This window comes from Mauremys reevesii, linkage group 4 (assembly GCF_016161935.1).
Source record: "Mauremys reevesii isolate NIE-2019 linkage group 4, ASM1616193v1, whole genome shotgun sequence".
In the NCBI taxonomy this organism is placed as follows: domain Eukaryota; kingdom Metazoa; phylum Chordata; order Testudines; family Geoemydidae; genus Mauremys; species Mauremys reevesii.
In genome coordinates, this window is record NC_052626.1 from 124925283 (window position 1) to 125050623 (window position 125341).

The window sequence follows — 125341 nt, forward strand, 5'->3', positions numbered from 1 at the left end:
CCATAGGTTGCCTACCCCTGGCCTACACCATAGTACAGAGCAGGAGCGTTTCAATTGTAGCGGTATCACTGAGTCTAGTGGCATTTCCTATATACAATGGGTACATTTAAAAACTTCCTTCTATCCTCATTTTATTTTGCTGTCCTTCCCCACGTACCCAGTAACTACTCGGTCACCTGAAGTACTTTCTGGCATGTAATTACCAATGGAACAATCCCTCCAAGAAGAGCTTGGCTGGGCCTGGCGCAGTAGTGCCGCATGATGATACATTTTATGATGAATCACCAGCCAGTCTTAGCGGTGCTGGAATGCGCAGGGTAGAAGCAGGTACCTGGATAATGGCAGCAACGTGATGATTCCTATCTCTTACGATGGGGCTGTAAAACCCAGTGGTAGCCTGCACCCCCTAATGAAATAGACATCCAATGCCAGCAGCTTAAGTGCCAAGTGTCACTGTGGCTCGTAGAGTAGGTACGTGTATTTCCAAAGGGAAGCATCCCTCCCTCTCCCCACTCTCTGCCCTGCTCTTAGTGGTGTCCATGTGCTGCTATCCCCAGGCTTCAGGCCAGAGAGCTTTTTTTTTTTTTTTTTAAACCCTGAGCCATTCATGCTAAGGGGCATTTTTTTCTCCTTCATGTTTTGTCACTGTCCTGCACCCTCCACACCAATGGCATCTTTGGTGCCATTCACGGTATCTCTATGGCCAGTGGTGTGGTATACAGTGGCTAGAGGCTGGTACCAACCCCCAGAGCAAGGTAGGGAGCTGTCTGATGGCCATTCCCATAGGTGAATTGCATGTGGGCTTAACTAAGTACATTTTATTAGCACAGGAGAGAGCAGATGGCAGCTCGTTAGCCATGCAGAAAACCCAAACCAAGGCTGGGGCTGGCACAGAGAGAAATGGGGACTTTTCTACCCAACCCCTCCAGCTAACTAAAGTGAACTCCTAGAATCGTGTGCTGCGTTCAGGCCTGCAATTGTGCTGTACTCATGGCCTCGCATTGCAGAAGACGTGCAGCTGCAGGTTCCCAAGCCGCAGTCACATCAGCCCAATTACCTCTCTGCTCCCCGAAGGGGAGCCTCTGGTTTCTCTAGGGCCCATTTGAAATTGAGGACACTTCATCTCTTACATCATTTGATCTCACTTGTACATTCATTTCAGACAGTCAAGTCTTGACAAGCAGCTGGTGTCACTGAGTCAGATGCGCAAGGAAGAGCTAATTCCAAAAGATGCCAATGCTAACCATTTCTTATCACAGTACATCAGTTCTCCTTTTCTCACTCCCTCCTCAGCTCAATGCTTGAGACAGGCTTTATTTCCACGGGTGCCTTTTCCTACCAGCTGCACCAGAGCCTCAACCACAAAGGCATCATGCTGTAACGGATGGTAGAGCTGGTTTTAAACTCAGAGTGAGGAAAGGCACTTTGGTCCCTTCCTTCTCAACTCCAATCTGTCCTTGTGTTTCTTCCAGGCCAGTTACAGCCTCCGGCCTGCGTCCATGGGCCAGCCACCTCAATAAAGAATTAGTCCCCTTTAGATTCATTATCACTAAATCGGGTTACTTTAGTTTGGCCAGGCATCTTAACTTAGTGTGTGCGCGCAGGCGCCTTCCTAGGTGAAACATACCACATGTTATATCAGACTTCCCTTTTTATGGTGCTCACATGTATGTTACATGCTGCATCTGGTTGCATGGTGGATGGTCCCATGTATACCCCTGGATCCCCAGCTCTCTTACTTAACAATTTCTCTGTTTTCTGAACTGAAGCCACCCTCCAGTGCATCTGTACATGTATATGCTGACCTATACCATGGGACCTAATCCTGTATGCTGTAGGCGTAGTAAAATCATACTCCAGCCAGCAGGTGTTTGGGGTGCACAGCATGGATGTAACAGGCTTTGACTAACGCGCTACATTGATTAAAAGACTAGCGCTGGAACACACAGTACGTGGATTGAGAACTGGCTAATCTCAAGAAGAAGGTTTCAATGAGAAACAATCATGGAATGGGAGAGGTGTTGCGAGTGGGGTTCTTCAGCGATCAGTACTAGGCCCTCAGCTATTCATCAGTGAGCTGGAAGTAAATATAAAATCACTGAGGTTGGGCCCATTCCAACAAAACAGATTTTAAGGGAGCCAAATGCAAAGTTAGAGAGAATATAGGCCATACCTATAGCCTGGGGGGACTGTAACCTGGAAAGCAGCGATTCTGAAAGGATTTAGGGGTCAATTGTGGATAAGCACCTGACCATAAGCTCCCAGGATGATGCTGTGGCAAAAAAGGCTAATGTGATCCTGGGCTGTATAAATAGGGGAGGAGTGAATAGACCTAAGGATGTGATGTTACCTCTGTAGCTGGCTTAAGGGAGACATGTCCAGGGCTGGTGCTCATGCTTGGAAAAGGATGTTGGAATATTTGAGTGTGCAGAAGAGTCACAAAAATGATTTAAGGGCTGGAGAAAATGCCTGTTTATGAGAGACCAAGTGCTCAAAAAGATGAGTGAGAGGTCACCTGATGACCATATATAAGGGCAGGGGGGAGGGATAGCTCAGTGGTTTGAGCATTGGCCTGTTAAACCCAAGGTTGTGAGTTTAATCCCTGAAGGGGCCATTCAGAGATCTGGGGCAAAAAATCTGTCTGGGGATTGGTCCTGCTTTGAGCAGGGGGTTGGACTAGATGACTTCCTGAGGTGACTTCTGTGATCCTATCTTCAAGGAGCAAAAATACTACCTAGGACAGGGCACTCTGTAATTCAGCAGAGAAAGCCAGAACAAGAACTAATAGCTGGAAGTCAGTCAGACAAATTCAAATTAGAAATGAAGCACAATTTTTTAACAGTGTGATTAACTATTGGAACAAACTACCAAGGGCCTGGATGTCTTTCTGGAAGCTATACACTAGCCAGCCACAAGTTCTGCTGTTGCCAAACATAAGTTGTTGGGTTTAATGCAGCTGTAATGGGGTGAAAGGTAATGTCCTATGATATGCAGGAGGACACAGTGATCTAATAGTCACTTCTGGTCTTAAATCTATTCATGGATGAATCAATGCAGGATCAGACCCTATTAAATGCAACAACTGAACAATGAACGTTGTGGATACCAACTTGGTCCCTGTTTGTGGGGGTCTGTGTGGTGAGGAATGTAACCAGATAAGCCATGTTTGATTGGCCAAATATTGCACATACACAGTGTGAGGAACTGAACCCAGCTGAAACCGAGAACAGCAAGAGTCTTCCCAGTTTAGTCTTTTGCTTCCGAGGTCCTGAGCACTGACTTTGCGGGAGCTACTCATGCTCAACACATCTGAAATTCTGACCATTAAAGATATATAATGTGTGGGGTTCACCAAGTGAGGGTGCAGCTTGCTCATCTAACATGAAAGAAGAATGACCAGGTGCGCCCAGTATTCCCGGTTGGTGAAATGAGGCCTCCGGCAGCCCTGTACAAAAGCAGCTGGAGACTTAGGATTTGAGTCTTTGGAGCTAGTGTTCTCCATGTATAGTCCACCCCGCAGTTTGCTCTCCATATCCCAGCAATCACCTTCCTCCTAAGTCTCCCCACCCTTTGCATCTACACCAACGCAGCCAAGAGCAGGACAAAGGGTGGAACTGAACTATAATTAGTGTCAATTAAGGTGATCCCATCTCCTATTAATTCCATATACGAACATGTGTAGACATGGTCCAAAAATGCATTCCAGCTTTAATCAAGCTGGTCCATCATGTCCTATCCTACTCCTCTAGCTGTAGCTATCTCTGATGCTTCAGAGGCAGGTGAGGGGAGAGGCATTCAGAGCAACACATGGGGCAGAGAGGTTCCTTCCTGATCGCTGCAGCGTAAGATTTGGGAACATAAACTATAGGACCAGAAGGAAGCCTGATGGGTCACTGAGCCACAGTCCCCACCATCATGGGAACCTTGTCATAGCATTCCGCTTGTAAAAGTGTCAAGATCTTATCTTACAACGAGTTAGGTTGGTTGGCCCCACTCCTCCTAGCCTGACTCCTCTGATGACTAGAAGCCTTCTACCCATTTCCAGCCTAAATCAATGCCTGACCTGTAACATCTTGTGCAAAAGTGTCCTTTATCTTAAATAGCTCTTCTCCCTCGCTGGTGTTTACTCTCTAAATACATTGGGGGGTAATCTGACCACCTCTCAGACCACATTTTGCTAGGCCGAACAAGCCAAGCTTTTTTCAGTCCCCTCTCCAAGGATCAGTTCTACAGTCTCCTGATCACCCAAGTAGCCCTTTCCTGCACCTGGTCCAGTGACTTCATCTTTCTTGAACATGGGGTGGGGGGATTCACATTGTGCATAATAATCCAGGTGAGGAGGTCTGACCAGTTTCAAATGGGCATTTTACTCTTCAGTAGTTCCAACGGCAGGGAAAGCAAAACCACCACCCTCCAGAGAGAAACGTTCAAAGACATTTCAGCCATTTTTATTAGAAGCAAATACATTGCAGCCAAAACAACAGACATTATTCTCACATCTCTACAGCATAGACCGTACAGCTATGGGTGGGTCAGTAACAAAGACAGATGATGATCTGACACTTCCCTTTACTAGGAATTTAAAATACCTAAAACACAGCACATGTGGGGACCCCCTCCCCGCCAAAGCTCACCTCAGCCTAAATTAAGGGAGTTATTTACATGACTAGTGTCCTCTGGAAATATCAGGCCCTAACATTTGTGGCAGGGCCAGCATTGGTGCTGGGTATGTTCCCCCCCGGTAATTCTCTATTCCCCTCCCACCCACCCACTACAAACAAGAGCACATGCTATGTACACTGGGCCTGTTCTCATTGGTATTGCTTTGGGGGTATGCTAAGCCCAATTTTGGCATTCAAACACCAACAAACAAAAAAAATCCAAGGCTCAAAATATACTTAGAATGAGCGGGGAGAATATACTGTCGAGGAGGATGTCACAGTTAAAGATATGCATTTACAAAACAGCGTCTCTCTAAACAGTACAGTGTTACTACTGGGAAGTGAGCGTTACGCCCTTACCACATGTCAGGTGTTTTGCTGAACTCTGTTCTTCTTTGGCAAGTAAGCTGCTTTGAGGGGACACACCCAGCCAATTGGTTGCAGTGACTTCTGTTATCCCAATGGGCCTGATTTTCCTTACAACCATTTTATACCAGCATCGGTCCATTGACTTCAGTAGAGTTACCCCAGATTCACACCATGGTGAGCGGGGAGAATAGAGTCTAATATCACCCATTTTTTACAGGGAATAGTAGCCATAAAATACCTCTGGGAGCACAGTGATGGCTGATAATGTGTGATTTGCCGTATCAGATTAATGGGCTTTCTTATGTGATTCAGTAACTAACCCCATACTAAAGGGACAATATTTTTGAAGCTATTTGTTAGTTTTAGATAAAACTCTCTACTGAAGTAATGGAATTTATACCAGGTATGGATTTGGCCTTTTGAGTTTAGTAATTACTAATAAAATCCTATCGGCTTTATAAAGTATCCAAATACAGCTATTTGTGCCTTAACTAAAGTGATATACTACATTCTGCTATGCTACAACTGACAGTGGTGGTGCCTTAAAATAAAGGCACAGTATGTCAATTAACTGCAAAATTACACTGGGATTCCCTCAGTCTGCCACTGATGCATTTAATAGGTCATCAGGGTCTCCCTATTAACTTTACAGCTATGGACATTCAGCTCCAGAATATCAAAGGCGTGTGCCCCATTTACACATGCAACTCCATGCATGAACTGCAAGCGTACAGTTGTTGAGATTGTGCCTACAACCACCAGTAATGAGAAATGGGATGCCTGCCACTATGCACAATGCACTTGAAAACCGAAAAGATATCTTGCACAAGCAAAGTTTGATGTTCTCCTAAGAACATTTTGAACCACATAAATGGAGCGGTTATGTATTTGAAAGGTATGATGGCATCATGTCCCCAGGCCAAATTCCCTCTTGAGACTGGGACTATGATTTTGTTTAGCCTACAAAGTCTACAAATCCACCCCGGGAAGCTTTATTCTCCATCCATTTCACTTGGCTGACATCCTTGCATAGAAAGGATACAACATGTAGAAATAAACGTGTATGGGTACAAGCAAAGAGATATTGCTCAGCAAGGTGCAAAGGGTTAAAAATGCTTTTTCCATCCCAAGTGAAAAATCAACTGGCTAAAAGCTTCCACTCTACCATTTTCTTCTTGCCTTTTTACCCTGGCTGGAGATCCTCCCGCCAATTCTACTCCACAAGGGTGCAAGTTCTGCCCCTTTGCTCAGACCTAGAAAATAGGCATAGGAGGCCCAACCTAAACTCAGTGAGCCAGATCCCAGCTGCTATAAACTGACAAAACTCCACTGCCAATAACGGAGCTATGCTGCATTGCCCCAGCTGAGGCGCTGACCCTAGACTTTTGCCTCCCAACAAAACACTTGCATTATTTTCCTTCTCTCACTCACTCCCTTAATGATTTCTTTCCGGGAGCTCCAGCGAGCCCTGGAACCTGTAGAATGACTTGCTTGTGCTAAGCAACGGTATCACATGCAGGACACCTAGCACAGGCCTTCTGCAAACGTATTCCATTCACACAGCTGATCCTATCCCTTTCCCCAAACAACACATGTTCGCTCAACAGCACTGGAGATAGTGTGGGCTTTTTCAAAAGAGCAAGACAGAGCCATCAGTTTCATCCTGTTAATGTCATAGAAGAAACTGACTGATTAAGAAGAAATTTAGGTCTTTTCTACCACATACAGGATGAACTGGATAGCATCTGGGACCAGAAAGTATTCCAGACTGTCCTTCCTTAAAGAGCTCTCTTTAACTTCTTTAACCACTCAACTACTCCTATTACTATTTCCAACAGTGATAAAACAGCTGTTTTTCTTTGCCTTTTATCCCCATTTAGTGTGCACTACGTCCCTGGGAAACAATGTCATGTCCCTTTGTCGAGCTGAGCCTATCTAATGCCAAGCTTTTCCAGTTACAGCATTATTAGGAAAGCAATGGAGGCATTTAGTAAGATACGTGTCTTATGTTTAACTGTGGTGTCTTAACTGGTTTGTAGCCTCAGCAGCTTCCATGCTCTAGACTATCTGTGACTAATGTACAGTAACATCCAGCTTATGAGAAGATTTTCCGAGGCCCTGCTTCCAGTGAGATTGCTCAGACATGAATTTGCTTCTTGAGATTTAGAAAGCATGTAACCTATGAGAGAAAATACTTGTCTCTGAATATGAAAGCTGACTTGACAAAGAGTCGAAAGCAGAAAGAAGCCCATGTCCACCAAGTTTAGAAATAACCAGCCATCTAAAACACTATGGTTTGTATCTGTCTACAGTGGCCATCTACAATGAAATAAACACATAGCATATAGTTAGTAGTTTTACATATTTGCATAAGAATGGGTTATGACATGGGTTGGTACAGTTGTGTTTAGTGCATATATACATACACATCTCTATATGGTGGGATTTTCATAAGTGCCTAAGGGGGTGAAGGTGCACGACAACCATTGGCTTTCAGTGGAAACTGCAGGATTAATTGTTTTAGGTGTATCTTTGGAAAATCCCACTTTGTGTGTGTCTGTGTCTCTACACACACACGCAATTTGAAAAAAGGTTATTGACATCCGGAAACTTTAAACTCAAATTCCTCCTCTCCCCACCCTCCCCCCAAAATGCTTTCAAATATCTGTATCAACCACAAAAAATTGTATACTTAGTTTGCTTTACAGTTGGGATTAACTCTATAAACACTGTATATCTGTAATGTCCTAACTAATCCCTTGAGGATTAAGTCATTCCAGACACGAACCAACGATAAACTCTGCAAGGGAAAAACAAACACCTTGATTACTCATTTCAAAATGTTTTTTTCACATTCAGAAATGTCCTCACCCTTTGACGCGCCATAATTCCCACATTCTTTCCCTGTGCTGTTCCCCTCCCCTCCCTGAATCTGTGGTAAAGTTACAAGAACCTGTCAGACTATGATTCTCAGTGGAGATGGTCAAGTTATTCATCACAGCTGAAATTCACCCCTGTGCAGAGGGACTTGATTCCATCATTTTTGCCCCACCACAGGGACATTTTGGGGGGGGCCACAGTGTTTGACCACACAGGACATACTGCAGAAGGGGGCGAATTACTAATTTTGGATGCCCCAATTTCTGGGGAGCCCAAACTCCAGATGTGAAAGGCCTGATGCGTTAGAGATGCTGAGCAGCTCTAGTTCTCTTCAGTTGGAGTTATGGGCAATCAACACCTCTGAAAATCAGGTTCTCCCAGTGGCATGCGATTGTTCATTTGCATCCAAAATGGTGTCTTCCACACAGCATGACATCACGCTCACCATGTGTGTAAGCTCACGCTGTGCAGAGGATATCATTTTGTCCTACAAAATGGTGTCCTCTTTGTGGTGTGACCTCATACATGGTGAATGCAGAAGATGCCATTTTGTTTTCAAGTTTGGGGACTGGACAGAATCATCACATGGGCACAGCCAGTCCTGGGGCATGCAATACATGCTTTGCATAAAACGATGGCATGCCACTGGGCCCTACGTCTCAGGTTTCTTGACCAAAAATTGAGGCAATGAATTTTAGTGAGTACTTCAAAATCCTGGTGGCCTTAACTTCTCAGCCTTGGGTTCCCTAGCTGGAATATGCAGGCCCTATTACACTTCTTAGCTATCTCAATGGGCTTTTCTGAGGACTAATGAGGCTCATAAAGTGCCTAGAAGCTGTTAAGTGCCATATTAAATTTGGGAATCATTCCATGCTGATCACAAGGTCTGATTAACGTGACTTGTGGTTCAAGAACTGACATGTTCTTGGAGAAAGCTGAAACAGAAGCTGCATTCTGTAAACTGATGTTGAACACTTCATATTCTAGCTTGGAAAAAAAAGGTCAAAGCCACTGAAGGGCTGTCCTGGTTGTAGAGAGGTTTCGTGGTCACATCACATGCTCTGTTCTATGTGGTAGGCCCTGTCCAAACATTGAGAAGGTACAGTCTCTGTCCTGCCGACCTCATCTGTGTAGCTGTTACACCATGTGAGTCGGAAGGAAATGACTTCCCTACATCTTAGCCCAATGAGGCAATTTCTGCATTAGAAGCAGCAAGAGCTGATGACTGGATTTTTTTCCTCCCCTATTGAAAATTTTGACTGTTTATTGAAAAACCAAAAATGGGAAATTTTTGTTGGCCTAAAACTAAGTTTTTGGCCAAAAAGGTATTTGATGGAAAGTTAAAAGTTTCTTAAAAAAGCACTTTTAGTGAAAAATTTCACTGACTCAAAAAAACCCCATTTTCTGGTGAAACAGGGTTTTCATGGAATATTTGCAATTGGCCCTAGAAACAGCCTCACATGCTTACCACTTAACTAAATGTGAGTGAGTGGAGCAGCATTTACATGACATGACGCTGCTCCTGGTGTCAAGGCACCATCTTGTTTGTCCTTGAACACCATGTTTTTTCCAGCAGTGACAATCCCCTTCTCACCTGCAGGCTGAACCTGTACTGAAGGTCTCTTCTTAGAATCTGGAAGACAGGGTCCTGAAAGTGCTCCCGGTTAAGGATCCCAACATGTTCTTATCAAATCCTTGCTGCAGAATGAGACATGGAAGTTATTGGAAGACAGTTAATGCAGGTAACTTGCAAATCACTAATTATCTAACATCATCACCCATGAGTCAAATTCCTCTGTCCTACCTCAAAGACCACCTGCATCCAGCAAGTTGGCTGCGTGCACTATATCTTTTGCAGAAACGTTAATGTTGCATGCACCTTGTGCAATCTTTTGCCTGCACAAAGCATGCAATGTGCATGCAAACAGTCATAGTTACTGAGGGAATGAGTCTTTCCTGCATTGTCTTCCCTCTATAGATAGCAGGACCTCAACCCACCTTGCTGAGGAAATATCATTGCCTATACTGGAAAGACACTAAAGATCAGGTATGTACGATGCACATTTGTGCAAGGACCATGTATAAAATTTGCTAGAGTGACTCTGTCTTGTCAAATTGGAGGTGGAATTGGTGTCTTAAGGAGAGCTGCTATAAGGTTAAAAACAGAAAAAACCCTCACCATCAACCTTTGTGTGGATTTGAGGCCCACAAGTTGCACTCATTTTCCGCACACTGCCCCTTCCCCTCAGTCAATCCTTTTACTCCCTGCTGCTGTTGGCTTTCCATGGTGTGGGGAGGAGAACCCCAGTTTAGTGAAATAAATCAGTCTGGAGCAAAGAGGCTAGTTCCGACTCTGTAGGTTTAGGGATTCTGCTGGGGAAGGAGAGGGGACCTGACAAATGCTGGCTGCTTCTCTTGTTGGTCTAACGGATTATTCTGTCCTGAAGCAGGGGTGGTGACTACAGGGCAGGTCTGGGGACAAAAGAGGAAGTGTGGGAATAGAGAAAAGGAACCCTTGTTGGGGGCTGTCACAATCACTTCTCCTCTAGTCACACAAGTTAGGGACTCCGTGGAGCTGCTTCTCCCACTTGTGCTGGCTTTGCACCAGTGGATCTGCATGGGCCTCAATGGAGTTATTTACACCAATGTAAACGAGAGGCGAATGGGGCCCATATGTTGGTGGGCAGCTCTATGGGCACTCCCAAAGCCCCAGGCTTTTCTCGTAGACACTGGCAATATTCAACACTGACTTACACCCCTCGCAAATTCATTGACCTCAGTGGGTGAATCCAGTTAGCTGAGAGTCAGGAAAAGGCTAACACTTAGCTTTCTCACCTGTTTGAGAATGCCCTGGAGCTCCCTGTGTGACCACAGATCACCCAGCAGGAGGCGAGCGGCTTCAGCTGCTTTTGGACAGGAGCTGGAAGGATGAAAGAAATCCAGTGACTCTTAGCTGGCCACAGCCCACCAATGCCCCTCGCAGCATGGTGTGAACCAGCTCCCCCATTGCAGAGGGTTGGCCAGCCACAATGGAGATCATTCAACTACATGCTCACAGGTTGCCTTGAAGACATCATTTGGGCAAATGCCAAGGAGGGACGGGGATTTCTGGGATGGTCCAAAGGGGAGTAACTCAGAGGAATGGGAGGAAGCTGAGCTAAAGAGACACTTCTGAACTGTCGAATCTAAACAGCTGCAAGTTAGGAGGGAAATGGCATAAGCGCCATTGTGGGACTCCTTTGGAATTAGATAGCACAGATCACTCAGTAAAACAATAGAAGGAACAACCTCGCACTGCTTCGTGGGGACAGCTGAGATGTGACTTAGAAGAAATAATAATACAGGTTGAACCTCTCTAGTCCGGCACTCTCTGGTCCTGCACCATCCATGGTCCAGCATGATTTTATTTGGGATTTTTTATGTTTTATCTACTTATTGCCTTGTGCAACACAGTAAGTTTGTGTAATGACACTAACCATTTGTTATGAAGAGAGACAGTACTTCTGGGCTAGGCAGCGTTGCAAGCGGTGTTCCGTTTATTCGCCTCGGCGAGAAAAAAATAAAAAGGGACCCGCTCGCTATAATATTGACCTCCCATGGTTTAGCAAATTCTCTGGTTCGGCACTGATCAGGTCCAAAGGTGCCGGACCTGTACTTGTACCACCCCTGAAGTCCTTACTCAACAAAACTTAATGGGAGTTTGCCCAAGTAACAACTTTGTGAACAAGACTCAGGCCTTCAGGCATTTGCTTCAGGTCTTCCTAAGATTTTGGAACACTTCAGACCAGAACTGGATCCAAACTTCACTGCTGGCTCTGATCGTTATAACAGGCCCGATATAAACCCTGACAACCCCAGACTTTCAGAGAGTTCTGACCCAGTTTGTACTCTGCAACTTGGCCCCAGCTCTAGCCAAAACCTGGACAATGAAGTGCTAGAAAGCAACTCACGCAGGTACGTGGCCAGTTCTCGGTGTGACACAACTGCGTGCACATGGCCACGCAAATAGCAGCAGCAGCTGCTGGTCAGACTATGTGAAATGAAGTCAACTGACCATTGGTAAAAACTGGCCCCTCCAAACACTTTAAAACAGGTGGAAAAATTACAGGCAATGATTTCTGCTGAGAGAGGTGGTCAGTTAATACTAGGGCCGGTGTTAAAAGTGGATGGATTTTTGACTCTGGAAATCTTTCGGCCTGTGACAAACTAGAGGTTCTACCCAGTTAATCCCCAAAGGAATGCTGCAAACCTGTAGCAGATTAAGGGTCTGATCCAATTCCTAATGAATCTTTCCATTGACTAATGGAAAGCTGGATTGGTCCTTATTCACCAGAGGTTGCAACAGTCCCTGGGAGGTGGGAGATCCCTGTTCCAGTCCCTGTACAGAAGGGGGATTGGAACTGGAACTGGGATCTCCCACAGCTTGGGCAGGTAGCCAGCCACAGGGAACAGAAGAGTGATTTGCATTTTATTAAAAGGGCCCAGAGAGGGTGGATCCCTGTTCAAAATCCTTCCCCTCAGCAGGCTCAGAGGGGAATTGACCAAGGAGATCCAGCATCCCAGGTGAACACCCTAACCACTATACTATAAACAGGGTCAGCTTCAGGCACCAGTTAAAGAAGCAGGTGCTTGGGGTGGCCAATACAAAGGGGCAGCACTCCGTCCGCTACTGGGGCGGCACATCTGGGTCTTCAGCGGGAATTCGGCGATGGGTCCCTCAGTCCCTCTCTTCCCCTTTGAGCTGCCGCCAAAGTGCCACTGAAGAGGAAGAGAGGGAGCGAAGGACCTACCACTGAAGAGTGGCGTGGTGCGATTGAGCTACCGCCGAACTGCCGCCGATCGGCCTTTTTTTTTTTTTTTTTCCCCTGCCACTTGCGGCAGCAGAAAACCTGGAGCCGGCCCTGACTATAGAGGGGTTCACATGCTTAGCAGTTGCTTGGTCCAATCAGTGGTTAATTAGAATGGAACAGCTTCAACAGGACAGCCTGCAAGACTTGCTGTTTAAATCACTTCTCCTCAGGTCCAAGCAAGACTTGAACTCAATTCTCTAGCACTCTAAGGACTTACCCTAGCAAACAGGCTACAGAGGACTTCTAAGGCTTAGGCCCAATTAATAGTTAATGAAAGTGGAACAGTGTCAACAGAAAAGCCAGGGCAGCTCCTTGTTCAAATCCTTTCAAGACAGTAGGTAGCTGGAGGACTCAAGCCCCCACACCACTGTATTATAGAAGGCTGTTTACAGCTGTTTTTTCCCCAATTCATATTTAATTAAAGAAGACTAGCTTCAGCAGGTAAGACAGAAGGAAAATGCTGTTTAAATCCCCTCTTTTCATCTGGAACAGGGAAGAATTGTGCCAGGGTCACCACCATTTCAGATAAGTCCCTAACCACTTGGCTACAGAGGATGTCCTGTTGTTGTGTCTTGCTTTGGCCCAATTAATAGTTAATTAAAGTGGAACAGCTTCAGCAGAAGAGACCAAGGGAGCCCCACCTCAGCATACTTCTAAGTCCAGCAGTTGGGACATTCTCTTGCAATGTAGGAGAACGCTGCTCAAATCCCGTCTCAGCAAATAGCAGGTGATTGAACCAAACCCTCCCAGAGTCTAGGTGAGCATCCAAAACACTGGACTAGAGAGTGATTCTTAGGCTCTCTGTGGCCCAATTAATGGTTAATTATTTCATTAAAGTGAAACCACTTCAAGAAGAGATGGAGAGCAACCTACATCACAGAATCCCTGGGGTCAGGGATCAGGGCACTCACCTGAAAGAGGGTAGATCCCTGTTCCCATCCCTTCCCATCAAGCACAAGGGGAAATGAAGCAGGGTCCCCACATCCCAGCTGAGGGCCCAAGCCACTGAGGTAAGAGTTAGACAGGAGACAGCCACCTCCTTCCCCATCTCCCCTGGCTGTGCTCTGTGGTGCTGGGAAAGGTACTTGACAATCCCACGAAATGGTGTAGGCACCTAAGTCACCTGACTCCCGGCAAGGGGTTCCTGGCTGTGGATCGCAAGCAGAGATAGGGACCAAACTCTGTGACCGGCCAGGCTTAGCATGGCTTCCCACCCCCTCGGCACCTCCCCCAGTGGCTGGCTTAGGTGGCTCCCTGCCTAGCGTGCTGGCTTTTGTGGATCCCATTCTGAGGTGCCTGCCTCTCCCCATTCACTGACGAGGGAGCCTAAGCACCTAACTCAGGCTTAGGGGGTCCCATTGTTCTTCCAGTGGTTTTCTAGGCATCTAAAAGTGAGGGCTGGTAACATGGCGTATTGCTGCACCTAGGTCCCTTTGTGCTGAGACAGTGGGGAGCTAAGACCGGGTCTACTTGGCCTGTATTACAGGCAAGCAGCTCGGCGACTAAGGGGGCTAAGAATGGACATGACTCAGGCAAACAGCTCTGAGACCAAAGAGGGGTGGTTGGGTTCACACCACAGACACAGCGCTGAGTCCCCGGGAGCTGAGAGTGGGCCTGCTTTGTGAGTGCCACAAGCACGGAGATCACTGGGGAATGCAGAATAGGCCCCATCAGTGCGTGCCAGAGCCGCACCCCCAAAACCAGGGTGGGGAATTGAGAACAAGCAGTCTCACTGCATGCCCTAGACACAGAGCCCTGAGCCTGGGGTGCCCAAATGGGAGTGTGAGGGGCATTCTGGAGCTCCCCTTTCCCCCTGCACTCCTGTGGGAGGGAGGGGAAGGCACAGGATGAGAAGAGTGCTATACAAGCTCTAGCAAGTAATGGTGCAGTGCTTGGGTGCTGCTCATGAAGTCTGCCTGCCCATTCTGCGCCTCCTGTCACTTTTCCCTGTGTGCCTTCTCCACAGCTCCAAATGCTTCTCTGACTGGCTGAGCTTTCTCCAAGACGAGTCTCATCTCATCTTCTGGGAGAACCTCATTGCTCCTTCAGGCGCCAAGTGCCAGCCAGTTCAAGCAATTCTCTGCCTCATTTATGAGTTTGTGGATTCTACTGCCATGGTTATATGCTTTCCTCAGAGCCTGGCTGATGACTGAAGCACCAAGTGGATAGTGCATTGGACTGTGACTCAGGAGACCTGGGTTTGATTCCTGACTCTAGCATTGGCCTGCAGGTTGACCTTGCCTCGGTTTCCCCACCTGTAAAATTAGGATAATGATCCTGGCTTTCTTTGTCAAGCACTTTCTATGAGTATCGTTAGTAATAACAATAATGCTGGGAACCCAGAGTTATAGCACCTGATTGAATAAGAGGTAGATGGGATTCATAACAACATCACTGATATTTAGGGCTGGGATGTTCAATGGAAGTTAGGTGCCCAAATTCCTATTGAATTCAATGGGATGTAGGTTCCTAAGTCCCTTAGGCTATGTCTATGCTGCAGCTTGGAGGTGTGCCTCCCAGCACGGGTAGATAGACTCACACACAAAATAGCAGTGTGGAGGTTGCAGCAGGGCAGTGGCTCAGGCTAGCTGCGAGAGTCGAAGCCCACCTGACCCCTGGATCTGAGCTCAGGTGGCTTGCCTGAGCCACGGCCCCTGCCACAACATCCACACTGCTAGCGTTAGCAGCTCCAGCAGAGCTAGTGCGAGTCTGCCTACCTGTGCAGGGAATCACACCTCCCCGCTGCAGTGCACAGGCTCCCATGCAAGCCCCAGTGTAGCTGTAGAGGGGTCCTCCCTGAGAAGTTAGCACTTCCCATTTGTCACCACAAGATGGTATCTGAGATTCAGCAGTAATCTCCCTTAACAAACATCAGGGGCTTCTCAGCCCTTACAGTGAGATAGTACCCGGTGACCACTGGGACTGTCACTAAACAGCATTGCATCAGGGATGCAGTTGTTCCGGGCCCAATGGGCATGTGCACAAGTTGGCTGCATAGTCTCTTAACGTGCTTGCACATGGCTCCCCAGTCTCCTCCTCGCCATCACTTACCCATTTCGGCACAGGTTTACTACATTATTTAGCATGCTGCTCGTCAAGTAAGGCTTGGCCATCTGTGGGTTGGACATGATTAGGTTCCGCATGGTGTAGCAAGCAGAGGACATAATATCTCCAAAGTTGCTGTTGTTCCCGGACTGGAAGGCCAGGAGACGGGACACATCTGGAAGCACCTGAGGAGCTAAAGAGGAGGAATATTCCAATCAGGACTGAAATAAAAACCAGCGCAGATCAATCAGATACTTGAGTAAGTACTATGCAACAGAAGGGCTGCAGAATCAGGCCCTATGTGAGGCATTAATAATCACACAATAGCCGCTAAGGCCTAGATCTCAAAGGTATCTATGTGCCTAACTCAACGGGAATTACACACCTAAATACCTTTGAGGATCTGGTCCTATTTGATCTAAGCAATAATGATGAACATGGCTTGGTGTCACAAGCGGTGAGGTTCGGGAAACCGTATACACCACCCCAAGAAGCCAAGTCCAACCCAACCAAGGGAAACACTGCCTCTCCCAGAAAGAGGCCCAGAGAAACCAGCTGTTCTATCTTATCCATGAAGCATGCCAGGAATCAAGTGAGAGGCCCACTAATGGGGTGAGGTAACATTTGTTAACCAGACTGCACACTACTCCAAAAGACATCAGCTGAGGGTTCCTCATGGTGGCTATAGATCAGGACAAATAGCATCTCTTGGCCAGCGTCACAGCCCTGATGCTCACCAGCTGTGGGGAAGGGACGTGTGACATCAGTGCATTGGTTTGGTGACTCTACGTCCAGTGGTGATGCTTGGCATAGTTCAGCTGATGGGTTTACAACAGAAGGTGGGCTTGTGAAAGAAGGGGAGAGGCTAGACAACCCCTCGGAAACGGCCTTTATGGAAGCTCCTTACCCATGGTTTTGTGGAGAATAGGATGCCGGGACATGTTGCTCAGCAAGGAAGCCCCAGATCGGACAACTTCACTGTTACTGGATTGGAGGAGCCGTGCTATACGAGGCAAACCCTTCTCCTTTAAGCCAATCAGCTGGCTCATTGCATTAGACATCTAGGGGACAAATTAGAATTTGTTAGTGACAGCCAACCCATGCAGGCCAGGTGTATTCTATACAGCATTTCTGGGTATACACACTATAGACAGCAAAGTATAGCTAGGTAATACAATAATCATCAATATCATACTTTATTCTTCTGTAGCCTCTTGGATCCAAATCCTCAAAAGGTATTTAGGTGCCTAACTCCCATTTATTTCAATGAGAATTAGGTGCCTAAACACCTTTGAGGATCTAGGTCTCTCCTATGCATCCCTTTCTGTCCATGAACAACTTATATTAGGGCTGGAGAGTCAGTCTCGCCTCAGCCTGCTTGGCCGGGGGGAAACAAGGTGGTGAGGTTTATGAGTTAAATCCGATCAGCATTAATAGGAGGGTTTTGAGTTTCATGCACAAACTGCCCCTCTCCTGCCACCCCTCACATCCCAGGAGGAACAAACCACTTCTTGTACAGCTAAATGATACTTTTAAAAAGACAGGCACTTGCATGAAGTTCTGTCCTTGTTTACACTGGTGTAAATCCAGAGTGAATCCATTGGCTTGATGCATGCTCAGCAACTCCGAAAATCAGTCCATTTAGTTAGGTGCCTACATACGGACACAGGAGCCTTGTTTTTTGAATTCTTGGCCTCAGAGACCAACAATGAACAAGCTGCTAAACAATTTTATGATGTTGCCAGACAGCTGCATTCTTTCTTCCAATAAGGGCATGTCTTATTGGCACAGGATCTTTTCTTCTTTCGGGTAATCAGCTGCATCGCTACCACCACTGCATTCTACTGGGTTGAGATGACAGACAACTTAATTACCCTCCCTGAGTGCAGAACAGACATATGCTGTGTTACCTATTGGTGCTAACAGGATTGAGATAAGTATCCCAGAACACTGAGGAGAGAGAACAGATCCACTAGTCTGTAACCAAAAGGGCTAAAGGATTCTGTTCTGCAAACTCCCTGCACGTAGAATTCTGTCATCTTCAAGGGAAGATCTGTCCGAGAAAAGCTTATAGGATAGGCGTTTGCAAATTTCCTTTGCAAGTTTCCCCCTTGCAGTGTTGAGCTCATTAAAATTCACATTTGCACATGAAAAGATATTCCCATGGGAAAAAAAAATCACATACTTCTATGTCATTTATGTGCTGCTTTTGTTTTATGCTCTGCAGTTCATCTCATGGCAAACCTGCACTACTCTAGGAAATTTGGGGAGGGCAAACAGAGATCAATATAAGGAAACATGCCAGAAATCTTAGTTGAAAGGAACATGGATCTAACACACAAGGCATAGTATGTCCCAGATTTCAGCCAAAAGACTCAGCTTAACAAAATGAAGTTTATTAATTGCATACAAATACTACATTTCAACAAATCTCTATAGAAGAGACCTGGAATCTTCATGGCAGGAAATCTGAGTACGGTGATTGTTCCAGTAATAGAATTCTGAACAGTGCAACACAGTTTAGCATTCCATTCCATTTCCCCCATTAAGTTCTACATTCCTACCATTCATAAAACTCTACCTTCCAGAGTCAGTAACTCACCTCACCAATCTCCCTTTTCCTTTGTTGACAAGTTTTTTCCTAAACTACATAACCAATCCCAGCGCAAACCTGGGATTTTCAAAGGTGTCTAAGGGAATTAGACACCCAGCTGTAAAGGAGGGGAAAAATGGTTTTGGAAAGGATTCTGAAAATTGGCTTTATTTTGAATCGGAAATTCTCTGCGAAGGAAAATTCTGAAGAGAAAAAAGGGTTTCAGGGTAGTAGGAATGTTCATTTCCACAAAACCATTTCTTCTCAATGCCTACTTTAAAAACAATTAGTATAATCTAGTATTTTTAAAAACTGAAACAAAATGTCATTTCAAAATGAAAAATCAAAACGTTTTGTTCCAAAAAACATCAAACCAGATGTTTCAACATTGTTTTGGAAGAAAACCACAAAAATAAAGAACTGCCAAAGTTCTAGTGAAATCAACCTGATGTCATGAAGCGTTTTGATTTAGGCAGAGCTGCATATCCCAGTGGCATGTGGTTCCATCAAAGTTTCCCAAACCAGCTCTACCCAACTCCCATTGAAAGTCAAATTCCCTATGCCCCTTTGAGGATCCTCACCCCACTGACAAAAGGGATAATTTTCTCAGATTTGAAAGAAATCAAAGCTTTTCATGTCCAAAGACTGAGCAAATCAAGGCTGGCAGTTTAGTTTCATCCTTTTACCAACTAGACATGCAGCAGAAGACTTCCCCTGAGGCATCATCAGGTGGCCTTTGGGTGGGATGCCATAACTCTGTGCTGTGTGCGCATAGGACCCCAGTAACAAGCAAGTGCTGAGAGAATGCAGCTCGGCTGATGAGGCAACTCATGGAGTCGGACACCAATCAGGTGGTCAAGGGACATCTACATAGAACACATCACTGGATGTCGGCAATACCAGGAGGGATGAGCTGGAGTGCCGATGAGAAGCGCATTCAGGAAAGTAACAAATACTTTCCTCGTGGATTGTATTTTCTATGGATAACCTACCTACTTCTCAATTACTGAGGGACAATCTCCACTCATTGATATATTTTGGTTTCCACAATCAAATCTCTGTACAACTTTTCATGAGCGATGTACCCGAGTATTCGGATTCTAATATCTAAAGTGTATTGTTAAATCTATTCACCTAAATTTGGGTTATTGTTGATTATGTACTCTATGTATCATATGACTTTTAAAAAACTAACTTTGTATTTGTGGATAATCCAAGCACTATACCCAAATGTACAAACACTCTTTTTCCAACCTATGTATTACCGTATATACTCGTTCATAAGCTGAATTTCTTTGGTAAAAAAGGGAAACATCAGAGAAGGGGTCAGCTTATGAACGCATATAGAGAGGGAGAGGTGGGATGCACCCCCACCAACAGAGGGGGCAAGGAGAGGCAGCACAGCCAGCAGAACCAGAAGGGAAGAGGAAGGGCCAGAGTCTCTCTGCTTCTGGCCACCCTGCTCTCCCTCAGCCTCCAAAGCAGCTGCAGCTCTGGGGATGGCAGGCTGTGGCCATGCCGCTCGGTCCCACCCCCCCAGAGCAGGCTGTGGCAGTGCTGCCTGGTCCGCCGGAGCATGCTGTGGCCGTGCCGCCCAGCCTGCCGGAGCAGCTCCGCCCAGGCCAGAGACATCCTTCCTGACCCGCCCCAGCTAATGTGGGAAGGGATGGAATGGGGAGAGTGCAGGGGTCCTGGGGTAGGGGTGGGGCAGGGAGGGGTTACATGGGGAGGGGTCATGTGGGGAGGTCCTGGGTTAGGGGTGGGGTCAAGTGGGGAGTGGCCATAGAGGTTACTCCCCTGACTCCCAGCTTCTCCCCCTCCAAAATTTTCCCCACCAGTTGCTGTCCCGGCCCATCAGGGTAAGCAGCTGGCGCGCCAGGACACTTTGTTTACTTAGGTTTACCTCTGTGCCTGCAGTCGCTCGAGGTAAGCAAACCATCTCGGCCCACCAGCGGCTTATCCTGATGGCCCAGGAGCCAAAGTTTGCCAACTCCTGAATTATAGGGTCAGCTTATGAACGGGTCATAAAAACTTTCCATTTTTACTTATCCATCTTGGGGGAGTCGGCTTATAAAACGAACTGCGATCTACCTAGCCATCTCACTCAAATTAAAATCAACCAAGTTTAGGCAAGAACAAGCCCAGATCTTCACCATGCCCATCCCCTATTTTGCACACATACAAACAGTGTCTTAGGCCCAATCCTTCCTACTTTGACACACAGACCTCAAAAGACAACACAACCAGGGTACTTCTGCTGGGTGAAGGCCACGAAGAGTGTGTGCTGTGCAGCTATGTCCATCGTTGCTAGCGTGGAGGAAGGTTTGGGGTGTCAGCCCTAGCCAGGGGAGTGTTGAGGGTGTGTCCAGCGGATCCGTGGACTAAATCCTCAGTGCACTCTGTGTCGAATGTGTGCGGGTAATGGCATTAGAGTTTAATGCTGTAGTAGAAAACGTGGAGCAATTCTACTGGTGCTCTGCAATTTAGAAGAGGTGTCTGTCCCCTGCAGAGCCCATTGGGGGGTGGGTGGGTGGTTGGGTGTGTGTGAGAGAGTGAGAGAGAGAGAGAAATAGAGAGAAGAGCGCTCACCAGTCCTCTGCTTGCAGTGAGGTTCTGCAGGGCCCCAGCACAGGCCTCGAGGGTGGCATCTTTCTTGCTCTGGTCCATCAGGTTCAGGTATGTGCGGATGGCATCAGAATGATAGAGCCAGCTGGGCCCTCTGGGTTTGTACTCCTCATCGGGAATGGGTAGAACATACTCATCGTTCTAAGGGAAAGTAAAAGATTGACATCCAGGAGCCTGGCATTTTCTACACGAATCACACTTCGTTATCCTTGGTGGCTTGGGCGGTCGATCACGTATAAATATCTGCATGCACCCGTGCACCTATTGCATACAGACGACACATCTAGTGTGGTCTGGCATATGCTGCCAGCCTCTCAACTCGCCCAGGTGTACCAACTGGAGGACATGTGACTCCTATGTAACTCCTCAGACCCCCTTTCTGGCCCTGATAATGCAGGGGCAGGGCAGCTCTTCACTCGAACCCAGTGACTGGGGCAGAGTGAACGGTGCATTTTGCAAGCACTCAGAATCAGGAGCACATCTTACCTCCAGCTTCCCACTCCTGCTGTTGAAGCAGCCTGTGAGGGTCTTGTCCACATAGGCATTCCTGGCCACGTGGTTGAGCTGGGTGTATTTATTGGGCACCTCGGCATCCAGGCGGTAGGACAGATTGTGCAGGATACAGATGCAGTTCTCCACAGACTGAAATCAGCCCACAAAAAAACACAACAGTTTTACTATCAGACAGGAACATGGAACAGTATGCACATTGTAACAATATTTAGTGACAGTCAATGACATCTTGCAGTATAAGGTGGATAAACTCTGCTGCCGGAACATAAATATAATACACCAAACTCTGAGGTCCTTACTCTGATTTTTCTTACGGCTTGTCTACATGGGGACATTCCAGAAAGTTAATCTGAATTAATTTTTAAAGAGGATTACTTAAACCACATTAAATCCCTGTGTGGATGCTCTTATTTGGAGTTAGAGTTGCCTTAATCTGATTTAGTTTAATTCACTTCCAATTCACTTCTAAATCAGAGCCAGATTTTCAGAAGCGTCCAGCACTCAGCAGCGACTATTGTGACATGTAGGCCATAATTTTCAAAAGAGCTCTGAATCCATTTGCGCACCAAACTCAATAGCCGGACTATCAAAAGAGCTGTGCAGGTTCAGTGCTCAGGGTGTATTACTAGGAGGCTAGGGCTAGGCACAGGCCGATGAACTGTGTGTAAGTGAGAAGCTCATATGTCTAGTACCTTGTCATCAGGCCGGCTAGCAGCCACACAATTCTGGGTATAAGTCATGACTGAGTCAATCAGGCCAGGGTAGTTTCTCATGGTGTGACGTCCAGCATCTGCAGAACTCAGGTTTCTGAAGGAAGACATTTTATAAAATGTAGGGAGATAAAGCAAGACAGATAAGCAGCTCCATTAGCTGGGTATTTTCCATCAGCCACTGAGCTCCACACATAACTCTGTTTGAATTCAACCTGCTTGGAAGGATTGCCTTTATAGGGTGAAATTCACCTCTCTGCAGGGGGATCGAACAAGGCCAATGCACCACCTAAGTCCCACTTCAACTCTGACGATTAAAGTGGGACCTAGATGGTGTATAGGCCTTGTCACATTACTCTCCAGAGGGGTGAATTTCATCCATGGAGATTTTCCTTTTAGGGTAAGTCCAGAGGGAAGATATTCCCTTAGAGAGAACAATCCTACCAGTATACGATTTTTCCTTAGAGACAATGTATGTACAGTGAGGACATGCAGGATATCTGCTTAGAGTTATTTCCAGAGAGAGGGTTGAAAAATGAGTAGCTGGAGATTGCCATAGAGAACCAGGAGCAACCTTCAACTGGCGTAGGTCAGTGTAGCATCATTACCACACTGCTCTTTCTAAACAAGCACATTTATTCTTAAGGTGAAAGTGTTACAGAGAAAACATATTAAATCAATACAACAACTGACATGCACGGTAATAAGCTTACCAGAGATCACCCCGAAATCCAACAGGGGCTCAGGCTGGTGACCAGTCCTTCAAACCTCACAGAGGGTTTTCTGTGGTTATCAGTTCATAACACCTTTTTCTCAGAACAAGAACCCCCATGACTCTCTGAGTCCCTCCTTTCTACTGTCTGGGCCTCTGATCTTGTCTCCGTGTGACAGGTGACCACCATGACCAGCACACAAAGGTCCCCTCCTCAAGGTGAAGCTTCAAAAAGTACATTGTTTAAAAGTCTCCTTTGAAGCTCCTAACATTTCCCAGGGTTTACATGAGTCATGTCTCTCCCCTAGAGACACTATATACGATCTCACAACGATATGAACTCCTAAAATACTTTAACTGAATTCAGTAAGGTTTAGCTTGATCCAATAAGGCTTGTCCTGGATACTTCAGGAATTTGTCATCTCTCTCACACAGGGGACACCAGGTTTTAAGAAAAAGCGGCAAAACTTAGATTTAAGTGGTGGTGGTCTCACTGCACTATATTCTGGATAAAGTGTCGGCTAAGACAGCAGAGTTTTAGCAGCAGCATGAAATGATCTTGTTTTAATGCACCGGTAGCTCACAAATGAGTGGTTTGCAATAGCTCACAGACACCTGCCAGACAGAAACTCTTAAGAAACCTGAGTGGCTAGGCTTTTGTCAATGATCAGATATTATTACAGACCCATTTTAGGCCCAAACTGACCTCAAGTTTGGCACTATCTCCATGGCATTGCTATGCATTACGGGCACAAGAAATGACAAACCAGTGCACAGAAGACTGCCCCTGCCCCCTGGATGGCTATTTTTGCAGTATCCTCTGATACTGCCATTTCTCCATTAACACGTATCCGCATATCTGAGCTCCAGTGCCTTTAGAGGGATTGAGCAGATGACAGCCCTGCTTACAAGAACCATCCTGCTGCGTAACTGTGCACGGAAAGTTCTCCTCCAAGAGAGGGATGGAGGCAGTAACGCACTGTCCTTCAGAAGTGATCTCTAGCCTCAAAGGGCTGAGACTTTTGGGGGCTGATAGTGACAGGCAGAGAAATCTGCAGTCCCTTCTGCAGTCCGCCTAGTCAGTTTCACAAGAGAATGCAGCTCCCATTAGCTAGTGCGTCTGGTAAGGGCGCGGTCTGTTGCTACACCCCCTAAGGCACAGCTTCAGTTCGTTAAAGTACCTAATTATACAGCTTTTTCATCTCCCCACTGAGTTGTTCCCAACGTGAACTCCCTGTGGGGGAGCTGGAGGCTGGTAGAAGAAACTGCAAGTCAGGACGAAGATCTTCATGCTAAGAAAATCTCTGGCTTTTCCAAGAAAGAAATAAAACCATCCCATGCCCATATATGAGCCTCTCACTTTGACACTGACACTTACACTGGGATGGGCCAACACCCAGTGACTGTAACTGGAATGAAAGGATCCAGTATAAAAAAAGGGAATCAGCTGGAATTTGCTGGCAAGAGATAGTCATTAGAGCTGGATCGAAAATGTAGAGGTTTAGTCCCGCGCAGAAAATTTTGACTTTTCATCAAATAACGGAAAACAATTTTTGTTTTTGTTTTTTTGGCAATCAACATTTAAAAAAATTCAGCTGAAACCTGAAAATTTTTGGCCCAAACCTACCAACCTCTTTCCCACACCCAAAATTCCTTGTTTTGGCTAAAAATTTTCAAAAAGTTTTCTAATGAAAAATCAAAACTTTTCAAGGAAACAAGACACTTTCTGTGAAATTTTTTTATCTTATCAAAAACTCAATTTTCTGTTGAAAAACGAGTTCAGTGGAAAATGTTCATCTAGCTCTAGATACCATGAAAACTTTATGAATAGGCTTGGCAGAATTTCACTTGTAACTTTTTAAAATCATGAATGGTGTGGAGAAAGTGAATAGGGAAGTTCACGTAAAACAAGAACCAGGTGTCACCCAATGACATTAATAGGCAGCAGGTTTAAAACAAACATAAGGAGATACTTCTTCACAACACAGAGTTGGCCTGTGGAACTCGTTGCCTGAGGATGTTGTGCAGGTCGAAAGTATAGCTGGGTTCCAAAGAGAACTAGATACATTCATGGAGGATAGGTCCATCAACGGCTATTAGTCAAGATGGTCAGAGACACAACCCCATGCTCTTCGTTTCCCTAAACCTCTGACTGCCAGAAGCTGGGAGTGAACAATGGGAGATGGATCACTTAACAATTGCCCTGTTTTGTTCATTCCCTCTGAAGCACCTGGCATTGGCCACTGTAGGAAGACAGGATATTGGACTAGATGGACCATTGGTCTGACCCAGTATGGCCGTTCTTATGTTCTTATAATTTTGATGGATAATATCAATCATGCTTATTTTAAGCATTTTTTTTATCAATTTAAATGTTCACAGTTGCAGGAAATTTTGGGAAATCAGACAATAATTAATGACAATAGATGCTGAGATTCAAAAAGTCAAAGGTTTATAACTTAAAATACAAATTGTCAACATCACGTCAAAATATACAAAGTAAATATCCTTAAATCAAACTCTAATAAGTTCTCAAGAGACATTTTTCTTACTTTGCTTGTCTGTAAATTGAGATTATTATCGATTGAAATATTTTTCATCAGTTTGGGTGTGTATGGTGAAATCAACGTTCACTGACATTTACCAATAAAAATCTAATCCTTCCAAGTCTATTTATGAAGGAGCATTCGGAGGAGGGTGGCATTTCCAGCAAAGATGGAAAATCTTACTTTTGTGTCTAACTGCCAGCTGTGTAGATATGGCACCTGTTTTCCCTAATCCATTTTAGACTCATCAACACAAGGGGCCAGTTGTTAGCATAGCCTCAAAGGGTGTGAGTGATGCTTGTCTGCTGACCTACCTCAAACAGCCTGTAGCATTGAAGAACACCTCGGGGTCAACAATTTCTCTTGTCCTATTACTGACCCCATCAGACCAGCCCGAGAAAGGGATGATAACACAATCTGTCAAGACAGGGAGGGCTTCGTGTATCAAATCTTCTTTCAGCTCATCAGTGGAGGACAGGTTCCACAGCAGCCCTAGAAAGAAAGTGCAAGACAAACATGACCTCAAGGTCTCGATGCAGTAAAGGCTTGAATCTCCTCTCACTAACATTGTAACTAGGGAATAACTCCATGAAAGTTACATCCATGGAAAACTTGTGCAAAGAAGAAGAGGATCAAGCTCTAGGTCTACAACTGAGGCATTCAAGACAGCTTCCAGGTTTGGAGAGAGATGCTCTGGTCCAATCTCCCCGTCCAATCCCAGCTTCAACCAGGGGCGGCTCTAGGTATTTTGCTGTCCCAAGCACGGCAAGCAGGCTGCCTTCGGTGGCTTGCCTGAGGTAGGTCTGCCGAAGCCGCGGGACCAGAGGATCCTCCGCAGGCATGCTGCTGAAGGCAACCTGCCTGTTGCCCTCGCGACGACCGGCAGGATGCCCCCCGTGGCTTGCTGCCCCAGGCACGCGTTTGGCGTGCCTGGTGCCTGAAGCCACCCCTGGCTCTAACAGAAAAGGGAGTTTCATCTGAAACCAACCAATATGCCACTCCATGATCAACCTGTGTAGTGCTGTGTGTACAGTTCAAACCAAGCTTTCCAGTACAGACCCAGAATGTCACCTCTTCTACCTAGTCCATGTTATCTTGAGAAGGGTCTTGAACCTAGTTCTCACATAATGCACTGTACTAGCTCAGTGGTCTCCACCCTTTCCAGGCAACAAAAACCTCTTGTATTTCAGGCTCACTGCCTCCTATTTAATCATGTGCCCTCTAACCCACCATGGGACTTGGGCATACTCTAAATTCTAGTTTCTGAGTATATACAGTTAAATGGGAGATGGTAGAGGCATCACAGTGGCCTGGGACAGAGGCCCCCTATTACAGTTTAGAATGGAGCCTGGTGTCCCAGCCTCAAAGATCATATTTCTGTATACATTTCAGTCTGGGGCAGTGAGGGGAGTGGACCATCTATCCAAGGCTCAAGTACACTATAATCAAATACAACTCGGGCTGACCCACTGTTAGCACATGCACTTGATCCCAGTAGAACTCAACTCTTCAGGAAAAGCCTAGGACTCTAAACAAACTGTGCAATACTCTCTGAAATAAACCCCCAAATCTCAGCTCCTGTCCAACCAGGAAGGGGAACTAAGTGCCAGAGGATGGGACCCTCCCTTGAGAATGCCCTGGACACAGCTCTCAGATGATCACACGTAGGCCCTGATAGCTCAAAAGCCCTCAATGGTCACAGCTGTGGTGGTAAACTGGTCGGATAGGTGTCATCTCTAAGTCTTAGACCTGATTCACGGGCCAGTGGTTGGGAACCCCTGCCACCGTGTGCAAGAGCCACAAAGCTGATAAACTGAGCAATCCAGGGGCCTGATCCTGCACTGCCTCGCACTTTGTGTTGTCATTTGCACCTGGGGAAAGTGAGTGCAAAGTGTCATGCCGGTCTGGTAGTGTTGTACTTTGCATAGGTGCACATGGCAACGCAAGGTGCCAGGCAGGTGAGACTCAGGCCCCAATGTCTAGGAGCCAGATCCCCAAGTGTTATAGGCTGGTATGGAAGTCAGTGTAGCTATCCTAAGGTGCACCAGCTGAGGATCTCTCGTTTGCTTGAATGTACCTGTCAGCTGTTTCTGTATTTCAGTGTTCGGAGTTCTCCTTAGGAGGCTCACACATTCTCTTATCCCATTCTGCCGTCGGGTTTCTAACTTGTTGGCAGGATTTCTGAAGACCAGGTTTCTAAGAGCCCCAGCTGCAGCCTGCTGGACATTTTGGTTTGGGCTGCGGAGGAGTTCTATTAGCTTGCCAATTCCACCCAGCCGGTAGACCTGTGAAAGGGGAAGACAGACAAGGATCAGCATCCCATGAAAAGCTCATCTATTTGCTCTGCTGCATTAAAAGATCACGGCAATAGACGTTAACGCAAGAAGACAGCATAGTGTGTACTAAGTGGAAATTAAAAGATACCCTGAGCATTACAAGCTGGCTAGACCCAAAATACTCCATTCTTCACAAGGCAGTCAAATGGGTTGATAGCTGTAGTCAAGAGAGTCTGTGCTGATTGCCTTGATGACTAGGGTATCAGAGTAGTGAGGCAGTGTGGCCTAGTGGACAGAGCACTGGCCTGGGACCAACTGGGTTCTATTCCCGGCTCTGTTATTGACCTGCTTTGATGTTGGACAAGTCACTTCACAGCTCTGTGCCTCAGTTTCCCCTTCTGTAAACACAGGGATAATGAATGATTCCTCTTTTGCAAAGCACTCTACACTCTACCAATGAAAAGAGCTAGGTATTATTATTAACAGATGTCAGCAATTAAGACTTGCAAGTAATGACCATGGGCCAGATCCTCAGCTGCAGTAAATTAGCGTTTGCTCCCACTGACTTCAGCATGCTACACTGATTTCCGTCACCTGAGGATATGGCCTCATGAGTGTTATTACTGCAGTGAAAAATTACCTACAGATGACCTTATAATTGTGATATAACAACATTCCCTAGTGCTTTACCTGCACCCAGAAACCATAGGCTACATTCAGAGGCAACATGTATGTTGGTGTAATACACACTCAGAATCAAGGGGCCAAATTCCAGGCTGATATGTAAGGGGAGGTGGGCATGAATCTAAGTCTAAGGCAGCCTAGAATTGATGTAACATACATGTTGATGAGACTGGGGGAAGGCAGCAGCCACACAAGCTCAGACTCTCTGTAGACCGGTATGTTTAATTAGCCTCAGCACTGAATTGGTCCTACCTCTCTAAAGTAACCAGAGCCCCTGTGAAAGGAATTCATTGCTGTGAGCCTAGGGGCTAGCGAAACCACCTGCTCATAAATGAATGAATGAATTGAATGAATGAATGAAACTGTCAGCTGGGAAAAAATGCCTTGATATTTGGAAGCCTCACTTAATGAACCTTGGGGCACATTTTCAGAAAGTGCAAGCCCCAGAAGTCCAGTTGAAGGCAATGGAAAATAAAGATATTTGGCACTGCTTGAAAATCAGGCTCCAGATGTCTCACATGGACCTTCTAAAATGAAGGCACCCTGACCTAGAGCCCACTTTTGAAAATGCAGCTGGGAACAAGTTAGTTTACCTCTTGCTTGGCAGATTCATCCTGGAAGCAGGTGTGCTGGAGGTAGTACGCACCCATGGCTTGAGATTTCTCATCCGAGGAGCACAGGAGCTGTATGGCTTTCTGGATGGTCATTGCCACGCTATCCAACTCATCATTGCATATTCTAAACAAAAAGAAGGGAAAGGAATGGATCAGTCAGCACGTGGCAAAGTGCAAGATGCTTTAGAGGCTGATGACTTCTTTGAAAGATGCCACCAGATTCAAGTAGGCAACAGCCCCTCAGCCTACTACTGTTAGATCTTATGGGTTTGTTTATCTAGACAGATCTATCAATATTGCAGTATGGTCCATGCAAAGAGAGCTGCAACCATCATGAACTCAAGAAACCTGGTGGGCTAAGTATTCAGGTCATGACTCAGTTTTTAACCCAGTCCTTACTCCCACTGACATCCATAATAATGGAATGATGCCGTTTGTTTACAAAAAGAAGGCTGGGAAACTGTGTGTGACCTCTTGTAGATTTCAGAATGATGACCATGATCATAAGCATCTACTTTAACATTCAGGGTGCTAAATCACCGGCTTGTTTCAAGGAAAGCCATTGTTGTTTGTGGCCATGTTATTGTCAGAAAAAGAGCCTAGAGAGGGAGGTTTGAAGCTGAGTTGTTGATAGACACTGACAATGGAATGATTGTAGATGTCTATAGAATCCCGAGGCGAGTTACAAGAGAGTATGGACTTGGTGGGGGGGATGGAAAGCCTGGGGAAAAAAAACCCACCCAAACTTTGAAAATGCACCTCCCTGCTCTGGAAATGAGAGGCCTGATTATCTCCTGCCTTGCACCTATGCAGAGTGGGTAGAAAGTGCTCCCACTTCACAATGCTAATGACAACACAAGGTGCAATGCAAGGAAAAATCAAGCACTAGCAGTCCAATTGTTTGTTTAATTTTATTTAAAGAATTAACTGAATGCAAGTGGAAAATGGAAGGTCACAGGATGGGTGAAACTAAAATGTTCAGGGGATTTGGTGGAACAAAGCATCCAAGAGTTCAGCTTCTGCCATGATGTTTTCCCTTGTTTGTGCTCCCATTGACATCAACGGGGTTTTACTGTTGACTTCAGTGAGGTCACGATCAGATCCTGTCAGGACATTGTGTCTTTGGGAACTGGATGTTTCTTGGTTTCAGCATATGGAGGGAATATTCCTGATGGGAAAATCCAGCAGACACTAAAAGAGAATTATATCTTTTCTACTGAATTTTTAAATTAACTTATGAAATTCCATAGAGAGAGACGATCCTCTATTAAATTCTATTAAACAATCCACAGAAAGGTGTCATTCTCTATCACATTGTATAGACTGTCCAGAGTAACTTCCATGGTACCTTAATGGTTTCATCTCTATTAAGTTCTATAGGGTTTCCCCATAAAGGATAGCCCCTCTTGCTGAGATTTTGTTATTAAGCGAGAAACAAAGTTCAGTCTCATATAAAATGAGGGCAGGAATGGTTGACTTTGAACCTTCAGAACCTCAGAAGACGTTTGCTTTGGGCCATGTTTTGGTGAAGGTTCAGGATGGTGTCATTTTATCTAATCCATTCTGACCATCTCTACCAGGCTGATGGTAGCTTTGGAACTGAAGCCCTCCCTCCACAAATAGAACAGGCACAGCCTGAGCTGTGACAGGGGAGTTTCTCCCTCTACTGTATCCATGCTGACAGGAGAGGAAAGTAGGAAAGTTCTATCTCCGGGGATCATTCAATCTTTGGCCATTCTCCTGAGCATACCAGCTGATGAGTGCCAGCTATGATGGCAGCTATGATGGCATCCAGTTCTAGAAGTTCTCAACACAGGGGCAATTTTTATAGGTGAGATCCCCATCAGGGTCAGTTTTTCAAGGACAACTCCCCACACAGGCATTTCCACAGAGTGTCAAATCCATCCCCAGCCAGAACCATAGAGGGAAATCTCTGTAACCAGGTCCAGTTCCACAGTGGAAAGAGTCAGCAACCAGAATCCATTTTCTCCAGGGGAATTCATCCAAGGGAACAACTCCTCACTCAGGTTAAGTTCCACAACCAGAGCAACTAAGTAAAATGGAAACTTTTCTTCTTGTTATTGAGAGTCTAGGGGCCCTGGGGACGAAGGAGCAGGGAGGAGCTAGGAAAGCCACTGCTCATTGTTTATTAAAAACATTACAGAGAAGATAATATCCACAAGCCCAATGATTCCTAACATATGACTCAAAGCCCCTTGCACTGAGCACCTTTCCACAACCATTAGGAACTCAAATATGGCTCAGAGTATTGTCACTCATCTTTGATCCACCCAAATAATTACTGTTGAAGCTTTGACACCATAGGCAGCTAGCTAGGCGGATTCCCTTCCATTCTTCATAGATTTATAAATTCCAAGGCCAGATTGGACCACTGTGATCTTCCTGTCTGACCTCCTGTACAACACAGGCCATAGAATTTCCCCAAAATAATACATGTTTTGAATCAGAGCAGATCTTTAAGAAAAGCATCCCATCTTGATTAAAAAATTGCCGGTGATGGGGAAATCCACCAAGATGGGACGTTTTTCTAAAAGATCTGCTCTGGGAATTATTTTGGGGGAAGTTCTATGGCTTGTGTCATACAGGAGGTCAGACTGGATGATCATAATGGCCCCTTCTGGTCTTAGAATCTGTCACTGTTGGCAAGTTGTTTCAATGGTTTGAGAGCTAAAGACCTGAGAGATGAACCCCAATGTGCTATTCACAAGACACTGAAAGGAGGCAGTTTTCTTCCTGTCATGAACGACTGCAGTATGAACCCCCACTAGGCCAACTGTGATGGATGTCATAACAAACAGAGGCATCACTCTACCTTTGGGAAACAGATATACACTTCAGGCGACTCTTTCTGGCCTCTAGTGAACCAGACCGTGATTACTTGTGCTGACAGTCCGAACTATGGTCATTTGCAGAGGTAGTTTACAGCAGGGAAGAACGATTCAGGGCTAGGCTCCACGTTTGGTATTGCCCCATGGTTCCATCAGCCTGGACAGGGAGGATAGATACATTCCCTGCTATTGACCTCTCTTCAGTCTCTCAGTCATCTCCAGAAAGGAGCTATATCAGGCACCACGACCTCCATCAGAGACTAGTCTACAATGCTGGATATAACAGATCAGTGAGGTGTTGCGCTCTAACTTTTAAGAACAATTTATATTGTCATAGTTACGGCGGCAGCGCACCCAGTGCTTCAGGCACAACCCATGCAGGCCAGGCTAGCATAGCACAGCCCTGGCAGTGTTGCCAGGATGTCTTGTGTTAGGCACACATGGACAGTGATGAACGTATCAGGCTTTGTACTGGATTCTGGCCAGGCAACAAGTCCAGAGGATCCCATTCGAGTCAACAGCTTTGCTGCCTATTCCATAGCATCCAGTCTGATACCCATGGCCCTTTTCTTTAGCTCAGGTTTTCAGTGCTCCTCTGTCAGTTATTCTCTATACGACTTACGGTCATGCCCACACCTGCCGTCACTTCTGAGGTGATGAAGCATTTACTCCATGAGATGTTGACCAATGGGGGCAAGTGGGTCACCACATGCCATTGCCACCGACAGCCACACATTTTAAGGTGTACCCAGCAGATGTATCTTAGCCTCTTTCTTCCGCCTACAGCTGAATGGTGGGGGTAAAGCAAACATGCCAACCACATCCTGAAAGAAGATCTCAGTGCACATCTGGCATTATGGCTGACATTGTTCCCCTTCCAAAATTCAGTGCATGCTACAGCTCAAGTCCAGCAGTCCTCATGCTAGCGAGGGTCTGCAAGCATCAGAACTCACCTTTTTGGCCTTACAGAGAAGAACATGGAGTCCCTCTCTGGCAGGCTACCATGGAGCAGAGATAACTGGCCTAGCTTGGTGGGATTTGAATCTGGGACCTGAAATGCTACAGGCAAGAGCCTCTACAGCTTCAGCTAAAGGTAGGACTCCCCTAGTTGGTGGCAGTAGTAGTTTCCTGTCCTTTTATGTGTACCAGCTGGAGAGGGACAAAATATGCCCTTGCTCCTAGCATGCATTATATACAGCCTGCCCTTCACTAACTGCTCATAGCGTTCACTTTGAAACTGGTGGCACTGGAGTGAAGGGAGCTTTCTCCTAACTGGGCAGAGTCACTACAGATCAGTTAGCCAACATGGCCAGCAACGAGTGACCGAGTGACACACCATACGACTGGAGGAGGAACTGACTGCAAAGAGTTCCACTCTAGGGACATGCAAATGGCACTACTTGGGAGCTGACCAGCTGCAGCAGCCATTGGAATAAGCACAACAAAAGGCATGTTCTGAGCCCTCAAAGACTCTGAGCTGGGACATGTGGCCCCCAGTGAGTCCCACCATGCCCCAGGGCTTAGAACAGGAATATCATGCTTTACATCCAGGTGAAGGGGGAAGCAGAGGTGAATGAAGAGGTGATTGTCTGCTGTGAGTTAAACAAGCTTAAGATTTTATTCCCATAACCACTGAGTCCGCCTGATAACTTCAGAGCAAACTGTCCAGCTAGGACCTGGTGTATGGGGGGGGAAGCTACAGGTCTTCAAGGGGGAAAATTCTCAAACCAGCCTAAGTTCTACAAGCAGATCTGAACAAGTTCTACAAGGGGTCAACTTTCCCAACAGAACCAGTTCTACAAGGCAGGGGAAAACCCACAACAAGGTTTTGTTTTACAAGAACAACAATTCCAAAATCCAAATCTATGAGAGACAATACGCTTCCATCACAGCCAGATAGGGAAGGGGAGCAATTCCCCAACCAGAACCAGTGGTACATCAGTGGAGTCTTCCCATGCAGAAAGTACTGCACAAGAGAGAGGTCATTTCTAGAAGGGGAAGAGTTGTCTCCTAAAGAACTCAGAGAAAACACACAACCAAGAATAGTTCTAGAAATACAATAATGCCCTGACCAGATCCAGTTCTGTATGAGGGATTACTCAGTACAGCTAGCTTTACAATTCTAATGCACTTAGCATCCTGGTACCAAAGTGCAAATAATACCATAGCCATACCAAAAAGTTAAATAGACCATATTTTCCATCTTCTCTTGCTAAGAGCCACTGTGATATGTGCTTGTAGTTCTTTTTTAATTCAACTCTCATCCCTTTCTTCCTTTTACTTCTTACTACTTCTCCTCCTCCTCCTCCTCTTTTCTCTGTATCATTTACTTGTCCCCACCAAGGTAGCTTCAGAATTATTGAGGAAAAGCCCAGGGTAAAAGGATGGATTTTCATTTTCCCAGCCCGACCCTATTCCACAGCAAGACCTCTCCAACCTCAGCCAGTTCTACAATGGAGTGATGCAGCAGATGGAACTAAAACCAGATAGGTTAGCGGGATCATTCAGAACAAGACCAGCTCTACATTAGGGGTAATTTTCTGTCTAGGAATCGTTTTACAGCAGGGATAGCACCCATATCAGAATCAGTTCCACAAGGAGGACCACTCACGATTGTAAACAGTTCTCCAAAAGAGAAACACCCCAATCCAGCTCAATTTCTCAGGGGTACAATGCCTGCCTATACACTGCATCAACCTGGATCGGTTCTAAAAAGAATTCATCCAAAACAAGACCAGTAGTGCAGTGTGGTCAACCCCAAAACCAAGACTATCTCTGGAGAGGACCATCAGTCCAGAGAGATTGCTAAGAGGGAGAATGCTTCCCAACCAGAACCCAGTTCTGCAAGAGGATAACTGCACAGAACCTGCTCTACATAGGAGCAAGCCCACTTATTCAACTGCATAACCATGTCCAGTTGTTCACGGGAGACAATCTGACAAGCAAGGCCAGTGTTTCATTGCAGACAACTTATTCTCTGACACAAAACGTTCCTAGTATGAGGATAACGCCCCACACAGTCCCTGTTCTGCAAGGTGAAAACTCCGCCTTAAGAACCACTAGTACACAGTGGACAATGCCACAACCAGGGAAAATTCTTCAATAGTAACCATTACTCAGCCAAGCCCAGTTCCTCAAGGACAACTCCTCCTCTCAATGATGGGGACAGATGCCCAAGAAAGACCTGTACTTCCAAAAGAACAAAATGCTGCCTAGGTCTCCCAGGGGCAGAACTCTCCAACCAGATCGAGTTCTGCAACAAACTGCACCCAGCCCAGAAGCAGTCCTACAAAGACGGCACGTCCCCAGTAAGAACAAGTTCTACAGAACCTAACAAACGCACAGGTGACAACTCCACAACCAGACCCAGGGTAATAACAACCCCCATCAGAACTAGTTTTCATCTCCCCAGCAAGTGTGAAAAATCGGGACGGGGTGGGGGATAATAGGTGCCTATATAAGACAAAGCCCCAAATATTGGGACTGTCCCTATAAAATCAGGACAACTGGTCACCTTAAGCAAGAGTGGCTTTTCAAAGGGAATAACTCCCTAACCGATCTACACAAAGGAAGTGTCCTTCCTCTCAATTCGCTCTAGAGGGCAGCACTCACTAGGCAGAGCCACTTTTACTAGTCAGACCACTCCCCAAATTAAACTAGTTCTACGGTGGGGGACAACCCCCCTGCCAGGTACAATTCTAAAAAGGACTAAACTCCCCATCCAGAACCAGTTCTACCAGGATGACACCTCCCAAGCCAAGTCTAATGCTTCATGATAGACAACTCCCAAGTCAGAACCAGTTCTGCAGGGTGAGCCACACCCCAAGCTGGGAGGGTTCTGCAAAGGGGACCACTCCCTAACCAGGGGATGTTTGGCATTGGAGAGCATTTCTGACACAAGGGCAGTTCTCCCTGGAGTAAATCTTCAGAAAACCACAGCCATTCTTCAAGGAATCATATCATTCCATAATTATGACTATCTCTACATATGAGAAAAGTTCCATGTAGACCAGTATCAGAGGGGTAGCCGTGTTAGTCTGGATCTGTAAAAGCAGCAAAGAATCCTGTGGCACCTTATAGACTAACAGACGTTTTGAAGCATGATCTTTCGTGGGTGAATACCCACTTCGTCGGATGCAACCGACGAAGTGGGTATTCACCCACGAAAGCTCATGCTCCAAAACGTCTGTTAGTCTATAAGATGCCACAGGATTCTTTGCTGCTCATGTAGACCAGCAATTTCAGTAGGGGAACAGCGACCCAGCAGGGACCAATTACTTAAAGGTAACATTCACCTTATGCAGAAAACATCTTCATTGTTGCAACTATTCACTGGGTGTATTTCTTCACCCTACAGCCTCTCCGCCTACTTCCCATAACTGGAGTGAATTCCTTCTAGTTATGAAAATGGCGGCCTTCCATCCCAAAGCAATTACAGGGTTTATGAAATGAGCCAATGGACAACACCATGCTCTGAGCAATGGGCCATCCAGCCACAAGGAAAGCCGTGGCTAAACTGAGTAACATTTTGCATGTGCAAAAGTAGCGAAGGCTGCGCCTGCATAAAGCCAAATCGCCAACAGCCCAGCTCATGGAGTCTCAGACCCTGCTAAACACCTGTGGACAATTTTCAGTGAGGGAGATTTACAAGTGGTGTGTAAAGCTAAGAGTCAAAACTCAGCGGTGATCAAGGGGCATGAACTGGCCCCCAAAATGGAATTTTCACAACCTCTGCGTCATGCTCTCAGGCTGCATTAGGCAAGGCTTTCGGGCAGATCCTGTAGTGACTGCTGTTTTTATTGTAATTATTCATTCTATGCAGTGAGGCAGCACCGCATAAACCAGGGCCCTATTGTGCTGGTGTTGCACAAACAGAGAAATGGCTAGTGAGACAACGCAGGTTTGAACACCACGGCTCAGAGCAGCACCTCCTGAGCACAAGCTAGGCTCATCGATCTCTGAATGCAGATGTTTGCAAGAAAGTGACGTTTGGGACACGAAGCACCTCTGCCACCCCTCATATACCTCCCACACTTGTAAGTGTCTGATGGGATTGCATACTGTGATAGGGAAGGGAATGAGCAGAATAGAATAGATCACAGCATAATTTGGGATCAGACTGTGAAGTACTTTCACTCTGTCCTTTTTCTGGACAAACTCACAGTTGGACTAAATCCTGAGGCCCTTTCTGAGCGTCTGCTCGTCCTTACTCACCTCCTGCGGAAATCAGCCAGTGCTGTCTAAGCAAAGGCTTGGTTTGGGAGTGCAGTGGGACTCAGTGGCACTCAGCAGGTACCCAGCACCTCTCAGGATCAGACCCCGGGAGCTGGTCATTTGGAAATTGGACTCATAGTATGAAAACTGGTGCTTTTTTGCAGGGAAATGAACGCCAACCCAAAGTGGCAGGGCGAGCAGGAGAGGCACTCGACCAAGGCCCCTGAATTCCAGGGGTTTCACCCTGCAGAGAAGTCCTAGGCTAATCCATTGAGCTCACAGGCATGTGGGAACTCACCTAGAGCTGGACATAGAATGCCCATACACCCCGTCCTGCCTGCCGCTCGTCACGGGCTGGGCGTACAGCGCGTCCAGCTTGTTGCCCGAAGGGCAGGAGAGGTTGCGATCCGGGAGGGGTTTCCTAGTGGTCCCATGGTGGGTGCTGCAGGTGCTGTACATGCTCTGGCGGTTCAGGGTTGCCTTTTGCACTGCCTGGTTTCTCCTGAGCGTGCCCCGGGGAGGCTCGCAGCATAGGTCAGGCTCACTCCGGCTGCTCTTCAGGCAGTAGTTGCCGCCGGGGCTGGTGGGGCTGCAGACGGCTTTGCTGTGGTGCCGGCTGCCCCAGCCCTCCATCTGACTGTAAGAGCTGAAGCGTCGGTTGTCGGTCTCTCTTTTAAGGGTCCCGTTGTACATCTGAAGGGGGAGGAAACAGGAAACAAAACAATTAAAAGGGGCTTGAAGTGACTCCCAGGAGTTCACCAAATGGGGCCAAATCCTGAGAGGCACTGAGCCCTGGCTTTAATGGGAGCTGTGGGCACGCCACCCACTAACTACAATAGGACCTGTTCATGGTACTTTGATGGTCCCCATTATCCTAGTGTCTGAGCACCTCACAATCTTTACCATCTCTCTCCTCCCAGGTAGAACACTGCTAATATCCCCATTGTACAGCTAGAAAACCGAGGCTAGAAAGACTAAGTGACTCACCCAGGGAGTCTGGAGCACTGCAGGGAATTGAATCCTGGTCTCCTTGCATCAGTTTAGCACCCTAGCCCCTGAACTACCCCACCTTCTTGTAGTTTTACCCAATACTGTGCATTAATATTCATCCCAAAGGCTTCTCAGCCTCTTAACCAACTCTATATACACCTGACCCACCTCACCCAACACCAACGTGCAGCCACCTCTGGACTGGAATGTGGCAGCCTTCGAACAGAGTGCAGCGACACTGAATTTGGCAGGGCATCAGGGCAAATGTCCCATTTCTCACAGAATGGGATCTTATATGAACTCCAGGGGTCTGGAGCTCAGGTGTATATGTCATGTGAAAGGCGTGTCACCCCCCTTCCATCACAGTCGCTGACTCTAACACTGTTCTATCCTTCCCATTGCTTGCTTTGTCCTTATCAACTCCCATCTTCCACCCTGACAGACACACTAACCCGTATGTGAGAATTCCCCAATAGAGGCCCAAAATGAGGCCCATGTGGGGAAAATAGGATGGATTTATGCATTAAAGAAGGAGTGAATGACTAGCTCATGCCAATGATAATGTTTGAAGTTTTGAGAACAATACGGTGAAATTTCTTAAGAAATGCCATGGCTAAACCAGCAAAACACCACCGTATTTAGTTCAAAGAAATGGGCCTGATTCTGACCTGTTACACTGGTGCACATCCACAGTGACTTCAGTGGAGTTACTCCAGATTTGCCCCAGTGTAACTGAGCTCAGGAACTGGCTTGAGATTCTGTTGCAACAACACCACTTCTGGATGCTAACTTTGGCATCTGCCTCTTGGAGGGCCGCACTTGGCAGAGGACTGGGAACGTTGCCATCTAGGAAAGGGGGTGCTAAGGTGTTTTACTCTGTGTAAAAAAACAACAAACAACAAACCCAGGCAGTTAGGGCAGCTTTCCTGACAGACAACTAGCAACGCTGGAAATCCTGGCCCGTTCCTCTTACAGCACAGTGGAACCTGTGTCGTCAGGATATCCATGTGGACACAGCCTTCGGTCCCACTTACACAGCTCTCCTGATCAGCAGAAGATGCCAGTAGGGTACTAAGGCTGCTGCTATTGTGAGGAGGCCCTGCAGCCATGTTGCAGGCCAGAAAAAACGGAGTCTTTGTCCGCTGCCTGCTCAGTGCTATTCTAATCTATCCAGGTTCTTCTGCCATGCCCATCGCCATTGTGTCTGAGCCCCTGGGCAGGGAGAGCTGTGAGACACATTACCCCGATGGCCATGGCCAGTGCCTGTCTTTGACACTGGCTCCTTCTCTTAAATCCCCAACAGCAGCAGTTACAGGGCCAGGCCCTGAGCTCCTTGCTCAGCCCTACAAATGCTCATGGAATTTGGGAAGCTACACCCTGAGATCCTTCTGTGGGGCTAACGCTGCTCTCAGTTCCAGCAGTATAAATCTGGAGTGACTCCGGAGTGACTCAGCATCACTGAGAACAGAATCTAATTTTCATGTTCACTCAGTCCTAACCCAGGCAAACTCCCATAAACAATGAACAGAAGTCTTCAAAATTTGGCCCGCCAGCATTGAGTGGCATGAGGGTCCAACCGGTTCCTCACAGAACACCCCCATTAGGCAGGGTTCCTAATTCCACACGTCCCAGTTGAGTGGCGTGAACTGCACTCCACTGAACAAAGGGAGTGCTCCCTTTCTCTGCCTCCTCCTGTTCCTCCTCCAGCTAAGCCAAGCGTTGGCCTGATGTGCCCTGAGAGAAAAGGGGAGGGGAAGAGATGACTTGGTAACTTACTGGTCAGCTACAGTGAAGAGGAACTGGGGGATGATGAACCATTGTCATGGGCCCCCATCCAAACCCTCTCTATGAATTCTGGGATGGGATAAGCCACAGCACCCGTACAAATTAGGGCTCCTTTGGAAACTCAGGCCTTAAACTCAGCGTCTGTGGTTGAGAGTGGGGCTATAATGATGCCCTCCAGCTCAGAACAGGGCAGCTGCAGATGTTTACCTTATGAACTCTCAGCCTACCCTACACATAGGTGCTGAGTGGATTTGTTGAGAGACTCACTTCTCTGCTTTGGCCTCTGTTCTACCTGCACATAAGGCCTGATCCATAGTCAGTGAGAGTCTTTCCACTGACCTCCAAAGGCTTTGCATCAGGCCCATACCGTACACAGCAACCCTCAGATAACAACTAGGGCTGTGCTACCTGAACAAGGTCTAGAATGGGAACAGCCCAGCAGCTGGCAGCATCTGCAGTAAAACTCATGCGCTGGCTTCGGTAATGAGCTTCTCACCACACAGCAGCTGTTTTCCAGGAGTGTGCAAGAGGTTTCCCAACTACCGTGCCCCACCCAGATCGGAGCTGTGCTGACTTGCTGGTGAGGGTTCATTGTCTATCAGAAAAGAGTCTTCCCAAAAAAGGCAATAAGATGGAATTCGCCATTCCAAGGATGGTGGGGAGGAGAGATAGTTTATCAGCTAAACAACAACCGACTGCCGGCCATGCTAAAATGCAGGATGAAATAATTCCCCCATGACATACACACCAAGACAAACAGCGTGTACACGCCCCCATCCTCACACCTCCCCTCATCTGCTCTCCCAGCAGGCCCCCGACGTGAACACATTGACAAGAAAAACAGCAGCTTCACATCAATAATATGTTAAGTCCTTAATGGAAATATAATAGATAGTTGAATGGCTGTAGCAAAGGCCCCAGGGGCTCAACATCTCTGCCAAATTGCTGACAGCTCCTCAAAATAATCCTAGCAGAGTCAAACCCGACACTGACTCATAAAGGGAAGCCATAGCAAGGGTGTGTGTGGGGGAGTGCTCAGTCTAACAACCTGCTGCTTCTTTATTCCACCCAGCCCGTAGAGATCACATACCCTTGAGAGCTTGCACAGAGCAAAGGTGATCATGGCTAGGCAGGAGAGAATGAGCCAAGCCACTCCTGAGATGTCAGAGCCTCACCCCATTCTAACTGCATCATTCCTAGAAGCTAGAATCTTCCCAAGGGAGGGTCCCATCTCTACATATGATGTATCTGTGTAAAATGTAATACTGAGATGGCTTTGGTCAAAGGCCATCTCCCTGGGGCCACTAACTATTGGTGCATGGGTGGCATTAGCCACTGGATACAGCAAAGTCTTCCCCACATGGCCACCACTGGTTGATGGAAGTTGTCACAGGGCTGCTACTCAGCAAGGCTCTCTGGTGCAATACTAACCCAATACTCCTTGCTGAAGCTGTTACCAGAGTCCATCTTATACACCACGGGCTCTCAAACTTTTGTACCGCTGACCCCTTTCATATCACAAGTCTCTGAGTGCGACCCCCCTTTATAAATTAAAAACACTTTTTTATATATTTAACACCATTATAAATGCTGGAGGCAAAGCTGGGTTTGGGGTGGAGGCTGACAGCTCGCGACCCCCCATGTAATAACCTCGCGACCCCCTGAGGGGTCCCGACCCCCAGTTTGAGATCCCCTGTTACACACCCACCTGCCTGCCACATGTGTATAGCACTTTCCTCATTGCACACAGAGTTCTCCTCTGAGATGCCGGGGGTCCTGTGCTGTGCATTCGATTAGTACGTCCATAGCAGGTTTGTGTTTGTTCGAAGGCAAAGGACATTTGCGTCCTGCCACCCATTCCCCAGCTTGAATTCAAACTTCTGCTGACTTGCAGGCGTATTATGAGGATAACACCTGCTGCAGGCAGCTTGCTCAGACCTCCAGAGTAGCTAAGAGAGCCACTTATTATCAGGAACCGTTAGTCTAGACCCCTTAGCCCATCAGTGCTGATCCTGTAAGAGGCCTGTATTGAATCATATGATCAAAACCCTCCACCCTTCCCTAGGTCCTACTATTTCTCCTTAGTGGAAGGCATCACCGTAAAGAGAAAGAGCTGCTGGTTGGCGGGTTCATTACACTCTGTATTCTAGCTCTGACTGAGGAATGAGCACGTCCACCATAAAAGCAACAGGGTCCCCTCTAAACTGAAGAATTGCTCTGGCTTCCCTGTTAAGCTCATAAGCTAACCATCCCTGCCTTTGAACCACTCCAACAAGCAACAGGGGAAGGTCCTCTTGCCTGCACGCCTACGTCAGTTAACTCAAGTTGCAGGGACAGAGGAGATATTTCTCCTGCTTGGACGCAGAGTGACATCCTGCTGGGGTGTCCCTTCCTCGCCTCTCAGGATGAGCACGGGGGCCAAATCCCAGCTAAGTAGGCTCCAGCAGGCCTCCTTCAGCTTAGAACTGGTCATTACAGTTGAATGGAGTTTCCTAAGCACGTGGAATGTCCTCTGCTGTCATACTGATCTGGGGCTTAGGGCCAGGTGGGGAGAATATACAAAAATCAACAGCTGGCACAAGTGAGGGAGAGAACGCTGCTGAGTACAGGGCCTGATTCTCTATTCCCCTACACCAGATTTATGGAGAGGAGAGGACAACTGGGCCAACAGACTGGGTCAAATCCCCTCTCATTTACATTGGACTCTGGATCTGCCCTAGGTAGAGCTGAGCAAAGAACTGCTTTTTCGGTTTGGTGGCTGAACTGAAAAATACAAAAATTGATTGTTTCATTTGACCCAAAATAGTTTTCTCCCCTCATTTCTTTTTTTTTGGGGGGGGGGGATTATCCTTGGTTTGTTTTAAACAAAGCTAGCTAAATTTCTAAATGAAAGAGTTGAAACATTTCATTTAGAAAATGTCAAAACAAAACATTTTGACTTGCTCAATTTTTTCCCCCAGACAAAAGTATTTGCTCAGTTTGACCCAAATACATGAATAGTTTCACTTGAACCAAAGCTGGATTTTTTTAGCAAATAAAGAATTTGCCTGAAAAATTCTGGCTGGCTCTAGCACTAGGATCACAGAGCAGTCTGGATCTCTATCTAACATAAACAGTGGTTATATACATATCTGAGCACAGTGTCACCAGCTGTTTCCCCACCTATGCCAGTTTCCTAGTCATAGCAAAGAGAAGACCAAAATATATTCATGAATTACAGCAGACGTTGATTGCACAAAGGAGATATACAATGTAATGAACATTCAGGGAGCCCCCCCTGGAACCAGACCCAATAATATGGGGTGGGAGAAAAGGAGCAGGGAGGGGACACAGAGCGAGAATGTGCTGATTATAATTACCCTGGTTCTCCTTTATCAAGTGGTGTTTCTTGGTTGAGAATTCCACTGGTTTGTACAGTTATCCAAGATGACTGCTCATGTGCACACACACACGTACTCACATTGGATCAGACAGAGGGTACAGGTCACCAAAGAATTTGTCCGAATCAGTTTTTTTCCTCTAAAATGTACCTAAATTGATCACTTAATTAACTCCAAGTGTGGGCTTGGTGCCTCACCTGCAGTGTTCTCGACCTAATATCTATCCATCCGTCCATCCAATCCAGGGTGATCATAACATATAATAAGAGAATCCGAGCACCAAAGGTAGCTCTGAGTAATGGCATTCTGCGCTCTGATTCACCTTGGCCAGAAACTGCGGGCTGCCCCATGGGATCTTGTGGGGAAAGGAATGAGCAGCAGGGTAAAACTGATTAAGGATGCTTTGTTCACCATCTGGACTAAGGGAAACCAACTCTGGAGCAGGAGGAGAACATGTGATTATGCAGTTTATGCACCCAAGACCCCTTTCTCTAATAGGCAGCAGGTTTAAAACAAATACAAGGAAGTTCTTCTTCACGCAGCGCACAGTCAACTTGTGGAACTCCTTGCCTGAGGAGGTTGTGAAGGCTAGGACTATAACAGGGTTTAAAAGAGAACTGGATAAATTCATGGTGGTTAAGTCCATTAATGGCTATTAGCCAGGATGGGTAAGGAATGGTGTCCCTAGCCTCTGTTTGTCAGAGGGTGGAGATGGATGGCAGGAGAGAGATCACTTGATCATTGCCTGTTAAGTCCACTCCCTCTGGGGCACCTGGCATTGGCCATTGTCAGTAGACAGGATACTGGGCTAGATGGACCTTTGGTCTGACCCAGTATGGCCGTTTTTATGTTCTTATGTTCTCCACTTAGCAAGAATCATGTTATTTTTCCTCTTTCCATTACGTTGGTATCACTTGGGTGAAGCCAGATGTTCCAGCACTTCCAATGGGGAACATGCTTATTTGAGGATTAACAAAGGGGAATAAATCACTACTTCCCATGCACACCTACCATAGATCCCAAGTCCATAATAATGGGATCTGAACTTCTCCAAAGCTTGTGGGTGTTTGTCCATGGTTTTAGTCCAGCCTCACGTCTAGCTTTATTATTTTTTTAAGAGTGCAGAGCAGGGCTGGCAAAGCTCAGAAATTGCCCCTGAAAATGGGAAACGAGGCACAAAATCATGACTCATTCCGCACTGCAAGTTTTGCAAAGCTCCGTACGAAAGCACAACCAGAGTCCCCACACAGTGATCTCACTGTGAGACTTTCTGCTTTTCCTACAGCAGCTCTGCACAGCCCTGCCCTTCCCTGAGCAGTACAGATTCACTCGGTGAGTTCAGAATTTCCTACAGTCCCTACCAACAGAGCAGAAGATCTACTGCAATACTGCCTAAACTTGTAGCTCTGGAAAGCTGAGGTCCTCCTAGTCCCATTGACTCAATGGAAGTCCCTCGTATCCTGCTAGGGCCCTGAGTTTGAGTCTGAAATTCTCATCACCCCTATAAAATGAACTTAGAAATCCAAGCTTAGTCCCTAGGAGACACTGATCCATACAAAAATACAATGAAGAAGGGGGCTGAGGGGCAATGGCAGAGTTGCAAAGGTAGAGGAGCTCTCAGAGTCAGAACTTCCCTGACCAGCCCAAGAGTCGATCCCTTTCCTTCACAAGCAGTAAAATCCACCCACATCTAAATTAACAAGCATGTCCAGAGCACCATTCCTCAGCCCAGGATTGCAAAGCACTTCGGGATCATTAATTAAGTCACATAACACCCACAGGGGGTAAGTAAATATGTATCATTATCCCCATTTTACAGATGGGGAAACTGAGTCATGGTGAGTCACATAACAATATTCATTATTATTATGGTTAACAACATTTAGCCCTGTTATTGTGCTTTTCATGCACAGACCACAAAGCACTTTACTAAAAGGGGAAGATCCTCACTGAGCAGATGGGGAAACTGGGGCACAGAGAGGCAAGGCGACTTGTTCAAGGTTGCACAGCAGGTCAGTGCCAGCACCAGGAATTGTACCCAGATTTCCTGATTTGCTTTTCAGCTCCAAGACACACACACCCCACACACTCCAGTGGCTGCGTGTTTCTGAATTCTGCACCTCAGAACGCAATCTCTTTATTACCCAGCTCTGATTTTTTTTTAACTCACTACCAGTTTGTTTATTTCTAGAGCAGCAGACAGCAAAAAGGAAATGATGCCATATAAACATGTCGAGACCGAGTCTCTCCCAGGCCGCAGGGGAAAGCTGTGGCAATGAAATATGACTGGGTCCCACCCTGAGTGATGGGTGGAGAACACCCTTGATCTTGCTTGTGAAATGCAGTGGTTGCTGCCTTTTAACACAGCACAGCAAGGAGAACACTTGCAAAAGCAGCAAAAATATATTGCTCCTCCCGAGACGCTCATCCCCTCCCATCCACTTCTGGAAGCTGCTTCTCTGTCACAGGCAGAGAGGCAACTTTCATCTAGTTCTGTGATGGTTCAACTTGCATTGGCCAGGGAAGCAATTGTTAAACTTGTGGCTATTCTGAAGGATGCAAAACCTTGGATCTGGACTCACAGATCCAGGTGCCTGGGCTTGTAGCTGTATGAAACAAACAAAATTCCTTTTTCTTTAAGAAATATGCCCCAAGCATCCTTTTTTCTCCACAGATGTTTCAGTAGCAACAAATAACGACCTTGATCCTGAAATCCTAACTCAGGCAGAACTCCTGATGAAAGAGTGCAGGATTGGGGATAACAAAGCCATATTCCATGGTCTGCTAAGGCCCATTCTGCACTGCAGCTGGTGGAGAACTCAGTCTGAGCAGGGGGACTCTGCTGGAAGAAAGCTGGTAGCTGGAGCTCTGCCACCTCCTGCACCAGCTGTTCCCACGAATGTAATGAGTTTGAGGGTCTCACTACAGTTCCTACTGGAGAAGTGTCACAAAAGGGCACTTACTCATTAGTGTAATAACAGGCACTAATTTACCTCCTGTTAAATTAACTCAGACCAAAGAGTTAATGGGTCACGGACAAAACCCTGGCTGGGATGATTTAGTTGGGGATTGGTCCTGCTTTGAGCAGGTGGTGGGACTAGATGACCTCCTGAGGTCTCTTCCAACCCTGATATTCTATGATTCTATAGACACCGACTTATGGCCTCCTTCATAGGATGGCCAGCTGTCTGTCTCGTTTGCAGAGACAGAGCACTCTGCTGTCTTGTATGTATCCATTCATGGATAAGCGGAACACTCCAGCCTCTAGGGCTGCCAATCCAGCACCTTGCGTTCCCCAAAACATTAATGTAAAAGAAAAAACTAGGGGGGAGGGCAACATTGGCAGGGAAAGGCAATCGTGGGCGTATAAGGGTCTTTTGTTCTGCTAGTTATAATATGGGGCTTCTGCTCCAAGCATTCCTTCCCCTTCCAGACTCCTCTGGGTCAGACGCTGCCTCTTCGGTACAACAGCTGCAGCATGGATGAGTCTTTTGCTGTCAATAGGTCTGTGGTCACCAAGCTGGGGAAGTGGTGGCAACCTCTAGGTTCAGGACTGACATGCAAGCTGCCTGCAGGTGCGTACAGTACCTGCAAGGGCCTCTCGCAGGCTCCCGGTGCATGACTCAGACCTCACTGCGTGGTGTGGCTCCATGCAGCCATCAGTGAAATGAGATCATACAATTCACCACGCCTATGGCGTGATGATGGAACATACAGAAGGGCCCACATTCACCTAAACACGGGTCCTCTCTCTGTCAGAGCAATCCGATATACAGCTGTTGTACCATGGGTCATCAACAGGGATAGAACCCATGACTTTCATCAGCAAAAGCCTCTACCAAGGGAGCACCAAAGGAGAGCACCCATAGGGCCAAGTTCTGATGCCCTCACGTGGGTTGAATACTACCATATTCCATGAGCGGTCCAACCAATTTCAGCGGGGCCAAGTGCAGAGCAAGGTACTACGCAGCAGGAGTGAGGATATCAAAATCTGGTCTTTATTAATAAATAACGTGCAGGCTTTTATCTATGTGTGCCAGCCATTAGCCGGAGACATGATCACACACGCTTATCGAGAGTGCATCATGTAGTAAAATGAGATACAAGGGAAAACCCAGGAGTGACAATGCAGATTCTCCAGGTAAAGAAAACTGCAGAGGAAAGAGAATAAACCAGTAACACGCAAACCATGGGCCTAGATAACCTCTCTTATCACCAAAGAGACACTGGTTAGAATCAGTGATTCAAGGCCACCTACCAACAAGAACAACATTTAGAGTGCAAATTCTTCTGGGCAGGGACCATATCTTATGGTAGAGGATAGAGAAGGATTTCCTTTAGTACTTTTCATACTCTGGGGAGAGACAATCAAGGCTTGCAAGGATTATAATGGATCACTGTCCCAATGTTTTGTCTGGACTCAGTGCAAAACCATAAGTGATGCCATGTTCTTATCACTGCCCTGCTAGCTCAAAAACCTTTTAAGACTTCACAGAAATGATAATTCTAATCAAAACATGAAAGGTGTTAAGGAAATTGCCCCTCAAAAACAAAATTAGATCTTATTATTGCCACCTTTTCCATTTCTTAAAGTAGAGGAAATGCAAATGGGAGACACACCTGTATAACAGAGTCTAGACATTTTATGAGTTTCAAGCAAACTTGCAGACAGAGCTCAAAGTTAGTTGAAAACAGGTGGTGGTGGTGGGGTGGTGGTGTTTGCATTCCTTTAATACCTCTAGGGAGCAAGCAGAATGGAAAAAGAAGTTCCCCTGTCTGCATGTAGTGTGCAATCTCACGGGCCCAAGCAGATTTAGGCCTGGGATTACATTTTCAAATCACCAATGTAACCAAAGACTCAGCACCATTTTCAAAAGTGATTAAGGAACTTAGGACCCTCACTGAAAGGCTATTGGACTCAGGTACTTTGGGAAACTGTACCTCTGGTCTGCAACTGGAGGAGAGACCTTCAGGGACCGGCCAGGTCAATAGAGAAGTAGTGGCCAGCTGCAATGCTAGGGGGTACTGCGCTATTGCTGGTGCCATCTTTGGGAGAAGATGTAACACGGAGGCCCTGATCATTCTGAGTCATCTCATCCACCTTTTTCCAAGAGGACTCTGTGACTCTGAACCCCAAGTCCTAACTCTAACCAGCTCTGAGTTTGGGGATAGGTTCGCGTTCGGATCTGACCCGTGAGTTCATTGCTAGTCACCACTCAGGTCAGATACACACTCATGGTGGCCACAGCTGTTGTCGTTCAGCTGGTGCTGGCTAGGGGATATGGAGGATCATTCAACAAAGCAAATCACAGAGGATATGAACTGGCATTTAAATTGTAACCGGCCTTTGGCCTTCACCAGCCAACAAAGACACAGCATTTATAGCAAACGTGCGGGAACTAGAGAAGGAGCAAGAACAAAGCTAAATAAGGAGAGATCTAAATCCCCAAACTGCCAGCCGCACCCCCAGGGTGTTTTTACGCAATGGCCAAATCACAGAAAAATATCACCGAGCTTTGTAGGGTGCTGAAAATACCACACAGGTGATGCTGGATTCAGTGCCGTCAGCTTTGCTAAATAGAGGGCTCTGAAATGCAGCGTTTCCTCCTCAGTCAGAGCAATTAGGTGGGGCAATAGTTTAAGTGAGACCTTCCTGCCTATCCCCCACACACCTGCCAATGAATCTTTCCCTTATTTGCAGAGATGAGCCCGAAGCAAAATACTAGATCCAGTGTCAGAAACAAGTTTTCTTGAACCCTAGCCCTGTAATGGCCCCATACCATCCACCCAGCAGCAGAGGGGAGTTCTGATCCAGATTGTGGACAGTTGAGACCTAGGCTTGTTGTGCTGCCCAAACAAATTTGTTACCTCCGTTCTTAGGGAACAAGGTAACTTCCTCCCTCGCCCGCCTAGAACATCTGCAGGCTGTTGATGTCCATCTTACTCTTGTCTCTACGGCACCATTGGCTCCCCACATTGACCAGCAGTCCATTCCTATGGACTATCATGCTGAGAGTTGCACTCTGAACACCTCAACAGCAAGGCACAGAGAAAAGAACACCTTACCGGATACCCCCAGTTGCTGTTTCCTGTCTGGGCTTTGGCATAATAGCTGCCCCGGGCAGTCCCATAGTTGACGCCATCAGCCAAACCATCATACATGGAACCTGCAAGCAGAAGAACAACATTAGGAATGGAAAGCTAAGCTCCTATGTGGTTTGCATGTGGGACATGGAGTTCTTTGTTCTCTGATGGGTCAAGGTCTTCCCCACTGGCCACCAGAGAAGGACAAGGGACGTATCATAAATCAGGGGGAAGAGAAGTCCTCTCTCAATGGATATGGCTGCATAAGGCTAGAAGCCCCTTCTGAGTAGTCATTCAGAAAGGAATAAAGGGCAGGAGAGGGGTGATCCAACCTTCCAGTCACCTCTCAGGACCAGATTCTTCCACCCTTTCTTGTGCTGGGTAGTGCCTTGCTCTGAGAGCAGTCCCAGGAATTTCAACTAGTCATTGTGAATCAAGGAGACACACTCTGGCCCTTAGCTAATGGTGGTGGAAATGGAGTTTAGAGGTTCAGTTCTGTCCTTATCCAAATCTCTTAGATCAAGAAGAAACCCTGCAGGTTTTCTAATCAGCCACCGCATAACCCAGCCCAGAAGCATGAACTTCTCAACAGTCTATAACTGACCAGCCCTGCTGTGTAAAACCTCTTTCCATCTACTTCCCACTGGCAAACTCTAGTAAGGGAATCTTTGCTTCATTTCTCCAATTTCCCTTTCCTTCCAAAAGCCTTTTACATGAGATCACATTGATCATTAAGAACAAAGATTAGAAGTAGTATTAACTATCCTCCAAGCTGGAACTCCATTGCATCATGTGACAGCACAATACAGTGTGAGTTAATAAGACCTACATTTTTGAAAGTGCCCACTAATTTTGGGTGCCCAAAATGAGACATCCAAGGCCTGATTTAAGGAAATGTAAAGACCCACTGGCTCCAAATGATGGAATTCCACAGGAGTGCTAGGTGCTCAACACCTCCGAAAATCAAGCCCAAAGCATCTCAATGTGAGCACCCAAATTAGTGGGCACTTGTGAAAATGTAGCTCCTTCATCTCTTAGTAGTAATGGTCCTAAACTGGAATTTCCCTTCAAATCAGAAATTCTGGAAAAGAATTTGTTCCATTTCAGAACGAAAAAGCAGAATTTCAAAATTTCACGTGGAAAGGAAATCTGAAAACACTTCATTTTGAAAATTACAAAAGAAATTTGAGCCTGGAAGCCCAAGCTCTGTGGTCCCTAGCCCAGGTGTGGCTGCCAGAGCTTCTAGGCTCTCTGTCAGTCTGGCTCATGGGGAACCAGAAGCCAAGAAACCCTGGGAGCCTTGGCTGAAGCGCTCCCAGCTCTGGGTCAGGGAGCCTGGAAGCCTTTGTGTCCACAGCCCCAGGCCAGTCTGCATGGCTGGCTGTCCCAGAGTTGCAGACTCTGGAAGACCTTGGCTCAGCATCCCTCCTGGTGAGCTGGTAGGAAACCTGGCGGATTTCTGATGGAAACCTGCCTACAGTTCATCTAAAGTTCACTGAACCCCAGACGTTTCCATGAAACATTTTTTATTATAGAAACAGGCATTTATTGATAAAGCCTTGTTTCATCAGAAAATGCAACATCAGCTCCCTTTCTCCCTCTTACATCTCTGACTGTTTGGTGTGCCAACTCGGAGGCACCCTGCAGTCATTCACACGGAGCTGTTCCTCCTCAAAGTGCCTTACAGCCACTAATGCCAAGATCCTCAAAGGCTTTAGGCTCCTAACTCATTAATAACGCCCACACTGGGTAATGAAAGACCACGGCGCAGGTGAGTGCTCCAGCCCAACCCACTTCTGGAGGCTGGCACATTCTAGTCACCACTCCCGGCCACAGCAATAGCATGGATGATGACCAGGACCATGTGATCATCCTAGGCTAGAGCAATATACCAGAGGGGGAGAAACACTGATCCAGAAGAGGTAGGAGAAATTACCCAGAATGGGCATCAGCAGGGAAATCTTCCCCCGACTCCTCTATGCCAATGTCTAGACTGAAGATTCCATTGTCCATTAAACTCAAGAGGTTCGGAGAGTAATTTCTCTAGAACCAATTCTTAATTTGGGCCCATGCTTGCCAGGGCTGAGCCCCGGCACCTCTGGGCTTGGCAGTTCAGAGCCCCGGCACCTCTGGGCTTGGCAGGTCAGAGCCCCGGCACCTCTGGGCCTGCTGCATCAGTTATGAAAGGGAAAACAATTGCTTGAGCCGTGGCACCTCTTTCATTACAAATTAAGCTCTGTTCAGAACCCTATTAACTTCTCTATAACCCAACTCATTTAATCCTTATTCACTTCCAAAAGACTTTCCTATAAGTATTGGCAAAGAGAACAGCAAGACATGTGTGAATGGATGTACGACACACTGACATTGCTCCGTCTGAGTACTTCCCCACTCTATGCATTCTCCTGGCACAATTCCCCGGGTTGATTTCAATAGGGCAGGTTGGTGCATAGCTGCTGGGGTGGGGAAGGAGTAGGGTGGGACACGAACTATGGGTTTAACCCATGCGATTCTCCCCGGTGATACGTGTTTTCTAATGAAGCCGGCACTAGGGACAGATCCCTTGGCCCCAGTTGCCTGGGAATAATTTCTTAGCTAACACTCTCCTGATCTGTGCTCATGTCCAATAACACCCAGAGTGGAGCTTCTATGCCTTCCTCCCTTGCCCACTTCCCGTGCAGTTCAATAGCTTCCTTTTTTGTAAAAGGACCACTCACTGCAGCAAAAATCAGCCAACTCACAGCGCTGCAGGCTGGGAACTTGCTGCTTTATTCAACTTCATTATGAGGATCAGGAGAAAACTCCATTAAATAAAAGTAAGGGAGGGGTGGAGCCTGGCTCCATCCCATAATGCTCTGTGTAACCCAGCTAACCATATCACAACTACTTCACTACACACTCCTGAGTGCTCAGGGCAGGTCATGGGCTTATCTGGCCCTGTTTTGGGGACAATTTCCCCCTCCCCTCCTTTTTCATAAGGACCTTCTCAATTTGCCCTGAACTGCAGCAAGACAGTTTCTTTCCCTAGCTGAGCATCACCCTGAGTCATTCATGATTGATGCTTGTCAACAGACAGTGCTAAATGCTTATTGAATCAGGTCACCAGCCAGCAGAGTTGCAAGGTCACTGTCTGCCAGGCTGACAGATATTGTCTCATTGTTTCTTTGTACTCCCCCCATCTGTCTGTAATACTATGTAAGCTGTTTGGGGCAGGGGCTGTCTTTTTGTTCAGGGTTTGTACAATGCCTACACCGTGGGATCCTGTCTAAACTCCTCGGTACTCCGATAATACAGTACAAATAATAAATAAGCCCCTTTGATGCACATCTTTGCTTTCATTGTGTAGCTTCATTACTTTGAGCTGGAGTCTCAAGGAATTTTGCATCACGGATAGTTCGCCCCCTACCCCCCGTACCCTTCCCCCGGCCCATGAGATTTAATGATTGGCTTTATTACCGAGAATTTCTGTGGCATACACAGCACCAAAGGTGCTATGCTCTTTAAAGCCTGGGGTGTGAAATCTGTCATGGAATTGTGACCCTCAGCTGCTAGAGCTGGACAGTAAATTCAGTCTCCATGCAAGAGAACATCATTTCCGAGGGGGTGGGGGAGGAAATCAATGTAAGAACATCAGCCTCATATTGTCCTGTCCTACTTAAGCAGTTGATACTTCGGTTTATCGTGGGCGGGGGCTTTGATACTGGCAATCAGCGGATAGGAGAGAAGGACAATGTGGGTCTCCCATAATCTGCCTTTCCAAGTGGAGGTGCCTGTTGTGCATCCCAGATCTCGAGGCTCTGGAAGTGAAAGCCAAAGTCTCCTGGAAAATGGCATGGCGAGGGGTGGAAAAGGGAGAGTACCAAGGAAAATCCCCAAAGGAGGAAAATTTCCGGAACTCTTCATTGCTACTGGGAAATCCACTGGTCCCGCTCACTGGGGAAGAGCCTACACTTGCCCCCAGAAGTATTATGACCTAATGGTTCAATATGTGCTGTACACCATTTATTTTAGTCCGGCAGTTAATTAGATCTTTACAATGCATTTGGACTGAGCCGGAGTCTAGGTAAGCCCAAGGGTTCCTTGTGGCAGGGAGAGACACGCCATGAAGGACCACACCCTCTGCAGGTGTAAATCGGCATAGCTGCACCAGGTGTACTAGAACCATTTGTATAGTGTGGGGGGGGGGGGGGAGGCTGAGAGCCATTGAACCAACTGTAAACCTGCATATGATGGAAACCACTTCAGGCCAGGGGGTGTGGCAGCCCCCTACTTCCAGCACCTGTGAGCTGCACTGAAGTCAACAGCAGCTATGTTGATTTACACTGAGAGCTGGGCCACAGCATTCTAGTTTGCAGCTGCACACACTACAGGCGACATTGAACAGAGAGCTCGGGGCTGTATAGACCTCTATCGTTCCTTAGTATGTCAACGTATCTCAATTCTAACAGCTCTGGAGTATGCAAAATCCTCTATCCAGCCACAACAAAGATCGGCCACGGGCAGCAACAGAGTAAGCTTCCCACACTCACTACCGCAGCAGTGGGAGCTGTAGGGAGCCATCCCAGGATGAGAGAGTTCATTTTCCATGGCCCACTCATTCACTGGCATTTCTGCACAAGGTGGTCACAGAGTTGCTGTTGACGAAGACACCTGCTCACTCAGAATCAGCCTGATTTGGGGTGGAATTTTCAAAAAGCACCTCGTTTTAGGACCACAAGCCCCATTGACTTTCTACGACCTCCTGGGTCACGTAGGATCTTTTGAAAAATCCCACACTAATCCAATTCCTTTCAAGTGATTTTGCTTTGAGATTCCACTCCCGCCCCATTCTCTAGGGAACTTTGAGATATCTGCTCCGTCTTCTGGGACCTTGTGCAATTTATATCTCATGTGACGAACACAGCACAATGTTGGATGCCATAAAATGAAATGCTATTTAGTACCTGAATGCTCATGGAAGACTCAAAAAGCAGAAAATGTCCCATAGTCGATGTTTCCTAAATATGTTGGCCCAGAATGTCCAAGGTGATTACCAACAATTAGCCAAATTTTCAACAGCAGCCAGATGTGAAGCATGGATTTAGGAGGTATGTACCTAAACAAGGGACCTGGTTTTCTAAAGCACTGAGTCCTCTGCAGCTCCCATTGAGATCCATGGGAGGGTTGGGTGCTCAGCACTTCGGAAAATCAGGGTGTTTATTGGATCAAATCCTCAAGGGCGATTTTGTTTCACCATGTAAATATCTGCCCAATTTCTCCACACATTTTTTGAATGGCACCTGCTCCTGCCCATCAGCCGTACGCTGAATCCCCAGCAGAGCTGTAGCAAGGTGTAGGGCAGAATTGGCACTGACGCCTGCAAAGATTTCTGCCTACAGTTGATGTGTTAGTGGTGAACAGCGACCACAGCATCACTAACTGGCAAAGTTGTCTCAGTTCGTGCTTCTTCGTCCGGCACCTACTGTCAGCCTGGTTTGTTTCTTATTCCACCAGGTCCTGAGACCACAAAGCCTTAATCGATAAAAGTGAGAGGAGCTAGGAACAGATTTACACATGACCACATCTTCCAGTTACCTCTGTGATTAGCGCCTTCAGCTGGCACAGACAAGCTTGCCTCTGCCCTCTTCAATACCAATGCCCTGGCTCCCACAATCACAGCAGTCACAGATTCATACACTGCCATCCTGGCATAGTATGGGGTATTGCATAAACACGCTCCTCCACAGAGCTGCTACATCCCCTGTGCCGTGAGTTCGGCATGCAAAGGGAAGAGTTCGATGGGGCTCAGGAAGCCAGCTGGAACTGTATAAACATCTTGACCCCTACCCCAAACGCCACAATGCAGCCCCACTTCTCGGAAGTCAGCCCTACATTCGAAGTCAAGTGCCACTGTAACCGAGAACCTTTCGAAGAGGCACAGGGATATCTGACCCCTCTCATATTTGAGTCCACCTAGAGCAGGGGTCGGCAACTACAGCACGTGTGCCAAAGGCAGCACACGAGCGGCTTTTCAGTGGCACTCTCAGTGTCCTGGCCACTGGTCCAGGGGGCTCTGCATTTTAATTTATGGTAATTTTAAATGAAGCTTCTTAAACATTTTTAAAACCTTGTTTACTTTATATACAACAATAGTTTAGTTATATATTGTAGACTTATAGAAAGAGACCTTCTAAAAACATTAAAATGTATTACTGGCACACGAAACCTTAAACTAAACTAGAGTGAATAAACGAAGACTCGACACACCACTTCTGAAAAGTTGCCAACCTTGAGCTAGAAATATCAGTCTTGAGATTCTCACAACCTTGCAAAGCCAGTCCAGATCCTCAAGGGTTGAGCAGAGACCTTTGCATGTCTCATTCAGCATCAGTATCACTCATCCTCCCTGCTAACACCTCACTATCCTTCCATCACAGCTGGACATCTTCTCCCTAGGAGGACATGTCCCAGCTTTGCCGCTCTTTCGGCAGGAGTGAAATCCAGATCACTAGGCCACTGGAAATCACAAGCACAACTGAGACCGGAATAACTCAGTGCAGTGGATGGTGAGAGCGGCTCAGCTGATCACTGAGGTAGGTGACCCAGTCACAGAACCCTTCCGGACACATGGACCATGCTGCACGGCCAGGGACGGAGGCAAGGTTGGCTCTGAGGTTTTTTTGGTTTTTGTTTTTTTTCCTCTCTGCTGGAGAATTTCTACAGTTCCCCAAAGGAAGAACAATGAAGCAAACTCTAAAGAGAAAAAAGCCCTGGACTGTCCTCAGTTCTTTCCCCATCTCTGCCACAGACTTGCTGTGTAACCACGGCTGAGTCGCTTTGCTTCTTGTACCTCACTAACTCTGTCTGTAAATTGTGAGCAATGCTGCTCACCTGCTTTTCAGTCAGGTTCAGAAAAGCGCTTTGAGCTCAGGCGCAAAGTTGCAGTAATGAGCGGGGGGAGAGGTGACCTTCACCTTTCAAATGTGATGGGGATTCCTAGTCCTCCTTCATCTCCTCTTAGGTGCTAACCAATCGACAGAGCAGCGATTGCTAGAGGAAGCCAGCCATAGACCCAGAATGTAGCCTGTGATTTACAAGGTGCTGGCTCTCCACCACTCTAAACTCCTTAGCACGCCCTGTATAAAGACAGCACATGTCCGGCTGGCTGCACTGAGCCTAGCAGGGTCGTTACAGAAACATGTGTTGGGCTGCTCACGGTCAGTGTTCCTAAGCCTAGACTAGAGGGGGAGGAAGCCACCCAAAGGGCACAAAGCTGAGAGTCCAGATACAGAGCAGGTCATAAGACATTTGGCAAATAATCCAACTGGCAGGGAAATACGCAGAGGAACACAGATCACTGTCTGAGAAGTGAAACACTATTTAGAGTCAGGGAACAAAGAGTTAATAATGCTTTGCACCTTCCAGCTGATGCTGTCAAGGCACATCGTGAAGATACACTAACTATGCCTCACAGCAAGCCACGAGACGGGGATGATGGCCACTTTACATATGGGGAAACGGCGGCACAGAGCGGGTAAAGTCACTGGCTCAGAATCACACAGCAACAGAGGCAGGGATTGAACCCAGAGGTCCTGACGCCCAGTGCTGTGCTAGCCCTTCCAGATTTCCTGCCATTTCTTCTGGACAGAGAAATCCCAGCAGGCAACTCCAGAGAAACGGGCCAGCTTGTCAGTTATAGACAAAACCCAGAACCAAATAGCCTAGATTACAAAGACCCCAAATACAAACCCACTGTGGGTTCCGAAGCAGCCCAGGGAGGGGGAATGTGAATCCCTTGCTACGCGGCGGCTGGGGTTTTACCTCGGTTGGAGTGCCCAAGGGTCGACGACTGAGAGGACTTTTGCTTCTGCCGTTTCACCGTCATCATCACCTGCTCCTGGACCCTCTGTTTTCCTGTGCCTCTAGTTTTCAGCTTGTGATCCGAGGGCAAGGCCAATGTAGAGCTGGCCTGGTCTTGAAAACACTCATAAGCCAGGGCTGTTTTCAGGGGAGAGTGAAGCATGGCTGCAGATAGAGCGAGTGGACTGGAACTTCACCTGACTGCACTTGAGAAAACACAACGGTAACAATTCTTGAGCTGGGGTTAAACCTCAAGAATCCCTCCTTGCCATACGTCCCTCTGCTGCTGGCTTCTCCGTGCTCCTTCCCCTGGCTCTCTGGCTGGGGTGTGAGCCGGCACGCCCTCCGTCAGACGGGATATACAGCCCCCTGCCTGCACACACCCACTCCGAGAGCACCGCGCGCTCAGCTCAGGTGCTGCAGGGCAGGCAGGTTTAGTGCTGACCTTGATGCGATTGCGCTTTTTAAACTCATTACATAAATGCACCAGGCAGTAGAGAAGCGAGAGCAGGCAGACGGAGTGGGAGGGGAACAGACTCGGGAAACTTCATCCTCGGAGTGTCAGCTTCCAGTTCCCCTTTGCAGATTCATTGCCAGCTGTGTGTCTAGGTAGAAAACTACCCTGCATGACAGCCCTCCTCCCCAGCAATGGATCACTGGGCCCTTCCCCATGCAGCCTGCTCCCACTCTTCTTTGCTTTGAGGTTTTTTTTCTTTTCCCTAGCGTGAACTGGATCAGCATCCAGCACCAGCACCAACAGCCTAGGGGACAGGCGGCGTCTCTGTGGGCATCTCTACGCTGCATTGTAAATCCAGGTCTGCTAGAGCATCCACGCTGCACTGTAAACCTGGTTTTCAATTGCTGGACCCAGGTCTCTCAGCCGGGCCAACACGTCTGTACTGCGCTATGCTGAACTTCTGACTCGGGTCTGCAGCTTGCAGCAGAGTCTCAGCAGGACTCAGGCTCTGACCCACCCCCACAGCAGGGCCCCTGGGCACAAGTCCAGAGGGGTTCTGGCCCAAGTCAGACTGATTTCTGCATGGACGGTAGCGGGGTTTGGGCTCAAACTGGAGTTTGAGCTGCCTGGGTTGACAGCACAGCACAGACAATTTCAGACATGGTGTTTGCTCAGCAGAAGTGTGTGGGGGGTGACACACTACATAGGGTTCAGTTCCTGGATCTTCCACAGACACCTTGTGTGACTCACTCTGCCTCAGTTCCCCTTCTGTCAAAGGATACCACTTCTTTTGTCCACTTCGAATGCAAGCGGTGGGGGGCAGGGAATGCCTTTCACTATGTATGTACAGCACCTAGCACAATAAGGCTCTGTGCTCAGCTAGGGCCTCTAGACTCTAGTACTGCTACTGGAGCACCATGGGGAGCCCTCCCCAAAGAAAGACCCCTCCAGAGTCAGAACTGGTCCTACTTCTGCTCTTCATTCCATGCACTTGACAGGAAAATGCACGGGACCCTGGCCCGGATCCTCAAAGGTCTGTAGGTGCCTAATTCCCATTGAAATCAATGGGAGTTAGCCCTCTGAGGACCTGGGCTCCACTTCCACTACCACATGAGGATGGCCTACAGCTTCTCACTAAGAAAATCAAATGCAGATACTAGATACATGTATGATACATGCATAAGAAGCAGAGCTGGTCAGAAAATTTAGGGGTGGAGGGAATTTCAGGGGTGGGGGGAGTTGATATTAAAAAAAAATGAAAATTTCAACCCAAAACTACCAAAACCCATTCCCCCCCAAATTTTTCAGCTTTGAGTTTGTCAGTTTTCCAACCACAAATATAAACATTCTTGGGGAACCAGAATCTTCCTGAAACCATTTTTGTTTGGTCAAAAGCCCTAACAGGTGCACCTGTAGGAAAGCGAGTGTGAAACAGACAAATTCAGATGCAGAAGCAGGTCGAGGCACTAATTAGGATAGGTGTAGGCACAGGTACCGCTGAGTACGGGTGCAGGGCTCAGACATGCTTCAGGAGGAACAAGCTCCTCTGCATTTCTGTACAGAGATCCTTATAATGCAGAGACCTTACATGCTTCATACTGAGGCTTCTCCTTACTGGACCTCAGTGGCACAGAGGGTTAGTGATCTGGCTTCGCATGGCTGGAGGGCTAACTTGAAGTGCTGGCTGGGGTCACACATAAGGTTGATGGGCTTTGTACAGAGACGTGAGGAAAACACAGAGGGGACTTGGTCACCATTTCGTTCTGCCCTGTTTCACACCTCCCTGAAACATTTTGTGAAAACAGTAATTTGACGAGGGTGACCACATGTCCCATTTTGGCTGGGACAGTCCCCCTTTTTCAGCTCTCTCCCGGCCGTCCCTACATTTTTGCCAAAACTGGGCATTTGTCCCAACCGCAAGGCAGAGCGGAGAGCAGGGGTGTCAGCTGAAGGCAGCGCTGCCCGCCAGCAGGAGAGTGGAGAAATTTCTTGCTGGCGGGCAGTGCTGCTTGGAGAGCTGACTCCCCCGCCAGGTGGCACGGAGCTCAGAAGGTCAGCCGCAGTTGCAGGCAGCACTGAGGGTCAGCCCCAGCCGCGGGCGGCACGGGGGGGTGGGGGTCAGCCGCAGTTGCAGGCAGCATGGGGAGGGCAGCTCTGGCAATCCCAGGGCGGAGGGCATGGCTTAGTCGAGCCCCAGCCATCCCATTTTTACTTTAATAAATATGGTCACCCTAAATTTGACTGCAAAAGTGCCACAAATTTCACGCTTTCATGATGCCAGGATCAATGTCAAAACAGCAAGAAAAGATGGCAACATTCATACTTAGAGCACTTCAGGAGTAGCTACAAATATTTCACCCACTTTTCTTCTCACTTTTGTCCCTAGTCGCTCACTTGTCCACGGCACCACAACGTTTATTACCATTCTTCGCTAAAGAGAGGCTCAAGTCAGAACAGTAGGAGGCAGCTGCAGCAGGTTAAAATCAAGATGGATCGGCTGTGTGTGGTCCCGGGACTGAAATAGCAGACAGCTGCACTTCAGGACTAGAGAGAGGACTGGCAGAGCTGGAGGTGGGAAAAGAAAAACTAGCAGGGGGCTGTGCCGTCCAGGATTGGGATGCATTACATTATTACCTGGAGGAAGATTTCTTGTCTCATTTCCATCTAGTGCTATTTCAGTCTGAGCTTACACATCCAGCTACAAAATGAAAGTGAAATGTGCTGCCCTATTTCTTGTACCAACGGAGAAGTGACAATCAATGCCAGGTAATTCTGCAATTATTATATTGATGAGAAGCTGGCGACATCAGACAGCTTCCGTACAATGCAGTATGCTGCCCTAGCAAACCAACAAGACCAGTTCCATGCAGGCATGGTACACTCTGTGCTCGTGACAGTACAGAAACAGCCAAATGTTTATCAGATCAACCCCGGTCCCAATCATCTGCTGCAGAGTAATGCAAATGTTACTACACGTAGGCCTCTGCTTTATTTCATAACCTCAGCAAAACTGCCGACCGAGGCTGTCGAATGTAAATAGGGAAGATTTCAAAAAGTGATGGACCAGATCCTCGTACAGGGTAACCTACACTGGCAGAGCATCCGCCAACCAAACCAAAGAGGGTGGTTTTTAAGACTCTTATTGGAAAGGACCAAGGTCATCAAAATCCTTTAGCATCTTAAACAAAGGAGCATCCTTGCAGCTCAGGGAGAATGGCAGGTCTGGCCGGCCTTAGGGGCGCCATCTGCACTGTGACACAGGAGAGACAATGCTGAAGGTGTGGAGACCTAACCCCAGACCTGCTGCAGTGTCTTATCAACAAGCAGGGTGCAAACCCAGCATCTATAACTATCATTAAGCAAAGTGCCCATCTGCTGTACGGGGGTGGAGCACACAATTATCTAAGGCAGCAAAGGGGGGCAGACAGGGAGCAAGAGCTTAGGATGTGAGCGATGGAAGCCTGGCACGTGAAAAAGCAGCCGCTGGCCAGCTCCAAACAAGGTGCTGGCACTGATGGATGCTTTCACACACAGCAGCAGAACATGATAATGCCATGAGTCACCGCTCCACACCCCACAGACTAAGGGCGACACACCTTGTGTATCTGGCCTGTTCAAAGCATTTTTGTTCCGAGTTTCTGGGACTCTTGCCAACCCGCTGATTACAATCAAAGGGCTCGCTGGCCCGATACTGCTCCCAAAATGCTGCAGACCTCTCTGTTGGAACTTGTCAAGCGCTCCCAAATTGACAGTTCCTACAGAGCTCACTCTCGGGTATCTTCCCGGAGAAAGAACAGCTGACCCGAAATCTAGCCCTCCACCAGATTTCCAGCATCAGCCCCTGACCACATGATGTTTCATGAAAGGCCTTTTCCTCCCCGACACAATGCTGCCATGGCATGTGGATCTGCAGAAGGAGCTGGCTGGATGGCTGTGCAGTCAAGCCCAGCCCAGCAGTATATCTGGGTGGGATTTTGACTCCTAATGACATGCCACAGCACTGACTAACCTAATTGCCTTCTATGATGAGATAAGGGAGACTATGCCAGGTTGGGTAAGAAAGACGCTCAAGGAAATTGAGGCTCAGGTGATCTTCAGTGGGATTCTACCTGTCCCTAGGGAAGGGCGCCAAAGGGGTGACAGGATCGTGGCAATAAATAGTTGGCTGAGGGAGTGGTGTTACAAGGAGGGCTTTGGGATGTATGGGCACTGGGAGGCTTTTGGGGACAGAAAACTGTTCTCACGGGATGGGCTCCACCTAAGTAGGGAAGGAAGTAGAATTCTAGGAGGGAGGCTGGCTCATCTGATTAAAAGAGCTTTAAACTAGACACTGGGGGGAGACGGTTGGGAGAGGTCCAGGTACTCTCCATGCCAAATTTATACGTTGAGAGTGAGAACAACAGTATAACAACAGATATAGCCAGAGGGGGATGGTTAGGTATAAGGAAGAGGGGGGGGACGGATACTAGACTGACAGGTCATACTGGTAGTACTGTGTCCCTACCAAGTTGGGTGAAAAGGGTGAGAGGAGCCAAACAGCAAAAATTAGGATGTTTGTTCACCAATGCGAGAAGCTTAGGTAACAAAATGGAGGAACTAGAGCTCCTGGTCCGAGAATTGAAACCGGATATCGTAGGAATAACCGAAACATGGTGGAACGGTAGCCATGACTGGAGTACAGGTATGGAAGGGTATGTGCTGTTTAGGAAAGACGGATACAAAGGTAAAGGTGGGGGAGTAGCATTGTATGTCAATAATGAGGTGAAAAGTAACGAAATAACTAGCAATGCAATGGATAATACAGAGTCTGTTTGGGCAATGGTCACATTGGGGAAGAAAACTACTAGAGCGTCCCCTGGGATAGTGATTGGGGTGTGCTATAGACCGCCGGGATCTAGTCTGGATATGGATAGAGAGCTCTTTAATGTTTTTAAGGAGGTAAATACTAATAGGAACTGTCTGATCATGGGAGATTTTAACTTCCCGGATATAGATTGGGAAACAAATGCTAGTAATAATAATAGGGCTCAGCTTTTCCTAGACGTGATAGCTGATGAATTCCTTCATCAAGTAGTTGCTGAACCGACGAGGGGGGATGCCATTTTAGATCTCATTTTGGTAAGTAATGAGGACCTTGTTGAGGAAATAGTTGTAGGGGACAACCTTGGCTCGAGTGATCATGAGCTAATTTGTTTCAAAATAAATGGAAGGATAAACAAAATTGCATCTGAGACTAAGGTTTACGATTTCAAAAGGGCTAACTTTACTAAATTGAGGCGACTAGTTAGGGAAGTGGATTGGACTAACATATTTAGGGATCTAAAGGCGGATGACACCTGGGGTTATTTCAGGTTGAAGTTGCAGGAGCTGTCAGAGGCATGTATCCCGAGAAAGGGAAAACGGTTCGTAGGTAGCAGTTTTAGACCGAGCTGGATGAGCAAGCGTCTTAGAGGAGTGATTAAGAAAAAACAGAAAGCGTACAAGGAGTGGAAAATGGGAGGGATCAGCAAAGAAACCTACCTTATTGAGGTCAGAGGGTGTAGGGAAGCAGTGAGAAAGGCAAAGAGCCGGGTGGAGATGGACCTAGTGAAGGGGATTAAAACCAATAGCAAAAGGTTTTTTAGCCATATAAATAGGAAGAAAACCAAGAAGGAAGAAGTGGGACCGCTTAAAACTTTAAACGGAGTGGAGATTAGGGATAATCTTGGCATGGCACAATATCTGAACGAATATTTTGCCTCGGTCTTTAATGAGGCTAATGAAGGGCTAAGGAATAGTGATAGAGGGACTGATGGGAATGAAGATATGGGGGTAGACATTATGGTATCTGAGGTGGAAGCCAAACTTGAACAGCTTAACGGAAGTAAATCGGGGGGCCCGGATAATCTTCATCGTAGAATATTAAGGGAATTGGCGAGTGAAATTGCAAGCCCGTTAGCAATGATTTTTAATAAATCTCTAAACTCGGGGGTTGTACCGTTTGACTGGAGATTAGCTAATATAGTTCCTATATTCAAGAAGGGGAAAAAAAGTGACCCGGGTAACTACAGGCCTGTTAGTTTAACATCTGTAGTATACAAAGTAATGGAAAAATTTTTAAAGGAGAGAGTGGTTACGGACCTTGAGGCCGATGGCAACTGGGACAAATTACAGCATGGTTTTACGAAAGGTAGATCGTGCCAAACCAACCTGATCTCCTTCTTTGAGAAAGTAACAGATTTTTTAGACAAGGGAAATGCGGTGGATCTAATATATCTTGATTTCAGTAAGGCGTTTGATACAGTACCGCATGAGGAATTACTGGTTAAATTGGAAAAGATGGGGATCGAAATGAAAATCCAGAGGTGGATAAGGAGCTGGTTAAACGGGAGACTGCAGAGGGTTGTATTGAAGGGTGATCTGTCGGGTTGGAGGGGGGTTACCAGTGGAGTTCCTCAAGGTTCGGTTTTGGGTCCGATTTTATTCAATCTATTTATCGCTGACCTCGGAACCAAAAGTAGGAGTGGGCTGATAAAGTTTGCGGATGACACAAAGTTGGGAGGTATTGCCAATTCGGAAAAGGATCGGGATATCCTCCAGGGAGATTTGGATGACCTTGTAAACTGGAGTATTAGTAACAGGATGAAATACAATAGTGAGAAGTGTAAGGTTATGCATTTAGGGATGACTAACAAGAATTTTAGTTATAAGCTGGGGATGCACCAGTTGGAAATAACAGAGGAGGAGAAGGACCTAGGAGTCCTGGTTGATTGTAGGATGACTATGAGTAGGCAATGTGATGTGGCTGCTAAAAAAGCTAATGCGGTCTTGGGATGCATTAGGCGAGGTATTTCTAGTAGAGATAAGGAGGTGCTAGTCCCGTTATACAAGGCGTTGGTGAGACCTCATTTGGAGTATTGTGTGCAGTTTTGGTCTCCCATGTTTAAGAAGGATGAATTCAAACTGGAACGGGTACAAAGAAGGGCCACTAGAATGATCCAAGGAATGGAAAGCCTGTCGTATGAAAGGAGACTTGAGGAGCTCGGTTTGTTTTCCTTAACCAAAAGAAGGATAAGAGGAGATATGATTGCACTCTTTAAATATATCAGAGGGATAAATACCAGGGAAGGAGAGGAATTATTTCAGCTCAGTGCTAATGTGGACACGAGGACAAATGGATATAAAGTGTCAGTCAGGAAATTTAGGCTTGAAATTAGACCAAGGTTTCTAACCATCAGAGGAGTGCAATTCTGGAACAGCCTTCCGAAGGAAACAGTGGGGAAGAAGGACCTCCATGACTTTAAGATTAAGCTAGATAAGTTTATGGAGGGGATGGTATGATAGGATAACGGGTTTAGTCAATAGGTCAATAACGTGCCACAATGGTAATTAGTACAAAGGGTCAATGATAGGATATTGTTAGCCTTTTTCCAGAGGGTCTGGCTAGAGAGTCTTGCCCGCATGCTCGGGGTTCAGCTGATCGCCATATTTGGGGTGGGGAAGGAATTTTCCTCCAGGGTAGATTGGCAGTGGCCCTGGAGGTTTTTCGCCTTCCTCCGAAGCATGGGGCAGGGGTCGCTTGCTGGTGGATTATCTGCTACTAGAAGTCTTTAAATCATGATTTGGAGCATTCAACAGCAGAGTCAAGGGAGAGAATTATTTCAGGAGTGGGTGGATCAGCTTATGTGGCCTGCATCTTGCAGGAGGTCAGACTAGATGATCATAATGGTCCCTTCTGATCTTGAATTCTATGATTCTATGATTCTATGAACCGGCTCTGTGGCTGAGGGGAAAGCAGTGGATGTGCTATTCCTTGACTTTAGCAAAGCTTTTGATACAGTCTCCCACAGTATTCTTGCCAGCAAGTTAAAGTATTATGGACTGGATGAATGGACACTAAGGTGGATAGAAAACTGGCTAGATTGTCGGGCTCAGCGGGTAGTGATCAATGGTTCCATGTCTAGTTGGCAGCCGGTATCAAGTCGAGTGCCCCAAGGGTCGGTGCTGGGGCCGGTTTTGTTCAATATCTTCATTAACGATCTGGAGGATGGTGTGGACTGCACCCTTAGCAAGTTTGCAGATGACACTAAACTGGGAGGAGTGGTTGATACACTGGAGGGTAGGGATAGGATACAGAGGGACCTAGACACATTAGAGGATTGGGCCAAAAGAAATATGATGAGGTTCAACAAGGACAAGTGCAGAGTCCTGCACTTAGGACAGAAGAATCCCATGCACTGCTACAGACTAGGGACCGAATGGCTGGGCAGCAGTTCTGCAGAAAAGGACCTAGGGGTTACGGTGGACGAAAAGCTGAATATGAGTCAACAGTGTGCCCTTGTTGCCAAGAAGGCTAATGGCATTTTGGGTTGTATAAGTAGGGGCATTTCCAGCAGATCGAGGGATGTGATCATTCCCCTCTATTCAGCACTGTTGAGGCCTCATTTGGAGTACTGTGTCCAGTTTTGGGCCCCACACTACAAGAAGGATGTGGATAAATTGGAGAGTCCAGCGGAGGGCAACAAAAATGATTAGGGGGCTGGAGCACATGACTTATGAGGAGAGGCTGAGGGAACTGAGATTGTTTAGCCTGCAGAACAGAAGAATGAGGGGGGATTTGATAGCTGCTTTCAACTACCTGAAAGGGGGTTCCAAAGAGGATGGATCTAGACTGTTCTCAGTGGTAGAAGATGACAGAACAAGGAGTAACAGTCTCAAGTTGCAGAGGGGGAGGTTTAGGTTGGACATTAGGAAAAACTTTTTCACTAGTAGGGTGGTGAAGAACTGGAATGGGTTACCTAGGGAGGTGGTGGAATCTCCTTCCTTAGAGGTTTTTAAGGTCAGGCTTGACAAAGCCCTGTTTGGGATGATTTAGTTGGGTTTGGTCCTGCTTTGAGCAGGGGGTTGGACTAGATGACCTCCTGAGGTCCCTTCCAACCCTGAGATTCCATGATTCTATGAAGCACATAACATTAGAATAGCCCCTCCTATGACACCGAGACAGAGAAGGCTTGGGAGGGGAGGGGCACTGGGAGTGTCTGGGACAGTCTCCCCAACATTGCTTCTGCTTCCGATGAGCCCCCTTGAATCTCCCACCACCCCAGCCTGTTCCCTTTCACCCTCCTGTCAGCAAGGCCCTGAGGGAGCCAGCGGCTGCATCCTCCTTTCCCTGGCAATTCCAATCCCAAGCAGGGCCATTGAGAGCAGAGCAGAGACAGTTGCTCTGCCATCAGAGCTGGTGCGATCACATCTGGGAGGAGTGACCGCAGGATAAACCCTGCTCAGGCCCTGCTGCCTGGCTGGGGGAGTGAGACATGCTACACGGCATGTCTAGAACAGGGCCCAGTGTGCTGGATTCAGTACAGACACCAAGTTCCTGCCCCAAGTAGCTCACACTCCAAACAGACAAGGCAGAGAGGAATGTTCTGATCCCATTTTTCAGCTGGGGAGGTGATGCCTGGGGAGATTAAGTGTCTTGGCCAAGGTCACATAGAAAATCTGTGGCAGAGCAGGGAACTGAACCAAGGTCACCTGAGTCCCAGGCTAGCCACAGGGCCAGCTCCTCCATCTGCCACTGGCATTTACAAGCTATAAAAGCTGGAGATCTTCCTGTGGCTCTGAGGTTTTGCAAAACTCGGGTTACTTTTTACAAAACTCAAATTTGGAGCCAAATTTGCACCATAGAAATATCAATTTTATGCCAACAGTATCTCTGTGAGCCTGAGAAAAAAGTGAATGTTCACATTCTCCATAGTTTATGGCACACTGCTGGCTGCAATTAACCAACTGGCTACAAGTGCAACAGGTGTTTATTGCCACTGGGACAAAGACTTCAGGCCTCTCAGAGGCCAGCTCCTGCCTAAACCCAGCTCAACTGGCAAGCATCACAATTTCTTAGTGAGTGACAGGATTTCGGCTGGGCTGCAGCCCGTCCCGCGATGATGCGAGAAACTCCAGCCCTTTGTGAATTCCATCCCTGCCTGGGGAAACCCCACTCATTGGCCACTTCCCCACTGTCCCACCCCCCTGGGGCAGAGCAGCCTATCAGGGCTCCTGCAGGAAGCAGGCAAGGGTCCCGCCTCCTTCCCACCCCGTCCCCAGGGATTTACACCATTCTCACAGGAGAGGGGGAGCAGAAAGTGCTCAGCGGCTCAGGGCAGCTCCTCCATTCTACACCCCCAACACTACACAGCCTGGGAAAGGGGCCCCACTGCAGTCCCGTGACCTGAGAGAGGGGATGAAGAACACCCAGAGGAACAGAGATGAATCTGGGAGTGGGGGAGATGACAGAACTGATGCGAGGACAGGACTAATTTGGAGGTTGGGAGACAGATTTAAGTGCTAGGCAGGGAGCAGGCAGGTGTGGAGTGAGAGCTCCTGCTGCGGGACCCACAATCACCATACCCAATACATCTGGGAGAGTGGGCGACACTGTCACTCACACACCGGGGACGGGCGGGAGGGTCCAGCAACTGAGACACACAAAAGGCAAAAAACAAAACCCCCCAAACAATCTCTTTTTTTAAATAACGAAAGCTGACCGTTTTGGGGGTCAATCTCGTGATTTGCTGGGCTCTGACTCACGATTTTTGAACTGCTGGGGTTGGTGGCACAGCCAACTGCAGCTAAACAGGGGAGAGGATTTTTACATCTTTCTCTCTTTGTTCTTCAAACAAAAGGGTGGGAAGGAATAGCTCAGTGGTTTGAGCATTGGCCTGCTAGACCTAGGGTTGTGAGCTCAATCCTTGAGGGGGCCATTTGAGGATTTAGTTGAGGATTGGTCCTGCTTTGAGCAGGGGGTGGGACTAGATGACCTCCTGAGGTCCCTTCCAACCAGTGGTAAGCTGCAGCTGGTTCGCACTGGATCGCGCGAACCGGTTGTTAAATTTAGAAGCCCAGTTTAGAACCGGTTGTTCCTAGAGGGAACAACTAGTTCCAAAAGGGCTTTTAGACTTAATAAACGCTCTAGCAGCTCCCTGCCCTTCCCTCAGCCCCAGCTCACCTTATTCCACCTCATCTTCTCCGGCTTCTCCTCCCCCTCCCCAGCTTCCCGCGAATCAGCTGTTCACGCGGGAAGCCTGGGAGGGCTGAGAAGAAAGCAGAGGCTTCCACCAGGTGAGTTTGCGCTGGGGGCGCCAGTGGGTGGAGGGCTCCAGGCGCTGGGCTGCCGGGCGAGGTCGGGGCCGGACCTTGGTCCCTGGGGCAGGGCAGCGCGGCGTGGCTCCTGTTCGGGGTCCGGGCCGGGTGGCGCAGTTGCTGCCCCAGGGTTCGGGCCCCGGGGTCTGGGCCAGCCGGTGCGGGTCCGGCCCGGCGGCGTGGCTCCTGTTTGGCCCCCGGGGTCCGTCCCAGCAGCGCGGCTCCTGTTCGCCCCGGGTCGGCCCGGGGGCACGGTTCCTGGTCCGGCCCCAATGTGGGCTGGGTGCCTCCGATCCCAGCCCCAGCCCAGCTGGGTCCCCAGCTCCAGGTAGCAGGGTAAGGGAGCAGGGAGCCGGTGTGGGAAGAGGGCAGGGGAGTTGGGGGGCGTGATTAGTGTCAGAGGGCAGGGAACAGGGGGATTGAATGGGGGCAAGGGTCCCGGGGGGCAATCAGGAAGGAGCAGGGATGGGATGGGATGGGATGGGATGGGATGGGGGGGGGTAGTTAGGGGTAGGGATTCCAGGGACAGTCAGGGGACAGAGAGAAGGGGTGGTTGGATGGGGTAGGGGTCCCCGGCTGCCATCAGGAATGAGAGAAGGGGTTGGATGGGGTGGCAGGGGGCAGACAGGGGACAGGGAAGGGGGGTGGATGGGCATAGGTCGGGGGGGGGGCTGTCAAGGAACATGGGGGGGTTGGATGGGACAGGAGTCCCCCAGGGGGGGCATGACCCCTCCTGGGGTGAGGAGGAGGAGGAGGGAACTGGTTGTTAGTATTTTGGCAGCTCATCACTGCTTCCAACCCTAATAAATCTGATTCCTCTACTTTCAGTAGTTTATGCTCCTCTCTATGGGCTTCATTAGGGTCAGGTTCCAGTTGTTGAAGGATCCCTGTGGGTTCAAATAACCTCTTGCCCCCTGCCATTTAACTGGGCTGGGTGTGTTTCTTGCCCTCCTGCTTCCTTTCTTTCCCAGGGCAGCTCCCCCAGGCTTTCTGGGACTCGCTCAGAGTTGCCTGGGTAGCCTCCATGCTGAATCTGAGGATTTCAAAGGCCTCGCTTTTGACTGGGGGGCATTTTCGAGGCACTTCCTCATCACCTGACTCTGAGGGGGGATTTTCCATTTCAGGCAGAAACTCAAGCCTGGATGGCAACAAACTGCCTGAGCTGGACCTCTGACCCCGCCACAGCTGGGCTGATGCAGTTTGTTTCCACAGGAGTCACCTGCGGCACTTTGCTCGGCCGGCTGAGCCATGGAGCAAGCCTGAGGAGACGGGCTGGCTGGAGCAGGGCTGGTTTTTCCCACAGCACGAGATGGTGACCTTTACATGGCTGTGGGGCAGCATGGCTGGGCTACCATGGTGCAATTTCTATAGGGCAGCCTATGATACAGTGACAGTCTCTGCAGCTGCTATGAAGTTCAGTGCAGCAGCACAATTACTAGCGGTGGGCAACGGGTGTTCGGCCTAGCCCCTGCCCTGGGACTTCATCTCCCAGCCTGAGGCCTCTGCACCACCCTGCTCCACTGAACTGCAGCTGCTTCTTCAACCTGCCTGTCAAGCATGGCCCTGCTCCCCTCTCTACTTATACTCAGCAATGGCAGCCCGCAGGTGTGTGGACTGAGTTCTTAACTCCCCAAGCCCCATCTGAATTACCCCCTCCTCCGCTCCCTCCTCCCCGCTCACTCAGACAGACCTGGGTTTTTAGGTTGCCTGGACCAAAACACATGTATCCATAACCATGCCCTGCTGTCTCACGTGGAGTGGGAGTGACCCACCGAAGCCCATTGGTGAGCATGTGTGTCTCCCCTCCCTTCCCCCCCGATCCCCAATTCACAGATGATATGACTCTTACTGACCCAACTTGGGAGCTGTGGCTCAGGCCGTAGCAGCTCATGCTTTTAGCTCTGGAGGTCCCCACTTCGGCCCCTGGTGTGTCAGCTTCCTGAGTATCTGAGGCCAACCACAACATAAAACCCCAATGACCCCTCTTCCCACAACTTATGTGACAGCCCCCATCATGGCCAACACACTGGGGACTGAACCAAGGATCTCCAGAGCTAAGAGCACAAGCTGCTACAACTCGAGCTAAAACTCCCTCCCCGGGCCTGTAACAGAACCCCACCTCTCTCCACAGCTGAGCAGGGCCACCTATTTTAAAAAAGGCCAAACTACCTTTTCATCTGATAAAGCTTTTGACACGGCACAACAATCTGCTCGAATTATTTACCAGTTTATTGTCCCTGCTGTGTTAACAGCAGTAAGTCTCTTGCTGCGAGGCACCTAAAATGCACCAGGTGCCAGGTAGCACAATGTTCTGTTATCCTTAGATCTACCTACTGTGCTTAATGCTCTAAGGATGCCAGGAAGGCAAACCCATCCTCAAGAGTCAACCCCCAAGAAGGTTCCATAGTGAGGAATCAGGCCTGGGATGGGGATAGCTTAGATACAGAGAACATGCTGCCTTCCTGGTCCTGAGCTAACACAAGGGCGCCAGACATCCTGAAGACTGCCCACTGATTGTAATACACGTAGGAACAAATTGACATCATAAAGAGAGAGATCAGCTAGAAACAAGGATCACAGTAGGGAGCTGGGAAGAGAACTGAAGCCAAGGTTGAATTAGGTGATCTTGGAGAATCTTCGAGTGAAGAAGAGAGAAGACTGCTACTAAAGACCAAGTCACGAGGGTGCTGAAGTCATGGAGCAGTGGAGGCAGGCGTGATGCGACGCTGCAGGTATAGATGTTCTCCAGCAGGAATACTAAACAGAGCTGGCCAAGCATTTTCCATCCAACAATGCAGATTGGACAAAACCAAGACTTTTCATGGGAATGTATCAGTATTAATGAAGCTTCTGTGAAACTAGAAATTTTTTGCTAGTAAAAGTATGTAACAGAACACTAAGAAGAGAGAATTAGTAATAATACATATATCACTTGTATCCATAGGTCTCCAATTGCTTTATAAAGGTGGATAAGACAATTATCTCCTCTTTCCGGATAGGGAAAACTGAGGCACTGAAGGCAAGTGACTTGTCCAAAATTACACAGTGAGTCTTCTTTGAAGCTTGGAACAGAACTCACCAGGCCTGGATGCCAACTCTCCACTCTAACGACTGAACCGTGTCAAAGAAATAACTCCCACTGCACATGTGAATAGCATGCAGGCATTCTCAGAACCACAGAAATGAAGGGCTGGAAGAGACCTTGTGAGGTCATCTAGTCCAGCCCACTGCACTGAGGCAGGACCAAGTAAACCTGTACCATCCTTGACACACGTTTACCCAAGCAGGTCTCAACCCTTCCCACCCCCTCACCCCACAATGATGTGGGTTAGTATTCCGGGGATTCTTCCAGCTTGTGTTAACCTATTGATCAACAGACCATGAGGTCACATACTAATATTTTTGACACAGAACACAACTCCACCTCCTCTTCCAGACTCATCAATCCATCAGGGATTCCTGGTTTCATACCGTACTGCGCTACATCATAATCTCCATCATTTAGTATCACCTCTAGATCATCTCACCTTTTCCCCAGGCTCCTGGCTGGTGTGCACAGCCTCTTGAATATGCTTCTTCCTATTTCAGAGAAAATCCATCTTCTCCCTTGGGCTGTTGGAAACACCTGCCAGAGAGAGAGAGAGAGAGAGAGAGAGAGAGAGAAGTCCCCGGGCTAATGACACAGGTGTACGATCAGTCAAGAACAGCACATCTCTTTGCTACTGGAAGAGGGGATGAGGGCAGCTCCCCTCCTGCTTCAGATGCAGTTTCCCTCTCTTCCCAAGGCAAGCGGACTGGCTGGAAGGAGCCACACACTTTAGGAGCTGAGTGTGGATGTGCCATACTCCCTCCCTCCCAGAACAGTAACTCTGTTATAATATTTACCAAGCTGCAACGCTACAGACAGACCATGAAGAGCACGGAAGTGAAGTTCTTTGGCTAGAATAAATTGAATGGAAAACAAAGAAATGACATTCACTCAAAGGGCACTAAGCTAAAGCAACCTACAGCTGCTTTACTTCTGAACGAAAGCCTCCGTACAGGTGTTTAATGCACTTTAACTTCACACTTTTAGTTAATTCAGCTTAATTTGCCTGTGTCCCATAACAGGAGTGTTGGGTAAGACACGGGAGGGAATTGTCCTGCTCTACTCGGCACTGAGGAGGCCTCAGCTGTAGTCTTCTTCTTCTTATTATTCACTCCCTGTGGAGCATAAGGCGCCAACCACTCTCCTCCATTCATTTTGTTCTTGAGCGAGACAGCAGAGTTCATCCCACTTCATTCCCATACCTTTCATTTCCTCTTCAATGGTCCTTTGCCACGTCCCCAATGGTCTACCTCTCCTCCTTCTTCCTTGTGGTGTCCATCATAGGGCAATACGAGGGTGTCTATCAGCATCCATTCTCAACACATGCCCCAGCCACCAACATCTTCGTTGTTTGGCTTCATCCACTATATTGTTGATGCCCGTTAATCGGCTCACTTCAACATTGGTGATACGCTGCGGCCAATGTACGTTAAGAATTCACCTAAGACACCTTCCTTCAAAGCCCCGAAGCCGACTTTCTATCTTTTGTTGGTCCTCCATGTTTCCGCCGCATAGAGCAACACAGAGCGGACGTTCGACCTATAGATCTCTACCTTGGTTTTCATTTGCAAGATGGTTGACCTCCAAATATTCTGAAGTCTATAGAATGCATTTGCTGCAAGACCGATTCTGGTAGATATCTCCTTCTGAATATTGCCATCAGCCGATATGTAACTACCAAGATATTTGAAGTTGTTCACCTCCTCCAATTCTACGTCACATAACACTGTCTTTGTCGAGCTGGCTGTTTTTACTTTCATTATTTTGCTCTTACCGTCATGGATATTAAGTCCTACGGTACTCCAGCTACTCAGCTGGAGTACCGAGTCCAATTCTGGGCACCACGCTTAAGGAAAGATGTGGCCACATTGGAGAGAGTCCAGGGGGAGATCAACAAAATTGATGAAAGGTTCTGAAAACCTGACCTATGAGAAAAGGTTAAAAAAAATGGGCCTGTTTAATAAGAAAAGGCAGCTGAGGGAGGACCTTGATATGTTAAGGGATCTTATTAAGAGGACAGTGATCAATTGTTCTCCATGTCCACTGAAGGTAGAAGAAGAAATAATTGGCTTACACTGCAACAAGGGAGATTTAGGTTAGATGTTAGGGAAAAAATTGTAACTCTAAGGGTTATTGAGGTCTGGAATAGGCTTTCAAGGGGAGGTTGCAGAATCCCCATCCCTGGGGGCTTTTAAGACCTGTTTGGACAAATACGTGTCAGGAATGGTCTAGGTTCAGTTGGTCCTGCCTCAGCACATGTGGCTGGACTATATGACCCCTAAAGGTATCTTCCAGCCCGACATTTTTATGATTCTGTGAATGCTTGCTTGGCATTCACATATGCGGTGGGTGCTATTCATTTAACATGGTTCAGTGGATAGGATAGAGGGTTGAGAACCAGGACTGGTGGCTTCTATTCCAAGCTTTGAAGCTGACTAGCTGTGTAATCTTGGGCAAATCACTTGACTTTAGTTCCTCAGTTTTCCCCATCTGGAAAGAAGAGATCTTATCCACCTTCATAAAGTAATTTGAGACCTATGGATAAGTGATATGTGTTGAGTATTACTAACTTTCTCTTCTCGGTATTCTGTTATATACTTTTACTAGCAAAATTTTTCCATCTGTTTTGACAGACAATTGAGTTTTTGACTATGTGAAGTTTTTCAGGAAAAGGATCTGCTTTCCACAGAACATTTCAGCTTTCTGGGGGGAAAAAGGAACACCCAAAACGGAAACAATTTGATTTAGAAATGCAGCCGTAGTGCCTCATGGGAGTTGAAGTTTTGAGTCCTTGCACTCCCATTCTCCTGTATGGAGGGACTTCTCCAGCCAGACTACATATGCCATGATGCACCATCACTTCTCTGTAGAGGAGAGATCTATCATAGGATATGTAGTTCTTGCAGGGACCCCAGCCTATGGAGAAGAATGGAAGCATGAGGAAATTTAACTTCAGCTCTCATGAAGCACCCTGGCAGCGTTTCCAAAATGAAAATTTCAGTCAAGAGCTCAAGTTTTAATTTTTTGCCAAAAAATTGGAAATTTTCCAGGGGAAGGGGATGTTTTCTGACCAGATCTAACTTTTAGCTTGCAAGCTCCTTCATGCCAGCCCCTGTCTTTGTATGCATTGGACACTGAATATCAACACCCACTAATCCCATTTGCCTGTTCTCCTTCACAGGTTGTAAGTAACTAGTAACTAAAGTCTGCTTCTAAGTGCCAAGCCAAAGGAGCTCAGAAAGGCAGGATGCAGAAGCTCAGGTGCGTGTCACAGAACGCTGCCATTCTATTGGTGCTCCTGCATCACTGTGGCTTGACATGAAAAAGATCCCAGTGCATGTGTGGAGTGATATGGAACATTTCACAGAAGTCCCATTGAAAAAGACGGTTACTCACCTGTAGTAACTGGTGTTCTTCGAGATGTGTTGCTCCAATCCATTCCAGCAGTCACCCGGTGGATGTCGGGCGCTCCGGAAGGCCGGTGCCCCGTGCTGCAGGCGGTGAAGGCGCCAGCAGGCATGCGGGCAGGAAGAAGCGTGGAGGAGTCCGAAGGGCTGCGCGGCTTGGGGTGGGAGAGGAACAAGCCGTGGCGAGGCTGTACCTTGTGGGCATGGAAGGCGGTGAAGGGTGAGACGGTGTAAGGCTAGCTGCATCGAAGGCGATTGGCGGCGGTGATGGTGCGGATCCGAGAGAGGAAGAGTATCTAGGAGAGGTAGTAGTGGCGCGAGGGGGGGAAGGGGAGGGGCGGGGACATCTCAGTTTGGCCAGACGAGGTTCAAATCCCAGGTCGTCGGGACCCGAGCCAACCGGCGTGGTGGCGGCGTTTCAGCAAAGATGGAGCGGGAATGGACTTGGGAGGAGAGCGATGGACCGATGGAGCCGCGAATGCAAGGAAATGCTGACCGCGAGGTGAGTGAACCTTCAATGAGGAGAGACTGACCTCAGTCCAGGTAGTCGAGTATGGATGTAGTCGAGGATGGTAGGAGAGAGATGATCGCAAGAGAGAACGAAGAACGTCTTCCGCTTTGCGAGCGACTTCCGGCGATGGAGGCTAAGCGGAGGGAAGGAGGACCTGCTGAACTGAGTGAACTGCCGCGACTAACGCTGGTCTCTGCAGCCCCTCACTCGTGGGTCAACCAGTAAGGGTACCAAGCTGCAAGATGGGGGGATGGCGGAGTCTGCCAAGTCCTGGGATGTCCTGGGTGATGAGTCGGGAGGGGGCGGGAGGGGTGCAGAGCTCGAGCAGAGAGCTGTGTGCCGGCCAGGTACCAGTGCTCCAGGGGCGGATGGTGGGCTCTCTGTCTCTCGTCTCTCAGGGCTCAGGAGGCTTCAGGAGCACTGGAACTGAGGGACTGAGGAGGGAGAGCCAGATCCGAGGGCGAGAAGGGGAGACGGAGCCTGGGCGACACCTGGAATGAAAAAAAACCGTGGCACGGTGGCGAATCCCTGTTCTCTGGCACTCGAATAGGTCTATGGGAAACCCCCCACCTCCGGAAGGTTGTGTGGCGGCGTGGGGACCACGGGAGGGGGAGGAAGGAACGTGAGTCTGCTGACCCGGCCGGTCGTGTTCTGCACTCCGGAAGAAAGGTAGCTTGTAGGTGAAATGAGTGGAGTCCCCAGAAGTCCCACAGAAGCATCGCCTCCTGCAGAGGAGAAGGCCGCTCGCGCCCTGCTTGTTTGTTAGAGAGAACATTTGTCGTATTGTCCGTGAATACTGTCACACATCGGCCTTGCAGATGGGGGCAGAAAGTTTTTGGAGCTAGGCGGACGCCGCCGCAGCGCGGACATTGATATGCAGGGGAGCTCCCCTGGTCGACCAGAGGCCTGGTGTGGAGATCGCCCAGGTGGGTCGAGCACCCGTCTCTGGACTCACCACCACACTGGAGACCGTCACCACATCTCAGCCGGCGACGCCAGGCAGGCACGGAGCAGGCGGCAGCTGGGCAGCAGGCGAAGGCGGACGCGTCGCAGTGGCCCAGCCATGTGGCCCAGGAGGGGGAGAGGAGGAGGAGGCCAGCCCGTGGTGGCCGGGTGACCAGTCCATGATGAGAGGAGATGAGGGCGAGAGGCGGCGCCGGGGGCGCAGAGGAGCGCGGGACGCTCCGATGAACTCCGCGCCGATGACCGGGGCGCTGGAGAAGGGATCAAAAGGGACTTCTGGCGTTGATGAGAGGAGGCGAGCGCCGCTGGCCCCGGGGATCATCTCTGGCCCGCCCGTCACTAGTTCCATCGAGAGAGTCAGGCCAGCAGCCAGTCGTCCATATACGGGACGGGAGGATCGCGGCGCGCGCGGCTGCGGCGCACCCCCGCCATGCACCAAGACCCGGAGACGTGGGTGGAGAGAGGCAACACATGGCCGCTTACTGCGAGCGGAGCACAAATCGAGAGTCGAGATGAATCGGATAGGAGGAGAGGATGGGATGATGGAAGTAAGCATCCTTCGTCTTCATGTCGTCCGCGGCAAACCAATCTGGAGGTCCAGGAGTCCCAGTCCCAAGGTGACCATGCGAAACTTGCTTGAGCAGGAACTTGCGTTCAGCAGCCAGGATAGGCAGGATAGGCCTTAGCTTTCGGGGGAAGGAGGGGGATAAGAATAGAACCCCTGCCCCGCCCTCTTGACAGCCTGCTTCACTGCACCCCACGCCACAGTCTGGACCTCTTGCAGAGGAGAGACTTGGAGAGAGGTCCCTGGAGAGGGAGGAGGAGGTGGGTGGGGAGGGCGGAAGGCGGGAAACGAATGGGCGGTATCGGTATCCCGACTGGAACACCCAGCTGTCGATGTGATGTCATGACCACGAAAAAAGAAAAAAAAAATGGGAAGGCGGTTGTATTTGTAAAGGGGGGAGAGGGGGAGGAGAGAGGGCGTCCTCGAGCGTCCCATCAAAAGCGGACTTGGCCTAGGCACTCTTCTCCCTCCAACAAGCGAACGAGATGTGAGATGTTGATTCGCCAGGGCCGTGTCCGCGTCGTCAGGGACACTGGGATGAAGAAGAGCGGACCATAATGTTGGCAATCCGCATTGGCAATCCCCCGCGGGTAAGCCCCACGCAGCAGCAGGTTGCGGCGCGCAGGGGATTTGGGGCGCTGCGGGCGGGGCGCGCAGGTTCTGTGTTGTTCAACGGATGTCGACACGGAGTCGGGAGGAGGGTAGCGACAGGTAGAGTAGGTAGGTGGGGAGCCTAAGTACTTACGCGGCTCGGGGTGGCGTGTGTCGTAGAGAAGCCGGAGAGGGGCAGAAGTAGTGGCATTTTTTGAAGTGTTTTTAAAGGGCAATGCACCATGCGCAAGGAGTGTCGCGCGCGCGCCCGACCATTGTGATCGGGGTCTCATCCTCCTCCTACCTCCGCCACGGAAGAGGAAGCCGCACGGCCGCCACGGCCGAAGCAGTTCCTGGAAGGCCGGAGGTCAATGGGGGGGCGGGCTGGGCCACAGCCTGCCGCGCGCGCGTCGGCGAGGATGAAAGAACGCCCCTGCCCGATTGGTTCTGGGCACCGGGCTGGTGGCTGGACCAAATCAAAACTAACTAACTATTGAACTAACTATACTAACACTAAACAAACTATGTACAAGGAAAAGTGATTTTGGAAGCAATCACTCGAAGAAGAAGTATAATTTGTCCTTGCACGTCAGACGGCAGGTAGACAGCAAGAGCCAAATACAGCCTGGGCATAAGCAGGCACAACTCAATTAGAGTCACTTATGCCAGGACCAAATTTGCTGGTACGGCTTCAGGAAATCCCAGCATACTTTCAGCCATGCAGAGAGGGAGGGGGGAATCTTGGGGGAGATGTTATGTAATGGTTTAGCAACATATACCCCAGTATGACAACTTGACAAAGTGATGCAACAGGGGGTGCAAGTTATGGAGCAATAACCTAATCAGGAGTGAGGCCGAGAGCTCCAGGTGCACGTTGTGCTCAACTCATAAGACTGTAGGTTTTTGTGTGATGATCCCTGCTGGGGGTCCAGATCACATGTGGGTCATTTGGATACTGGTGATAGCTTGTGCAGGTACATGCCTAGTCATGCCAACCTGGTAACCATATAGTCTAGGCAGTGGAAAGGTCTCACACCTCCTTCCACAAGGAGGAGTCACTCCCCTTAGAACTCTCCCTGTGGCAATTTTCATTTGGTGCCTGGGGACTGCACAGACAATCCAGGATGTTTTTGGAAAGTGCAGGGGACAGTTTCCTGGTGCAAGTTCTGGAGGAACCAACTAGGGGCAGAGCTCTTCTTGTAGGGGAAGCAAAAGTGGATGGGAACCTGGGAGGCAGTGACCATGAGATGGTCGAGTTCAGGATCCTGACATAAGGAAGAAAGGAGAACAACAGAATACAGACCCTGGACATCAGAAAAGCAGACTTTGACTCCCTCAGGGAACTGATGGGCAGGATCTCCTGGGAGAATAACATGAGGGGAAAGAAGTCCAGGAGAGCTGGCTGTATTTTAAAGAATCCTTATTGAGGTTGCAGGAAAAAAACCATCCTGATTTGTAGAAAGAATAGTAAATATGGCAGGCGACCAGCTTGGCTTAACAGTGAAATCCTTGCTGATCTTAAACACAAAAAAGAAGCTTACAAGAAGTGGAAGATTGGACAAATGACCAGGGAGGAGTATAAAAATATTGCCCAAGTATGCAGGAGCAAAATCAGGAAGGCCAAATCACACTTGGAGTTACTGTTAACATCCCTTGCTAGCTGTAACAAGAAGGGTTTCTTCAGGTATGTTAGCAACAAGAAGAAAGTCAAGGAAAGCGTGGGCCCCTTACTGAATGAGAGAGGCAACCTAGTGACAGAGGATATGGAAAAAGCTAATGTACTCAATGCTTTTTTTGCCTCTGTCTTCATGAACAAGGTCAGCTCCCAGACTACTGCACTGGGCAGCACAGTATGGGGAGGAGGTGACCATCCCTCTGGGGAGAAAGAAGTGGTTCAGGACTATATAGAAAAGCTGGATGAGCACAAGTCTATGGGGTCAGATGTGCTGCATCCGAGGGTGCTAAAGGAGTTGGCGGATGTGATTGCAGAGCCATTGGCCTCTATCTTTGAAAACTCATGGTGAGCGGGGGATGTGTTATTCCTTGACTTTAGCAAAGCTTTTGATAGAGTCTCCCACAGTATTCTTTTCGGCAAGTTAAAGTAGTATGGGCTGGATGAATGGACTATAAGGTGGATAGAAAGCTAGCTAGATCATCGGGCTCAACTTGTAGTGATCAATGGCTCCATGTATAGTTGGCAGCCAGGATCAAGCGGAGTGCCCCAAGGGTCGGTCCTGGGGCTGGTATTGTTCATTAACGATCTGGAGGATGGCGTGGACTGCATCCTCAGCAAGTTTTCAGATGACACTAAACTGGGAAGAGTGGTAGATATGCTGGAAGGTAGGGATAGGATGCAGAGGGACCTACACAAATTGGAGGATTGGGCCAAAAGAAATCTGATGAGGTTCAACAAGGACAAGTGCAGAGTCCCGCACTTAGGACAGAAGAATCCCGTGCACTACTACAGACTAGGGACCGAGCGGCTAGGCAACAGTTCTGCAGAAAAGGACCTAGGGGTTACAGTGGATGAGAAGCTGGATATGAGACAGCAGTGCACCCTTGGTGCCAAGAAGGCTAAAGGCATTTTGGGCTGTATAAGTAGGGGCATTGTCAGCTGATCGAGGGACGTGATCATTCCCCTCTATTCGGCATTGGTGAGGCCTCATCTGGAGTACTGTGTCTAGTTTTGGGCCCCATCCTACAATAAGAATTTGGAAAAATTGGAAAGAGCCCAGCAAAGGGCAACGAAAATTATTAGGGGGCTGGAGCACATAACTTCTGAGGGGCGGCTGAGGGAACTGGGATTATTTAGTCTGCAGAAGAGAAGAATGAGGGGGGATTTGATAGCTGCTTTCAACTACCTGAAAGGGGGTTCCAAAGAGGATGGATCTAGACTGTTCTCAAGTGGTACCAGATGACAGAATGAGGGGCAATGGTCTCAAGTTACAGTGGGGGAGGTTTAGGTTGGATATTAGGAAAAACTTTTTCAGTAAGAGGGTGGTGAAGCACTGGAATGGGATCCCTAGGGGAGGTGGTGGAATCTCCTTCCTTAGAGGTTTTTAAGGTCAGGCTTGACAAAGCCCTGGCTGGGATGATTTAGTTGGAGATTGGTCCTGCTTTGAGCAGGGGGTTGGACTAGATGACCTCCCAAGGTCCCTTCCAACCCTGATATTCTATGAGTCTATGACTGTTGTATTAATTTAGATGGACCAAAGGTGTTAACATTAAACAGTGTTAAACAAAGTGTGGGGTTCCGCATACAGAGACCGCAGTCTGCTTAGTACCATAACAAACAGACCATCAAAAATTCTCTTACCTTTTATTAAAGATACATAAAAGAAAAACTTAATACTTTACATTTCAAATGCTTTAAGTAAGGCTTTCATCTAAACAGCTGGAGAGTTTTTACAAAGGAAAATCCCTGGGGTGTCAGTCTCTTAGATGGCAATAACTGTCCATTTCGGAGAAAAGAAGCTTGCTCCAGTAGCCTCCTTCTGTTCTTCCATATTCTCTTCCCCAAGCCTCTTATTTTTTGGGTCCTTAAAAGGAGCACTGGGTGGAATAGCCCATCCCCTCATTATTTTATCCTCTAATTAGGCCTAATATCGGAGACAGGAAATTTGGTTTGTGAATTTTCAGTTGCACATTTTCTGTTTTTACCATGCATAATTTCAACACAGTCCTTGAGCCACACAATCAAGCCTCCCTTTTGTTTAGTTAGGGTTTTGTGTGTCTCTTTTTTGTACCCATTCCTGATCAACATTATAGGTTTTGTGACATTTTATGAACTTAAATGAAAAACCATGAAAAAAAGCTCAACACAGTTGAGGGTAAATTTTTAGGCCCAATCATCACACAGGACTTAGATCCATTCCTCTCTTAACCTACACCATTGGAGCTCTATCACGGCCTCACCCCAGAACCTAGCATAGACACACCTACATGCCTAGCAAACACCCCAGAGCAGTGCAATATACTGGCTACTGTGAGGGCCACTGCCCTCTATGGGATAGAATCAGATTTGGCCAGGTATTTACATCACCGTTTAGCAGCTGGAGGTCCTATAAGAGCCATGCATACTAAGCCTACTGACGGCCAATGGGAATTTTCCACTAGCCTGGGTAGGAGCAGCAGGTGTTTTGGGACCTCTATGAAGACCTTGCATTCTCTTCACCATGCAGGGTAAGCTCATGACTAGATCTTACAATGGCACCACTAACGATGTATTCACCAGCTTAATTACAGGCTGGATCCAAAGCCCCTTGAAGTCAATGCAAAGAGTCCCATTGATCTGGCCCTTGGTGGGTACCTGGCTGCCAGTCCTCACACCACCATCAATAGCAAAATTCCCATTGACTTTGCTGGTAGGCACTTAGGGCAAGATTGTTAAAAGGTATTTAGGCATCTCACTCTCCACTGAAATTAACAGGAGTTAGGCAGCTAAATACCTTTAAGAGTCATACCATCAGTAAGTAGGAGCTAGCCAGTATTCAGCGTCAGTCTGGGTTTCTAGAGGGCAGGATCCCTGCAGCAGAAATAGTGTATTGTTAGCAGGCCTTTGCCAATGAATTCATTACTAGGCTTGGGGATTATCTATTACAAAATAAGCCAGTGAAACCTGTACGGACCTGCTTCGGTTGTCTCTTTCTCCATTTATAGGACAGCGTGAGGCTGAGAGGCTTGAGGATGGGCTCTAACGCTTTCCCCTCCGGGTTGCTGGGTCTAATTCAGCCCAGCTCACTGCTAATCAGAAGTCATTGTCTGACAGCAAGTGATTTTGGTGGGTTTCTGTCTAGTTCCTTGTGGATAAGCATCCACATCCCCCCACTGCTGGCACTAAATCGGCCATCTCATGAACAGTCTCAGCAGAGTCCAAAATATGAACGGGCTTAAGGCCTCCATTTCTCTTCCATCTTGAGAGTTGCCTTCGGTGTGGGGGAGCACTCCCTTCCTCTGCTCACGCCATAGCGTTTACTGGGTAAATAGAAGGTCTCAGTCTCAAGAGGCTTCTGTTTTCCATGAGCACTAACATCCGCATGCAGAGCGACAGTGAAACACACAGTACAGAGAAAAATAAAATCTCCTTGCTAGCAAAGTTCCATGAGCTCTTCAAACACATGGGGGCAGATTCTCAGCCCTGCTCCACTCCCTTCATCCTGCTCTGGTTCCTGTCCCAGCGCCTCAAGACTGAGACATGATGGGGGCAGGAAGGGGCAATGGCTGAAGCAGAATGTGCTCCAGCTATTACCAGCAGGTGGACAGTCCCTTAGGGTGAACCTACACTGCGATAAGAAACCCACAGAACCAAGTCTCAGAGCCCATGTCAGTTGACTTGGTCTGCAGAGCTAAAAAATTGGAGTGTAGGCATTTGGGCTTGGAGATTCTCCTCCCTCGCACGCCATGCAGTGTAGACACACCCCCAAGGACCAGAGCCAGTGGGCATAGGTCAGAGCAGCGCTGAGGCTCAGACTCAAAGCTGTACCTGGCTCCCTGACAGCCCTCCTCTCTGGTGTCAGCTGGACATGAATTAACACTGAATACAGCCCACTGTACATGTACCAGGACAGGCCAGCTGCAGAAAGTCTACTTGCTTCACCCACCGGCCGTGCTTCTATAACTGTGTGTATAACGCCCAGGGACAGAGCCTCAAGCCCCAGCTCCCCTACACTGACACGCCAGTACAATGTCTTGGCTTTCCAATGCACAAGGGCAGGTGAGGTACTGGCAGCTTTTCACTGAAGTGCAAACAGACCCTACAGTTTTCCCTTCCCATGAGAACCCCTCTCCCCTGATCCAATAGGACACAATTCTCTTGGAGCACCCAGACTTTTAGGGCTGGCCCTTGCCAACGAAGGAGAGGAATGGTTTCAGATGGTCCAGAGGAGGTGGATGGAGCGAAGTCTGTCTAGCTGAAATGAAACTGAGCAAAGGAAATGTTTCCTGTTGTAGCAGCGAGATCTACAGAGCAAGGAACAGATTCCCACGTGATGTGCTGGAAGGTCCATTGCTTCAGTTACTTATGACTGGTCCAGTGAACATGTAGGAGAATATGCTGTCGGAAACCTCCTTGCATGGGCCCCTAGGGCAGTCGTTCACTAACCGGTCCATGGAACCCTTGCTGGTGGTCTGCAGAGAGCTGGCTAGTCCCACAGATCTGTCTCTGCCTCACCTCCAGCTGCTTTCATTGCATCAAAGACCCTTCAGAAACATTGAAGCTTGGAGAGGATTTATTTATCCATGTCAGCAATTGCTGCCATTGCCAGAGGGACAGTATGGGACTGGAGGTGGGAAGGGAGAGGGGCCACGTGATTATGAGGGAAGCGTGGTTGGTAATGGAGAGGAAGGGTCCAAACTGTTCACTAAATTGTAGGTTAGCCTATGGACAAGTCTGAGAATCCCTGACCCAGAGAATGCACCAGACAATCTATGTGATCATTCCAGTCTCTAAACCAAGATCTTGGAGCTAGATCCTCAGCTGGTGTAAACAGGTGCAGATTTATTGCAGTCAATGGATTCATGGTGATTTGCACCATCTGCAAATGTGGCCCTGTTCCACACACCAGTTAAGTTGCTAAGCAACAGTTTGTTTTTGCCTATCGCATTATTTACAAATCCCAAGCAGCACTTAAAAAAAAAATCAAGGAAATGAATACTTACACTAGCCACATAAACACATTTCACTTTCTAAGCATAAGGAGATGCCTATTTCAACACAACAACCTTAACTCTGACACACAGAACAGTAGGGGTTTTATATTGCATTATCTTTGTTATCCTGATCTCAAAATATCTTCTCTTAAACGTGAGCCTTATAAAATATTAGTTAATGCGTTTAATTGACTGACAATATGTATTTTTGCTAATATACTTTTGTTTCTTGAGAATACCACTGCAGTTTAATATTGTTGCTCTATAGTAAAATTATGGATTTAGGTGGACTTGGCATTTGACACTGATCAATCTGTGCCATTATCATGTTATCTTTATAGTTCATATTTTCTTTTCAGATGTGTTGTCTTTATATTTTGAGAAAATATTTGGGGTCAGAGTTAAGGTGGTGGCAGAAATGTTCTGTGCTTCCAGAGGAAATCTGGTAGCCCAAGTTTCCAACCCCAAGTTATAGTGGGGCCAAATGAGATATCTTCAATGGCATCTAGTTACAGCTAACTGGAGAGGCTGCAGGCCTCACTGAAATGTAACGTGCAAAGAATGTTTCTTCCCTTGGCACAGCTGATGTAAGGGCTAAGTGGCAGGGACACTCAATGTGGCAAGTAAAGCCACAAGACCCAGTTCAGAGGCATTTTAAAAAATAAAATTTACCTTCCACAATATCAACAGGCTCAAACTTTCCTCAGTTCCTTTCTTCAGCAACTCTGATTACCAGTTGAAAGCCAGGGAGTTTTATAGAGGGCTTCCCTACCCAGAACCCTTTACAAGAGCTTCACCCAGTCATACACAGCAAAATTAGACAAATTAGAGGATTGGGCCAAAAGAAATCTGGTGAGGTTCAACAAGGACAAGTGCAGAGTTCTGCACTTCGGATGGAAAAATCCCATGCACTGCTACAGACTAGGGACCAATTGGCTAGGCAGCAGTTCTGCTGAAAAGAACCTAGGGGTTACAGTGGATGATAAGCTGGATATGAGTCAACAGTGTGCCCCTGTTGCCAAGAAGGCTAATGGCATTTTGGGCTGTTGTAGAGGGGCAGACTCACCCCTGCGGCGCCTCCTGCTGGTGACTTCTGGGAATTAGCTCGGTTCCAACTCTGGAGTGACCTCTGCAGGCCGGTGATCCACCTGTCCTCTGGTCCCTGTGTCCCTCCCTGGACCCGGTGCCCTTTTACCTGAGGTGCTGCCCCCTGGCAGTAACCCCTTTCTCTCAAGGTCTCCCCTCCCCAAAGAAACCCCGCCCACTATTCCCACCTCCCCTCAGTATAAGGCTACTGCCAGTCGTCATCTAGCCCCACGCCCTGGGGCAAACTGCAATATCAGCCTACTCATCACTGGCAAGGAGGGCTTGGACCTGCTGCCTTAGCCTACCCCTGGGCTGCCCTCTGCAACCCCCAGTACCCATTGGCCCAATGCTAGGCTGCAGCCTGGGGCTTTCCAGGCTGGAGCTCCCCAGCGCCTCTGCCTTTCCCCAGCCCTGCTCCAATCAGGTACCCTGTCTCTAGCTCCCTGCAGCCAGGCCCCTCTCCCTCTACAAACAAAGACTCTCTGGCTGCCCTGACTTCTCTGCCTTTATAGGGCCAGCTGCGTCTTTTTGGGGCGTGGCTCCAGCTGCAGCCACTTCCCCCAATCAGCCCAGCCTAAAAGCCGCTTTCTCCAGCCATAGCCCCCTCCCAGGGCAGGTGGGGAGGTCCACCCCACTACAGCTGTATAAGTAGGAGCACTGCCCAGATTGAGGGATGTGATCATTCCCCTCTATTCAGCATTGGTGAGGCCTCATCTGGACTACTGTGTCCAGTTTTGAGCCCCACACTACAAGGAGGATGTGGAAAAATTGGAAAGAGTCCAGAAGGAGGCAACAAAAATGATTAGGGGGCTGGAGCACATGATTTATGAGGAGAGGCTGAGGGAACTGGGATTGGTTAGTCTGCAGAAGAGAAGAATGAGGGGGGATTTGATAGCTGCTTTCAACTACCTGAAGGAGGGTTCCCAAGAGGATGGATCTAGACTGTTCTCTATGGTAGCAGATGACAGCACAAGGAGTAATGGTCTCAAGTTGCAGTGGGGGAGGTCTAGGTTGGATATTAGGAACACTATTTCACTAGGAGGGTGGTGAAGCACTGGAATGGGTTACCTAGGGAGGTAGTGGAATCTCCTTCCTTAGAGGTTTTTAAGGTCAGGCTCGATAAAGCCCTGGCTGGGATGATTTAGTTGGGGATTGGTCCTGCTCTGAGCAGGGGTTGGACTAGATGACCTCCTGAGGTCCCTTCCAACCCTGATATTCTATGAAAATCCTCCAAAATAAAAAAACTGAATTGTAGTCTTGGGCATGTGAAAAGACTCATCTGAACCTGACCTTAGGTGCTCAATGAGTATTGAGGACAGCTGGTTCTACTGACACCAGAACTCAGCTAGAGTTCAGGGTTAAAGGAATAAGTTAAGGAAACACAATTAAAACTGTTAAATTTTCTTCAATCCGTTGCCTTCATTGCTGAAAGCTCGAGTAGGATGGGCAGGTTAGTCCCATGTACAGTTCTTACCTCATCTCCTGAGGACTTGCAGCTGTGGAGGCCTGAATCACAGAAATGAGCAACGAAAAAGGCCTATTAGCTTCCCTTTCTCAGAGTTCCCTGCAGTGCATTAGCCAGAGTCGTAAGGCCGGAGAGAAGGGGTGGTGAGAGTCCATCTGTGGGAATTAAACCCAGCTCTGCTGTGGGATAGAGCACTGGCTTAGCCTACACAGCACTTCATGAGAGGCAGGGGGTATACTTAAAAGGTGGCCAAAGCCATGTTACTGGACTATTTTCTGAACACTAGGAGGTACCAGGTAAGATTTCAGGGCCACAGAAGCTCTGGCTAAAGGGAACCCACCCCACTGTCTGACCCTTCTGAGGGACTCCCATGGCTAGTCACTAGCATGGCAGCTAAGATAACCAAACCCCCTGGTCCCTGAGCAGCTCACGTGGTGGGGATGTGGCTTGATAGGTGGAGGCTCCAGGATGGGTAACACAAGGCTCCTAACCCTCCCCTGCATTCAGAAGTCTGACCATCTGCAACCAATCTACTGGAACAGCCATCTGTGGTGCCATCCTGCCTCCACTGCACAGAAAATGCGCGCAACTTCTTGTGGTCTTAACCCAGACTTGGCCAACTCAGGTCTCCCCCTAGGACAGCAGGGGGCAACCCACTGCCTGACCTCTATTCCCACTGAGTACAGGTGAGGGGAAGGACTTTTCCGTGAAAGGTCACCACTGATCCTGCTTTGCTCATCCCCTAGAGGTTATGCACTGAGCACAGGGTTCACTTAGCGTGTTAGCCAGAGCTGAGTTAGAGTCAGTGAGTGCAATTGCTTTTCGGGATGCTCCCCCCATTCAGCAGAGCTGAGCTTGCATAGTGCCTACACGCTGTGGTTTGATCAGTGCAGGCCATCATGCTGAGCTTGCATTCGGCATTGAGTTGTGCAATCAGCTCCGCATTGCTTCCGTAGTGCCTGATGTTCGCCGTGCACTAGGTCTAGGAGACGCTGGACATTCGTCAGAGCTGGGTTTTTGTGGTGGCTGGACGTTGCTGTGGGATCAATCTCAGGCTATCCTGCACCTTAGTCACAGCCAAGTTTCCCTGCTGTCTGGACATAACCATGCAATCTGTATGATGAACACTGTCTTAAACCACTGAACGTGCAGCAAAGCAACACAGAGCCATGAACATGTGCCGGTGTAGTAGCCTCTGTGCCTCCTGGGTCATGCTCTCTGCTGGCATTCCTGAAGTGGTCACATCCCACCCTCCTCTCCCAGGTGCCCCGGCACAGGAACCCAAGCACTGCTTCATCCACACCTCTCCTCATTTCTGAACCCAGGTACCCAGCTCTGTGATTTGCTTTGTTTGCTGCAGAATTAATAGGAAAGCTCCCTGCCCCCAAACATGTATTCCTACATTACAGGCAGCTTTGGCCTGTGCTGATGTTATTAAGCCAGTGAGTTGCTGCAGCTTCCAGGCGTCGCTAGATAAGCCGTGTGAAAGCAGCTCCCTGAGCATTGCCCCATCTGTGCCGACACGTTTTGTTCTGCCCTAGCTGCATGCTGAGCTGCCTGTAAATTAGGCTTCACTGTTAACTTTGGTCCCGTGGCCATGTCGTCGGCAGGAACAAAGGCCACTGCTCACCACGCCAAGGCAGGCTGGAATGAAGTAGCAGCAGGTTCTCCGATGAGTGGCCAGATCAGCCTAGCAAGATGGCCACACTGTTTTGCAGCGAGCTCAGTGGCCAGGTGCCCATAGGGAGCATCTCAGAAGGGCTAATCCTACCAGCTCCCGGAGCAGGAAGATGAAGGGATCAGTCATGCCAGGAAACACAGGAATTTTGATAGGTAAATGCCTGGAGAGGGCAACAGAGGGAGTGTCTATAAGGAAAGGGAGCGTCTATAAGGAAAGGGATGGAATGAAGGCATCTCTGTGGAGTGAGGGATGGAGCCAGGAAGAGCAGAAGGGGATTGAGGGGAGATTGCAAAACCCAAACTACGAATGTTTGCCAAAGATGGTGGGTTGGGCTTTGACTTTGGTTCAGCACAGGCCTTGTCTGCATCCAGTTCCCACTTACCTGATCTGTTGAACTCGGGGCATTTGGGTAGATGGTTCTGGGCCCTCTGCCCATCTCCCACAGAGACTGTGATTCAGCAGGGAGGCAGAGGAGAGAGTAAGAGAGAGGAGATGGGTGGATCTGCCTGCAGAGCAGCTCCCACTCCCATGTGGGGCACCAGTGTGGTCTCACTGCTTCCTTCTGTGAACTGAAAGGAAGGATGGGGGTGTCCTAGGTTGGTGCACAGGCCCTAGGAGTAGGGGTAAGTCCAGGACTCCATGATGCCCCAGAGAACCCAGCAATCCAATGGGTGAGGTGACCACACTATTCCTCCGGTTCATCTCTAAGGAGAAGCTCACTGTGGGTGCAGAGAGATGCCTTGACAGAGGAAGGCTGCAAAGCTGTAGTTGCTCAGATCCCAGGGGAAAGGACACAAGTGTCTCTCGCTGTGAAGGCCTACAGCCCCCTCCAGTCAGAAACACCCTCCAGCTTGGCTGTCAGGACCTTCACGCACCCAGCAGTGGACTGGGCCTCACAAGATTTGGGTTTTAGTTCTGGCTCTGCTCCTGGGTGACCTTGGGGAAAATCACTGCCCCTCTCTATGCCTGCCTCCCATCACACCTTTTCTCTGGGTTAGCTCTTCAGAGCAGGGAGTAGCTCTCCCCAGCTTTATGTACAGCCCCCAGGGCTGTGGGGTGCTGATCTCCATGGGCAGTAGGTTGGAAGGGGTGGAAACTTTTGAAGATGAGTGTATGGGAGGCGAGAGATAGGCAGGACTGGGGTCCTTCATTGCAAAGAAGGGAACTCTAAGTCTCCAGTTCTAGACAGACTGCTGGTGCCCCTAGCACTTCCAGCCGTGGTTTCAGAGGCCACCAGGCCCCTCGTCACTATGTTCTTGCAATTCACAGCCCTTATTAAACAGGCCGAGGTAGTTACACTCTATAGGCCAACCAGGCACTTGGCTCTGTTCCTGGAATTCACACCTTCCATTAAGGACTCCTGGGACCTGGCAGGGCTTTGCTTGGAATGGGACTATTTCTGGGGCCTTCCAGCAGAGCTGCTCTCCTCTCCCAGACATGGAGACCCAGGTTTGGAGCCGCACTTACACTGGGGGAGGTGCTAGTTGAGATTTATTCATTTACAATACAACTTTCCCATCATGTCCCAGAGCCACCAAAACCAAGAGGCAACACTAATCCTCTGGGTACGGGGACGTGCATATGGCTAGCATGGCCGGAAGGAGGGGAGTTTGGGTTTCCTCAAGGGAAAGCTTGGGCAGCAGGAGCTGGGCCGCCGCTTTGAACACTAATAGCATCTAACTCTCAGCACAGGAGGCTCAAGGGGACCCACCACACTTCCAGCTTCCACCAGTAAAAAACTAGGGCTTATCAGCACTCTAAGCCAGCTGTGGGGTTGGAGGTCATACACAGGGACACTAATCTGCATTTCTACTTCTCCCATTGAGGACACACTGCAAGTTCCTGCTTGAGGGGCAGGTCAGGCTGTAGCTGGCTGCTTGTTTATCACCTCAGCACCATCCCCTCTTCTCCCTGGAACAGAACAGAGTCTGGAGCTGCCAGAACTGGCACAGCTCATGTCCAGGAAGCGGCTACCTGACCATGAATTCCTCATACAGGCAACCCTGGGATAAGTAACAGGCTTTTGCTCCTCTTTTCAGACACTGATAATGCACCTATCACCCTGTTGTCTAAGAGAGGACTCAGGAGACCATGAGCAACACCAGCATCCCCAGCTATGCCCAGCTGAAAGAGGGGTCGTAACCCCAGCTGAGGCCCCCCACACACACGATCTATGATCCCTTCCCTCATTCCTCACAGTGAGAAGAAAACTAGTCCCTAGAGTCCACCACCACTGTACAAAAATAAATAAAACCACCAGTCATTTGGCCCAGGAGCTAGGTGAGCCGTCACAGGGTAACGTGTGTGCCTCTGTAGCATGGATGCAAATCAATAAAAACACAGCGCAAGATGCCCTTTGCCAGTTCCACTTGACAGCTGGCATCTAGCTACTCTTCTCTCTAGCACAGTGCCTAGTCACCTCTTATTTTAAAGATGACAGCATGACAACAGATCTCACCCCCAGCTCTGCTGAAAAGCAGGCACACAGCCTGCTCACATGTGGGCACAGATCAGAGAAGTGCTACTTAATGTCTGTGGCACAGGAATGGCTTGCACAACTCTATCCACCTAGGAAACATCACTGAGCCAGCCAAGGGCCACGTGCAAATCCTTTCCAGATGAGAGGAACAGCTGGAAGGTTGATTTGTGGAGGTGTCTCCTCCTCTTGGAAGAAGTGGCACTGTTCTTGCATTTCTGAATTCAGCAGTGCTTATTCTGAAAAGCTAAGAGTTCACCTGCGACCTGAATCACACATGGTGGGAAGGGATCCAGTTTGCAGAGTGTGAACTAAGACGCAGGCTAGCACTGTTATCAGGCAGCAATAGCAACTGGCAGCCTTTTGAGGCAGATGGAGCAATATGAGCTGAAGGTGACTAGAACCCTGCAAATTGGTGAATATCCACTTTAAATCCGCAGATATCCACGGACCCTTTTTGCTGATCACGCATGGATGCAGATCAAAATGTGGTATCTGAAGCCCTGCAAATACCTGCTTTATAGCCGCAGCTGCAGGTATCCACAGATCATTTTTGTGGACTGGATGCGGATACCAATTTTGAATCGGTGCAGGGCTCAAAGGGGACTCAGGGCGATGCAGGCAGTTATTTCAGAAGAGAAGCAGTTTGCTGGCCATACAACTGGTATTATCAATGCTGAGCTCAGCTTTGCACTACGGGTACACAGCAGTAGGACAGCAACCTCTTTACGCACTCAGCAAGAGCCACATTCAGCCTGCTCCTGTACCCCAACTATACAAGGCCTGATTCAATACAGAAATGTCTAGGTACTTGGCCCTTACAGCAACCCTGCCACGACAAGAACCTAGGTGTGCGTCAATTCTCCTCTCGCACCCCTTTACATCAGGAGCACCCCCACTGAGGACAACCGAGTTCCTGGCATACGGCAGTACGAGATCAGAATCAGACCCACCCTAAGCAGCCCAGCCCTTCACTTGGCTGGGCAATTGTAAGATGTTTGGCTGGCTGGCTTCAGCCCTTAACCTATCTCAGGCCCAGTTTGCAGCCACATAAGTCGAGACAAAGCCAATGGGAAGCACAAGCTAAAAACTGGCTCAGAAGGAGAGAGGAATTTGATGTACATGCAGCAGCAGCTCCCACAGCACAGGACTTGAATACAGCCAGCTCTGCTGCATTCGGCTAGTGACTTTAGTTTTCTCTTAAATGTAAAATGGAAACAGACCCACATCCATTAGATATAGCAAATGCAGAGACATTTAACTTTTGGGTTAGATGCTGCCTCGAAGGATCTGTGCATGGACAAGCCTTGCACCAAAAGCAACTTGGCATTTGCCTACACCCAGCCATTGTACTGGTTCATTATGGTTACACTGGTGGAAGACTGTGTGGGGTGGGAGCATAGGCACTGGCATCAGCTTAAATCTGGCTTATAGGGGTTCTGCTTGCACCTGCAAGTTAGTTTTTACTGACCTAGGCTAAATGGAAATGGAACACAATCCAAAAAACCAGAGGGTCTCCACACCCAGCCTGGCACAAGAACCACCACCCAGTTAGTTTCTTAGGTGCCAGCTGGGCCCTAGGAGAGGAGGGTTTTAAAACTACACCAGACTTACCCTGCTTTTTATTCAGTACTTGCAGAAAAGCTTCAGCAAAGGGCTGTGCTGGCCTCGCCAGCACGAGAGGAGCCAGGAGTCTGATCGGAGCCAGGCTACATACGTGGACATTGTAGAGCAACTCGGAATTAACGTTAAGCCAGATTCCATGTTCCCCACAAATGGGAAAACTCCGTCAGCTGAATGGGAGGCTTGCTTTGTTAAAGGCCCAAGTACTTCACCCTTAGGCAGGGGAACCCTATGGCAGGATGAGCATGATGCCAAGGAGGGTGGCTGTGGCCCCAGAGGCTCTCAAGCCCAGGAGAGGATTGATGGTTTGCATACAGCGCTCCCAGTTCTGACCCACCATGTTTTTTCCCCACTCCATCCCACAGAGCAGCACTCCGCCATTTCAGGGAAAGCGCTTCCATTTTGCATGAAGCCATGCGAGCCCACACCTGAGCAGAAAACCGGTTTAGAGCAAGGCACGCTGGGGATGAGGCCAAATATCGCACTGCCAACAGAGATCCACCCGAGGGAGGTTTTGGTATGTGCCCATTTGCTCGGTTTCTAAAACAACTTTGGCAATTCAGCACTTGCGGCCTCCTGAATTGGCAGCCAGCTCCGTGCCAGAGGCTGAAGCACACAGCCCACAAACCTCGAGGCCTCCACGGGGCTGAGTCACAGACGCGATTCCTGCAGCTCAGGCACGAACAAACAGCAGCAGCTCCTTCGCCTATGGATGGCTGCAGAGCAGCAGTTTCCCACTGGACAGGGGAAAGTCTGCAGCTGCGTTAGGCACATGGAAGCAACTGGAAAAAACCATCATTTCCTGTCCGACACTGGAGGCATTACATGTTTTGCCCAGAATCCCACTCCCCCACTCCCTTTCTCCTTGGGGTCCTCAGGCACTGTCAATACACCCTCTGCTGAGGAGGGCTGAATACACACATGATCAGCATGGGTGCGAAGCAGCATCAGGCACTGCTCAGGCTCCCAGATCCCATTGCCAGAAGTCACTTCAGAGTCTTAGTTGTGTCCTGTAGCCTGTCCTCGGAGTTCTGATGTCCCCACTCGCTCCGAGCAGAACATGCTGCTTTGGCACCTTTCTCTGCCCTCCGACAGCCTGAAGAGCTGAAGGGCCATTTGCCATCCCCCCACATCATACGACTCTTAGCTTGAGCTTTCAGTGCACCACCTCCTTTTCTGCAGCCAGCGTCCTGGTGAGCCGGGGTAGCAGCAGTCTTGTCAGCGCTGTTCAGATGATGAGGCAACGCTAGAATGTTCTGGATCCCCACAGGACACCTCAGGCATTATGGGAAGGCATCTGCCATGTGTCCCAGCTGATGGCACCAAGTGAGCTTAGAAACAGTAATTGGCACTAGAGATGGTTGTTGGAAAATAGATTCACGCACACAGAAAGTTTTGATTTTTCCCACCAAAAATAGATCCAAACCCCAAAATATTTTGTCTGGTAAATGCAGCCTCATATTCCCTCTCTTTTATAGGCTGTACTCCCCATACAAAACTGTAATTTACCAGAGTGCATCCAAGCAGTCTATAGAGGAAAATGGGAACAGACATCTGAACTACAGCTCCCATAAGGCAGGGCAGCACCATTTCCAAATCACAGTGTTTCAGTTTGCAGAATTTGCTTTTTCAGGGGAAAAAAAAAAAATCTCTACGGTTGCCTGCAGACAGCAGGCATCGCTTGGTACTTTACAAAGGCCAGGCGCAGAGGGCAAGCCACCTGCCAATGTGTGGCAGAGATAGGAACAGAACATGGATTTCCAACATCCTAGTTCTGTGCTTTAACAAAATTGTCCTTCCTCCTTTCAGTCAGTGCAGAGTGAACATGTGGAGGAGAAGAAGAGGACAATTTAGGCAGATTGTCTCCTCTGTGCCTCTAGAGTGGAGCTATCCTAGCACCCAACTGAAGTCACTCCAAACCCCCACTCCCACATCAGCTGGTAATCTGGGGAACACTCCATTTTCTTTCTGACAAGAAGCAGCCTCTGTGTTCTGATCTTCAGCCACAGAAGGCACAATGCTCAACCCCAACCCTGCCAATTTGAGACCCACGCATCTCCATGGGGTACATATGTAGCACCAGCTGAGAGTCTCTGTACCCACCACCACCGGACACACAACCTCCAAACTAGGACTACAGGGGTGGCATTGCACACACCTCCCATCTTTGCAAGGTGTCTCATGGTGGACCCATAACCTGCTTTGCAGGCCCCTCTCCTACCCTGGAGCCTGCTGTGTTGAGAGCTCCAGTGCATCTTCCGGGGATTGGGGATGGGGGGGGGGGGGAAGGGAAGAAGAAAAAAGAGAGTAGGGCAGCAGGTGTATTGGGCATAGGTCAGCAGGCTTGACAAACCATTAGCAGCCTCCAAAGCCTTCTTCTGAGAGAGTTGTACACATTAAAATACAGCTGCTTCCCTTCTGCAGAATTAGGCAGACAAGCAAGCACACCTGGAGCGGTCTGAACACTCTGGTGTTTCACTTGGTGAGATCAGAGGTCCAGAAAAGGCTAGTAGTCTTAGTCCACCTTGCAACGCCACAAGAAAGCTTAGCATGACTGTCCATCTCTTCCAGGGTAAGGCTCAGAGTACGAGAAGCCATAGCTCTGCGAGGGATGAGCAGCCCTGACTAGCAATGCCCTCTGCAGTATAGGCAAGCTCACACTGTGCCAGGAGAAACTGGCTCAGCCAGGAAATTCCAACTGGAAATACACACACAGGTAGTCCTACATCTCTGGTAGTTTGGCTGCATCCTGCCATTAGCATCATCTCTGCATAAGTTTTAAACACGTCTGACATGCAGAGCACTGGGTAGAATCATAAATGGGCAGCAGGAGAATATTCCAACTGTTGCTACTGAAAATAATAAAACAAAAAAACCCTAAATAAAGATGTTTACAGGCCAACTTTGCAGACCCAGGTGCTCAACTTCCCTCACCATTAGCCGTGTGGTGCATCTTTTCGTGCGAGTGTGCCGCACATCTGCAGATGCAGCGTGGCTGAACGCACACACGAACAGCTGCACATGTGCATATAGCTGGTGGGCTCAGTTTAGGCACTTAGATTTGGAAGTTTAAGACAGATCTTGTCAGCTGCACTTTCCAGGAGCCTTCGGCAAGGCCTGGGGCAGCTCAGCCTGCCATTACGTGGGGGTACACAGCTCCCAAGAGAAGGGCTATTAATTGGGATCCCGTCTACATGGACTCCTTGTAAGCTGTAATTACTTTAAAGAAAACCAAAGCAAACCACAGTTGTGTCCAAGGAAAGCAGATGCCACCAGCTCAGTAACCCCTACTCCCCCTGCCCCAGCTGCTTGCTCCAGGGGCCGCATCACAGCTTTCCATCTAGGCACACAGCATCCAAGAGACCCTGGCACTGGTCAGGGACTGGTTGCCCACGCTGGCGATGTGTATTTTGAAGCCAGAGTCCGTGACGTCCACAGCTCTCACCGAGATGCCCACGGAGCCGCGAGTGCTCAGCCCCACCAGCCCCAGCATAATTGCGGGCTGGGTCGGGACACGGTGCGGGAAGCTGACCTCGCGCACGCGCGGCCACCCACAGCCGTCCTCAGTCTCACAGCGGGTCTGTACTTCTCCTGAGAGACCTGACGGGGGCAAGGGAGAGAGAGGGGAAGCAAGAGGTTAGTTTCCTTCCCCTTCTGTTGAGGGCATCAAGCCAGTCTTCCCACTGACCCAACACGCTGTCCCATTACACACTCCATTTCTGTATATCCTCCGTCACCATGAGCGGCAACCCATAACTGCAGAGCCAGAGTTAGGTAGCTCAGAGACCGAGCTGTTTACACCATCACAGCTGTACCATGCCCTGGAGGAAGGTGTATCTGGGATACACAGTCCCGCAGCTTTAAATTCCCACCAGTCCACCATATTAGTCAATGGCATTCCTGTGCAAGGGGGAAGAGGAACTTTAGGGCAGCAGGACTGTATCGTGCTCTCTGGTACGGGGCATAAGCATTGCAAAGCCCAGTGTGCTCCACCCTCAGGGGACTTCTCATTTTTGCAGGGACTGGAGATGGCCACTGCACATATCACAGTCAATTTCAGTGCCCTCCAGCGAGTCTCAGCGAGCAGAGATCTACCAAGAGACTGCAGAGATAGGAGTCATTTAGCCTGGAGAAGCACCACAAGGGGCTGGAAGGTGACAGCCCTGAGCAGAGATCTGGTATTACAGCACAAAGTCATGGGAATGCTTGGCACACCACAGGGCAAGGAACATGCCATCACTAGAGATGAATGCCTGCTCCTCCAGGAAAAGCGATCAGTGCTGTGACAATTAGAGGCACTCCTCATTAAGGCACAGTGACATGTGGCACATTCTCACCAACTAGTGTTCCACGGGGAATGGGAACCACAGCATCAGGGAACTATGCCCAGAGTGGAGAGAGGATAGGACAGGGGATGGGACCCCAAGAAAAACCACCCAGGGAGAGGTATCAGGAGTCCAAAGCAATTCAAATCTGCTATAACCAGGGGGTCTGGAGTCGCAAGCTCTGGCTGTAGCCAAATCCAGAGCAGTAACCATAGGCACCACAGCCACTCCCCACTGCTCTAGTGTGACAGGGAGACCCAGTTACATTGGTTAGGGTCTCAGGTCATTCCCTGGCTGGGTGCCTGGGAGAGGAACATTCAGCCCTGAGCGGGCAGGGAAGGCAGGCAGATGGCAGCTCCACAGGGAGCAACGTTCAGCTCTACTCAGGTGAAAGGACCCTGTAGGGCGAGGAAGCCCTGGACTCGGGGGAGAGCCTGCCTCAGGAGGGCAGAGACCCGTTTCTGCTCACCATGACGTGCTTCCCTTTGGGAGGCAAGAGGAAAAACCACTTGCATGGCTGTTCTCAGAGGTTCTGTGGTACAGAATAGGGCACTTCCCCTCCACAGAGAACCCCTTACCCCTGCCAGGTATCTGGAGAAGCCCCTAAGGTCTCATTCAATCAAGACCCTTCCTGTCCTCATCAGGATTTCCAGGGACTGAGATCAGATTTGATTTTGTAAAGAAGCCTCCATGCTGCCTTCCCGTGCAAACAGCTTTGGGGACTCGCAGTCCTACAGTGCCCCCCTGTGGATATTACTGAATAACAAAATTTAGCTGCAAATTTGGATTAAGATATATGGAATGTCACTTGTCTCAGATGGTTCAGAGACTCTTACCACGTCCCGCCCCACCCAAGCACACTGTCCCTGCAGGCTTTGCCATGTCTCGCTCACCACAGCTGCTCATTGGCTCATAGACAACTGGGATAAAAATGTTCCAGGCTAACTGCAGCTGCTGCTCTATTGGTGCCAGTGTCTAATCCTTTGGGGCAAAGTGCATTCAGCCAGTGCTGTCCTGCAGCAGTGGGTTCCAAGGGTTGGTTACACACTCCATGAAAATTCCTTGTTAGCTATTTTAACGTGCGCTGCTTCTGAAATTCACTGGGGAGTCCCCTTGTTCTCTTAGCATGCTACCAGGTAACTAGGAGGCTGATGGACCTTCTAGCTCAATTATTATTCATGTACCTCTATCATCAATTCTCCTTCCCAAAGGAAACAGTCCTAGGGACAGATGCATCCCAGGAGTGACCCCCCACTGACCTCCATGGACTTACACCAGGCCAGGCTGCCCTTTGCTCTCCAAAGCCTCTGCGCAAACACACGAGGCTTCCAGTTACTTTGTTACCCTTCATGCCAGTCCCACACAGAGGCCTTTCACCCCACGTTGGGTGAGAGGTCTACTATGCTTCCTCCTGCCACCCGCAGCTACCACATTGAGGTGCGCCTGGCACCCTGATGAGGGCTGAAGCAGCAGCGGCCAGCCCACAATCCTTCCTCACACTCAAAGCCACTGATGGCGTTACCGATCAGCTGTGTGTTCTTGGGGAACCAGGGCGCAGTACCCAGCCTGACTCACGAAAGACCCCGCCCCCTAGCCTCTCCTTGAACCGAAGCCAATCAGAAGAAAAACTTACAAAAAGCAATGAAAAGGCCGTGGGAGACACACCTAACACCCCACCCACCCCCCAAGACAAGGGGGACAGGATTAAGGAAACTCCCCTAGCCTCATTTTCATTGAGGATGGGACAGGGTGGCATCCCCATTAGCATACAGAATGGAGAACAGAGATTCCAAGGCAAGAACCCCACGGAATTCTGGGACCAGAAAAGCAGGGAAGCACTGCATGATGGAGGATCTCTGCTCCAGCTGTTAATAAACCCACACCTGCACACACCCAGCTCGGCAGTTATCAGACCAATTCTAGTAATAAATCATAGAATCACAGGGTTGAAATCATCCCAGCCAGGGTTTTGTCAATTTGGGCCTTAAAAACCTCTAAATATGGAGATTCCACCACCCTCCTAGTGAAATAGTGTTTCCTAATATCCAACCTAGACCTCCACCACTGCAACTTGAGACCATTGCTCCTTGTTCTGTCATTTGCTACCATTGAGAACAGCCGAGCTCCATCCTCTTTGGAACCCCCCTTCAGATAGTTGAAGGCTTCTATCAAATCCCCCCTCATTCTTCTCTTCTGCAGACTAAACCCCAGTTCCCACAGCCTCTCCTCAAAAGTCATGTGCTCCAACCCCCTAATCATTTTCATTGCCCTCTGCCAGACCCTCTCCAATTTGTCCACTTCCCTTCTGTAGTGGGGGACCAAAACTGGACACAATATTCCAGGTATGGCCTCACCAGTGCCAAATCACTTCCTTTGATCTGATGTTAATGCTCCTACTAATACAGCCCAATATGCCGTTGGCCTTCTTGGCACAAAGGGCGCACTGCTGTCTCATATCCAGCTTCTCGTCCACTGTAATCCCCAGGTCCTTTTCTGCAGAACTGCTGCTTAGCCAGTTGGTCCCCAGCCTGTAGCAGTGCATGGGATTCTTCCTTCCTAAGTGCAGGACTCTGCACTTGTCCTTGTTGAACCTCATCAGGTTTCTTTTGGACCAATCCTCCAATTTGTCTAGGTCCCTCTGTATCCTAGCCCTACCCTCCAGCATATCTACCACTTCTCCCAGTTTAGTGTCATCTGCAAACTTGCTGAGGGTGCAGTCCATGCCATCCTCCAGATCATTAATGAAGATATTGAACAAAACCGGCCCCAGGACCGACTTTTGGGGCACTCCACTTGCTACTGGCTGTCAACTAGACAGCGAGCCTTTGATCACTACCCGTTGAGCCTGATGATCTAGCCAGCTTTCTATCCACCTTATAGCCCATTGATTCAATCCATACTTTAACTTGCTGGCAAGAATACTGTGGGAGACCGTATCGAAAGCTTTGCTAAAGTCAAGCTATATCACATCCACCGCTTTCCTCATATCCTTTATTGGTATCCAAAATAGTGAAGCTCCCTAATTGCATTGTGAGCTCCCTCCAAGGAACACTGCCCATAGCCAGGAATGATCAGTTCCCATTGTCTAGCCTGAACAAAACAACTTTGGTATTCTCCCTTGAGCCAACAGTTTACCCATAAACAAATCTAGTGTTCTCCCTTGAACCATTGTTGTGTCCCTACAAAAACCCCTACCCATGGCTCAAGTAAGTGCTCTGAAGCCTGGATCCAATATCTGCATAAGTTCCATTGGGACTTCATCTTCTCCTGACTGATCATGCTGGGGCCTCTGCCTGTCTCCAGCACTCTGGACCCTCGGTACCACCACCACCTGGGACCCTCGATCAATTCAAGCTTCATGGAGTGGTGAGAACCCACCTCTCTCTCTAGGTGTAGCCTTCTGACCCTGACTTGTGTGATCAGTTATAGTTTTCTAAACTTGACTTTTATAATCAAATGTAAATTAGATTTAATATCATCACTGTTTTGTTTGGCTTCCCTCGTATGGTTATTACCTGGCAATAAATAACTTCCATGATTAAGCTGGTTGCTTCCCTCTCTTTCCCCACCCTTGTGGGTATTTTTTGGCGTCCCCATTCGCTTTGCAGCAACGCTCCTCATACCTAAGCTACAGATCCCTGCAGTGCCTAAAAATTCTTTGGGGTTTGCTCATCACATGGGTTCCTACCTGGGACATATGAAGATGGCAGCTTGGAAGTGCTGCACGACCCAGTTGAGAGAGAGCGTGAATGAGTGTGTGTGTGAATGTGAGTACGAACCCGAGTACGAACCCAGCCCTGGGGAACCAAGGTCCTGCAGGATAGTTCCATTGGAAGGGAACTTGCAGCAGGGAGAAGCAGAGCTCCGTGTGAGAACACAAGTGACACAAGCAATACACTGATGGAATTACAGAAACCCCCCCCCCAAAAGTAACCTTAATAAATGAGGTTTCATATTCACCCACAAAAGCTCATGCTCCAATACATCTGTTAGTCTATAAGGGGCCAAAGGACTCTCTGCTGCTCTTAATAAACAAGCATACCCAAAAGTAATAGACAAATCTGGTAACAATGGACACGTGCAATGGGGACCTGCTGCACAAACACCCTGTTAGACAGACAGTGATGGGAGCAGGCACTGGGACCCAGCGTGGGCTTAAGACAGATCTCAGCATCTTCTGTGCTAGTTAGAAATCACTCCAATTGGGTGTTTTGAGGGCAGGGGGTAGGTTAAACAGAGCCTGTGCAGGGACAGCCAAAGGGGCCTGCTGGGCTGGTGTCAAAGCTCACGGACAACACGACTGCCGCAATAACAGTGCACTCGATGGTCTATGGACTTCTTCCCCATCCCGTGCCCGGGGGCAAACATCCCCCAACCATTGAAGTCTGCACAAGGTTGAGCCACCGAGCACTGGAAGAGAAGAGACCCAATTGGCTTCCATCTCTGGTTCCCAAGCAGCATGCAGAGAGGTGCATGCACAAGCCCACCTGATGAGCAAGCAGAACACGCGGCAGGGGTGGCTCCCAACGTCGTTCAGTCTGTGGGTCCCCCCTAGCCCACCCCCATGCTCGAGGAAGGGATTTTGCTCTTACACTGCTGCAGGCTGGTGCCCAGGCTGCTCTCCAGATTGGCCATCCCAAGCTTTAGACCCTGCAGCTGCTGCTCCACTGCACCAGAGAGCTGTGTGTTCAGACTGACCATGCCCAGCTCCACCTGAAGAAAGAGAGGAAATCCGGGGCATGGGACAGACTCTTTGCTCCAGGCACAGGCTTCCTCAGAACAGTGCACAGTGAGAGGCATGGTCACAGCCACATGCTGTGACCTCCCTGTGGGGCTGGGAGCTACCCCAGCTTCCTAGCCAAGGACATGCGCCTCTCGCCCTGCAAGGGGCTCTCACACACCCGTGTATGTGGTTGCCTGGATATTCCCTGCTTGCAGATGGCACCGCTGGAGAGTTCCACTTCCCGCAGGGTCCAGGGAGGGGCCAGGTGAAGGGCTTTCTAGCAAAGCGAACGGCACTGGAGACTGAAATCCTCTGCTTTTGGTTCCAAGACCTGCACATCCTCCTGCACTGCAGGGAGCAGCACTGCCCACATCTGCACTCTTAGGGCTCCTAAAGCCCAGTTCCGGCATTCCTCCTCACTGCAGGTATTTGCTTTGGTGGGTTTAGGCCCAACCCAGAAACTCACGTGACTAACTGTACTGCAGATCCCCCTCCCCAAAGGATATCCAGGTACTGAGCTGTAAAGCTCCCCCGCATCTCCACACCCAAGAGCTGAGAAATTCTGCTGGGAAGTAAAACCAGGGGATTCTGCTACCAAAATAACGTCACATTCCATGAGCCCAGCCAGCTCGCTACAAACCGATAAACCTCCAGAGCCCAGCGCGGAGCTGTGATGCAGAAGCCCTCACTTGTGCGTTCTGCAGGACATGTATCATCAAGACCCATCTCTTTGGATGCAGCCTGCCCTACACTGCCTGAAGTAACAGCATTTTACAGTGATCACAGCACATCAGTTGCATTCATTTTTAAATCTGCAATTCCATGTCTGTCCCCCGCATAGGCGAAGACTCCATGGGTGCTCCAGCCTGGGAGCATCCACCAGCAGGCAGCTCCCCTCTTCCTCCTCTCCAGTGCCTCCTGCCAGCCCCGCCAATCAGCTCCTTCCCTTCCTTCCCAGTGCCTACCGCCTGCTGTTCCACAGTGTGCGGGAGGCTCTGGGAGAAAGGGAGAGGAACAGGGATGAGGCATGCTCAGGGGAGGGGATGGAAGGGAAGGAAGAGGTGGGGCGGGGATGGGGACTTGGGAGAAGAGGGCAGATCCTGGGGCGGAGTGGGGGGTTGAGCACCCCCTGGGCCTGGAGAAAGCCAGTACCTATGTGTCCCCCCTCCCATCCTCCAGCCCTTCTGAGATCGATAGCCAGGCCCGGCCTGTTCTCATGGGCAGCTGTTTCCTCTCACCCTTCATCATGTAATACGAATCACGCTCGTTCCTCCAACCCCTTAGACAGCTTTGTATCTCATCTTTGAACTCCTATGACACCCGGCCAGCGTCTCCCCCAGCTCTAACAGGACAGTAGAACACCAGAGTTACAAACCAACTGGTCAACCACACCCTCATTTGGAATCACAAGTACACAATCAGACTGTACAGCAGAGTACTGTGTTAAATATAAACTACTAAAAAATGAAGGGAAAGTTAAAAAAAAAAGATTTGGCAAGGTAAGGAAACTGTTTCTGTGCTTGTTTCATTTAAATTACGATGGTTAAAAGCAGCATTTTTCTGCTGCACAGTAAAGTTCCAAAGCTGTATTAAGTCAGAGTTAAGTTGTAAACTTTTGAAAGAACAACTTCCATTCCCAAGGTGTTCGTACCTCTGAGGTTCTACTGTACTGCTTGTTCCTCTCCCTAGGCAACAGTGGAGTGACCATAGCATGGTGGCCCGGAGTCCTCACCTGAGTCACATGGCCCTGAAGAGCACGAATAGTTGTTTCCAGCTCTGAGATCCTGCCCTTCAGCTCTCTCCTCTGGTCAGCAATGCTGTGCAGCGCCTCATTCACCTGCTCCTGTGTGGCTGATCTCTCCATCTTCAGCTGCTGGATCTGCACCCTGGAAGGCCAAGAGAACAGAGTCAAGACCCACGGGTCCCCATGGAGCTGGCTCACATGCCACTGGGCGTTCGCACGCTGAGTGGCTGTCTGAGATACAAGCCTCCAGTGAGTGCAAGGAGGAGGCAGACTGCTTTCTAATGGCCTCTGAAGAAGGCTACAGTTCACTCCAGCTCTTCATTCAGCTGCACAGGCTTCAGAGTGGGCTAGCAGAGCCCCAGTGACTTGTAGTCTGATTGCTAGGCTGTGCTGAAGCTTATCACTGGATCTTCGCTGCTGTTACCCATGCTAACTAGATTAAGCTAGCGCCAGCATAGCCACCCAGTTTATCTGCGTGTGTCCCAAGCGATGGCGTGAACGCCACCTCCCTCCAGAGACTTCTCCAGGCAGGTCTCTCTGTCGGGAAGCCTCTCTTGTATTCAGGGCAAACGCTCTGCTCTGAACTGTATCCCCTTGATTTTAGCCATGTCCCCTCAACAATGCCACACCTGCTTTGCTGTTAAGCCCTTCAGATCTGGCACATAGCTCTGCCCTCTGTGATGAGGGCTCTGCAGGGCTCCACTTGGCCAGAGATGTTCAAATCCCATGCTCCAGGGCAGGGACCATTTGTACTGCACCTAGCACAATGGGGCCCAGCCTCTCAGCGCTACTGCAATACACGTAACAAACATCAGCCTCAAGTGGCCATCATACCGGAGGTTCTCCAGCTGCTGAGGTTCAGAGCTGTCGCTCCTGCTCTGATTTGCTGCCACTTCCTGCAGCCCAGCCAGAGCCTTGCTGTTCTGCTCCAGCTGCAGCTGCAGGGCACGTGCCAGCAGCGTGGTGCGGTTGAGGCTTCCCTCCAGGACGAAGGTCCGGGCTGAGAGGGAGCCAATGTCGTTCTCCAATCTCTCGCCAGCCACCTTCGCGTGCTCTGCTTCCTGCTGCATGGCTTGCAGGCTATGAGCCTTCTCTTCCAGGCTTCTCTGGGCACTGGTGAGGGAGCCGGTCAATGAGGCCACGCTCTGCTCCAGCCTGGAACCCGACGACAAGAGCCTAGCCACCTCTTGCCTCAGCATCTCCAACTCGGTGGTTCTCAGCTGCTCCAGCTGGCTCTGCAGCTCAGTCCCGGAGGGGAGCTCTCCTCTCAGCTCGCTGATGGCCTGCTTCACTTCCACCTGGAAGGCGGCAAGCTTGCTGATAGGGTCAGAGGCCACGATGCGCTCAGCAGCGGCAGAGGCTCGCTCCAGTTTCTGCCTAGACAGCATCTGGGCCAGCTCCAGGTCAGAGAGTCGCCGCTCCAGCTCCGCTGTGACAGACAGCTTGGAAGGAAAGAGAGAGACAGTGTGAGGAGGGTGTTCTGGGACCTGGGGACAGCCAGAGAGACGAGGCCAGGCCTGGGACACCTGCCACTGGCCACCAATAGGAAAGGCATGGGGTAAAGCCTCCTCAGTGGGAAGAATGGGTTGAGACAGAGAGAGAGCGCGAGAGCGCGCGCGCAGGGACAGGAGGAGAGGAGACCCCCATCCTTCCAATGGCAGCCAAGTCCTGAGAGGAAGAGGAGTAACAGCAGGCACCACAGCACCAAGAGTCTGCTGCCGCTGCCCCTGCCCCTGCCTCCCTCCAGTCACAGCAGCTGCTCATGAACAGCCTCTCTCTAAGACCTAGGCCGAGAGAGGTCAACCAGAAAGTGAGGCATTTGGGCCAGGATTAGCCTGGTCCTAACTACAAGGGTAGTAAGGGTTAATCGCAGGCACTTGTGTGGGTCCCCCAACACCACAGTATCCGAGCACGTCACAGTCTGTAATGGATTTGCTGTCTCACACACCCTGGGTGGGGGCAGATGGGGCACAGTGGGGAACTGAGACACAGATTTGCACCGGTATTAAGTACCTAAAGGTGCAGAGACACACCTCGTGGGGTTCAAAACTCCAGCCAGGCACCTCGCCTGCTTCAGGAGCTCTTGTGAATCCCAAGAGGCGCCTATCTGACCCTTGAGGTGTCTAAGTACTTTTGCTGATCCGGCCCTGGGACGTGCCCAAGATCAAACAAGAAGATGGTGGCAAAGCAGAAAACTGAACCAGGTCATCCGAGTCCCAGGCTAGTGCCTGAACCACTAGCAAAGCCAGCAGAGCAAGCTTAACTGAGAACCAGAAATTTCGAGAGCAACTTTGGCTGCGCATCTCAACTGCAATGGCTGGCTTGCTGCTGCCAGGGTCACGTCCCTGGTTACTAGGAGCGCCTTAAAAATTATATATAGCTTGCAATGAGGATTTTGCAAGTGTGCGTATGTCTAGATATCAAAGCACCAAAATGCAGTAAGGGCCACTTCTAGGAGCTTTATTGATCCTGTCTGCACAACATGGGGATCCACTGAGCACACACTAACTCTGGCAGCCAGCGTTTTCAAGAGAGTGGTGACACCTTTTGAAAGCCAAATCTCACACCTCACCGACTTCCTGCCAGAACTGGGGGTGCTCGGCACCTCTGAAAATCAGACTTTGGTGTTTCAAGCTGGGTACCCAAAATGAATGTGCCGCTTTTGAAGCTTTGGCTCAAAACATCCCATCACAACATGCATTAGACCAATGTCCACCCAGGAAGGGTTCTCTGGGGGCCTCTTCTACAGTTGTTCCAGAGTCACAGGCAGGGATCTGGAGGGGTCTCTGCAGAGCAAGTGCTCAATGGAGCCATCAGCTTAAAACTTGTTTGTAAGCAAGTTCCTTCATCTCTACATTTACAGCCCCTTAGAATGATCATTGGACGTGACACTGTAAAAATCCAGTGCTGCCCCTACTTCCCTCCACACTTGGATAACAAAACAAACAAATAGAGTCAGTTTTGCTTTTACAGGCCACGTCTTTTCAGGCTCTCCCCAAGGTTACATTTGGTTCCCAACAAGCAGGGAATATTTAGACATTTAAAAAGGGATTTTTTTTAAATTGTGAAAACATTTTACAAAACTAGACAAATCAACTAAACATCAAGCCAGATTTCAGTGTGTCCAGCCATAGTACAAACACCCTGCAGCCAGCCAGCCTACCAACCCTCCATTTTGGGAGGTGTTAATCCACAATCTGTGCCACTCTCTCTCTGGTATTGATACTGAAAGAAGCAACATACAACAGGCTTCAAAAAAAGATGCAAATAAAATACAAGGGGCTTCTCAGTCAGGAGGCTGTAGCTGCTGGGACCAGTACACAACATTCAATCTCAGGTTTCATTTACAGGGTTTAGGATTATACAGGGCAAATCCCAGAAATGAGCTGCAAAAGATTTTAGCAGCCTGTCATCACCCACTAGACCAAGCTACGGTCTAATTGTAGGCTCTAATGGACTCAATTTTTTCCTAAAATAGAACTGTCCTACCTTAGCACAGACATCTATATTACCATCTTACAGAGCTGAACACTCATTAAAAGCAAACCTGTCAGGAAAATCAACAGATTTTAGCTGGCCCCTAGGATGCTTGCTGCTCTTTGCTTCCGTTTCAAGGTTCTTGTGTGCAAGCAGAGGCTATTCTCAGGGCAGGAGCTGCAGGAAACAAACACTCAGCATTAATGGGGGAAAATTGAAAGGACGTCAAATAAAAAACCCAAAAACCTAAACTATTTTTAAACCTGCTATCACTACAAACAGCCAGGAGCACCAGAACCAGGGAACTCTAGCTTTCAGTGGGCTGATTTTAGCTATAGATAAAGTGCTATCAGCTGCACAGCATTTTGTTTAGGTGGGTCAAAGGGAAAAAAAAAAAAAGTCCTTGCTTGCTAAACTGGAATATGAAGACTTCAGTGACAGACAGGGAGCACAGGAGCGGGTACAGTCCTGGAGAACAGAGCTCTTTAGTTAAGCAGTGGAAGTGCATTTTCCCCCCCCCCGACTAATACATCTCAGTCCTACCCTGCAGGGAACTCCTCTGGGGTTCGGCCGCCTGGTGGTCTGTTGAGTTTTCAGCCACTACGCAGAAATTGCCAGCAAAGAGGCCAGTTTAGGGAGTCTACCTTGGTAAATTCAACGTGGTATCCCAAGGCCTTGCTGGATTCTATCGGGCAGATCTGCCCACCAGGTCCTGGACTGGCCCCCCTCACACATATGTGAAAGCTGAGAGCTGGCAATCACTTCCAGTCACTATTGATTGAGAATGGAAGACACTGTATCCCGTTACCAAACTGGCTAGTCCTTCCTGCCAAACCAATAATCTGTCTGTCCTGGGGTCATAGATCCCCCCCCCCATCCCAACTTTGCAGATGACACTAAACTGGGAGGAGTAGGAGTAGGGATCCTATCCCTACCCTCCAGATACGCTGGAGGGTAGGGATAGGATACAGAGGGACCTACACAAATTGGAGAATTGGGCCAAAAGAAACCTGATGAGGTTCAACAAGGACAAGTGCAGAGTCCTGCACTTAGGACGGAAGAATCCCATGCACTGCTACAGACTAGGGACCGAGTGGCTAGGCAGCAGTTCTGCAGAAAATGACGTAGGGGTTACAGTGGACGAAAAGCTGAATACGAGTCAACAGTGTGCCCTTGTTGCCAAGAAGGCTAACAGCATTTTGGACTGTATAAGTAGGAGCATTGTCAGCAGATCGAGGGACGTAATCATTCCCCTCTGTTCGGCATTGGTGAGGCTTCATCTGGAGTATTGTGTCCAGTTTTGCGCCCCACCCCACAAGGAGGATGTGGAAAAACTGGAAAGAGTCCAGCGGAGGGCAACAAAAATGATTAGGGGGCTGGAGCACATGACTTATGAGGAGAGGCCGAGGGAACTGGGATTGTTTAGTCTGCAGAAGAGAAGAATGAGGGGGGATTTGATAGCTGTTTTCAACTACCTGAAAGGGAGTTCCAAAGAGGATGGATCTAGACTGTTCTCAGTGGTACCAGATGACAGAACAAGGAGCAATGGTCTCAAGTTACAGTAGGGGAGGTTTAGGTTGGATATTAGGAAAAACTTTTTCACTAGGAGGGTGGTGACGCACTGGAATGGGTTATATAGGGAGGTGGTGGAATCTCCTTTCTTAGAGGTTTTTAAGGCTTGGCAAAGCCCTGGCTGGGATGATTTAGTTGGGGATTGGTCTTGCTCTGAGAAGGGGGTTGGAGGAGATGACCTCCTGAGGTCCCTTCCAACCCGAAGATTCTATGAAACTGCTTCTGGTAACACTGCAGAGTGCCAGTGCAGAGAACAGGCTTTCAGATTAACAGTTCCTGCCAGCTGGCTCACTTCTCCTTAGCCTCCAGCCCTCTCAGAAAGGAATTCAAGAGGGGGCTGCTGGAGCAGTGTTCAGTCAGTGACCACTGAGTTATCTGCTAACTAGGATCAATGTATAAAGGGTTATTACCCAAACCTTACCCACAGCAGGACAAACTGCCTTATTAAATATTTAACTAGCAAGGGAGGCGAGTAGCCCTGTTGAGAAAAGACTGCATTGACAGAAAGAACTAGAGAGCAAGTGAAAGCCCCGTGGACAGGTCAGAAGTCAGCTAGCTTATCTGTTCCCCCGCCCTCCCCCAGCATGTTACTGTGACTGTGATAAGCATGCAGGGATGGAATGTAGAGTTATGTAAGGGAACAGCAGCAGAAGTAGCACATCTGGTGTTGATTTAGGACACTTTTGTGCAATGCGTGTTTCTAAATAAACAGGAACTCTTATAAAGGGACAGGAAATTCCTCCGAGAACCTGCACTAGCCCTTAAAGAAAGGCCTCAACAAATCTAAACAGCTGAAGGCAAATGCTTTCAGTGTCCAGACCAGAGAACTTAGTTCATTTTAGTTACATTCAGAACAGTGCAGCTGGCTGGAAAGTTACCAGTACTCTCCAACCGCAGAGAGGGGTCAACCCACCACCATACAGAAGTCTCTAGTAGTTAAACTAGGGAGACCACAAGTCAGGATTGAAGGATTTTAATCCCAGCTCTAGCACTCCATCTAGCCTTGGCCTGAGTGACAAGGGGCCACTGATTTTGGTGGGGGGGGGGGGCGATATTAGAGCTGAGAGGTCTCAAGTTGGGCACCAAAAATCAGTGGCCACTTGGGAACACATTGTTCTAGCCCTTTCCCCAGGTATAATATGCTACGACAGCAGCCCAGAAGCACGTTGGGCTGTGCAACAGGGGTAGGATACCAGGAAAAGTGAATGTGAACGGAGAATTGTAGGTGCTTACTTACTTAAAATGATGGACCACTTTGGAACGGATTATGTGCCAACTGTATTCACTTTACTTCTGTGTAGGCATTTGTCATAAACATACAGCTAAGGGTAGCATAAAATCCCTCTTTACCCTGTAAAGGGTTAATTCCTCTTTTACCTCTAAAGGGTTAAGAAGCTCAGATAACCTGACCAAAAGAACCAATAAGGGGAGAAGATACTTTCAAATCTGTGGGGGAAGGTTCTTGTTTGTGTCTTTGTTTTGTTCTCTCGAAGTCAGCAAAGGAACCAGGGCAGTGTAAATACATCTCCTTCAGCAATATCTGAACTAAGCATCTAGTATTGCAGAAATAGTAAGTAATAGCAAAGAAATGCGTTAGATTATCTTTTGTTTTAGCTTGCAAGTTTTCCCTGTGCTAAGAGGGAGGTTTAACCCTGGTTTTGTAACTTTAAAGTTTTGCCTAGAGGGGAAATCCTCTGTGTTTGGAATCTTTTTGTTACCCTGTGAAAAGTTATCTTCCATCCTAATTTTAAAGAGGTGATTCTTTTATTTATTTTTTTAAAATAAACTTCTTTTAAGAACCTGATTGTTTTTCAGTGTCCTAAAGACCCAAGGGGGTTGATCTGTGCTCACTTTGTAACCAATTGGTTAGGATATTATTCTCAAGCCTCACCAGGAAAGGGGGTGTAGGGGCTTGGAGGGAATATTTTGGGGGAGGTAGGCCCTCCCTGAATGTTTAAAACACTTGGCGGTGGCAGCGATCAAGGACAAGGTGGAACTTGTGACTTGGGAAGGTTTTAACTTAAGCTAGTAGAGTATAAGCTCAGGGGGTCTTTCATGCGGGTCCCCACATCTGTACCCCAGAATTCAGAGTGGGGAAGGAACCCTGGCAGCATTGACTGGTTATGCAGAGTTACGCAAATACAACTGTGCAGTCACTGCTGGATTGCTTTACACTCCACAGTTTTGGTGAAACTGAACAAGCAGATGGATATTATTAGTAGTAACCAACAGCCACTGAATGGCAGGAGGTGGAAAATATACTTCTCTCCTCCCAGGCATGAGTGGGGCTTTCCCACGCAAGTTTCGGAAGAAGGGGACAAGGTTACATTCTGTTGTCCCGATGCTATGATTTTGGAGTCTGTGGCCAGCATACCCCATCACCTTCTCAGGCCAGGAGGGATGGCTCTGAAGTCTCTGATTCAGCTGTAAAACATCTTCACTTCTGGAGCTATAGGTTCACATCCCAGCAGGACCAATTCTGACCAGTCAAGATAGATAAATACAGTTCTCAGTAGTTTCCTGCGCGTTGGGCTTTGAGTAGAGACCAAAGACCTGTCTGAAAGCAGGAGTTTGCTCCACTGGTCACTGGATAATTAATATTTCTTGCACCGTCTCAGCTCTGCGATTGACTGTCCGCTAGTCAATTGCTATCCTCCACCCCAGGTGGTGCTGCATTCTGGCAGCGTTAGGTGCATGTAGTTCGCTTTGGATTAAGGGAGACCTATAAATGCAAGATAACAGCATGGTTACATTCACTGAAGAGTCTCTGCAGACACTGGGGAGCGTGCACAGTGCTGGGCTTTTTGAAAGCTCAGCACCCAGCAGCTCCCACTGTGACATTTACGGTTAAATTTTCAGGAGAGCTCAGCTCCCAATATGCCAAGCTCACATGAAAAAACTGGCCCCAGCTGTGGGTGCTTCTGTCCTTCTGCAAATTCTAGCCACGTGGCCTATCAGTGAGGGAGAGCGCTGCCCACACACCCACACAAGCATAGACCCCTAGTAATGCAGAGTCACTCCACGGGGAGTGGACCCTCACACTGCTGTGAATACATCAGGTGCACAGTCACCGAGCTTTAAAAAATAATAAAAAAAAAAAAAAAACGGGTTCATGTTTGGGTGCCTGCCCCTTGTTAGAAAACAACATGGCACAGCTGCCAAGGGCTGCATCCTTCCTTCCAGCATATTCAGAGTCTTGGATAGACAGCTGTGAATAACGGCCCAGATGTGAAATTTCTCACAAGCATGGTGCATGCATGCACACAAGTCTAATCACACACGGGCTGGGCGGGGGGAGAAGAGGGTCTGGTACGATGACACCCCCAATATGGCAACTAGCACCAGACACACCCCTTTTCCTCTCCTCCACAATGGAAGCGTATCTGTTGCCTCCTCTGTTGTTAGAGATTAGCTGTATTACTGCCATGTGTAGGAATCCCAGTCATGGACAGGGACCCATCCTGCTAGGCACTGTAGGCAACAGAACAAAAAACGGTCCCTGCCCCAACGAGAGAGAGGCGCAAGCTGTGGGGGGCCTGGTAGCACAAGGAAACAATATCAGTCAGCATGTCATTCTGTAGCCTCCATTCCCATTTTCCTTCCTAGGGCAACTATGGGCCAGGCCATAACAACCTTCTGACAGAGGACGACTAGCGGGGCAACCCCACCCCCACCCCCCGGCTCACTCAGCAACTCTGTTCACAGCTTAGCAAGGGGACTAATTACTGATCAACAGCGAGCATTTCCTTCCTGACCCTCTAGCCCAGCCACAATTTCCCACCAACTGTCAATACACTAGCAGGATTAAAAAGGGGGAAAAAAATTTATAGGGAATTAATTCCACCTCACCCCTTGTGCTACCAAACTCTAAATACTGTGTTTTTAAAAGGTGTGCGGGGGGGGGGGGAGGGGAGAAATAGGCCTATGGGACTCAAGATGCAGCATTAAGAAAATAACGCGTCTTCAGCTTGTGCTTTATACATTAACCAGCAACCTGTAAAGTTTTCATAGCTGGGGGCCAGGGAGTTGCATGGCTGTTCTTGAGTCACTAATGGAGTCCTTCCCATTACATAAAGTGAGGTTTTAAAAAGAGACAAGACATCACTCCTAGGATAAGAAGCCAAAATGGCAAAGCCTGCCAGTACGTTATACTCATAACCACTATAAAGCAGTAGCCTACATCCAAGCAGGAAGTCGAGAGAGGATTTGGGTCTTCATTTTGTAGCCAACAAAGCTCACTTCAACACCAACACAACCAACAAAGCAAGTAACAGGTTTCTCCAGCACCCTCCTCTGAAGCATAAGGCATTGGACACTTTGAATAAGACCAGTCCTCTGCCCTGCTTTTGAGTCAGACCACTGGCCCGTCAATGCCTGCCTACCAAGGGTAAAACCCATCCCGTGGGGGGGGGGGGGGGAAGAGAGACGGGACGACAATACCTAGGTACCACGTTGTGATGGTACCTCTCATAAGGCTTTATGGAAATATGCTTAGAATGTGTTTTATGCTGCATATGCCATGTAACATATCTCGGTAAAGGTTATGATCTACTGAATGTATTAATCCTATTTGTATGCATGTATCATTTTTGTATTCGAAGTTATAAATGTTATGAATGTTGGCTGCGTACTGGCTTAATTTCTAAATAACCTTAGTAGAGCATTTGGTCAGTTCCTGGAGAAAGGAATGTTGAAATTAAGTACCTAAATCAAGAAACACTTAAAGGACAATGGATCTTGGAATGCTCCAATCCACACAAGAAGTCTACTTGAGGACATTCAAGGTAGCATGTAAACAATGGATGCTACCTGTAAAAACTGTGAGTCATGCATGGACATGTGACTTGCCCAGGTGACTCCTAAACTCCATCTTGGAGCTGGACTTTGGATAGGAGTGAGTCTCCATCCACAAGAGAAAGTCTATTTAAACCCCTGGAGACCCCTCCATTTTGTCTTCAGCTGGCTAAAGAGAGAGCCTCTCCACCCCCCCCCAGGATACCTGAAAGAAATTGGAACAAAGGACAGTGACTGCAAGGGGTGCGAGTGATTGCTGGACCCAGGCTAAAAGGAGATTAGTCTGTAAAAGGGAGCCTTCTGGAACTGGTGAGGATCTTATCTGTATTCAGTTTGATTAGACATAGATTTGCGCAATTTTTTTTTTTAATTTTGCTTGGTGACTTACTTTGTTCTCTCTGTTACTACTTGGAACCACTTAAACCCCACTTTCTGTATTTAATAAAATCACTTTTTACCTATTAATTATCTCAGAGTATGTATTAATACCTGGGGGAGCAAACAACTGTGCATCTCTCTCTATCAGTGTTATAGAGGGAGAACAATTTATGAGTTTACCCTGCATAAGCTTTATACAGGGTAAAATGGATTTATTTGGGTTTAGACCCCATTGGGAGTTGGGCATCTGAGTGCTAAAGACAAGCACAGTTCTGTTAGCGGCTTTCAGGTAAACCTGCAGCTTTGGGGCAAGTAATTCAGACGGGTGTGTCTGGCTCAGCAAGACAGGGTGCTGGGGTCCTGAGCTGGCAGGGAAAGCAGGGGTAAAAGTAGTCTTGGCACGTCGGGCGGCAGCTCCCAGGTGGTTTCTGTGATCCAACCCATCACACACGTAAGCCCTCTTTTGAGGGCTATTTTGAAGACCTTGGTATTCATCTGCGGTGAATGCAGAGGACAGTGGTTCTCAACCTTTCCAGACTGCTGTACCCCATCAAGAGTCTGGCTTGTCTTGTCTACCCCCCAAGTTTCACCTCACTTAAAAAACTTAACATAAAAATATAAGTGTCACAGCACAGTTATATGATAAAAATGAGATAGTAAGCATTTTTTCAGTAATTATGAAATAAATCAATTGGGATATACTCTATTTACATTGTATAGTACACAGAGCGGTATAAACATAGGGTTACCATACGTCCGTATTCTCCTGGACATGTCCGGCTTTTTAGTTCTTAAATCACCGTCCGGAATTTTTAAAATATCAAAAAACATTCGGGAAAATATGGACATATGGTAACCCTAAGTCCAAAGTCCCAGGGCTGGCGGCGCTTCCAGGGGCAGCTCCCAGCACCCGCCCACAGGAAACTGCAGTGTGGGAGGCCTCTAGGCACAGAGGCGGAGGGGGTCTCCACATGCTGCACCAGCTCCCTCCTGCCCAATCAGAGTGGTGGGGGCGGGGCTTGCAGGTGCCGGCAGCGAGCAGAGAGCCCTCCACGCCCCCCACACCCAACCCAACCCAACCCTAGGAGCTAGAGGGACCTGCCGGATGCTTCCCTGGAGCCACCCCAGGTAAGCGCCGCCAGGACTCCCCACCTCGCCTCCCGGCAGGTCCTCTGGCTCTTAGGGTTGGGTCAGGTCGGGGGGGGGGGGGTGCACAGAGGGCTCTCTGCACGCTGCCGGCACCTGCAAGCCCCACTCCGCGGCTCAGGCAGCTTTCATTGGCATTTTTCCTGGCCAATGGGAGCCACGGAGCGTGCGCTTGTGGCGGGCGCAGCATGTGGAGACCTCTCGGCTGCCCATGATCCTAAGAGCGAGAGGGACCTGTGGCAGGAGGGATGAGTTGGCAAACGGGGAGGGTGAAGAGGCGAGCAGTGAGCAACAGGGGTTGAGTAGGTGTAGGGTGACCAGATAGCAAGTGTGAAAAATCAGGACAGAGGGTGGGGGCTAATAGGCACCCACATAAAAAAAAGCCCTAAATATTGGGACTGTCCCTATAAAATGGGACATCTGGTCACCCTATGTAGGTGAGGGGTGAGTGGGGGGAGGGGGGGAAAGGCCAGCAGCAGGGGTTGAAGAGGCGAGCAAGCCTGCAGTGAGTGGGCAGGCAGGGATGAGGAGGCAAGAAGCAGCGAGCCAACGGCACGCGGGGGTTCTCGGGGTGGGCATGGGGGTTTCTGGCAGGGGAGTGAGGAGGTGAGTGGCAGGTGGGAGGAGGCAAGCAGTGGGTGGGGGACTGAGGAGGGACGCAGCAAGCCAGCGGCAGGCCAGGGAGTGAGGAGGGCTGCGGTGGCAGGGCCGAGCAGGCAGGGGGCGGGACCTGGAGCAGTGGGGGTGGAGCGTGGGAAGAGGGAGGGAGGACTGTGGGTGAGGCCGATACCCCCCCATGCAGTGTCCTCTTTTTTGAATGTTCAAATATGGTAACCCTAATAAACACATCATTGTCTATGAAATTTTAGTCTGTATGGACTTTGCTAGTGCTTTTTGTGTAGCCTGTTGTAAAACTAGGCCAATAACTAGATGAGTTGATGTACCCCTGGAAAACTTGTGAGTACCCCCAGAGGTACACTTACCCCTGGTTGAGAACCACTGACCTGAGTCACTGCACTTGAAATAATTTGTGGTGCATATGCCAAATGTGTCTAAAGCTTATGTCATATAGAGACATCACCCGTCCTTACATGCAGCCCAAGCACTTGATGATAAACAGCAATAGATTCTGCTGCCCTCCAACACATGATGGTCTCAGTAACTTCAGTGAAGGAACATAGGGCTGGGCCACAATTACAGAGCCCAGAACAAGGGACTGTGGGGAGCTGCACTGCCCCAGAGAGAGAACCAGGGGAAGAATGTGTGTGTCCCAGATGGGTAGAAGCTCTGTCCCAAGAGGCACACTCCTTTAGTGAGTCGTTACCACACAGCCACAAATGAATTTCAATGCCTGCAATAGCAAGAATTGGACAAACCCAGTAACAGTGCAGGTACATGCCAAGAAGCTTCCTCCATACAGTAATGCCAGCTCCCCTCAGCCCAATACCATTCCAGTCCTACTCCCCAGTGCATCTCACCCTGGACCTAGCAGTCCAGCCTATGATGTGTAATAAAGAGACTGACAACCAGGCCAGAGTTCCTTTGTTCATGCCACTAAATTCACCCACAGAATGCTTGATACACAGACTGAGCACATTTCCATCCTAATATGGAAGTCAGCTCTATTAACCCATCGTGTCCTGCTGCAGGCAGGTCAAGAGAAGAAACCATCCTAGTGTCTCAGCTCACACAATATGCGTTCCTGTCCCACTAATCCATGGATAGTTACAATTTGGGAAACCATAGCTACGAATTTCGGCGGGGGGGGTGGGGGGAGTTTGGGGATTCTATCTGTGTCACGTCCATCATCATTCTCAAGTATGTTCCTGATTTTGGACCAAAAGTAACAGCCCTACTTTCTTTCACAAGCCTCCCTCCCTTATCCTGCACACAGCTGGGGGAGCCTCGGGAGCGGCTGTTCCTCGTTTCTCTGATCATGGGGTGTAGACAGGATATCCAGGGTGCAGAGATAGAAGAGGACATTGATTTAGAACAGGCCAGGAGGACACACAAGGGGCTCAGAGGTGAAGAATACAAACTACAGCTAGGGAGAGCTAACTCCCACCCCCTAAGCTGCGCCCCCGAACACCCCGCTACCTGCTCTCTCGTCCTCTGCACTTGCTCCTTCAGCACCTCCAGCTCCTCCAGGCGGCCCCGCAGCTTCTCCACGGTCTCTCGCAGCTGCTCCAGCGTCTCCAGCTGGTGCACAAGCAGCCAGCCCAGGACGGCCACCCCGGCGGCGGCCACTCCGAGCAGCAGCAGCCCCAGCACGGCTCGGCACCTCCAAGCCCAGGCTTCCCTGTGTCTGGGACCCCCGGCCGCCCTCTCTTCCATCCGGCCCGGAGCAACGAGAGCCCCAGCATTGTTCTCAGTCCGTCCTCTGCCTGCTTTGCGCTGCTTGGCAGTCATGCTGCCCCCGTGCAATTAACCCAACTGCAGAGATTAATGCAGCCGGGCCAGGGCACGCAACTGGTGCACTGAATGCAGCTGGTGCGAGGCATACGACAAATGCAACTAGTGGTTGCAAAGCGAGCAAGTTGTCCAAGCAGTGCAATACATGGGAATACAGCTAATGCAAAGCATGCACTGCCCCCGGCTAATGCAATCACTGCTGGCTGCCATGCTTACAACTACTGCAACAGCAGCAAGGCATGCAGAGAATGCAGTTGATGCAATCGGTGCATTGCCTCCAGCTGTTGCAATAAGCGCAATACTGCATTGAAATAAATTCCTCGATCCTTTGGGGGGCTTAACGAAGTCCCCAAACGGCCGCTTTGCCCACTTCGATAGCCTCCTCGGAGCTGACTAAAAAGTTGAAGCCGAAAGCCAAACTTTTTTCCTCCTCCGCCAAAGAGCAGGCAGAAAACTAGGGCAGGTGAAAGGGATTGTGATTGGTTCTAAGGTAGGGCCCTGAACCAATGAGAAAAATGGAAAGCCTAGCCGCGGAGCGGGGGGGAGGGGCAGGTAAACTGAGAGCAGCCAATAGCACAGGGCCACACGGATAAGGGGCGGGAGGGGGACCTGTAGCAATCAGAGTGCGCAGGGCAGGTGCAGGAGGGCGGGTGCGGTTGGCAAAACTGATGAGCGACTTCAAAAAAAACTCCAAGGATAAGCGAGATTTTCAACAGCTGGTTGGGTTACAGTACAAATTCCAACGCTGTGCAAACCTGGCCCCCCAGTCCTGCAAGGGAGAGCCCCAGGGGCTTAACTTTGTACTCTAAGGTATGTCTACACTGTGGTGTCAGCCTGGGGTTTGAACTCAGGCTCAAGTCTAACCCTTCTTTCACCCCTTCCAGTCTACACACAAATCACACTAACCTAAGGCTTGAGCCAAGGGCTCCAGGACCCTGTGGGGGTAGAGGGGCAGAACTCAAGTCAAGCTAGAACCCAAGATGCAAGGCCTATTTATTGCTTTGCAGTGTGGATGCAACCCTACTGGACTTGTGCTGTGGCAGTTAACCAAAAGTATCCTATGTGTCCTCTGGACAGTCTAGTCTGGTGAATAGTCAAGTTTTCCCACACCGTGCCATGAACCAAGGGATAGAGCAGGTGCATTTCAGGAGGGCACTAGGAAGTCTGGGATATGGTTGCCTGGACTCAGATCTGCAGCATAGGTAGTGGAGACCCAGATTCAGGCCCAGGTTTGAAAATTCTTTACCTAGGATTGACAATCAGTATAGATGCTCAAGCCCTGGGTTCTCTAACACAAGATCAGCTAACTCACTGTGATTTCCACTAATCACAAGCGCCAATGGAAAAAAATTAGCAGGAGCATAGCACCCACCAGCAGCCAAGCCTAAAATCTTTAGTTTGTTTTATATTTTCCCAATTTGTTATTTTAGTTTAGAAATATTAGGCCTTGTGTGCCTGGGGAAGTCACACCATTTTAATTCAAATTAGTTTTGACTTTTTTCAGTTTCATTTAAATCTCTACCCAAGCAACAAGCTAAACCAAAATAAGCTGCTCTTAAACAAAAATAAGAGCACCCAGAAAGGGGTTTGAACCAATTTAATAAACCTTTTAAATCACACCTTAACTCAAACTGACAAAAAAATGTCATGTAGATAAGCCCTCAGGTAATTCAAATCTGGTTTTGATCTGATGGAGATGATTTTTATCAAAGGCTTCCTTTATCCAAAATGTTAATTGATCATTGAATGCAAGTAGGAAGTTAAATAACACAAATAACCAAAAAGTTTTAAACAGTCTGATTAAAAATCCTCTCGCTTCTTAACAGCTCAACTTTATCTCTTTTTTCTCATCTTCTTACCAGGTATGCTTTTTTGTTTTGTTTTGTTTTTACAGTCATAGAGCTTTCCAGCCTCGACAGCCTGTGTATTTCTTATGTATAAATGAACAGGAAATAAAACCCCCACCCCTTTCAGGCCTTCTTTGCACACCATAAAGTGACAAAAAATGGTCACAAGGCCAATTTTTTCCCTTCACGGATCATCTTCAAAAGTTGTCTTAAAGTTAACTTGCAATATTACTTAGCCCTTTAATTCGACCTTTATAATGCGTCGCTCTGAGACTGTTTCATTAAGAAAGTTCAGTATTATCGTATCCCAGTTTTATAGACTCCTACTGGATAATGACAGAAATAGTGTGTTTATTATTATTACTTCTTCTGAGCGTTACATTGTGGTTCCAAGAAATAGATTCGAGGTCTGAAAGTCAGGATTGCAGGTTCCTGTCCTATCTGTGCTACTGACTCGGTGTGTGAGTTTGGGCCAGTGGCTTCTCAGTTTCATCCTCTGTGAAATGGAGATGAGACTAATACCCACCTTTCCAAAATGTTCTGAAGTTCATGTGAGATAAACAGTGCTATGTACGTGAAGAGTATTAGCATTACACAGTTCAGTATCCTTCAGGAGCATGTAAAAGCTTGTCTGGTAACTAAGCCTGTTTTACAGTTCACTGGTCTGGAAAGGGTCATGCCCAAGCTTTCCTCCCAGCTGGTCTGTTCATGTAAGAAATGAAGCACTGAAGGTGCTGCTCATGCTGGAGGAGGCAGGGGCCAATGATTACTTTATAAAGAATGTGCATGTGGAATCTGCTGTATTGAATACATAGAGCCGTAGATATGTACAAACATATCCCCTAAAAGTTTGAGGTTTTAGTAGGATGGAGGGTAGTTTGGGAACCTCAGTCCCAAAGAGCAAGGATGGCCCAGTGACTGGAACACTAGCTGGAGACCTGGGTTCAAGTCCCAATTCTGCCACAGACTTCCAGTGTGAATACAAGCAAGTCACTCAGCTTCTCTGTGCCTCAGTTTCTCACCTGTATAATGGGGATAATAGCACTGCCTTGCCTCACAGGGATGTTTTGTGGTTAATTACATTAAAGATTGCGTGAGAGAGGAGAGACCTTTGTATCTCTGGTCACTAGGTATCAGTTGCGAGGATTACGCCTGAAGAGAGAAGGGAAACTTCGTTGGTGTTTATGTTAGGGTGTTTAAATGCATTTTCTGATTCAATGCTAATGGAGCTAAAAGACATTTCCAGCCTAATCTTTTTCATGCAGTGTAATAACTGCAACCTGGTTCTTTGTTGTTGTTCTTTACTTCGTTTGATGTCAGACCTGCTAGAATATCACAGGTTCTCCTCTAAGCCACCCTTATTTTACAAGGCTACCTCAACCATCAGTACTTTTACAATGCAGGGAATACATCACATCTCTCTATGTGAGACAGATGCATGTATATCTATCATTCTCTATAGAGATAGAAAGATAGCCATGTACCTTTATTTGCCATTTTTCTCACTGTCTCTGATACTGTGGGATAGTATTAAAATGGAAAAAAGTCAATGATGGTTATGAAGGAGATTAGAGAGATACAATGGCAGATAGTAAACAGGCAGTATGAAAGTTTGAGTTCACTTAAATAGCTGAATGCTAAGAAATAAAAATGATGACACAAGATGACAAAGCGCCAGGCTTAATTTTTAAAGCAAATTTTACTTAACGTTTTCTACTGATGCCCAAGCAAATTTCCGTCTATGCAGAGCCCTTCCCTTCTATGGTGACAATGAACACACGATGTCAAGTAACACATAGACTGAAACAATGTTAATGTCAGCGTTTGCCTTTTGGCCCAGCTCCCCCAGCCAGAGCCCCGCAACCCTGCGGCCCCGCTCCCGCAGCTGGAGCCCCACGGCTCCGCTACCCCAGCCAGAGCCCCGCAACCCTGCAGTCCAGCTCTCTCGGCAGGATCCACGCGTCCCCGCTACCCCGGCCAGAGCCTCGTAACCCCGCAGACCCGCTCTCCCGGCAGGAACCCCGCAACCCCGTAGCCCCGCTCTCCCGGCCGGAACCCCGTAGCCCCGCTCTCCCGGCCGGAACCCTGTAGCCCCGCTCTCCCGGCCAGAGCCCCGCAACCCCGTAGCCCCGCTCTCCCGGCCGGAACCCTGTAGCCCCGCTCTCCTGGCCGGAACCCCGCAACCCTGTAGCCCCGCTCTCCCGGCCGGAACCCTGTAGCCCCGCTCTCCCGGCCGGAGCCCCGCAACCCCGTAGCCCCGCTCTCCCGGCCGGAACCCCGTAGCCCCGCTCTCCCGGCCGGAACCCCGCAACCCCGTAGCCCCGCTCTCCCGGCCGGAACCCCGCAACCCCGTAGCCCCGCTCTCCCGGCCGGAACCCCGCAACCCCGTAGCCCCGCTCTCCCGGCCGGAACCCTGTAGCCCCGCTCTCCCGGCCGGAGCCCCGCAACCCCGTAGCCCCGCTCTCCCGGCCGGAACCCTGTAGCCCCGCTCTCCCGGCCGGAGCCCCGCAACTCTGTAGCCCCGCTCTCCAGGTCAGAACCCCGCAGCCCCACTCTCCCGGCTGGAACCCCACAACCCCGCGGTCCCGCTCCCCTGGTAGCAGTGAGGCAAGTCCCGCAGCCCCGCTACCCTGGCCAGAGCCCCACAGCCCCGCTCTCCCGGCCGGATCCCCGCAACCTCGCCATCCCGCTCCCCCAGCCGGAGCTCCGCAACCCCGCGGTTGCGCTCCCCCGGCCAGAGCCCTACAACCCCGCAGCCCCACTCTCCCGTCCGGATCTCCGCAACACCGCGGCCCCGCTACCCTGGCCAGAGCCCCGCAACCCCGCGGTCCCGCTCCCCAGGTCGAGCGCGGCAAGTCCTGCGGCCTGCTACCCCGGCCAGAGCCTCGCAACCCCACCGCCCCGCTCCTTCGGCCGGAGCCCCACAACCCCCCGGCCCCGGTCGAGAGTGGCAAGTGCGGCTGCCCCGCTCCTGCGGCCGGAGCCCCGCAACTCCCGCAGCCCCGCTACCACCGCTGGAGCGCGTAAATCTAAAGTGCCGCCCGGAGAGTACATGCCCCACGAATCAGGCCCCGCACTGGCTAAAGCCGGCCCTGAGGAAGGCCTCATATCTGATCCAGTCTGCCAGTCCCTAAATTCCTGTATTTGTCCTTCTCATAGACAGAGAACTGAGAGATCATTATAATGGTCGCCCAATTGCCGTCATGGTTTCTTCTTTGCCGTGGGAAGGACAGTCTGCTTGGGCTTGGTGTGTCAGTTAAGCAGCCACAGAATTTCTGCAACAGCACAACAGGGCCGGCTTTAGCCAGTGCGGGGCCCGCTTCGTGGGGCTTGTACTCTCCAGGCGGCACTTCGTATTTACGCACTCCGGCGGTGGTAGCGGGGCCGCGGGGCTCCGGCTGCGGGAGCGGGGCAGCTGCACTTGCCACTCTCGGGCCGGGGGACCGGGGCCGCGGCATTGCGGGGCTCTGGCCGAAGTAGCGCGGATGCAGGGTTGCGGGGCTCCGGCCGGGGTAGCGGGGCCGCAGGACTTGCCACGCTCAAACTGGGGTGCGGGTCCGCGGGGTTGCGGGGCTCCAGCGGGGGGAGCGGAACGGCGGGGTTGCGGGGATCCGGCCCGGAGAGCGGGGCCGCGGGACTTGCCGCGCTGCAACCGGGGGAGAGGGATCGTGGGGTTGCAGGGCTCTGGCCGGGGTAGCGGGGCCGCGGGGCTCCGGCGGGGAGAGCGGGGCTGCGGGGCTCTGGCCGGGAGAGTGGGACCGCGGGACTTGCCGTGCTGCGACCAGGGGAGCGGGACCACGGGGCTGCGGGGCTCTGACCGGGAGAGCAGGGTTGCGGGGCTCTGGCGGGAGAGCGGGGCTTTGGGGTTTCTGCCGGGAGAGCTGCGGGATTGCGGGACTCTGGCCGGGAGAGCGGGGCCGCGTGGGTCCTGCCGGGAGAGCTGGACTGCGGGGTTGCTGGGCTCTGGCCGGGGGAGTGGGACCGCAGGGTTGCAGGGCTCCGGCTGGGGGAGCCGGGCTGCGGGGTTCCGGGGCTCCGGCCGCGGTAGCGAGGCCACGGGACTTGCCGCGCTTGGGTGGAGGAGCGGGACTGCGGGGATGTGGGACTCCGGCTGGGGGAGCCGGGCCAAAAGGCAAACGCTGACATTAACATTGTTTGAGTCTGTGTGTTACTTAACATCGTGTGTTCATTGTCACCATAGAAGGGAAGGGCTCTGCATAGATGGAAATTTGCCTGGGCATCAGTAGAAAATGTTAAGTAAAATTTGCTTTAAAAATTAAACCTGGCGCTTTGTCATCTTGTGTCATCATTTTTATTTCTTAGCGTTCAGCTATTTAAGTGAACTCTAAAACTTTCATATTGACTGTTTACTATCTGCCATTGTATCTCTCTAATCTCCTTCATAACCATCATTGACTTTTTTCCATTTTAATACTATCCCACAGTATCAGAGACAGTGAGAAAAATGGCAAATAAAGGTACATGACTATCTTTCTATCTCTATAGAGAATGATAGATATACATGCATCTGTCTCACATAGAGAGATGTGATGTATTCCCTGCAGCCAGGGCCAGCTTTAGGAAGTGCGGGGCCCAATTCGAACAGTTTCAACGGGCCCTGGCAGGGATGACTAAAAAAAAAAAAAAAGTTTCAGAATAGCAGCCCTGTTAGTCTGTATTCGCAAAAAGAACAGGAGTCCTTGTGGCACCGTAGAGACTAACACATTTATTTCAGCATATTTCAGCCCAGAAAGCTTATGCTGAAATAAATGTGTTAGTCTCAAAGGTGCCACAAGTACTTCTGTTCTTTTAAAAAACACATGTGGGGCTTGTACTCACTGGACAGTGCTCTGAGTCTTTGGCGGCACTTCAGCAACGGGTCCTTCACTCGCTCCAGGTCCTCGGCGGCACTGAAGGACCCGCCACCGAAGACCCAGAGCGAGCGAAGAACCCACCGCCAAAGTGCTGCCAAAGACCCAGAGCGCTGCCAGGTGAGTAAAAATTAAAAAGGCGCCTCTAGCCAGGGAAGGGATTCTCACTGGGCACGGGGCCCTCTTAGGCGCAGGGCCCGATTCGGGGGAATTGGTGAAATAGGCCTAAAGCCGGCCTTGGCCCTCCTAATCCAATATTTTGTCTCTGACAGTGGCTAGTACCAGCCACTTCAAAGAAAGGTACAAGAATTTCCATAGTGGAGAAGTATGGAATAACATGCCTATAGGGGACATTTCTTCCTGACTGCATCAGTTGGTGTCGGGTTTATGCCTTGAAGCATGAGGGTATGTATCCCTTTGTGATGATGTGGTTCTGGCGGGACCCAACTGAGAGTGCCAATTCAGGACAAATCGCTTAAACAGGGCAGTTATAGCCCAAGGCTGGGGGTTTTCCACCTCTAAGGCAAACCAAACCAGCCAGACAAAGAGGACTTCGGTCTCACCCCACTGGCTAACCACAAGTCACACAAACAATTCCCTTAGACACTCCAGTTTTCCAGTTATCACCACCAGTGCCACTCGTCCTGAGAATGAATGGTTGTGAAAACCAAACACCCCAATAAAAGAAAACGGTTCTCTCAATTCCAAAGAATCAAGCCCCAGACCCAGGTCAATATACAAATCAGATCTTACTCACAAATCACGCTGTTGCCAATCTTTTAGAATCTAAAATCTAAAGGTTTATTCATAAAAGGAAAAAGATATAGATGAGAGTTATAATTGGTTAAATGGAATCAATTACATACAGTAATGGCAAAGTTCTTAGTTCACGCTTGTAAAAGTGATGGAGTAAACTGCAGGCTCAAATCAAGGCTCTGGAGTACATCCCCCTCTGGGATGGGTCATTCAGTCCTTTGTTCAGAGCTTCAGTTTGTAGCAAAGTTCCTCCAGAGGTAAGAAGCAGGATTGAAGACAAGATGGAGATGAGGCATCAGCCTTTTATAACTTTTTTTCCAGGTGTAAGAACCTCTTTGTTCTTACTGTGGAAAATTACAGCAAAATGGAGTCTGGAGTCACATGGGCAAGTTCCTGCATAC

At 48.9% G+C, this 125341-nt stretch overlaps 2 protein-coding genes across 4 annotated transcripts; both read right to left on the bottom strand.

Annotated features, from left to right (window-relative positions):
* Positions 1-4808: 4808 nt before the first annotated feature.
* On the bottom strand, positions 4809-72414 carry PKP1 (plakophilin 1). Of its 2 annotated transcripts, XM_039537679.1 has the most exons (15): positions 72319-72414; positions 57181-57420; positions 49363-49463; positions 37440-37834; positions 29058-29202; positions 27582-27789; positions 25819-25996; positions 22229-22343; positions 21510-21665; positions 20988-21164; positions 16713-16866; positions 15812-15998; positions 10746-10830; positions 9505-9608; positions 4809-7830 (listed from the first exon to the last, which is right to left on the bottom strand). In XM_039537679.1, exons 2-14 carry the CDS (start codon positions 57380-57382, stop codon positions 9537-9539), a joined length of 2175 nt encoding a protein of 724 aa, XP_039393613.1. In that variant the 5' UTR covers positions 57383-57420; positions 72319-72414; the 3' UTR covers positions 4809-7830; positions 9505-9536. The 2 variants fall into 2 exon arrangements, with proteins under 2 accessions (XP_039393613.1, XP_039393614.1); XM_039537680.1 differs by lacking the exon at positions 57181-57420 and having other exon boundaries at positions 72319-72362.
* A 15511-nt stretch (positions 72415-87925) lies between these two features.
* Positions 87926-117937, bottom strand: LOC120404735 (myosin-11-like). 2 transcript variants are annotated; one of them, XM_039537683.1, is made up of 5 exons: positions 117152-117934; positions 104522-105129; positions 103676-103829; positions 101813-101933; positions 87926-96495 (listed from the first exon to the last, which is right to left on the bottom strand). In XM_039537683.1, the coding sequence occupies exons 1-5, from the start codon at positions 117461-117463 to the stop codon at positions 96236-96238; spliced, it is 1455 nt and encodes a 484-aa protein (XP_039393617.1). In that variant the 5' UTR covers positions 117464-117934; the 3' UTR covers positions 87926-96235. The 2 variants fall into 2 exon arrangements, with proteins under 2 accessions (XP_039393617.1, XP_039393618.1); XM_039537684.1 differs by lacking the exon at positions 101813-101933 and having other exon boundaries at positions 117152-117937.
* Between the last annotated feature and the right edge of the window lie 7404 nt (positions 117938-125341).

What these genes read in the sequence shown, in the direction of transcription:
- PKP1 (XM_039537679.1), bottom strand. Translation starts at nt 57,382, where the DNA reads ATGCTTCACTCTCCCCTGAAAACAGCCCTGGCTTATGAGTGTTTTCAA. An exon ending in ATGAATCTGCCAAGCAAGAG is followed by an intron (nt 27,790 to 29,057) that starts GTAAACTAACTT and finishes CCCCTTTCACAG; the next exon opens with GTCTACCGGCTGGGTGGAAT. An exon ending in TATTCTCCACAAAACCATGG is followed by an intron (nt 15,999 to 16,712) that starts GTAAGGAGCTTC and finishes CCTCCTCTTTAG; the next exon opens with CTCCTCAGGTGCTTCCAGAT.
- LOC120404735 (XM_039537683.1), bottom strand. Translation starts at nt 117,463, where the DNA reads ATGACTGCCAAGCAGCGCAAAGCAGGCAGAGGACGGACTGAGAACAAT. An exon ending in TGCAGAGGACGAGAGAGCAG is followed by an intron (nt 105,130 to 117,151) that starts GTAGCGGGGTGT and finishes TTTCCTTCCAAG; the next exon opens with CTGTCTGTCACAGCGGAGCT. An exon ending in CAGCAGCTGGAGAACCTCCG is followed by an intron (nt 103,830 to 104,521) that starts GTATGATGGCCA and finishes TTGGCCTTCCAG; the next exon opens with GGTGCAGATCCAGCAGCTGA.